This window comes from Platichthys flesus, chromosome 6 (genome assembly GCF_949316205.1).
Source record: "Platichthys flesus chromosome 6, fPlaFle2.1, whole genome shotgun sequence".
Lineage (NCBI taxonomy): Eukaryota > Metazoa > Chordata > Actinopteri > Pleuronectiformes > Pleuronectidae > Platichthys > Platichthys flesus.
Window position 1 is genome coordinate 8,282,680 of NC_084950.1, and position 144,179 is coordinate 8,426,858.

General features: G+C 42.3%; 5 protein-coding genes across 7 annotated transcripts; 2 read left to right on the forward strand and 3 right to left on the reverse strand.

Annotated features, from left to right (window-relative positions):
• The first annotated feature begins 7,571 nt into the window (after positions 1–7,571).
• pamr1b (peptidase domain containing associated with muscle regeneration 1b) lies at positions 7,572–31,757 on the forward strand. The gene is made up of 14 exons (XM_062390832.1): positions 7,572–7,770; positions 14,565–14,741; positions 15,745–15,870; positions 16,420–16,534; positions 19,801–20,018; positions 20,663–20,770; positions 23,003–23,173; positions 23,332–23,523; positions 23,750–24,592; positions 24,678–24,854; positions 25,857–25,923; positions 26,069–26,295; positions 28,289–28,647; positions 28,777–31,757. The coding sequence occupies exons 1-14, from the start codon at positions 7,611–7,613 to the stop codon at positions 29,338–29,340; spliced, it is 3,504 nt and encodes a 1,167-aa protein (XP_062246816.1). The 5' UTR covers positions 7,572–7,610; the 3' UTR covers positions 29,341–31,757.
• A 5,877-nt stretch (positions 31,758–37,634) lies between these two features.
• On the forward strand, positions 37,635–66,837 carry LOC133955557 (excitatory amino acid transporter 2-like). Of its 3 annotated transcripts, none has more exons than XM_062390452.1 (11): positions 37,635–37,823; positions 55,121–55,260; positions 56,897–57,049; positions 57,259–57,509; positions 57,746–57,893; positions 58,559–58,685; positions 58,887–59,120; positions 59,207–59,401; positions 60,343–60,477; positions 60,605–60,866; positions 62,675–66,837. In XM_062390452.1, exons 2-11 carry the CDS (start codon positions 55,131–55,133, stop codon positions 62,744–62,746), a joined length of 1,707 nt encoding a protein of 568 aa, XP_062246436.1. In that variant the 5' UTR covers positions 37,635–37,823; positions 55,121–55,130; the 3' UTR covers positions 62,747–66,837. The 3 variants fall into 3 exon arrangements, with proteins under 3 accessions (XP_062246436.1, XP_062246435.1, XP_062246437.1); XM_062390451.1 differs by lacking the exon at positions 37,635–37,823 and adding an exon at positions 52,433–52,683; XM_062390453.1 differs by lacking the exon at positions 37,635–37,823 and adding an exon at positions 52,435–52,683 and having other exon boundaries at positions 60,605–60,793.
• A 1,307-nt stretch (positions 66,838–68,144) lies between these two features.
• cd44b (CD44 molecule (Indian blood group) b) lies at positions 68,145–81,951 on the reverse strand. The gene is made up of 8 exons (XM_062389794.1): positions 81,602–81,951; positions 74,478–74,643; positions 72,602–72,744; positions 72,418–72,477; positions 71,083–71,460; positions 70,344–70,427; positions 70,152–70,230; positions 68,145–70,004 (listed from the first exon to the last, which is right to left on the reverse strand). The coding sequence occupies exons 1-8, from the start codon at positions 81,666–81,668 to the stop codon at positions 69,797–69,799; spliced, it is 1,185 nt and encodes a 394-aa protein (XP_062245778.1). The 5' UTR covers positions 81,669–81,951; the 3' UTR covers positions 68,145–69,796.
• An 8,396-nt stretch (positions 81,952–90,347) lies between these two features.
• pdhx (pyruvate dehydrogenase complex component X) lies at positions 90,348–117,534 on the reverse strand. Its single transcript, XM_062389795.1, has 11 exons — positions 117,378–117,534; positions 115,230–115,313; positions 111,725–111,825; positions 105,307–105,503; positions 104,304–104,402; positions 99,141–99,315; positions 98,378–98,525; positions 96,434–96,492; positions 94,795–94,953; positions 92,061–92,125; positions 90,348–91,241 (listed from the first exon to the last, which is right to left on the reverse strand). Exons 1-11 carry the CDS (start codon positions 117,511–117,513, stop codon positions 90,986–90,988), a joined length of 1,479 nt encoding a protein of 492 aa, XP_062245779.1. The 5' UTR covers positions 117,514–117,534; the 3' UTR covers positions 90,348–90,985.
• Positions 117,535–121,337: 3,803 nt separating this feature from the next.
• ehf (ets homologous factor) lies at positions 121,338–129,947 on the reverse strand. The gene is made up of 9 exons (XM_062390750.1): positions 129,764–129,947; positions 126,906–127,018; positions 126,170–126,427; positions 124,991–125,035; positions 124,861–124,905; positions 124,712–124,774; positions 124,549–124,593; positions 124,278–124,473; positions 121,338–122,364 (listed from the first exon to the last, which is right to left on the reverse strand). Exons 2-9 carry the CDS (start codon positions 127,006–127,008, stop codon positions 122,265–122,267), a joined length of 855 nt encoding a protein of 284 aa, XP_062246734.1. The 5' UTR covers positions 127,009–127,018; positions 129,764–129,947; the 3' UTR covers positions 121,338–122,264.
• Positions 129,948–144,179: the final 14,232 nt, after the last annotated feature.

Consider the following 144,179-nt stretch of genomic DNA (forward strand, 5'->3'; position numbering starts at 1 on the left):
TCCTATTTGGACACACAGTCTTTTCCCCTCCATTATGTGAATTCTATAACAGATCCTGTCACTTGATGTGCCTGTTTCTGAAAAGGGACCATACAATACATCACAAAGACTATTGTGTGATGCATATACGGAAAATTGTGTTATCAAATCGAAGTGACACGGCAGAAGTCTTTCATGAATCATTTCTGAACAGATATTTTCTCTCAATACTCTGCAACGAGTCTTTACACACAATTTTTCATTTGAAAAAAATTAAATCTTAAAATCTTTGTTATTAAAATTTAATCCAAATTTGTTCTCTAATATCTAAAAAGGAAAATTGTTTATCACATTACATAGAACGCACACATCCTTTCCTCCTGCACCACAAACTAGTTGTCCCAAAACTTCCAAGAGGTTGTTGGGTTCCTTAAAACCGCCTCTGACATATGTTATGTTGTTTTGCTGCGCAGCCCAAAAATTGGCCAACCTCAACAATCACCGATGTCTCTTCACCACAAGAGGCCGCTGTGCACATATTTCTAATTTGAAGAACTTTGCCTTCAAGGACATTTAAAGTTGTTTCGTGCTGTGGGGGTGCTAAAAGAAAAGAGAGACAGAAAAAAGGGCAGTGACCAAAGAAAGGAGGTAGCAATCCCAGAGTCGTCTTTAAACTGACTTATCAATGGAAAGGTATAACAAGTAGGGAGGTGATCATATATCATCATATGGTCTTACACCAAACTCATCATCTTTTTGTCTGTAAACTAGTGTGACAATGGGAACATGATCACATGGACCCAGCTTGTAGGGAAAGTAAAACCACATGATGGTTGGATATATGTCGGATATGTATATCTGAGTTTCTCATAACCATGATTATCATGGAAAATATTATGTGTGACACCTCAGTTACATAACCACAAATTGTCAGGAATAGCAGCACTTGAAATCTAACTCCTCATCCGCATATCATCTGTTATTTCAAAGCCAATAAACACTGTGGACAATTATTTATATAAAACACATAATCTTTACATTCTATGTATTTGCTCCTGGACCGTTTCCCATGTGACTGCGCTGAGGCATGCTTCACGTCAGGCTTTAACCTTTGGAGTGGCAGAAAAGGATACCACCCTACAACCAGTGTTATTATCATGGGTGCGGAGCAACAACCCTCTCATAAAGCTAAATCCAGAATTAATAATACTATAAATACACAGGACAGATCCAATGGCGAGGTGGAACTCCAATGTCTACGCCCTGCACGCCCTGACATCCAGCACAATGAGCGTGATTTCTCTCCTGTTTGGTTTTCCACTTTAAGCCTCATTAAGTGGCTCTGTTGTATAAATCTGTGAATTCCTCCCGTCAGCTGTTCCATTCCTCGCTCAAAAATGCCACTTATGTCCGAGAGATCTCGTTGAAAGCACCGGCTGCTGTCTGGAGACTCCTCAGGAGCCGTGCCCGACAGAAAGGAAAAATAAAACGTGGGGAGATCAGAGAGGAGGAGACGCTGCTCTCCAGACGCAGAGTTGGTAGAGGAGTGGATTGTGGAGGTAACGTGCTGTAAAACGTGGGGTTTCTGTTAATGTGGCTGTTTTTTTGCTTCAAAGCACTGGTTCCAATTTTGGTCTCTCAAGGTGACCTCACTGACTTCCCCTCACTTCTCCCACCTCCTTTTTTTTATCTATCTGAGAAAATTATTTCCACCACACTGGTGCAGCTGTGGTGCTCCTCTCTTGGTGACAGGAAGGGAATAATAATAATAACAAAAAGATGATGTCCAAAACAGAAACCTTGTTGCCATGGATCACCAAAACAGACTCTCTGCTTGAGACAGCTGTCTGGTTCATTGACCAAGTGGCTGTTTCCTTAGGGGCACTGACACGACAAGGGTCACTTAATTATAAGGGAAGGAAATGCAACTGTCCCACAACAGAAAGCGGAGGCAGGTCCGTGCGTCTCGTGTCAGAAACCTCCTGAGTCCCCGCTGGAGCCGAGAGCAGATGGAAAGTTTCCTCCTTCCCTCTGCATACCACACTCTCCCCCTGGTGTTTCCGTCCATGTCCTTCTGAGGTTTCCATTATAAGAGCGACATTTGTTTTCATCCCAGCGCGGTTCTGTCTTAGAGCTGAGTCAGCAATTCCTTGAGGAGTGTCCAGTGCATCTAAAGCCAGGTCAAGTTGTACTTACCCCTTTAACAGTGTCGTGGCGAGGCTCATTCGACATTAGACCCCCTCACAGCTGGAGTCTACAGTCTTCCCCATAAACTAGCATGGGCTGGACATGAGTTATGATCATGTCTGGATGACGACATGAGGCAAATCTCACTCTCTGTGTTGAAAGAGAAGGTGAACTCTCCAATGTATTCTCAAGGGAGCCACTTGTTAATTTGATTGATTGTTTGTAGACAGGTGTGCGACATGTTGTCACTTCTTCTATTTAATTCACTAACCTTGTTGAATAAAGTTTTTGTTTGAATTGAGAAAATTCATTAACTGGTTCACTTTGTCAATTCAGTCTCTGCTTTAGCCTCGTCTGAGGCAAAGACTATAACAATTCTGTTTCTTTTATCCTTTTAGGATTGAATGCCGTCTTAACTTCCTGTTATTTGTTCAAAAGTCCAAACTGCACAAAAATTATTTGAATCATAGTTCAGTTTGTTTCAGATCAAGACCTCTTTTGGTTGGACTGCATTTTGGTCCATTGGTCCGAACCACTGGATTTAAAATCTAAACTGACCAATTGAAGTGTAATACTGTTCTCTTCCATCACAGGCGTACATGGGAAGCTGATCTCTGATAATATTTCACACATGTGTTTGTTTGATATTAAAGTCGTTTCATGTTGAAGCGTGTTCTGGTGAGGATCAAGTTATGGTCTGATTCCCATTACACTTCAAAGCTCCCAATTCCCAATAATACAGTCAAACTACAAACTGCCTGAACTGTACAGGATGTTCCCTGTTCGGAGGTTCTCATGAAAGAGGTCATGCTGTGTGTGTCCCTCACAAGGTCACACATGCAAGTGCATATGCTCCGATGTGTGTGTGCACCGTTCCTCCAGCATCCTATCTATAGGGTACTATAATAATCTCTTCTCTTTAATGTAGTCCCCTGCTGTTGCAGTCTCCTGCAGATGGACACCGTTCTGCTGCGGGATTAATAGGATGTGAAATCCAAGACCTTTGTCATTTCCACACCAGGGTTCGCAGTGCATAGCTTCTCTGGGTGGAGACTCGGGAGGACAGATTTAGAGTTTCATGGAGGCAACATGCATTTGACCTGACGTTAGGTTTATGTAGATCAAAGCCAGACAGGGACAATTCAGAATATAACATAGAAGCTCAGACCAGGTTCATGTGAGCTAAAACCAAGCCTAGATCCCTTATATAATCTACTTAGATCTTTTACAACTTATCTAATTACCATTTGTGGGACTTTACAGACTCTGATTGGCAGTGACATTAATGTGAAATACAGTGATTGGGGAACACACAAATTTGACATTATTCTCCCTTAAATATTGAGTCGGTGTAATAGTTTGCCCAACCTTTTTCCTTCCCTGTGGCTCTTTATATGCGTGATAAAGATAAGTAACTGGTGAGATAAAAGGAGCTGCTCCTATAGGGGCAGATAATTACGCATAAACACAGTGGCTGTTGAAGGGGTAAGTAGTTAACCTTAAAGATTTCATTAAAACCAGTTGTCTTCCTAAGTGGACTGTTCTCTTTTAAGTGCAGTATATAAATGAGAGTGGTCTGTACAGTGTGACGCCGCCCGGCACTATTAAGTTACTAAACTGCACGTCGTCATGGCACTTTACTCCTGGCACCAGTTGTGCGCTCAGAAAGCCGCAGGAGGCCTTCGTCTCACCTGTGGAGCAGGCGGCCTCTTTTCCATCCACCACATCTGATGGAGACGCCAGTTCGTGCCATGATAGAGTGAGCGAATTAACTGTTGGGGGGGGGGGGGGGGGGGGGGGGGCGTGTTTACTCTGTGTCCACTGTGTAACCATGGAAATGGAATGAATTTGATGCCGAGATCAGATTCTGTCTTTCCTTTAAGCCACATGGCTCCACAGTGAGACACCTTCATTTGGTCTGGCCCTGGAAGGAACCTGGAACCTGAAAGACAACACAAACACAGCTAATGCACTTTGGAAGTGTGCTTACTCTGAAATAACTTCTGTAACCAGTGTGCAAGTCAGCAGTGGGTTTCTCTCTGCCAGTCATTAAGTGTAATGGCTCCTGGGTCATTTATTTTTGCCCCCACTGCACCACTTCCTTGATGTGCTTTGTAATGAGATTACTCTGTGTGCTGTGGGCAGGGGGCCCATTCTTTTTGACCAAGCTCAGTCACTGTGGTGCCAAATGAGTCGCCTCTATTATTCAGCCACGGATGAACATGATCTTTGGGTCATGAGAAAATTAAAATTACAGTAGCATGATGTATGACGGTATCAGCAGGCATCTCTTTGTCTCCCAAGCCATTTTCAGAAATTAATTCCAGACCCTATTGTCCAGACTTTTCCTTTAAGATATGAACAATGCAGCAGGAGAGTGTACGGGTCAGACTCACTCACAACAACAGGGAAATCCCTGGGGCGTTGAGGTGAGGAGTGGCGCCTGGGTACAGCATCCAGGACACCAAAAAGCTCTTGAATCTTCTTGTCCATCCAAGTTGAAGTGTCATTAATATGCTCCCGGGAGCTGGCTGGATAAAAACTCAAGAGAAAGGTTCCAGCAACTGATTCAGACATTTGTGTTCTCACCCCTCTGGATAATTTCTGCAGAACATCTGGTTTTCAGTGCATGTCTGAAAGCAGCTATTGTCAAAAGTGCATATAACTAATTTGCACAAAGAAAGACAGAAATTTAAAAGTAGCACATAACCCTATAAATCTGCCAAGGTCAGTGGTTCGATCCCGGGCTACTCTAGTCTGTATGCCAAAGTGTCCTTGGGCAAAACATCGAACCCCAAATTACTTTGACGACTGAAGGGGAAGTCTACTGCGTGTCGCTGCAAGTGGCCTAGTGTTTTATGACGATGTGTGGATTTCATTGGTAATATATAGCCCTTTAAGTGGTTGTTAAGACTGGCTACTGTTATATAAATAGAGTCTAGTTCCAGTATAATCACAGTGTAAATTTACATAAATTTGTATGAGTAATTTATGATAATTAAAACTGTGATCATTACTGGTTTCCATCAAATCCCAGTGGACACATGTTCTGGAGCTCCAGGAACTTAGCTGCTCTCTAGGAAATAGAGACTTTGTTCTGCACAATCAGACTTACAGTTTTGATTTGAAGGACTCACAAGTATATTCCTTTATGTTTTGACAAAATTGAATGTATAGTTTCTAAATAGCTAAACAAAGTGCAAGTGTACCATTTAAAATACATACACGAAGAGTTGTATTCTTTTTCTCTGTTTAAAAGTAGACACACGCAGCTGCCGTCCTGCTGAGAATACTGAAGCAGGGTTCACATTAACCTGAGAGCTTTGGGTTACACATAATAAACTATTAGGCATCTGGACAAACAGCAACGAGGTGGTGAAAGGAGGATAGAGGTGCGGAGAGGCAGGCAATATTCTCCCCCCTCCATCTTTTCTTTTCCCTTTCCCCCTCTTGCATCCCACTGTTTTTCTGTGTCCCTACCAAACACTGCTCATGTGCCTCTTCTTAGGTCTAAACCCTGCTGCTTTAGAGAACTAGCAGGGATATGTGACTCTCCTGGGTGGAGCCGTATGATCTGCGTTCCCCTTTTGCTCTCGCATGCAGCTTGGAGTCCCAGTGGACAAAAAAATAACAAGAGAATTAATTCCAGCGCTGCATCCAGCTGGAATAAAACAGATCAAGGAGATCATATAAATAACGGTTTTAAAAAACATAAATAAATGAAAAAACAAACATCCTTAGCAACGGTGTTCACTGGCTATATTTCTGTTGTTACTCTAAAGTCTTGAAGCTTAAGAGCAAGGTTTGCGATGAAATCTAAATCTAAACATAATTTACTCCCCCATTTGATTTTTAAAGTATCATCAGCGACCATTCCAAAGCTATAATAATCCTAATTATGCTGTTAAACACTATTTCTCTGTACAGTATCCAACTGGTGGAAGCAAACATTTTTTCACTCAATGGTTGAAAAATATATGAGAAGACCAATAATGCTCTTAGTATGTTATCAAGTATGTAGGGGAAACAGCTAGATTACCAGGTTGTGGAAAAATGTATGCACAACTACAGGTTTATAAAAAAAAATGGTGGGTGGCGGAACTAAAATGCTGGAGTACTCAACCAATCAGGTTCTTCAAGTCCCAAACGGAGGTTGTGGTACGTTTGTAAAGTACTTCCCCTGGAAATGGAACTTGTTCGGGAAGTATTACAGAAGTGTTATCCAGAACTTTATTTAGACCCTGGTCCCTGTGGTGGAAATGGAAGTTCCTGCAAAGTTTCCTACAGTTCCGGGCGGAAAGTTCCTGTGGTCGATTTGCGGCTAATCTGTTTCAGTCTAAGAGAGAAATATTCATGCACATACTTACGGTGGAGGAGAGAGAGAGCTCACCGCGCTGCAAATTAAGAAAACACATGCAAATAAAAAAAAAAAAACAGGTGCAAATTTAGAAAACAACTTCATCAAATTGACGACACACGCTCTGCCAAAGCTCACCACTGACGAGGAGCAGACTTCATCACTTGAAACATTTCTGGGGTTGTTTTCGCTATTTGCAGGCATTTCTGTATTTGCATGCGTTTCGACTTTTTGCAGCTTGTTGTTTTCTTGATTATTTCTTGCACATGTTTTTCTATTTGCATGCATCTGTTGAGCTCCCTCGGCCACCATGTTGTTCCTCTTTGTTGTTTGTACCATCAAATCAAAACAGTGTTAACTAATGAGCTTTAGAAGCCCTGGTAGACTTCAGATATCGTCAGGTCAGCGGTTCCCTCCTATGCTAACAGTCTCCTGGCTGTAGAGGACTAACATTAAATACCTCTCTCTGCACTAAAGCCAATATTCATGAGTAGAGTGTTGCTTTTGTTCTCACAGCAATCACCTTTCTGTTTTGTTGAAGCCTCCTGAGACGACCCAGAGCTACTGTTTTAAAGCCTGGCTAGGTGTCAACTTGAATGGCACTGACCTCGAGATTTTTTAGACATGAACAAGAAGTGAAGCGGTCATCAATTCTATCACCGCATCGTTTACCTTTAAAAGTTTGGCCGGCACTTAGTGTAGAGCATGAGCTGGTCGTTACACGTGTGTGTGTGTCTGTGTGTGAGTGCGTGCAGGCCTGTGCGTGTGACTGACACCATAATGAGTTAAGCATAAAGCCCTGAAGCCTGCTCTCATGCATGAGCAGTGACGTCGTGCTCGGAGCGGAGCGAGGGGAGTATTTGGGAGACCACTGCAAGTGGAACTCCTTGCGAGGCTGGTCTGTAACCTGAAGCCAAAGAGAAGTGAGAGAGAGAGAGAGAGAGAGAGAGAGAGAGAGAGAGAGAAAGAGAGAGAGAAAACTGAGGGAGAGAGGAGAGAGACAGAGCGAGGGGAGGGAAGGACTGCAGGGCCGAGAGAAGGTGATGTCAGCTGAGTTCAGAAAGTAAACAGAGTTCCAGGCTGCAGCATGATGTCTGCGGGACGGGGACTGCAGCTGGGGCAAACCCACGGGGGCTCCGGCACGATCCCCCGGACCAGCACCTTTATCTCGGGGAAGGAGGGCTGGCTCCTCTTCATCTCCCTCTTCATCTTCACCTCATTACCCCAGGGGAGAGCCTGGCCCTATGGTAAGACACTGACCAAGACTTTACCTCTTTTTTTACTGCTCTTCATTGTCCTCACTCACCTTATTTCACATCCTCTTATGTTCTTTGTTCTCAAAAAGCTGGCATCAGCACTCTCTCCATCCCCTCTTCCCTTCTATGCTTTAAAAGCACAATAATGCTCAGAGAGGCTTGTAAAAGAAAACCCAACTTTTTACAGTGATGGAAAAAACATCCTTTATTTACAGGCTGCAAAGACGTACAGCAAAGTCTTTCTTTACAACTTGTACTATGTAATACACAGTTTGTTTATTCTCCTATTTGAAAAAGGACAACTACTCATCACAGTCGTTTTTTTGTCAGAGTTTAAAGTGAAAATACTTTTTCTCCTCTTGATAGAAAAAAAACAACAAAATCAAAACACAGAGTTGAATGTTGCAACACATTCCTGAAGGTGAAATGAAGCAAAATAAGGCCGTTGAATCCTGGCACTTGATCCCGGTCGTGCTCTCAGAGATCAACATGATCTCTGATTGTTTACCCTTAGTGACCAATTGAAGTGCTGCAGGAAGACGTGAGTCACGTTTGAGTCGATCATGCCGACTGCCGTCATTTGTGCAAGCGTATACACCGTCTCCTTGACACCTAACCAAACCCCCGCCCTCTGGCTGATTCCCTCCTGCACAGAAACCACGCAGCAAAAATAATCCCCATTTGTGTTGTGGCTGAGTGTGGCACAGGGCTGGGCAGCTGTGTTGAACTCGAATGATTCAGAGGCTTCTGGGAGTTTTACCTTCTCATGCTATTGTCAGCTGAGTCACCGACTCTGCACGGCTTGTTTTGTATTCGTGTTTAATCAGCTGGTGATGGATGTCTTCTGTTGAGCAACCTTTTCCTTGTTTACATCCAAATCCCAACGTAACGGGAGTGTTGTTTTTTTGTGCGCGTGTGTGTTATTTGAATCTGTGCAAGTTCTGCTGTCCCCACTGGGGCTTTTTTTTATCTATGTAAGGCTTCCAGTTTAGGATACCCCATCTACATCAATCCTGAGATGCCCCGTTCTTCTGATACACTCTGCTGATTGTGTTTATATAAAGTCCACAGGGAAGTTGTTAGGGCTTCAGTGGGCAGTCGGGAGCAAAGATCAACATTAAAGCAATGACATTAGACTGGAGAGAGTTTAGTTACAAGAAGGAAAACATTGCCACTTAATGAGCATTTGGAGAAATCACGTGTCATACAAGTTTCAATTTGTACCACAAAACAAAATGTCATGTGTTCGACCTTCATATTATTGTGCATATGCATATCACCAGAGTGGATAACACCATGATAGGTTATTTTATTGGGTTTGTGGTTTCCTATAGTCGAGGGAAGTTTATTTAAAGACAGCTACAGGATGAGCACTGGTATCGGGTCTACATTCAGATACACAATATTCAGAGAGCACCTCCGGGGGTTTCCCTTGTCCATGATGGCTAAATCACTCTGACCTCAAAATACCAGACAGCTGCTGTGGGCAGGACGCAAAAGGAATTGTACTTTAGCTCATACATGCACACGTGTGCACTCACAGCTATTTTCCATGTGAAATAAACTCCGCCCTGTCAGGAGGAAACTCTTCAGGACTGGATATACAGTCATTTGTCATTCTTTTGTCTGGGACCTTTCTCTGACAAAAGTTCTCTCTCGGATATAGTTTGCAAGTTTTAGGCTGTAGAAGTTTTAAAGAAGAAACTATTTTAATGTTTTCAGCACTTTTCTAATGAGAAGAATATAATTGTAATCAAGGAAACGGTCTGGTTTAATGCATTTGCCTGTGTTTGCATTGCCTTTGCCCTTTTGCGTATTTGTCAGGGTTGTGGTTGTCTGCAGGAAGCATTCATTTCATTTCATTTTTACACCACACTTTCTAGACAATGGTGGTTTTAAACCATGTTTCTTGATTGGATAAAGAGTTTTTGTTATCGGACCTAGATCACAAGTTGTCAGAGAATAAGGCTGAGCAAACACATCAACGCCTGAGACGTCCCGTGGCTGCAGTAATGCTAAAACTCTTTAATTTATTTAATCTGAAACTGCTTTAATCTGTGTTTTAACTGGATTAACTCACTGGGCCTATTTGTTTTAAAGAGGAGGAAGATAATTCAGCGCCCAGTAAAAAGCTCCCAGAGAAGCTGATCGCAGTGGTGGTGTAGACAACAACTCCCATGATCCCACATGAGTGCACAGGATCACCATATTCAGTCATTTGTTGAGAGACCCTTTAGTGAAAGAAAATACATTGTGTGTGTTTTAATTACACTAATAGGACCTAATAAAGTGATAAGGAAAGTGAAAGTGAAAAATATGTATTTTTTGGGGTCAATTCCCAATAGGTTGAATTTTTCCTTGACAGCAGTGACAGATCCACAGCATTGTGTTGTATTTTTGATGAGCCTGTTGAGCTCATCCTACAGTTCTCACTGGGCTTCACTCTGCCGCGTATGTCTGGCTTTCTGTGGAGTTATAAATAGCTGAGTGGTGTGGAGCAAGACAAGACAATATCGAAGCTGATAAGAAGCAGTTTCTGAGCTGGGAAAAGCAAAAACACTGAGAATCAGTGGTTTAAATGCCACAGATATCCTTGTGCACGGCTGCGTCCACGTTTGTTTTTTGTGAGGCTCTGCAGTCAGCGCCTGGTTATGAACGGCAACCGGGTCAGAAGTGGATGCTGGTGTGAAATCACAACAAATAAAAAGGCAGATGCTGACCTCTGTGGTTTATTCTCAGCGGACCGTAGTTGCTTCCAGAACGCGTTGATACGGACTCACTGTCAAGGTTAACATGGCACCTTGCAGCACATTTCCAGCTTTCCGAATTTCACAGAGATACACAACTGAGTGAAGAACAACGTCCTTGTCAGTAGTCTGAGGTTTGCCGTGGCTCTCTTACAGTTTAGTGGATCTGCGGGTCAGTAAGGTCAGACGTAAAGGTCACTGAGGCCACTTCTGTTGCCCCAGGTGATAACGACGTCAGTGTCTGGATCCACATCAGGGGAGTGTGGCCGAGACATGCCGGCTAACAAGCTGGGCCTGTACAGCCTCTGACTGCGTGGAGGCTCTTTGTGACACATCCATCAAACCGTGGAGGTTCTGTCATGATGTCCGCATCGTTCCTTCTTTCTTTGCTGTGGCTTCTTGACGAGCACGTTGGGGCCTACGTTCAGAGGAGTTCAGCATCTGCTATGGAATGGAAAAAACAGATGCTTCCTTACATCAGACCAGGAAAGCCAATGAATCCACACAAAACCCTGTACAGCTACAAAACTGTGGGGGATCAAATGTTTGTGATGTGCTGTTAAAGTGTGTTCATATGGCCTCCTCGCTCTCTTTCTCTCCCCCCCCCCCCTCTCTCTCTCTCTCTCTCTCTGTCTCTCCCTCTCTGACACAAACATACTAGTTTTGTGTTCACTGTGGAAACCATCAGACATATCATAACAAGGCACAATACGGAAGCAAATGTTGTGATCAGTTGTGTTTTTCTTTCTATACACCCTCTATTAAAACTGTCAACACTTCCCTTTTACAGGCGCAGTCTTGGGTTAAATTACAGGTCTCGGGGAACAGACCATCATGTAAGCATTGTCAATCGTCATAGTGACGCTTGTTTTCACCTTTAATATTATATTATTGTCTGTACATGCAGAAGACACTTAAATACAATGTTGTGCTGTTTGCACCAATGTCCACTTGTGGACTCGTCCCTGTGCACGTGCAGCTCCACACCTGTCCAGACCTAAACTGCTTTAAAAATCCCACTTTAAGTTGTTACTGTCCAGTGTGTAGTTAGCTGCAGGTGTTGACCTGGAAGCCTCGCAGATGTGTCTTTAACAAGGTGGCAAACTTAACTGGGTTGAAATGAGTGAATGCAAATTGCTAGGCTGGAAGCCAAAGAACGGCTAATTAAAAAATGACCTGCCAATTTTACTAACCGCTGAACATTTATTATTGAGTTGAGCAGCAGTCAAAGAATATGTTATTATTATTATTATTAAAGATGCATTTCAGTGTGTGAAACATGTGAGTCACATTTCAGAGACGAACATAACGGCCTTATCAGCAGAGCTCGGTGTCAGCAAACTAAATCTGTGCAGTGTTTTAAGAGTGAAAACTCTGCTGCCCGTGTTTATTACCCTGACAATTGAGCATAGAGGGGGAAAAGCTTGCTGCAATCTGGAAACTAATCATGAGTACATGTTGTTGACAGACTGAGGTCGCACAAAAGATGTTTTTTTATCCCATGTTATTATATTCTAAATCAGGGCCTTCGAGTAGGAGTGAACCGAGGGCACTTACAGCCACAGGATGTCATTTCTGTGACGAAGGGCAAGCCGCACAGCAGCAAGCCATCTGATAACATAACAGAGCATCTCATAAAGTCCTTTCACTCTTTCATGTTTATGTCCAATAACTTCGGTTTCACAAGCTGTCAGGCCAGTGTGTCCTTTACAGACCTCAGTGGGGAAACACAGAGGTGGGTGGGAGATGAACAGCACCTCCCAGTCCCCATGTGGCAGCTCATCACACCTTAAAAAACACTGTAATAATAATCATCAGAGGGTAACAAGCAACAGCAGGTCCCAGGCTGAAGAGTCAAACTAGCCAGTAACAGTCAATTATCCCCGGGGTCCAACATATATAATTTGGGTCATGTTGGAATCATAACAAAGGCCATAGTTGTCTGAAATGTCGTAGTAGGTCTACACTGTAATCAAACAATCAGTAGAAAAAAAAAAATGAAAAAAATGAAAATGTAATGTAATTAGCTTTACTGTTTCATCAGTGAGGCTTTTTTAACTGGATTTGGTGAACCAGGGTGCGGCACGGTGGTGCTGCGGTTAACACAGTCGGCTCACAGCAACAAGGTGCCTGGCTCGAAATGAAGGCAGCAGGTTCTTCCCAGGTCTGCATGGAGTTTCTCCAGGTGGCTTCCTCCCAGAGTCTAAAGCTGATTATTATTTGGAGACTCTGACTTGCCAGTAGGTGTGAATCTGAGGGAATGATTGTCTGTGTCTGTTGGCTCTGTGATCTACCTCTTGCCCAGTACCAGCTGGGATTGGCTCCTGCTCTCCCTGCAACCCTCAAAGAACAAGCTGTATAGATGGATTATGTAGTGCTGCATTGATTTTGATCTTTACACTTTAAGTGTGAATATGAATTAGTTAGTCTCTGTGTGTTTCTTAAATGTTTTCCTTCTCTTTGCACTGTGAAGTACTGTTCCTTCTTCTCATCAAAACAGAATTTCTCTCAGCACGCAGGCTGTGCACATGCCTTGGATGTTTGTGGTTATGACATATGATCAAAATAATGCACACGAAAAAACAGAAAATCTGACATCTTACATTCGTTTTGACCGCAGTTAACTATTAGCGGTGGTTGTTGTGGTGGAATGGGCGTTGTGAAAGTGACGGGTGTGTGTTGGCCTCATACTGATGGACATTTAATCCGTCACGAGACCCACCACACGCCATGGCCCGGAGAGGACAGACTCGCCCACATGTTGTTACTGGCTTTGCTGAACATCGTCTCAGGGTATAACACAAATAAAGCTAAGTCCATGCTATCACAACAACAAATGACCCCAGCAACAGAGGAACCATAAATCAGCCTGAAACTGTTTCATGAAGCACAAAACTCTGTCCCGAGGAAACCCGCGATAAACTTGACCTAGTGGCGTTGCACAACCTACTTCCTGTGTGATTAATGTCAACGTGCACGTAATCACTCAGTGTCAGAGAGAGAGAGAGAGAGAGAGAGAGAGAGAGAGAGCGAGAGAGAGAGAGAGAGAGAGAGAGAGAACTGCAAGATTATCTCTGGACTGAGATACAATTTATGATATAATTTATGAAGAAGGGGCAGTCCAGGCGACACAAGCTATAGCAACACAACACTGTGGTGTCAAGCGACCTCAAAGACATTATTCATGTGTTGCTCTGCGAGTCTTAAATTCTTAATTTCCAAAGTGTTATGTAAACAGTAAATAAATGTAGCGTGCAACTGCAATTTTGCAAATAAAGCCAGCATGCAGCGAGTGTGTGTCGGGCTGTTTTTCAGCGAGGAGAATTAATAGTGGGCGTCTATTGTTGAGGCCAGAGAAGTTATCGTGATTGCAGGGTGCATGCAGACCGCTGCAACGATGCGCTGCCAAGTTTAAAGTGCAGCTTCTGTTAGTTCTCAGTCCACATCTGCCAGGAGAGAATTTCCACTTGTCTGTTTCAGCTTAAAACCGATTGTTGCATAATTATAACCACTCGGGCATAAAGTTCCTTAAATCGTTGGTTTCCACCTCAATTAATCATCGGATTTATTGGGTAGAAACCCATAAGAAGAAGCTTGATGCACCTTATGATAAATTCTTTGATTCTCTTTTTCCTTGGGAGCGTCTTAATTGTTGTACTTTGTTATCAGATCCAACATAGGATGAGAACATGCAGAGGAGGTAATGTATTGCGACCCGTGCCCCCCCCCCCCCCCCCCCCGCCCCCCTTCAAGAGGAGCTTGCAACCACATGGCAGTGGAAACAACCAGAGAGTAGGAGCTGGGATAAACACTGAACTCGCCAAAATCCTTCAACAGCTTCTCAACCTTCTGCTGACCATGACCCATGTGTGCTCACACTTTCCCACAAGGCTGAATATATCACATCTGATGTCTTTTCTCCATGCTTGACTCATCTCTCTATTTCTGTCCACTTATGAAACGGTTACATAAACTTGCTTCTTTTCTTTTTGTGTGCGCCTGTTCGAGTTGCTGACTCTGAGGTGTTTTCTCCTTTAGATTACAGGTACTTGTACAACCACTGCCCGGGCCCAGAATGGAACGTCCTGTGCAGGAGCTGCTGTGAGTACGACGTGATTCGCTGCAAGTGCCCGCTCCAGGGGACTCCGGTGGGCTACGCCGTGCCCTGCTGTCGGAACGCCATCAACGAGTGTGACCCCTGCATCGTCCATCCAGGTATAGAGACAACGTGAACCTGGAATAATTACTCCCTCATCTCTCACTCTCCTTTTTAGTTGTCAGAATTAAGCACTCTCTTTATTACGGTGCACATCTGTTCATTTAGCCTCTGAGAATTTAGCGTTGAATATCTGCCATCAGACTCAGTGCGGCCTATCGGCTGCACAGCTGTTTGCATTGTAGCCTGACAACCAGTGTGACAGAAAGAGTTAAAATCACTTCTGTATGCGAGTCTGATCTAATTTCCTGGCCAACTTCACATGGTCTCCCTCGCTAGACTTACTGGCAGAATCCCCGAAAGTGTAATCACGCTTTCAAAGAGGGTTGTAAATCTGTGTGCTTTTTTTATGCTCACAGATGAGCACATCATTGTCTGGTGTGAAGCGTGTACGCTACATAAAAAGAATACAGTCACCTGGACACGTCTGCTCTGCACGACATGTGCTGCGGCTCATGTATTGAAACGCTTCACGCATGTCATGTTGTCTTCACAGCTTGAATACTCTCATGTTTTGCTTTATGAGTGAAAAAAACAGCTGTTCAGAATTCAATAGATACTTGAACGTCACGTTTTGCAGTAAAACACGCAGAAAAATGTAGCCTCGAACCACAACGACCAATCATAAACCCCCATCTGTACATCCTCGGCGCATGTTGTTGTTGTTAAGATTCATACCTGTGCTCAGGTTGAACGTTGCTTTTCAACTCCCAGTGGACAGAGCAGCCTCTTAAGAGGAAATCCGTCCCTCAATGAAACCACGTCACATGCTTTTCTCACCGTTTCTATTTTAGGAAGCAGGTGTGGTGTTGAAAGATGAGCTTTGTGAGTTCACCAGTGCTATCGTTAAGGAAATGTGTGTTAATGCAACGTGTGCCCAACTCTGACAACAATAGCAGCTGACAGACCCTAATGTGATTTGTTTGTGCCTGTTGTCTTATGGCTTTTTTCAGTCTGGCTCCTGCTTTACACCAATTTCTCTCCTGTCTCTGCTTCTTTCAGGTTGCAGTGTGTTCGAGAACTGTAAGCGCTGCAACAATGGGACGTGGGCCCCGAGGGATGACTTCTTCATTAACGGCAAATACTGCGCCGAGTGTCGGCCCGGCTGGTCTGGTGGAGATTGCATGAGTGAGTCTCTTCACTCTCCTAATTACAGCTCCTACTCAGCTTCGCTATAAATAATTTCTCTCTATAGGCTAAATGAATGTACTTCCTTTGCTTCCCTGCTGATTTATCTCCTGTGCCAATTTGGAAGGCGGCCATATGCCCAGGAGATTTTCCACGAGGAGCTGAATGACAAGTCAGAGTCAACATTCAGGAATCCCATAAAACAATTTAATGTGCTACACTTGGACACTGACTATAGCGCTCTCAATATGGAAATATTCCGCTACGGGCACAAGAGGAATACATTTAATTAAAAGCAGGAACCTGGACAGGCAGCTGGAAGTGTTTGTTGGCCCAGTGCATATTGTGTTTATGCTTGTTTATGTCCATGAACACAACACAGGACATTTACAGGGCCCTTGGAATCTTGAATGTAATTACCTTTGGTTTGAATGGTAACCAAGGCAGCTCAATGTTTATGGCTAGAATTATAATTAAGGTCTAATTTATAACTGCTGAAATTTCAGTGGTTCCCCTTCGCCGCACAACGTAAATTCCTGTGTGTTTCAGAGTGTGGGGGAGTAATCCGTAAACGACAGGGCCACTTGGTGCTGGAAAGTTACCCCAACAATGCTCGGTGTGAGTGGACCATACAGGTGGACCGGCCCTTCACCATAGAACTCAGGTTTGTGTACTTGACCTCATTTCAAAAAATCTTTCCAAATCAGTTAGGTATCATATCATGAGCAGGTTCAGTGATACTATTAAAATCTTACTACTTAGAAAAATGCCATCATTTTGATGTTGTAGTAGGTTTAACATTTGCTATATTTTACGATCATAGCTTATAGCTTAATATTAGCATGTTAGCGTGCTCGTATTAGCGCAAATAACAGTCCGATTGGTAACATTTTTTACCTATTTCTTTTACTAAATAAAAGGGGCGCTAGTGCCATATCTTGCCAAGTAAACGAGGGTGAAAAAAGATTCACCTGTTTATCCGGATCCGCTCCAACATGTACTGGGTTCTAGCTTCTTCCTTGGGTCATGCCTCATCCCTCAATCAAATTTTATTGATTGAATAATTTCTGCATAATCCTGCCACCAATCAAGACAGGGGGTCTGGAAAATGTTGGGAAAACGTTTTGGAGTTTGCTTTTCACATATGAAGAACACAGCATGAGATTGTCCAAGCCAGATGGGTTCACAACAACAGGAAACTGGAAACCAGCTCTAACTGGGTAGAGAATGCTCGTGTCTGGCACCACTTTTTCATTTCGAGATCCATCTAGTTTTTTTTTGAGTGGTTGATCAACCTACAAGAAGACAAAAAAACATTTCAATCTTTTCAGTCATTTAAGCATAAAGAGTCCAGTATCCCTCCTTAGTGAGGAATCACATGAATTTGCTTTGTTTAGTTTTTATCTAATTTACTTCCTGTTTTAGAATTCCTTTAAAACCACAGAGAAGCCCTTTATGTTACACACCAGCCAAACAAGCATAGTTTAAGGATAAATGTGTCTGTGGAAGCTCAAGGATACAGGGAATCTTTGTGTTAGTACAGTCCAGGTCACCACAGGTTAATCTGTCTTTAAAACCACCAGTTCATTCATTGTCCATCTGTGATAGTTCTTAACGGCTGGCCCACTCAGTCAACTTTCCCCCCGGTTCAGATATTTCTGCTAAGATATACGTCGCAGGCCGGTGGCAAGTCGTCAACAGAGTTTGGAAACCGCAACACCCCCGTTTAGTTTATTCAGGAAAGTTATTACTTTTCAGTCCTGTGATAGTTTTCTATTTCTGTCATTTTCTCCATTACACATGCAGCGTTTCTACAGGCGAGCGCTTGTGCCGGGCTTTAGGAACAAAAGCTCCATACAGTTAAGATTCACGCTGAGCGTGCAGTGCAGATGGCAGCTGTTTGTTGTGTGCATTAAAGTAAGTGGTTTAATAAAAGATTTTCTCATAAAGCTTTGCAATAAACCATGAACTGTGACATATGTACACTATATGTCGGGGCCAAATCCATTTAATAAGGAAACTTATCAAGAAAGGCATGACTCATATTTAAATGTTGTATTTTTATATCCTGCAGTTACGACATAAATCCAATAAAACCTCTGAATGAGAATGCGCAGCTGAGATAAGCGATAGACAGGTGGAAAGTTATTAGTAGGGTCTATTTTTAATATACTTCTTTGTCTTTACCATAGTACAATCTCGTCACAGGCAACATGTACTGAACTACAACTGGCATGAATTGTTGGAGCCGCTGCAGGCTCGCATGTAGCTTCACCGCAAATCGTATTAGTCCACGCTTCCCTGACCAGAGGGTCTGTGATAAAGAATACAATTAGAGGATTAGGGAGCATCTCATTGTTTTCTGTGAAGTTCATCATTCCTTCATGTCTCTTCCTATCTGAGGCCAAGAGAATTACATCTGAAATCACATAAAAGTGGGGAAAGGAGACTCCATTTGTGTTTTTCCTAATCCAGCCATTTCAATGTCATGCTCTAACTGCAACCAAACAAATCATGAAAGTGTGTATACATTTCTTCCTTCCTTCCAGAGGTCCTGACTGTATTAAAGCACACAAAGACATGCAAACACATTATCCTGAAATCCCACACCAGGAATTACCAGTGCGAACGACTTGCTTTGGAAATAATGTTGTGCAATCAACATGTGCATTATATTTTATGGACGTTTAATGACCGCAGATCTGAAAACAAGAGATGCCTGTTGAAACTGGGACGACTATTAATCGGCAGGAATTACTTTACTAACCAATTGCATAAATGTTACGGGCAGTCATATGTGCACTTCTGCAATTTAATGGGCACATAATGAGCATTAAAGATAACTGATCTATTAAATATAGGCCTGAGAAAATTCTTGAGAAAGATACGCATCTCTATTTAGTTTCGGAATGTACTGTACCTTTTGTATTTCCTACCAAGTGCGCTTCATATTTAATGAGTGCCCACGTCATTTTAAGGTAGTCAGTTCACACAGAGATATTGTGGTATTACTTGCCTTTACCTTTCACAGTCATGAACTCTTTGGGCTGAAGGCTGCATCGCTGAACATCCATGTGTTCATTACTGGTTATTCATTACTGGTTGGCTAGGGGGAGTGTGACTGACTGAAGCTACATAAACATAGGTCAGCCACTGAGACTTAGGAGTTCCCCCCCTGGACTTTATATAAATATGGATGACGTGTCTCTTTTTCAATCCAGAAATTGGATTAATACCCCAGGTGTGAACTCTGCCATCATGCGCCTTTGGAGACTCTTTATACTTATTTCAAGGACAAGCACAGTTTATAATGAAATACACACAAGTACATTTGAACTGAACAGAACCATTGTTAATGCTACACCTGCTATAACGTGTCACACATGTCTGCTGTGATAGAGGTTTACTGTGGTTTCTTAACATTTGTATCAACTTCCTTGGTTTTGCAAATTGCCCAAGTTTTGCCCTGGTTCTTCTCCCCAGGTGTCAACATCTTAGCTCCCATGAATCTTTGTTCCACTTAAAGAGTACTGTTGACTGCTGTGGTGCCTGTTAAAAAAAATTAGACACATTTAACGCCACATTAAGATCAGTAAGCTACACAATTGTGGGCAAATAACACTCAGCTGTTAATGTAATCAGGAGCTGTCATTATTGTCCATTACCAGTTTGCTGGCGGGAGGTTTTTTAAAGCTCCGGTACCTTGATGCCAGCTGATGTGGCACTGCCAAGGAACACGGATGATCTCATTATCCACAGAAAATAGCAGGAATACAACAGAGCCATCAGCAGAATCTACTCAGATTTCCTTCACTTCACTGTCATATTGATAAAATTCTTCAAGGTGAAATCAATGAAAAGCACAAATCATTTCCAATGTGGAATAGTTTTCTAGCTTTGGTTTTCATATTCTTCCCTTGGTGCCAACAGGATTATGATGATGAGTCTGGAGTTCCACCATTCCTGTCGCTATGACTTTGTGGAGGTCCGAGATGGTGACAGCCTCAACTCGCGTGTGATTGGTAGATACTGCGGGAGCAACAGGCCGGCCCTGATTCAGAGCTCCGGCAACAGTTTACACGTTCTCTTTGTCTCCGATGGTTACAAGAACTTTGATGGGTTCTTCGCCACCTTTCAGGAGACCTCAGGTTGGTCAATTACCAATAACAGTCAACAAAAAGAATGCTAATCATATTAGTTATGGTAATGATTTGTATTTAATTCTACATTAAGAGCCTTCGTGATGTAATGCATTCCCTACCCAAAATCTGATCTCCTTTCTGCAGTCATAGCCCAGGATATATTTAAATTATTGTTTAATTATATTTTGATCATTAATATGTGAGCATTGATTCTGAAATATTAGCTCCCGAGTCCAGAGTATCTAATGACAACTACAGATTTCGGCAAAAGCTTATGGACCACTGGCAAAGTTTGCTCAGCCCAAAATGTCCTCACTTTCCATAAATGACCTCACCCTCAAGGTTTTAAACTCAAAAGCAGACACACACGTGCACTTGTGCTCAAACTGTGCATGTATTCCACTCGTGCCAAAGCCAGATCTAGTAAAAATAAACAGAGGCTCTCTGTGTAGAAATGCCCACACATCTTTACAAAGGAAAAGTCAACATTACAGTTAAATGTCACCAGCTTTAACTTTACATCCCTTAGAGTAGCTTGGTTTTTACAGCCATTTTTTGATATAGAGATTCTGTCATTCTGCAGCTTATAAATATAACATTTCTTTTTTATTGTACCCTAATGACACATGAATGCACGTGTGTGTTTACAGCCTGCAGCTCCTCTCCCTGCCTGCACGATGGGACTTGTATCCTGGACAGTTCTACCGCCTATCACTGTGCCTGTCTGGCTGGCTACACAGGCAAGAGGTGTGAGGAAGGTGAGTCTGACATAACTGAAATCCCTCAAGACTGATCGTCCTTAAGAAATACTGATATTTCATATTTGAGGAAAAAAAATAACCTGCAGATTCTACTCCAACGGTATAACTGTGGGAATGACTTGAATATTCCATCCCATGAAGCCCCCGGAGGCACATTTGTGCTGACAAATAACAGAATTGATTTAATAGTTTTCATCTGACATCAGACAACCAATGACAAAATTGAGATTTACTTCATCCTGAAATCCCATTTTTATTGTAGGTGACTCAGTTATAAAGAAGAGCTCTGTGGTTTTCCCCCCGTCCATGATCTATAGTCTTGGCCAATCAGCTTTTTGAGAAAATAACAAATATGTTATACTGATGAAATTAAACGGCACTGGGTCAGGGAATGTATGAGCTCATGCTGCTGGGGACAGGAACTGGCAGAGGAATTTCGTGAAAGGGGGAAAGTAGTCCAACAAATATCTGGAGGTTCAAAGCTGAGGTGAAGGAAAAAATACATTATTTCTGAATTTGGTAACTATTTTGGTTTCTGAGGATAGTTGCTGTGTAAGTCATGTAGGGTACTGCTCCCTCAGGGTGTGGCTGCAGGTATTTTGGCCTTCAAGCTCATTTATTTACGAGCGTCTGGACCTGAACTTGTTTATTTTTGTACCTCGCTCAAGATCCAGAAAAAACAGACCTCCTTATCCCATCTCCCGTTTTCCTTTATGGTGTCGTTTTCAATTCAGGTCTATGTAACTGATGGAGAAACAATTCCACTTATATAACAGCTTTTATCTGCCAGCTAGTTTTCATAGGAGGAGACACCTGTTAAATAAAAGGAGGAGTCGGTTGTTTTCATTGGACACAATGTGCATTCATCTGTGTTCCCAGGAATCATTACAGCTGTTAATTTCAATGGAGCTGAGCTGGAACAACACTAACGACTCAACGTAGTCTACATTTTTCTGCCCCAGAGTCGGATGGAGAATTTTAAGTATGAACCTGACATCAGACATATTTTACGTCTGCAATAATCAACCTGTCAACTGCAGTAATCCTGAGCTGACACTTATTCTGCAACAGAGAATCTGACACGTTATCACAGAAACTGGAGATAGGGAATAAACTCTCTTCCCTTCTCTCCTCGGCACAGTTTTAATCTGTTTTTGAGTGCAGCGTTCAGCATAGCTTCCAGGGTATTTATGAAAGGAATAATGATTCACTTACAGTATGTGTGTTCACATTCCACCTCAATAACTCCAGACTCATCTCTTTCTGTCTGCGTGCAAAGTCTGACATGGAAAATGGATCATTCAGCAAAACACATGAATGCCCGCAGCACTTTCAGGGTTTTTCAGCATAAAAAAAAAACAACAAAAACAAAACAAAGGTCAGCTACAGTTTACTCCTATGCTTTTTGGCTGGGCAGCAGATTTCTAAATCCCCCGAGGGACTGAAGGTTGGAAATGTCGTACGGCACAAACGCCAAGATTATAGGGAGGGTTCCTTGGTTTGGAGCTATAAAACCACAGATCTCATCTTAATTGGATGATAACTGTAGTGTTGACACATGTGTTTGAGCTCTTGTGACTTCAGTTGTGGGTGGCAAAGAACTGTTCCACAACGTTTGTGCGCAAATTCGCAATTTGCCATAGAAATAAAACCCATCCACCCAGACACAGCACATCACAACATGCTAAAGGAATTACACAATTTCCCCATTTATGACACAGCTCTGTTTGCTGTAGGCCGCCATATAACAGAGCCACACGCGCGATTCCAGAACCACACAACCGATCTTTACTTCCCCACTTCGTAAAAATCTACTTTTACAACACTGGAAAAGTGAACTGCTTTTATTGCATCTACTTCGTCCTCATTTACAAGGAGTGTGTTTACGCCTTCTGCTGTGAGTCGTCACACTTCACCTGAACGGATGAAGCTGTTTATTAAAGAGCAGCTGAGGGCACTCTGGAAATGTTTCAATGAGGAGTAATGGGTCTGAGAGCCTCGGTTTGTCGGGTACCTGTCTCACCTGCGAACTCCAGAGGGGAATGAACTCACTAAAGGTTTATTTGTTTGTTTCTTTACAGAAGGGAGATGCAATAAACTGATGTTAAAGGGATGCTTGAAATGCCTCTTAAATCATTAACGCACGCCCCTCTTTGAATTGAAGAAAAAGGAAAGTAGGACAACTTGTCTTCATACGTAAACTGTGCCTGTGCCTGTTTTTCAACACAGTGGTGGGATGCCGCAGGCCTCCGGTGCCAACCCATGGATCCACAGAGGGTGTGTTTCACCACTCGGGAGCGGGCATCACTTTCCATTGCGACGCTGGGTTCGAGCTGCGGGGGTTTCATACTGGCATCTGCCTAAGCGATGGCACCTGGAGTGTGCCTGCCCCGGAGTGTGGTAAGACAATTATGTGAATTGTTTATTCGATTAAAATGTGGGGATCTGGAAAAATCATGTGTGTGTGTGTCATCTGCTGGTAGTTGGACGTCATTCACATTCCCCCAGAGATGCTGCTGATTTTGGAAAAAAAGTCTGATGTTCTTTCCTGTCTCCAGTGCCAGTGGAAAGAGTCTGTCCTCTACCACGCAAGCCAACACACGGGGACCACTTCTTGGTTTATGGACCCAATGACGTCCTCATTGCGCTTCAGTACCTGTGCTACCAACCCTATGAACTCAGTGGGACGTCCCAGAGAACGTGTCTCCCTAACAACACCTGGAGTGGGACGCCTCCTCTTTGCACCAAAGGTCAGTGCAATATCTGTTATTCCAGAGAAAAATGGCTGAGTCACTGCAAATAGTTTATTTTGCAATCCTTTTTTGAAAGAGTAGCCACTTTTAATGGATAGGAGAAAATTAGTCAGTGCGTCGAGTCCTTCAGTGTGATGAGCCAGACTAAAACAAAACAGATTTGCAATCAGCAGCTAAATGAACAATCCAGCAATGATCTGTTTTTTATGTTCTCTACCCACAGTGAATAACACGCTCACTGAGACAGAAAAGGATAAAGACATAGAGATAAACAGTAACAAAGATACAGACGAATCTAAAGAGAAGGGTCCAGACAACACTGCTGGAAAAAAAGAAAGCGCTGGAGGGAAAGATATAAATACTGAGCATGGGAATACAACAGCAGTCGATGTCGAAGATAAATATACCGGGACCCGTCCAGAGAAACCTGTGGCCAAGGATAGGAATGAAGGAGAGCTGGAGGAAAGAAATACTGGGTCACGGAAACCTACAGGGGGCAGCCAAGATAAGGTGGACGGTGAAGAGCCGGATAACAGCCTGAACACAGTTGAAAAGGAGGAAACTGAGGAGGGAAAGCCACCTGAGAAAAATGATGGCAGCCCAGACACAAACCTGGAAACAGGAAAGACGGATACCACAGAGACGGTTGTGACAAAAGACAAAGGACAGGAAGAGAAGGAAAGAAAAGAGGAGCAGGTGAATGGGAAAAGGGATAAGGACAAAGTGGGCCCCAATGATACCAAGCAGAGGACGGTCATATCGGAGGGGGACAACACAGTGGAGATATTTGAACTGGAAATGACAAAGAACAACACAGTTACAACTGATGTGAAGGAGTCAAAGACCGAGAATAACACCATAGCTTCTCCAGATCCCGGGAGGAGAACCATTCCCTCTCGGGTCAACGTTACTCAGTTCACTCTGTACAGGGCTGGAGGTGAGGGAAATGGAAAACCAAAAGAAAAACCAACAGTTGAAGGGGATAAAACAGCTGAGAAAACAAAAGAGGAGTTGGATAAAGAGAAGGAGAAGGAGAAGGAGAAAGAGGTCAACCAGAGCTTCTCCGGTGAGAAAAAAACGCTCTCTAAAATGCAATGTACCACATTTTTATTTGACCTTCACCTCACTTACTTTCCATTCCCCTCCTGCAGAGAAGAGCTGCCCTCCTCTCCCCCGACTGCACCACGGCTACCACCAGGTGGCGCAAGGGCTGGAGCCTGAGACGCTGGAGTTCTACTGTAACCACTCATATGCTCTGAGTGGTGACGCCCGACGCACCTGCCAGGCAGACGGAACCTGGAGCGGCAAACAACCCGTCTGTCTCAGAGGTTCCGTCATAGTCAATGATTCATTAATTCACTGTTGGGAAACTTGTGGTGGGCACGTATCTGTAGATTTGCAGAGCACATATATCATTTGGACTGTTATTTCATTAATGATTGGGAACCACTTTCTAATAGGATGTGTTTTCTAAAGATTGATAAATACTAACATACTTCACACTTAGCGTTTCATTCCCAAATGTTTCTAATAAATGATCATGGGTTTCATATTGTATTGAAACGTGTAGTTCATAACAGCCAGGGTTCTGAAATGCTAAATGCAAAATAAATGCTAAATGTCAATGTTAAATGCCAGCGAGTAAATGATTCTGCTGTACAGCGATCCATCAAGTTGGGAGCTGTAAATGTTAATTAGATCTTAATGCATTTTGGTCTGTCGGCTCTGCAGCTCAACTTTCCTGATGAGTAGAAGCTTGTTCTGTTCAACAGCGAAAACCTTGCAAAACTGTTCTTAGGGTTAGACAAAGAAGAAACCAACAATATATAAAGTTTTTAGTTTAGTGGGCTCAAGATGTGATAGAATGGGATTTATGTTATTTAGGAACAGAGCCAAGCTAACTATTTTAAAATGTTTCACTTGTTTTTATGCAAGGTTAGGCTGATATACAGAAATGTGAGTGGTGAGGTAAGGTAAGACAAGACAAGGTAGGGACAAGATAAAGGTGGAGACAAGATAATATATATATAAGTTAAGGTGGAGACAAGATATGATAGAGATGAGTTAATGTAGACACAAGTTAAAATAGAGCTAAGATTAGGTAAAGATAAAATAAGTTGATTCCCCGCTGGTGAAATTCATTTTTTACAGTAGCAGATCAGGAAGACAAGAGAACATGTGATAGTATAAAAAAGAATGAAATAGCCAATAAAACATATAGAGAATATGTTTATAAGATACATCAGATCTTCTCAAACTGTGTCAATAGATTAGATAATGAGTACTGGTGTTTTTATTGTGTGTGTTCATAAATGTGTGTTTATTTGTAGCATGCAGGGAGCCCAAAGTGTCGGAACTGGTCAAACAGAGAGTTCAGCCACCTCAGACACCATCCAGGTATTTTTAACCACCACTTTACGAGCTGTAATGATGTAATGATGACTCTCGTATCATTGTTCAGTTTTCTACACTCACATTCAAAAGCATTAAAAAGTTAATGTCTTCCGCACACCCCCGCTCCCCCTTCCTCCTCTCCCCTCAGGAAGACACCTGTTCACAAGCTCTTCAGGGCCTCCGTGCTGGGCCCTCAGCCGCAAGGCCCCAGTAAAAGCCCCCCGGTGCTTCCCCAGCTGTCCCAGGGCTTCCACCCCCTCTACACACAGATAGAGTATGAGTGCGCTTCTCCGTTCTACCATCACTCCGGCAGTTCTCGTCGCACTTGCTTGAAGACGGGGAAATGGAGCGGGCGTCATGTTTCCTGCTCACCAGGTGAGGGCAGCAGAGGACTGCTAGATGAGGGCACCCGCAGGAAACACACTGGCTCATACAAACAGTGATAGACTTGAGGGAAACCCAACATAGTGTGTTTTTGATAAAGCGACGGGCCATCACAAGTCGCCAGAACAACTCCAGAGCCAAGTTTTTGGCTCTGATCGGGAACGATAGGACATGATTCCTTCAAACCACTTACCCAATATGTGGTGTCCCGATGATGTTGGTGGAGAGTACGGTCAAATGTCCACTAGGGACACACGTACAGCGGTACTGTCTAAAATTACAGTTCACTCCCTCTTAATTGGTGACGTTGAGCAATACCTTGTCAGCTTCTTCACCCATCTCACACGGATCCTTGTGAGCCGGAGAACTGCAGGCCTCTCATTACGACTCTGTGAAAGCTCCCTCAGCAGCTGAGTAGAAAGGCCATCAGCCTACATGTTCGGCAGAGCTGTGAGGAAAAGAGAGAAGAGTCTGACAGCAGCTTGGTTTCCTCCAGGCTGTGATCAAATGTACAACACAAATGGCTCCTGTCGGTTGAATATCACCACCAGCATCATCCGTCAAAATAATGTTGATTGAAATATACTTTATTTGTAACGCACTTGGCTAAATACGTACTTCACAAAAGCCAAGCGAGGTGCATTATCGTCAATGTGCTTTATGGAAATAAAATGAGAAACGTAAAGATTGGAAGCATAAAAAACCTCAAATAACAAACTAGGATTACGCGATCAAGCGAAAGCCCTGGAGTGCAGGTTATGGTTGGGGCAGATAATTAGGAAAACACAAAATCAATAAAAATGTATCCCTTAATTAATTCAGAAAATTAATGTAAGATCATTCAAGAATTTTGAGTGGAAGTTTTTAGAAAGATGAGTATGTTGTTTCCAGAGCTTCAGGCCCAGAGTAGAAAAGCTCTGTCCCCTTCATCTTTCTACCTGCTAAACCTCTGGCCGAGGATCTAAAGCAACGCAAAGGTTCATATGGCATAATAATCCAATATAATCAGGAGCCAGGGCCTTAAAATTGATGGACAATATCGAGTGAGTGGAACGTGGCTGAAACAGGTGCAATAAAACAGTTTGTTTGCAGAAATGTAAAAGTTTGAACAGAGATGTTTACACTTTGTACCAGATGATGATAAAATACCGGCGTATCTATGGCCTAGCAGTTCTTTCATTGATTTAAATACGAAGTCTCTTGTTTACATAACTGCAGTTCACACTGGTTGGGTTTAGTCTAATACCTGGTTTCATCTGATTTCAAATATTTTGGTCGCACTGGAACAACATATTTAGCACATGGTGGGAAAGACTGTAAATCCATTCAGACCAGGCCCTCCTAATTTGTTTGGTTTGTTGAATGTTTCTACAGCCATTATACACTAGTCTCATACCATGAAACCAATGGGTTCCCTTGGCTTCTTTCACTCGCTGCCAGGACTAATCACACAAGGAAGGAGACTCTTCATGCTCTTTATCTCACTCTTTATCTGAGTGGTTTCCTGCTCTGTGCCGAGTGGAAGGAATCAGACATAATCAGTATTTGTAGCAATCACAGAATGGCTTGTTTGTTCGGATTCCCAACCTGAAGAGGTGGTGGGTCTGTAGACAGCCGTAATGAAGAAGCTCTGAAAACATTCTAGTTGAAACCTGAAACCTTATCTCTTACATTGAAACATTTTGTCGACAGTACAAATAATCAAACGTACATTTATATTTATGGCCTATTTAGACCTTTTCTTTTAGATTCAATACATTAAAGGTTCTCCCACATTTCACAAGATCGTATGGAAAATCTGGGTGTTTTATGTGTTGCTTCATCAGTGCCACTGCTTTGCATTTTGGCAAACACTGTTTAAAATACAAGCTTAGTGCCACAGCGAGGAATGTTGACACAGTCTCTGTTCAAGTCAAATTTTCCCTGCTGCCCACCCCCCCATGATCATGGTTTCTCTCTCTTCCTGTCACCTCCTCTTCGGAAGTGTGTGGGAAGCATCCAACCTTTGACCAAGAGAGGCCGGCAGAGGCTCACTGGCCTTGGCTGGCAGCCATCTACCGCCGCTCCACCAACGGCGTAAAGACCAAGGTGACCAAGGCAGACAGCCTGGCAGGGTCCCTGAAGAAGGATGGCGGAGCAGGAACTGGCAGCCGCGATCAGGCTGCTGACTGGCAGCTGGTGTGCAGCGGGGCTCTGGTCAACCAAAGGAGCGTGGTGGTTGCGGCCCACTGTGTGACGGAGCTGGGGAAGGTGTATCCTCTGGATGCAGCCAAGATCAAGGTGGTGGTGGGGAAGCATTATCGTGATGACCGCAGGGAAAGTAAAGGTCTCCAGCACCTGAGGGTAAGCTTCTTGAAAAACAACACAGTCAACATTTCACTACATCTTACTTATAACAAAGGTTCAATAAATATTGTTTGATGTCATATTTCTTTTCAAATTGCACAATTAATGTGTCTGTTTGACCTCTAGGTGGCCTCCATTGCAATTCATCCACACTACGACTCCAATATTCTGGACTCTGACATTGCTGTGGTAAAGTTATTGGACAAAGCGAGGATTGGGGAGAAAGTCCAGCCCCTCTGCTTCTCGGAAACCCATGTAGAGGTGACCTCCGGACATGGGCTGGTGACAGGCTGGTCCCCACTGCCCGATTCCAATTTAGGTGCGGATGAGAAGGCGAGGGTTGGGCTTGTTCGCCTTGCCGATGTGGTCCCTTGTGAGCAGCAGTACGCTCGTAACGGCGTGCCGGTCAGCGTCACAGAGAACATGCTGTGTGCCAGCCAGAAGCCAGACTATGGACCCTCTAACATATGCCCCTCTGACACTGGGGGAATCCTCGTTCTCCCTGCGCTCTCCGACAACCAGCATCTCCCTCTGAGCTTTACACAGGTGCAGGGCCAGAACAAAGGGCTGTGGAGGCTCCTGGGACTGGTCAGCTTTGGTTATGACCATGGGGAGTGCAATCCAGACCTTTACACAGTCTACACACATGCGGCCAACTTCAAAGTATGGATAGAGAGCAACATGAAATAAACATCATACTCGCTGACACACCAGCCCTCCCCCCCGCCCTATACTTAAAAAATATTCAAATGCCTTTATATCTCACTGCCCTCTCCTTTCAGTTTTCTGTCCATTCATCATTTCTATTCATGTGTTTTTTGGTTTAATGTACAAGGGCATTTTCCTTCTAAATGCAGAAGTAACACTGGACAACACAGTGATCTAACTGAAGGGGGTGCTAACGCATTAGATGTGCTGGAGAATCAACCTTTGAAACGAGAAGACTTCAGCGTTCAGGTCCCTCAGGTTTCAGACTTTAAAAAATGACCAGAAAACCATTTCAAGCCTTGGGCCGACGATGGTCTGTGTTGTAATCAATGTATATATGAGTTATTCTATCGATTTATATGACCCGTGAGATGTACATATTGTAATGAGAGACTGAAAAATAATGATGTTTTTAATTCAAATAGAAATGTGGGTGTGGTAACGCTTGTCAGATTGATTGCTTTCCATGTGCATCTTGCTGATGAGGAACAGAGTTAATACGTCACATTGAGAGCTGTGAAACACCTCACATTTGCTCCATGAAGCACACAGTGGGTCTGTGTTGTGGAGCAAATGAATCCAGGTCAGAGCGGCACAACAACCATAAACGGAGCACATTATTCACAGATCAATTCTCGCTTCTGTGCTCAAATTAAATCAATTACTCCCCTTCTGACCCTCTTCCATTATTCAGACTTGGGTTTACCTAGACAGAGGCTCTGCAGCCCTATATTGAGTTCCAAAAAAAAGAGCAATAAAAAATACATTATTTTTCCATCTGTGGGAGCTTCAATAGAGAAGCTGAGCTTTGTTTGTTCTTTTCATTAAATTTTTTTGGATTCTAGATATAAATTCGGTTTACTAGGGGCTTTCAGTCGAGTATTAAATCAATGATAAAATAACCAATTTCTTCAAAATGCAATAATGAGAGGGGTGAAATCAAGCGATTCTCGAAAAACTAAATAAAATAAATTGCAAGGCGATAAAACCTCTGAGACATATGAGAGCTGTGATGTACCTGCCTGTGACTGTGACACTTCCAATGGCAAATAACAGACTGACTGTACATATTGCACAATCCCTCCACTGGTTCTTATATTATATTTTTGTTTAATATTTTTCATATTTATACTTGCACAAATACACCACAGCTAATTTCTTGCATGTGCAAACCTGCTCGGCACTAAAACCCTGAATCTGATTCTAGAAATGAAACAAATGGGGGAGCAGTGATTTAATGAGTCTTCAAGCGTCAGGCAATAAGATCCAGAACTGAAAGGTCCTAACTGATAAAGTCTGGACATTAAAGTCTTGATTTAGGCTGCAGTCAGAGGAACCCTGGATCAGGATGTGATCTCCAGAGTACAAGAAAATCTGCAGTAAAGCTGCGACTCAGATAATGAAGACCTTTAAATTTTAATCGTTGACTGATATACAAGCTCCTTTCATATGGTTGCAGGCAAAAAGGTGCATCCCCCTTGACACGGAACCACATATGCGTTTATTTGGAGTCCCTCTCCTCTGATGGGTCGATTTGGGCGTATTTGGAGTCATTGTAGATTTGGGGGAGAAAGCCTGAAATAAAGTGTGTAAGGAGGAGAGATGCAAGGATGTAATTAGTGGTGCAGTGTCTGATCAAAACTGTTTTATAGGAGCATGAGCAGCAGTATAAACCTTAAACAGTTCTGTTATAAGCAATCCAGTGCCACAATCTTCATGTCACGATTCTGCAGCCTGTGGCTTTAGATGTATTTTTTCATCTTTACCCATATTCTGGTATTTTGGTACAAGATATTTCACTTTTGGAGTCTCTGAGTTTTGTTCATTGAAAACATACATATGCAACCATTTTCCTCTCTTGAGCTACTTCAATAATAAACTTTATGTTTAGAGCACTTTCTAAATGTCGTAGAGAGCATAGGGAGGCTCCACGCATTTTCAAATGTTGCTCAATTTCAAACCAAAGCTTTCAGTGAACGTCTCACAAAGGACCTCTGTCAATATCAGTTGATCCCCAGAGTAAACCCAGGTTATGTATCCCAGCGTCTCACTTCAGATACAAACTTCAAATTCAGTAGTACACGCATGGTCTATGACTGTACAGCAAACATACCTCAAAAGGAATCACATAAAATATAGCTTGACCGTATTATATATTATAAATATTCCAATTCGTTAACAATGTTTAATCGTTAAAGCCTGACTAGAAAATTTTATGATTTTTCTGAAACCTTATATAATCAAACATGGCTCGACAGCTCCCAGACTACGATCTATTCTGTCAAGGCCATAAATCTGGGGAGCAAGGCGATGTCGTTAGATACAAATTTTGGGATGGGCTTTTGAAAACTTTTCGAAGTCGTTCTCTTCTTGGTCTTCCTGTTATTTATCAAAGAAGATATCCAGCCACCAATAAAAAATTGATGTTAATCGTGTCAGATCCCGGTTTCAATGCATCTGCCTCGTTGTCTTTTTCCACGCTCCACAGAAACAACACCTCTCAAAGGCTTTCTGTCTTTCCTTCCCCCCCAATTGACTGAGGCTGAACAACAGCTCAGTATGGTCCCATGTTTCCCAGAGGAGAGTCTGCTCCACTTGGGCTGGGAGACTGTCCTGTTCACAGGCCCTGGTGCGCTCACAGGGCATCATCAATAGAAACATGGGCAGCTCTTAACCCATCGCTGACTGGCCTGGGAATTGTAATCCTGAGCAGAGTACCTGGGTAATGATGAGAAAATGCCTCCATGAGAACTCTGCAGTTAATGCTGGAGAGGCGGAGGGGTAAGATACTTAACACCGGACTTAAACCAAATGTTTAGGTTTCCGTCCAGCTTCCCAGTCAGGCTGACGGACCCTCTGTGCTTTGTCCTCCGACTGAGGAGAAAAGCCCTTTGAACTAAAATATCCTGGCAGCAAGAAGCTGCACACAGCTCCACTGTGTGTATTTTGGTGTGATGTCCCGATGTGGGACTGCTAATGTTCATTGGCCGATATGAGCCTTTCACAGACACATTGTCTTTATACACACTTTAGGTACTTTCAATTCATAGTTGTCGATTTGTACTGATTGGAAAATAATAATTTTAAAGATTCAACATGAAGAAAAGATCTGCATTTATGTTTACATGAGCAATTTTAAATAATGTCACAATGATTCAATCACATGAATGCTGAATTTTTTTCATGGATATTTTTCCAAGATTTCATAAAGGCATTTATGAGCTTTTTAACTACAAAGATCGCAATGTTGATTTGTTTCATTCATAACACATTCGGACATGTCCGACTATCAATTCGTTTAGGGGGAGTGTTTAAATGCTAGATGGCCACTACCCCTACATCATATAGAGAAATGGAAAACCCCACTACTTGGGAGAGGGCCTTGTTGTTATTAGTTGTTGTTAGCTTGTTGGTATTATAAAGAGTCATTAGCCTTTTAGCGGAAATGTGTTAACAACCCTATAATAGTATCCCCTGCATTATCATTCCTTGCAAATTGTGCCTTGAGCAACTCACCGTGCTACACCCACAACTACTCCTCTTCCAGTCAAGTAATATATACAGCCGGAGCAGAGCGGCGTATTATGCAGTCATTACCAACCATATATGACCATATAAAATGGAAGAAAGTCATTTATACACCGCTACACAGCCATGAATAAATATACAAGACACTCATGTTTCAACACACAAAGCAATTTTGCTGTATTGATGCAAAGCCCCAGCTGTGTTTTCATCCATATGCAGGCAGGCGACTGGATTGCACAGCCAAAAGGTGGCAGTATGATTTATAGATGTGATTGTTTGACTCTGACAGCAGCTGCAGAAAGCCTGCATGAAATCCGATGGCAGCTACCGAACTGAGAGAATGTGGATATAAAGATAGTAAGATATAGAGACAGGATGAATGAACAAGACAGCAGGAAACACAGAGTATGAGCATGTGTTTCGCAGGTGTAGTTCCTTTGTTTGGCCGGTCAGTAACACTCTTTCGGTTTTCGCAATCTTTCAAATATACGAGGGTTACCTCCTCTCCCCAGGGCTGTTTGTGAAGAATCACCAATTTGATTACCCTTGATTATTCTCGCAACACTTTTCTGGGTTTGCTGATTGCTCCTCAGAAGCCATGCCCACCATCATATTGATGCATGTGTAAATGGAAATTGTACATCATGGTTTCTTCCCTAAATAGCGTAAAATGGAGCATTATACTTAAAACGTAGAGTTCTACAAACTAAATAAAGATAAAATTAAAGCAGATTTTCCCACATCGGAAATTAAAATGTCCAGGTCTACCAATTGCTTTGCGCTTGTCATGGCACAGTTACAATACGATCAACGTGTGAAGAGAAAGACCAAAGTGCACCAGGGCCCGATGTGTGTTTAAATCCCCAGAGTTGCACTGAATACACTGGAGACCAACTGATTTGGGACATTTGCTGCCCTGTTTTTATCTGTATTATTGATGGTGTCACTGGGACGACAAGCCAGCGAAAGGTTGAGATAAAAGACCATAAACCTGTACGTCAGGGGAGTGATGGACTGAAGCTAACTGACCCAAGTGCTTCCTAGTTGGACAAAGATTACTCAATGGAAGACAACCCACTAGAGTCACAGTGATTATCACCATGGAGTCAAATCACACAGACTCATATCTATATCTGTTATACATTGCATTCCTCTCTTTTTCTAATCAGTTGACATTGAGTAGGGTAATTGAGCACCCAACCTGCCACCCCTCTGATTAGCATAGAGAAGAGAATCCTGGTGTTTTTATAGTGACTCTCCCTCACTGAGCACATCCACGTGTCGGAGAAGCTCTGTGTCTCATCAACCCAACCCGGTGAGGTGCATGGCTGGCAAATACCTGAATTGTTCAGGGAGAGGTTTACTTGCGAGAACAAGCAGACAGGGGCCTCAGGTCAAGACAGAAATATGACACCAATGCAAACTTGTAGCAACTTGTTTATACAGTAGCTAAGACGCATCAGAAACTAAACAAACCCAGGCAGGTTCAACGGTTTTCTCTCATTGGATGGGTCAGGGGTGTAACACAATCAGCAGTGATGTGTACAGGAATGTGGCAGTGGATAGCTCAACCCACATTGGAGCTTTGGTCTCACACACTTTTATTAAGACATCTATCTGTGAGCAGCCTCTTCCTAGTAAAGACTTCTACCTTCTTCCACCTAACTTCTGCCTTTACTTCCTATTATTGAAATGGCCCCTAGAGGCCACCTAACAATAAAACATTACTATAGGTCCGGCTTGCACAGGCAGCCTATGATATTTTTATAAATGTTATGAATATGGAAGGGAGGGGGGATTTTGAGGCGTTGAGGCAGGATGGAGTGAAGAAGTGGACAAGATGGCTGAGTGTCGTGGCGTGGGCAGGTGATCAATATTTCAATGAGCAAACAAAGGCACAAAGATTGAAAATAAACACTAAGAATTAAACCACAACAAAGATGAGTTGATGATGGAAGGCATGTGTGTAGCCTGGTGGTTGAGAGACGAGTCAGTCACAATTATAACCAAGATATATAATTTCAAGTGCCATGTTTTTACTTGACTAAACATCTACAGGTCAGTAAAAACGAATCTGATGTTAGTGGGACAAATCATTCTCACTTTGAAAAATGTCCATATTATCGTTAAACATTATTTCAGGCTGTCAACAAAAAGCAGAACTTCTCTCATTCTCTGCCCAGCCTCGACACCATCCTGCCCGAATCTTCTCATAGTTGCATAATGGCCTGTCTGATTCAATTATTACATTTCATGTCTGGGCAAAGGGGGAAAATCCACATACCTGAGAATTTCCACATCTCGCACACACTCACTGATCGTCAGTGTTTCGGCTCCAGCTCTTTTGAGCAGTTTGGGGAATTTTTTTCTTATTGCTCCCTTTGCTCTCATTTGCTGCCTTATATGCTCTGAACACACACAGAGCTCTGACCCAAACGTAGTTGCTCAGACAATTCAGTTCTACCTCCTCTCCTGCGTAGTCTGATGAGCAGCGCTTGCACTTCAGTTAGATTGGGTGACTGCGAGTGCCGCTTTATCACCATCTTGGGAAGGTCTCAGAACAGCTTTGTTTTTTTAACGAGCCGTGCTGTATTATTGGATTTTTAAAGGTTGACAGATGCTCAACGTGTTTTCTTTGTAAGAAGCAGGATGCAAAACAGGTCTATCAGTTCAAGTGAATGAAAAGAAAACATCGTACAAGCCAGTAAATTCTGGAAAGCAAACTGGATCGTGCAAAGTGATGTCTAATCGTCTAAAGTCATGCTCAAAGGATGAAAGCCTGTGGTCATAGTGAGCGGTAGTAAAAGCTCCAATAGGGGGAACGAACTTTCTATCAGATTTGAACACCTGTTTATTCAATATTGGAATAGTGCAAAGGGAAATGGTTTCAAAAGAACCAATTCAAGCAGTTTCGATGTAGCATACTAGCATCTTCATCGTGCCTTTGGTCCATCCAGACAACGCTCAACTTTGAACAGCCACTTGAGTCCTTGACAGGTAAACCTATGTTTTAGCCATTTGAACCAATTACCCAGCGTCCATGGCTGCCTCGAAAACAAGAACCATCAACCTGTTCCAATATTTCTTCCTCAACAGATAATAAATAGCACATTGGGCAGAAATTGGAAAGCACTTCCCAGTCGTGTCATCATTCCATATTCCCTTTTAATGTGTTTAAATTGATAACGATGTGCAGCAATTCTGAACTTTATTATTATCACACTGTTTTAAATGTCTCTCACCAACTCATTAATGTCCAATATGTCGCTTAGCAACAATTAAACTACACATTACATTGACTGAATTGATTTCCTGTCAGTCATTGTTGAGGATACAACATGATCCAGGTCCACCTCCTCCAGTGATAGATGAATGGAGAGAAACTGAATGATTTTTATGGTTGGTAAAGACAAGAAAACAGGACTACATTATGATGGGTAAATTGCAATGTACATTTTTCTAAATCACCCGACATTTATTGACAATTTCATTAATTTGTGAATTGCGAGAACAATTAAAAAAGCAGAAAACACTCGTTAAATGCAGTCAAGATACATCACAGATGACTAGCCTTTTCCCCATTTTGCACAGTTAATCTTCTTTTTGTTCCACCTCATCCTTCACTCCACGAACTAGAGACACACAAATTTGCCAAATTCTGTCAAATAGCAATTATGCATAACCCTTCTCCCCTCGGTCAATTACAACCCGATGAACAAGCAAATTCCCAGTTATGTCTCGGGTCTCTTTCTCAATTTTAATTGTGCAGTCAAACCTTGTCGCCTCAGCCAAGCACACAACATGTGGGTTTCACAGAGAAGAAGAAAGCTTTGGGCTGATTTATCCTACAGCAGCTTTTCTGTTAGAATCATCCCAACTACTATTGACCAATCTGGTCAACAAGTCGTTTTGCACGAGTTTGCTTTGCTGCTCTTATACAGATCACTAAAACTAGATTGGCATTATTTTGTCAATCTGTTTGTCTCTGACCTACGTGATGACAAATCATGGGGAAACAGAAATAACTGTCACCACCACCCACCTCTTGAGCCAATCATTGCAGCCATTTTCCTCCTTCATAAAATGCACGCACACACACATTTTGGACAGCCATCTGTTTTTGTTCCACCTCGTCCTTGACACCACGAACTAGAGTCGCATAATATTTGCCAACACGTTCTTTCACTTTGGGTCAAGTCTGCACCTTCACAGTCCTGAAGTGTGCAAACATTCCTCAAGCCTCTCTCCCATGTACATTCACCATCGATCCCAGTTAACGTTTATTAAGTTTCACATGGATAAACAAAGTTTAAAATGAAATGCATTAGTTCTTCCGTGTAAATTGTGTGACATAATATGATGAGGAAGATTATGGATACTCTCAAGTTCAACCAGAGCCACGAAAAAAAGGTATTAACAACCAGTTGTCCCAGGAGGAGGATGAGAGCAGCACGTCCTCTGCATGTTAACACACGATCGAAGGCTAAAGGACGTTTTTCACTTTCAGGAGAGGTTCTGGGGTTTTGGCACTTCTCCTCACAAACAGGTTTTTTTTATTGCATCCACTTTGTGTGTGAATCGTTGAGCGTGAGATAGAGAGAGAGAGGGTGAGAGAGGATGGGTACCGTATAGGCTGCATCCTCAACCAACGGGAGCTGGCATTCCCACGAAGAGGGGGGGCGGGGGAGACGGGAGGAGGAGGTGGGTGGGGGAGTAAAACGCCGTGGTGAGAGGTGGGCTCAGCTCATTCAGTGGGATCGTTGAGCTGCGGTGCTCCCTCGGATTTTACAGAGAAAATCCCTCCGTGTCGGTGTTTGAATCCGCTCCTGTCCTGGACCACTGCGCGCCCCGTGGCCCCACGTCTCCGAAGCGGATGCGACAAGACCCTGCCAGGCGACAAGACCAAAAACTTTTCATCACCGCAGTTTGCAACAAAGGTAAGAGGCTGTTTTTATTTTCAGTTTTTTTCTTATTATTTCAGTCTGCAAGCAGGAGATGAGAGACGCCGAGAGGTGGAGAGGATGGACGCGTGGTGCGTCTTCATCAGACCCTCATTTTGTTTTAATCGATCAATTACAGGTCAATTAAAAACCACTGATTTCATCCAGCGGTTGTTTGCGCGTAAAAAAAAATCAACACAGGTTTCAAGTTGAGCAGCGGATCTTCCTCGAATCATCAACTGAAGGTCTTCTGCACATCAGTGAATTTCAGATTCGTTTTCATATTCTACACTTTATCATATAGATGATGAAATAAAGACTTGAAGTGAGAGGCTGCGGTGGAGAAGTCCACGAGCGCGGAGCGTCAACATTACAGTACAGGGCTGAACAAAAGAGCTGCAGCTCCTCACACCTTTCTTCAGGTTTCTTCAGATTCAATTTACATGTATATTATGCATAACCTTTTTCCCCCTTTTGTCAATTAAACCCCGACCAACAAGCAAATACGCAGTTATGTCTCGGGCAACACTTTCTTAATTCTCTTTCTTGTGCGTTTTTGATTGTTTAAATTGCGCTTCAGCCAAACGTTGTGCGCCTCAGCCAAGCGCACAACGTTTTGGTTTCACAGAGAAGAAGAAAGCTTTGGGCTGAATTACCCTACAGCAGCTTTTCTGTGAGAATCATCGCAACTTTTATGGACCAACCTGGTCAACAAGTTGTTTTGCGCGAGTTTGCTTCGCTGCTTGAATACAGATCACATATTTGGTCAATATGTTCGTCTCGGAAAGACGTGATGCGTTATCTTTTTATTATCTTCCCTCCTTTGAGGCTTTATCTAGTGGGAGTCTTCCACGGAATTCCATATGTGTCCATGTGTTTTTGATTATCCGAGAAAAAATTCTTGTTGCCACCACCACCCACCTCTTGAGCCAATCGTTGCAGCCCCTTTCCTCCTTCATAAAACGCATGCACACGCACACACGCACACACACACACAGTTTTCCAATAGCACCATCAGCGTCGCCATGGAAACCGACTGTCTTGGCACCATCAGTTGATCGCCCTCAGCATCAGTCTCCACTGGTCACATGCTAAACGTGAACAGGGTGTGTGAGTGCAGACGCCTGCGTCCACTGCGTATCAATGATTGGTTTGCAGGTGGAGGTTCCTGCATGGAACAGATAAGGAGAAGATGTGAAGTTGTTTTTTTCTTTTTTCTCACTGGACATGTTGCCTCCCATGTAGGTGGTCCATGGTGGAGGGAACTGGCTGTACCATGTGTACTGTGTGGAAGGGATGTGATGTGAAGAGGCCTTGGCCCTCAGCGTAATTGCCGGGAGAGTCTGTAAAGGAAAGTGTCCAAGCATCTAATGCGTTTTGTCCTTTCCCCACAGGCTGCTCTGCCACTGTACTGTGGCATTTGCTGCCTTTACATGAGTGAGAGCGCACATACGCTGAAAGGCCGGATGATTCATTTGAAAGAAAAACTCACGTCTTTTAAAAAAAATCTTAAATAAGGATTGCACATGCTGCCGTCACAGCCAATTCACACACATGAGATTTTACACCATTGGGAGTGTTTGGCAACATTATGCACATAATTTGCATTTGTTCACAGAGGAGAGCATCATTAGTGAAGAGGAATTCATGCAGCGACTCTCCTCTGGGCGTGCTACATTAATCCTTCTTACCTGCGTTTGTCAGGAAATAATAGAAAACAAATTTCCTTTTCCCTGGATGTTTTGTCATGTGCCTTCTTCTTTCTAATATTCCTTATACATTTTGTGGCTTTCACAGTTCAAACTTGATTCCTGATTAATTCAGGCTGTTGAACAAATTGGATGAATTTAAGTCGAGATATATGGAACGATACTTTTTCTTTATAGACGATGTGAGCTTTAATATATATAAACACCTTGTTAAGGAAACTCACTGATGGCTAAAAAAAATTAGTCTAAATACATTTTGTGATATCACTATTTGAATGTATTTGTGACAGTAAGCATTGATTGTGATAGCAAACCACGTTGAGATGGGACTGTAATTGTCAGGTAATTAAATTTGAAATAAGAAAGGACCAACCTTTCATGCACACACACACACACACACACACACACACTTACAGGCTGTCACATGCCCAGACTAGAGCCTGCAGCGTCGCCTCTCACCAAGTGGAAGTGAAATCAGTCAAAATCATATTTCTCAGAACGTGTTATGTTAACCATCTGTGCAGACGCTCCTTTAATTAGAGTAGTTGCTCAGGGTGCTCGGGGCAGAGTGGATGTTTACATGGATGTGTGTTGTGTGAGCGCCTCTTTGTTCTGCGAGGCACACACACACACACACACAAACACACACACACATACCAACGCACATGCACACACAAATAGGGGGAGGGTAGTTGTGTAGATATGCAAGTCAGGGGTAAATAATAAAGAGAGGAAAAGGAAAAAACAGCACACTGGCCCAAAAAAAAATCAATATGCTGATCAACTGACAGCTTCTCCAGTGACTGTGAAAATTTGATTTCTACCAATCGATGTCGACTGGTTTTCTATGGATTGGTTTGAGTGGTGTGTTGAGCTTGAGAGTTATTATTATTATTACTAGAAGACGAACGCTCTGGATGGATTTGTGTGGGATGCTCATGTGATGAGTGGTAATGGGAGACCAGATGGCAAATGAGCCATCACCAGCGAGCAGGAATGATGATTAAAAGAAAATTGCATTTACACTGCCCCAGAGTAAGCCGGAAGATTAAATGAATACTATAGGATTTTCACATGTAATGGAGAGAATGAGGCTTTATGGTTTTATTTTTTATAGCAAGACATCGCAATATTTTTAATATAAGACCTGAGAGGCTGCAGATAGGGCCCAGTCTATTTCCCTCTTTGGGTTCTGGTTTTGTGCGCTGCTCCATAATGTTATTCAGTGCTGTTTAGCACCCCGGAAAAACAATGAAACCCTTGAACAATGTGGAGACACTTCGTCTTCTGCCAGATAAACTGAGGTTTTACACTGCCAGAAGTGTTGGAGAGAGCGGGGGAGTAACACCGAGATGTGGGAGTGACAGAAAGTGAAGAAGACGAGGAGGACCGACAGTAGAAGATAGACCTCTCTCTGTTGTTCCAAGGAGACAAATGGCCAAAGGATGGAGTGAGGGAGTGTGTGAGTGAAGAGGCTAAAGGCTGGGGTAGCGTCTCCGCTCCTTGATGTGTCTCTGTGAGCTCTGCCAGTGCACGAGTGAGTGAGGAAGGGGCCGCACACGCAGCCCGGGGATGCAGCACATGTCACCTGTCCAAGCGCTAGCCAAGACAAACCTCTCGTCTCACTGCCGAGAGAGTGATGTAGATAGAGGGTGAGAAAAGAGAGAGGAGGCAGAGAAGTGCTGGAATTCAAAGGGAAAGGGTTGTAAAAAAATGGACAGGAGCTGGGTAAAAGATGGAAGACAGGAAACAGGTGACAGGGGAGGCGTCTAGCAGTATGTTAGTGCGTCCCTGAGTATGTGTGTGTGGGTGTCCTTGTGCGTCCATTCATGGAACTCCTCTATGCCTTGCTGGCAGTCTGTGGCATCCAGTGCTTGAGTAATCCTCCTGGGAACACGCTGAAGCTGCCAAAGTGCCATCCAGTTCCTCTTTTCACTCTTTACCACCCTCAAGCTCGTCCGTCTCTGTCTCTTCTTTTCTCACTCTCTCAATACTCCTCTCTTTTTCTTCCCTTAGCTGTTCCTTTCACTTCCTCAGTCCTCCCCAATTACTTTAATACCTCCTCCTTTAATTCTGCTCCTGATGTTCCCTGAACGTCATTACCTGCTCTCTTTGCTTCTCCGGACCTTGGATCCTTATCCGTCTCCTCTTCATCACCGTGATCCTGGTGTGAATCTTCCCACTATGAGGGGTTCATGCTCGTTTTTGTTTCGGTTTTTTTTTGCTCCTGTGGTCCTGCCTATAGAATCAGTGTACCAGTTCTCAGAGAGCTGAACAGAGTGAGGCCTTTCCCATGGGTTGACCAAACAAAGAGCCTGGCTCCCTTCACTTCTGTGTGACTGCACAGGAACAGAAACAGAGGCATTCAGCAGCGAGCCTGCTGCTGGGCGGCAGAGCGATAGATCTCTGCTGGCCGAGGTCGAGGCATTTCCTCAGATTTTGCTCTGAGACAGCAGCAGTCATTAAACTGCCCAGACAATCTGGAAGGGAAGGAGCAGAACCTCCCAAAGTGGAAGCACATGTGTTAATCATTGAGTGGACTCTTTTCGGCTATTAATCTAGTTTGCTTTTTAATAGCATCTTATTTGCATCCATTTTCTATATGTCTTCTTAGGATTATTCCACGTGCTGTCATGTCATGACATCTATCGTAGAACAGTGCTGCTCAACAAATCATAAAAACATAAATCAGCTGTAGCATTAAAAGTTGTGTAACATTCATATTGTAATACAGAAATAACATTGATTGATCCAGTAGAAAAAAAGTAACTATTCAATTAAAGAATAAACATACAGTTGTTAATCGCAATTCTATTTATTCTATTTCAGATTTATGAATGTGAAATGATTTCAATGTTCTTGTAGTTCATCATGTCTAAAGGTGAACTAACAAGTGTCTGTGTTGCCAGTGCAAACACCATGTGGGAATTTCGTGTTGGTTACAATCCAGTAGACACGGGTCAGAGGTCAAGTTAACTGTGTAACAACCAGCTGGTCAGGTCCACATGTTAAGGCAAATTTATATTGATTTTCAAAGCCAAGAGACGAGTGTGAGGTAAACACATCCTAAAAAACTGTTAAAACTCCTCTGATCATTTTTTATACACATTTCTGAGAAATGTATTTTCACTATGACTCAGACTCGGGCCCCAGTGGGAACTGAGTCAGTGTTTACTGGTACAGGGATGGCCTCATCCCACCCACTGCTCTTCCACTGCCACTGTCCTCCGAAAACCCAGAAACACCCACATCCCTTTGGCACCTGCAACGTCTGAATTCAGGTCAGCAGGGGGAGTCACGGAATTGCTCAGAGAGTGAACGGGAAGCAGGGGTCGGACCGGGGGGGGGGGGGGGTTGTTGTTTTTTCTTATTCCTTTCTCTTGGCACCAAAGACCATGCCAGTGAGAACAATCAGCCCACTGTGTGGCAACAAAAGAATTAGAGCACATTGAGTGAGTCGTTCGAAACAAATAGACGACTTCATCTGCAGATTCACTCTGACGGATTCGCACCGTGTTATAAGGTGTGTGTGTGGGGGGGGGGGGGGGAGAGTGGGTTACTTTGGCTTGTACCATCACTCTGTAAACATTATGGCTCATGACACAAAAAAGTATATCTAGGATTGAACTGGGAAAGAGAATCGGACTTCTGCGATTGGACGACACTTGACTGGCAAGCGAGTCCAGCACCTGAATGACAGGATGGTCCAGCGGCCCACCAGTATGATGGCCCACTTGACAGTCAACTCCACCCACCAATGTGGGGGGTCACTGGGATTTGTCCCGATCCGCAGTCTGACATTTCAATATAAATCAATACATCTTTTTACTTTCATTTAAATTCTAGAAAATTATTCCGGATCTTTGACTGGATCATATTACCAGAATATGCCTCAGAATAAATTAAGGACGACTGTTTTTGTTCCTTGACATGTGGAGATATTGATTGAAAGATTGAGTTGCTGTGGATGTTTGTCTCCTCGACAGATTCATAATGAGGATAATGTGTGTGTGTGTGGGGGGGGGGGGGGGGGGGAGGGATCAGCGAAAGGGGAATAAAGAGGATGAATAGGATAAAGCCTCAAGGTTCCATATTGTGACAAAGATGTAGCTGCATGTTAATATCACATATGATCCTCCTGCTGTATCTTCTGACTGGGAAAGGTGACTGGGAACCATATGAAAACCCTGAAGTTGAAATTCAAATAAATCTATTCTCATCACCAACTTCTCTCACTACCCCCCCCCCCCCCCCCCCCCCACCACCACCCCCGTCTCCCCAACCTTCCTCTTCCTTTGCCCCTTTTTTATACTATTCCACAAATCCTCAATTAAGTGCGTAATGGGCCCCTGAGGCAGGTTTGTGTGCCTCTTTGTTCGGCTCCGGGGGCATCGGTCGGCATTAACGTTCCTCTTGAGTAAGTAAATAGCCTCGAGCTGTGGGAGCACGGTGCGGAGCTGCCACTTGTCCATTTAATCTCAGAGAGCTCCATCACTTTTCGGGGACGTTTTCTGGAGCCAAACACGGGACATGCATGAGAACTTGGGTGAAAAAGGAAGAAAACACAATGCCCACACTCTGAGGAGGAACATCAGTACCCACGTCCACCTCCCACTTCTTCCGGAATACCCCCCCCCCCTCCCCCTTTTTATTGGGTCTCCCTCGCTTCACTCTCTTTTTCTCTCCCCCCTCCTGATTCCCTCAGGACCTCTTACCCCCCCTCGCCTTCTCTCCCCCAAAACTGCCAGTGGCCCCTCACCCCCTTCCCTCCCCCCTGCACATGTCCAGACCAATCCCCCGCCTGCTGCTCCCCACTGCTCGGCCTATCCCGTCCCAACGAGGAGCCCAGCTGATGGATCCTGCCGTCTAGTTGTGTTTACCTCACCCACTCGTCCAACGGAACACACAACAATCCCCTTCATTGCCTGTTTGTTAGCCCCCTTTTCAGACTTATAAGAGGAGGGGGGCGTGTGTGTGTGTGTGTGTGTGTGCGGAGGGGATGGCAGGGGGTGAGGGGGGGTGGTGTGGGGGGGGGGGGGGGGGATACAAAAACAAAAACGGAGAAAACAATTAGATTGCCCCTCCTCCCGATGAACCCTGTGCGAGCGGTTTCCCAGCTCGGGGTTCTGTGAACTAACTTGGAGGCCTGTAAAGTGGCCCATTATTCTGGTCAGGGTGGCGTGTTCCAAGAGCGGCTCGCCTCAATGGCTGATTAACACAGAGAGGGTTTTGTTTGAGGGTTTTGGCTCCCCACGTTATGCACTGGTTAATTAGGAGCTCTATCTATCCATCTATCTATCTATCTATCTATCATTCCTCGATTATACAAGCGTTATATCTATCTATTTATCTATCTATCTATCTATCTATCTATCTATCTATCTATCTATCTATCTATCTATCTATCTATCTATCTATCTATCTATCTATCTATCTATCTATCTATCTATCTATCTATCTATCTATCTATCTATCATTCTGTAAACAGGAACCTTCTAACACATAATATTATCTCCAATGTTTTTTTTTTAGCGCAGACTTTGAATTTGCCTCATGTGTGAATTAAATAGATTATTAATGACATTTGCTGTCAAGTTAAATTAATTTATATTTATATATTTAGTTTATTTCTCACTGTACAGTCTCCTGCTCCTGCAGCAGGATCCTGTCGTCACTGGGAATCCTGGTTCCTCTTATAATAGGAGGATTACAATGGACAAGGATTTCGGAGGGAATTTGTGTTTTACGCCTTCAATCTCCACTATATGGGGTTTACCCTCCTCTGAGCAGCCCGAGATCAGTGAGCTCTGGGGATTTGGTTGCGTCGGGGATCAGACAATGGAAATGTGTCAAAAATACTCCAGCACAGATCTTCTGACAAGACTGCGACTATAGGCAGGCTGTCAGAATTAAGCGAGCGTCTTTGCTCTCAACGGCATTCCAGTGCTGCATGTGACTGAAGAAGTATTTACATAGCTTGACAAAGTATGCCGCGAATAATGACACAGGAAGAAAAACAACGAGCCGAGGAGCCGCAGGGGCCCCGCTGTGGCTTTTCACATGTAACTGCAGTCAGTAATGGGAAACAGTTAGCTTCTTATTTTTTCAGGATTTCATGAATTCCGAGGAAAACAGAGAGTAGACGTGGTTCTGAAAGAACAGAGGCAGTGAGTTGGTCCTGAAAGGAAAGCAGATGTTAAGAGAGGAGAAGCCTCACATCCTTCATGTTACAGAACAGACTGGAATTTTGATTCCAAATAAACTAAAGTTACAACACAAATCAGGAATATTTCTTACAGCTTTTTTCTGCATATTCACGTCAGGCATCACTGAATTTGTTGATATTCATTCTGTTTGCTGGACCCAGACCCCACCAGGTTTTCATACAGGTCAGAGGTGCCCTGTGTGCTTTGGTGCGTAGAAACAAGACGAAAACACAGTTCTGAATATCTGCCTCTACTGAAATTGTGTTGTCCATCAGAGAAGTGTGTGTGTGTGACTAAGAGGGAGAAACAGGGAGAAGGTGAGGGAGAGACAGAGAGAGAGCAAAAGAGAGAGAATCTGTAATGAGGAAGAGAGAGGGAGACACTGACAGCTCTGTCACACTTCCCCGCTTTCCTGATCCGTCTCTTGTTTGGTTCTGGTCAGATCGTTGACGCGCTGTGTTTTCTTCGATGCAGATGCACAGATGAGGAGTTTTCAGCTATCTAATGATCTTACCTTACACAAAATGTGTGTACATCATCACCTCAGGCCATGTCTGCATATGTTTCAGCTTCTGTCTACAGTAATGAGCAAAGCATGACATCCAACCAGTAAATACCATATGGCACATTTCCAAGAAGCACTGGAGTTCAAGCAATACACAAATTGGTTTTAGTGAATATCTCAGAAATGATGTTAGAGAAAGTATTCAGTATATGTTGTGGCCGTAGGGTGTGATAACTTAAATATACAGCGAAAAATACATTAATTAGCATGATATTAAAATCCACACTTTCACACCTTTATAGAAATTATAAATTAACTGGTCAATTTCCCCGAATAGGACTTAATAACAGATCTTATCTTAAGGCAATTACTACATTTTTTTTAACCCTTTTCTTTTTTTAACCATCTGAGCTGAGACACTTGCTGTTAAATGAGCTTTGTTCTTGTATGTGCGCGTGTGTGTGTGCGTGCATGTGTGTACAGGAATGCCCTTCCTGTCTACACTGCAGGGTGGTGGGAGGAGAGCGGGGCATGGACAGGGTGCTGTGCTCAGTCCCTACAGACCCCCAGGGTTTAATTAGCGAGAGAACATCCATCCTCCTTACTCCTCTTATTGGCAAATCTTGAGTGGGACTGTAACCCCGCCCTCACACCGCAGCAGATACCATGGGACTGGACCAGCAGAGATTTATGGCGATAGTGCAATATTTTGTGCGCGTGCCTGCAACATTTGATGTGCTCGCATTAATGTAAGCCAGAGGGGGGGGTGCACAGTGAGAGTATTTGCACGTATCGTCTACACATATTTAAATGTGAGAGTGTGGCAGGTGAGTCCAGTGATGTATGAAACGTGGTTTGTGCAGTAATCCCATTTTCCCAGGGCCAGCTGCCTCCCACACAGATGTCGGCTCCTCATGTATCCACAGATAACCTGGAAACACGGGAGCTTGTGGTGGAACCATAGAGACCGTCTCACTCACCACTTCCATTGATTACTTTAATCGGACCTTCGCCCCAACCCCGTTTTCCTCCTGTGTTCGCCATTCCATTCCTTTGTCTCCTTGTTTATACCTTCATCAGCCACACCTTCCCTTTTTCCGCCCTCCCCCCTTTTTTCCCTCCACCCTTCCCCCATACATTGTTACATATCTATCCGTTTCATCCCCCCCACCCTTTCCCTCCGTCGACTATACATCTCTCTGCCGCTGTCATCCCTTTCTCAGCAATGGAACGGGTCTGCCATTGCGGTGGTTGTAGTAGGGGGTGGGGGTGGGGGTGGTCCTGCCTTATAGGCGGATTTAATGAGATCCTGTGGGGATCGGGCTGAAGCCATCAAAAAGCTGCGTGCTGCCATATCGCGAGCTCTGTCAAACAGATGCTAATGATAACAGTGTTGCATCGCTTCATATGCGGCCGACGGGAACCAGGAGCGACTATAGGTAGAGAGCGATTAGAAATGAGCTGGAGGTGTGGAGCACCTCCTGTGATGGAGGAGGCTGAGGGGAGGTGCGGCAGGACAATCTCACTTGACTATGGATGATCATCCTTCCTCTACTGACCATTCATCTGAGCAGCTTCAGGCAAAAGATGGGGGCTGGGGAGAAGCAAAATCCTACGATATCATGTAGAAAACAGAGTTACAAAAGATAAACTGGGAATATGAGGTTGGGAGCATTTCATTTTGCATGCCATGGAAATAGAGAAAGCAGGAGAGCCAAAGGGGAAGGTGACAAAAAAGCACGTGATTATATCTGAGTATCAAGCTCAAGTTTGATTAGATGTTACCAAACTCTGTAGACATTATCCAGTCGGAAAGGGAATCACCATATTCAGTCCTATGACAACCGCTCGCAGGCATAATGGGCAGTTAGCACATAATTACAGTGGGACTGGTCACATCTGAGAGACCAATGCAAACTACAACACTAGCCTCAGGATTCCCAGAGGCTCCCTCTAATGACCGTCTCATTATTGACACAAAGGGGACGTGTCAAACAAAGGGTAACCTTAGAGGATGCTGAGGGACGGGCACCTCTGGTTCAATCATGCGTTGGCGGGATGCCGTTGCAGCCTGATTGTAAAACAGAATGGTAAAAATTGGGAAATGTGGTGAAAGCGCCGGGACAGTGTTACAGCTGTTACAATGCACAAAGGGTTTCTTTTGCAAATTGGCACGAACTGAAGAGGAGATTGATCATGCAGATACAGAGGGAGGCTCCAAATGCAACACCACATTGAATGTGGACAAAGGACAAACATGTAACTTTGAAATACTATAACCCCCCCCCCCCAAAAAAAAATCTATGACCCTTAAATGTATATTTGATATGTGCTTAAACACCGTATTTAATAAGAGGATTGATTAACGCACAAAAGAGCATCTGAGCCTAAACTTAATCTCTGGTTTGTTTTAGTGTTCAGGACATTGTTGTTGTTTCCGCCCTGTTCTGATGATTCATAGAGTTTCCCAAGGGATCTTTGAGATCCTTTGTATATGTTGGAACAGTTTTGACTTTGAAATAGTTACCAAACCCTTATAACATGTGATATTGCAATACTGCAGATGATCCCAAAAAAACGAAGAATTTGTTTACTTGCCCCTGAAAGAGATGAAGCTGAAGAGAAAAAAATGTTGTTTGGACTTTTTGTAGATCATATTAGCAATACATGAAAAAAACCTTAGCTGCTGTTATAGGAAAACCTAAAGAGACAAAAGACAATAAAATGAGAATGAATTCCTCTCAGTGTAAACAGTTTATACATTCTTTCCTCCTAATTGATTCTTGTTGTAATTGTTGATGACTGTAAATGACTTCATTCTGCAGACATAATTATACTGCAAAGTGCTTTCTATCACCACAAATTAATAAAGCTTCAACAATATATTACTGATTACACGCTCTAATAACTTGATGTCTGATTTGTTTATGCTCCACTGTGGCAACAATCTGATCTATGCAGCAGTAACGTTGTGGCATTAGACTGTAAATGTGTAGGAATGGTGAGTGGGAATGTGGAATTGACTTTCGAGAATATCAGCAGAAATCAGCATCATTCATTGCGCAGGTCATTTAGCTCCTCCCACCCCAGTCGTTGGTCCAAATGTATTCTCACTCCAGGGTTCACTTGGAATCCAGTTGCACCGCTGAGTGACTCTCCTGTGTTTGTGTTGGGTCACTTCTCTTACATGAAACAAAAAAGGCTGCGCTCCTGTTACAGATATTTTCTCTGCTGTAGCTGATAGGAACCAAATGCGCGGTGGGCTCTGGAGTAAATGGACCTGCATGCCTGAGATGAATGGATAAATGCAGACATATTAAATTGATTCATGTGCAGAGCAGAGGCTGATAATGAAACATGTTTTTCAATCATTGAGCAATAATATCTCCATTAACCCCCCGAGACCTTGGCAGATTAATTTAATTTGGGGGGGCGCCTGTTAGAGAAACCCTGGGAATGTGGGGCCATCGCAGTGTTGATTCATTCCTTGTAGTCGGGGTTGAGGGTTGAGGCAGATTCCACCTGATGGGAAAGTTTGTTTCTCACTGGTCCCTCCTCATAAAAGAGATACTGTTTCTAAGAGGGTCTTCCTCCATTGAAGAACATACGGTTACAAGGCTGATGGAGTTGAACCAGATTTGCATGATAGTCCACACATCTCTCTCATCTATCACTGAATGCATTCATCCCAACGACCATCCAGGGATATATAAGTGAGAGGCGTGGAGTGACAATGCGTCCCTTTCTTCTGATGCTGGAATTTATCTCCCACTTCCTATGCATGGCACAACCTGAAGTGTTTGCTAAGAGCTTCATTTGGGGGAAGTAGAGAGGGAGAGAGAGGGGTGGGCGGGGGTGGGTGGAGGGGTGTTTTTTCACAGCTCCTAGGCAGCAACGATGTGTGAGCCCGTTTCTTCCCACTGCATGGCAAGTGGCTGTGAGGCCCACAGGGGCCAGATATATCCGGAGTCTGGCCCGGCTCCAGTTGTCTTTACCTCACAGTATACTGTGATGCACCAGTCATGAGAACGGGCATCGGGCCCCTTGAGAGACCAGTGGGAAACTGGTGTCCGCATTTACATCCCCCCCGTGTGCGATCGCAAGGATCAACATATATTGAATTAGACAAGTATAATCACACCAGTGGTCTCCAACACAAACGTGTAAATTATTATACAAGCTCACGTTGAGGTTGGTAGAGTGGCATTGATTGTCATAATTTATGTAGATGCTAAAGAAGCGTTTCAATGCCTCACAACTTTGTGGCTGTATGAAATTCACTCTGGTGACGCAACGATATTAGCTGCTAATCTATCAAGCTGCCTCCCATCTTATTGTGTTGTGTGTGCGGGATGTGTGTGTGTGGCAACAGCTTCCTCTCCCCCCCCCCCCCCCCCATCCTCCTCTAACTAAGCCACAGAGTGTTGCTAGGACAACCTCTCGTGGTCCTGGCTGCATGGCGTTGGCCCTCAATGCCAGCACTCGGGGAACCTCCTCGCACTGGGAAGGCAGCATAAAATCAGGATAATCGCTGTCGATTATGGGACACAATGGGTACCGCTTGTGAAAGATTCATTCATCCTGGAAAAAGAGACTGTGGAGGGTGAGGGCGGGGGGGAAAGGGGCGCCTTGCTCCCTCCGCTGCTCTCCCACGGTGGGCACAGGCATGACATCAGTGCCCCAATAGAACTGGCATTCTGGACATGCCCACTGACCTCCCTCCCCACGCTATACCCAAATACCCCCCCCCCCTCCCATTCAAACCCCCCTCCTTTCCTTTCTCACCCCTGCCAGTTTGGATGCAGCGCTTGGCCGGGCGAGTTGGGGCCACTGCCACTGTTTGCGTGTGAAACAAAGCCCCTCAGAAGGAAGAGAGAGGAAGCAGAGAGCTTCACATGGTACCAGCCAAGAGCAGGGATGGCTGCCTCGGCCTTCCCCTCACAGGCCCCTCTTTTGGCTGAGAGGTGCTGGTGTGACCCCAGTACCCCTTTTCCCCCTAGTGTCCCTCTCAAAGCCCCCCTCCCCTGTAACCTCTTCTTCTCTGTCTTGGTCCCTCGCTCTCATCCCCGAAAAATGCTCCCCTTACCCCGAGAGAGCCCTTTGAATGAGTATGACATGTCAAGGGACTTAGGATGAGTGATTTCTCATGACACAACCTGAGCCGACAGAGATGGCATTCCTCTGGCTTTTGTTGTGCAGCCGGTCATTTGTCTGACGAGGAAATAGCTTTCCAACACATTTCCCTAATTAGAATAATGTGATACTGCTCAATAAGATGTGAAGTCCCATGCTGCTGGGAGACCAGAGAGAAATCAGTGTGACACCATCCTCGGATGAATCACGTTGGCCATTTATGCTTCGGACTTCAGAGCTCTGGAGTCGTATTGAGTCGCGGGGATATGTGAATCTATAAGTTGGAGACCATGTGGCTTGAATGCGTTTTGACAGTATCGTCAAAAGACATCCTTTTTGAGTCTGTCTGCTCGTGATAACAAATGATCCATGAGGCCACTGGCTCTGTATAAACCCGATATTTACTGTGCCTTTGAATCAAAATATTGATGATTGGTTTTGTGTGGCATCCTGCTGTGATATAATATTGTGTTGCAGCTTAACAACAGGCAGCAGTAAACATTAACCTCTCCCTGCTGTCCATCAGAATTGACCCCAAAGCCCCAAAACCACAACATTCTGAATATTAAATCTTCCCTTCCGTCATTCCTTTGTCGTTTATTCCCTTCTCAGCAAAAGGGCTACATACAAAGCATAGCACTGTGCCATTAGCAGGCATCATCAGGCTCATCCCAGCTGCCCGGCCGTACCCTTGCCATCCCTCGTGGCTGGGATGAGTCTGCGGCCGTGCTCTCTGGGGGGATTACAGGGTCCAGGGAATGGAGGATCCCTGATGGATTTGACTGTTAAGCTCCGAATATTAACTCCTCCCTTCCACTTTTTCTTTTGTAGGTATTTATATTAACTCCCTAGGTCTGTTTGATGTGTGTGTGCATGCTGTGTGTCTTGGTGTGTGGCTTAGCTGGCTGTGGCCGATGGTGGTGGGGATGGAGTCAGGGGGTTGGAGGCTAAGGGGGGTGGGGGATGTTGCAGACATCAGGAAGGGGCAACTCAGGTTGGCGCGGCTGTGACTGGGTGCGTCGTCTGGGCTGTGTTGACTCGCTCCTCTCTGGATGCTGCTTGGACAGCTGCTTGGACAGCTGAGAGCCTCTAGCTGTCAGCAGAGCTCTGGTGCTTCCTGCCGCCGGCTCTACCAGGGACCTTATCCTCTGACATCTGGAAGCACCTCTCTTTTTTTTTGGATGGGATGGAGTAGTTGTGATCCCGCTAACAGTTTCTTGTCCTGATTCCCTCTTTAAAACCAAAGCCTGGAGTTTTGATCCTATAGTTAATGTAGCACGTACCTCAACTCCACCAGAAATGAAGTAAGTACTATGCAATCCATTCACACTATGGCTTTCGCGGTCCTGTAATGAAATTTATCTGATTAAGCCCTCGGCCGAGATTAACCAATTTCTTAAATGATCCAATTAGAGACAGAGGAGAAGAAACTGTGTGTGTGTGTGATGACTTTTGAATCATGAAGTTTGCTGGACAATTTTGTCAAAATCAATTATAGTCCCTTCATGGGAGACTTTCTACGTCGCAGTGAAGGCTTTTGTTTCCAGTTTCCAACAGAAGCAGCTCAAATCCATTTAATTGGAGGCAGAAAAAAATTCAATTTCCCAGAATGCTTCTTGAGAGCCGAGATAATGAATTCTAATCTCATGCCGTGTTAATGAAAGTTTAAATAAAAAAAAACCTGCAAGGGGAATTTTCCATATAATCATGCTATAAAATAAGCAAACCTTTTCATCTACTGGTATGAAATAGCACCTCTCTGCAGGAGTTTATTATTCTGCTGTATATTCTCATAATCATCGATCATTGGGTTGCACAGGCCCACTCTCATCTGTCTCCACTCTCCACTTGGTGGGAGAATGGCTAACGAGAGGATCATGACAGAATAATATCCGACCTCTGTGACGTCCAACATATGCTTCCGCTCTCTTTCTTCGTGCTAAAAATAATGAAAAAGGGAGAGAAAAGGGGGTGAAATTCAATTAACGGCTGTCATCATCAGTCTCCTGGAATGAGATCTCACTTGAATGCACAATATTTCATCGTTTTATTTCTGGGGGTTTTACTCATTCATCCAGCTTTCTCTGTCCCCCTCCCCCCCGCCCCTGTCAGGAGTATGAATAGCACAGAGGTAGAGTGTGATGGCGGCGACTGTTTCCCTGCTGTTTGCATGCATTCTGTTTTTCCCACCTCACTTTGAAATGAATAAGATAAGATGGGACACATCCATCTGTGCGCCTGGAAGCCGACCAGGTGGTTTTCCATAGCCAAGCGCACAACGCAGCGATACACAAAGCCGGGGGAGGTGCGTCTTCGAGTGTGTGATTCCGTGTGTCTGCGTGCTCATGTGGAATTATTAGTGCCTACTTACTCTGCAACAATAACACAATGAAGAACCTACGGTCGAAAGGAAGTTCTCCCACTGAAGTCTATTGATTTGTCTTTTCTTTAATCTAGTCTCAGCATGAGGAGAAAAGGAAACCCTGACAGGCGACTTGATTAATATCTATGAAGTGTTCTGACTTCCTAGTGGACTATAGGGGGAGGGTGCGCAAACAATGATAATTAACTTCACCATTGTGGCTTCTCCTTTAGGAAGTTTAGGCCATGAACCCCAGGGGTGAGGTGAGAGGTCAGACTCACTTTATTTCTTCTTTGCTTCTCTTTGAAATCCACCCCAAAGGAACTTTTTTCCTTTGTGGGGTTATGAGGATGAATAGCAACACAGAGACATTTCCCATTTCTTACACACAAAATATGTGTCAAAGCAAGTCGCGCAGTTTGATAAATTGTTCCTCCAACTTCTCAAGGAGACAATGGATCTATCGCCTCTTCTCTTCCTTTCTCTCCTACAATTGAATTTTAGGTTTTTGTGTGATTCTAAATGAACTCTTTCACCATTATATCTGAGAGGATGCATAGGAGAGTGTTTCACAGGCAATGTGTCTGCTCCTCCTCGCTGTAATTTGTGAAGTGCTTGTTCTGTGAAGTTGGCATTTTCCTTTTTTTCTTACTCTCCATCTGTTTCTCTTTTTCATTGCTGTCTTAAATTAATACCCAAAGGCATTCCACCAGGGAATTTTGAAAGTGTTTGTCTGCGCCTCGTGTTGTTATTAATTAAAAACATTACATAAATGCTCGATGTTTGCTAGATTTCTGTGAGTCTAAAACTTGTGGGTTTTTTCAGTGCGATCTGTGGATCTGTACGCTGTTCTATAATGCTGCTTTATAATAACGTTAATGTATGTAATTATTATACATTTAATTATATATTACTTTATGGATGGTGAAATATTCCAGAAAGTTATTACAATCAGGAACATTACATAATGTTGTCATGCTTCTTTCTAGAATCCCTTAAAATCAGTTCATAATAATACTTTGGTACTACAGAGAAAAACCGAATCTGTTCTCAACTCGACAGTAGTTTTATAGCAGCAGTTTGTTGTCGTCCTCTGTCTGTTGTTGTGGCCATGAACAGTGTTGGACAGACAGCTTGATAACACATTTGAAATCTCAATATTCGTTTTCATTTATGGTTTTCAGGTATTTTACACATGCAGAGTAATAACTGATATCTGTTTTATGGTGTTCTTCTTTACATAATGCTTCCCTTATTTTCACTGTGACCACATATGACTGAACGTGACCATGTGATGTAAACTGTAAACTGAATGATAATGCTGTGTGTGTTGAAGAAAGTTGTGCATTTACTAATTTGTTTCCTTCTGTGTGTCACAGTGCCAACAGTATGCCTAAACAAGTGGAGGTGAGGATGCACGAGAGTCACCTGGAGCCCATTGAGGCCCGGCCTCAGTCCAAATGTGCCAGAATGTGCTCCAAGCTGTTTTCAAACCTGCTGCTCACACTCACCGTCCTCGGTAAGTTGCCTGGTCGCTGTCAAAACTTTCATTCTTTCTTTCTAAAAAATTCCCAGGGCACCACAGCTGAGATCAGTGTTCTGTTAAATAAAAGCTTGATTATGTAGCTTGCTGGTAGAATGAGAAGGAGAGGCCATCTGTGCTTGCTCAGTGTACCAGACAGAGAGATGACTCGGTGTCCTGACCTTCCTCCGCTCCGTGCCACCTGTTGCTGTCGACAGCTCTCTGAGGCGCTGGTCACCGAAAACAGTGGTGCATGAAAAATGCCGTGATTATAGCAGTGACTCACTGCACCACAGGGGGGAGATTTAATGAAAAAGATATAATGAAAAGAGGAAAGGGCACGAAAGTAATGATGCAATTTGTGGTTAAAGGCCTTAAATCAGATTTGTGTTTAGCCAGCACATCATTTACACTTTGTTGTGTCTGACACCTATGGGGTCTCTTCACAATCTTTTATAAGGGTAAGCGATATTGATGTGCTGCCTGTGTGTGTGTGTATATATAGATCGTTCAGCAATATGTGTGTCTCTCTATCTGTGTGGTGCTTGTGAGTTTGTGTGCATGTGTACATCTCACCCCACTTGGCAGGAATATAGCAAAGCAAGTGAGCCAGTATGATCATTGATCATCTGTCACTTGGCAGATAGGAGCCTGAATGGGAGCTTGCAAATTGGCCAAAGGGAAGGCACAGGAAATCAAGTGCCATCCAAAACCGTTGGGTGTGCAGTATCCACAGGATGCTGCTAGACTGGAGGTTAGATTGAATCCCAGAGGACAGCTTACGATTTTTTTCTAAAGAAGGCCGGAGGGCTTTTGATTCCAAGGGTTTGTTGTTAAATAATGTCTTGGGCTGTAGGATCTTTGGCAGTGGTGGGGTAGCAGAGGAAGTGCAGCCCTGGGGGGTGAGGGGGTGTTGATGCTGGGGATTTGTCGGAGGCCAACTTCTGGGAACTGGTGGGTAGGGCTGCAGGGAGGTGAGAGGACACAGAGGTCATCTTTACTACGGGGCAGAGAATAAGTTGTTGGCTGGAAGCGACATACAATATTTCAAGGGTAAAAAGAGGCTTGGTGAGAGAGGGGTTGAACTTTTAACATTTTCAGGCTTGTAGAGAGTATATGGAAGCCAGGGAACAGGTTAGGACAGGTTAGGACTTTGTGCCTCCCAGTGAGGCACAAAGTGAGCCTGGGATTAGGGTCAACTCTATTTCTCTCCTTTACTGAGAGATAGTATTAGTCTTTTTCACCTTCCCAGCCACAATCCTCGAAAACGTCTTAGGTTTGCAGACATTACAGATGCTTCACCAGAGAATCCGACATGCTGACTCTGCCCTGCTGCTGCCAAGAGATCTGATCTCAATCCATCTGATCTCAATCAGCAGGTTTCCATTTTATCTCTTCAACTGTCCTCGCTAGGCAAGCAGCAGACAGCCTCTTGAACAGCTCCAAACAACTCCATCGATAAGGCAGGGGCCAATTATTGAGGCCATTTTAAGGACAAAATTGTCGATCATAGCTCCTCTCAATAGAGGTGAATACACCCATGGGAATGGCTTTGAAGGAAATTAATCACTTCTCTGTCTGACTTGATAACTGATGCTCTTCTGCTCTTCTTTCACTCTCTAACACACTTCAGGTGTGATCTTGGGAGCTGTATCAGGGTGTTTGCTGCGTGTGGCCTCCCCGATTCACCCAGATATCATCATGGTGATCGCCTTTCCCGGAGACATCCTGATGAGGATGCTGAAGATGTTGATCCTGCCACTTATCATCTCCAGTTTAATCACAGGTAATCACATTATTTCAAGATTCAACTTTAGCGATTGTTTTTAATCTTAAAAATAATGAAAGAATCGCGCTCATGATCGAACACCGTTAAGCAATCTTCTGATGTCAGTTTCATTCAGCCCTCATGCAACACAGTATTGAGTTCACATTTCCATGTAATCTCCCCAAGCAAATATGAGGTAAACACAATGACACTTGTTATGGCTGCAGGTCTGGCCGGTTTGGACGCAAAATCCAGCGGTCGCCTGGGCACCAGAGCAATGGTCTACTACATGTCCACCACCATTATCGCCGCTGTCCTGGGAGTCATCCTGGTGTTGCTCATCCACCCTGGCAATCCCAAACTGAAGGAGAATCTGGGCCAGGGCGAGAAGAATGATGATGTCTCCAGCTTGGATGCCTTCTTTGATCTTATCAGGAACCTGTTCCCAGAGAACCTGGTGCAGGCTTGTTTCCAACAGGTAATGGAGGACCAGATGATGAACAATTGCATGTCTGGAAATTGGGAAGCGTGGGCCTGTCTTTATAGCCTAGCAGAGGATTTATCAACACATAAATTCCTACACACATTAAATCATAGAGGATAACCAGTGAGTCTGGAACTCAAAGATTGTCAGTTGAGTGTCATTTGATAGCATAATGGGCCCAGTGTCAGTCAATAAGCTCCACACTAATATATCTTCCTTTGTAACCTCAGGTCGCGACGGTCACAAAGAAGACGGAGATAATAATTGAGGAGAACCTCAACGCCACCACCATGGAGGGACTGGTGGCCAACATCACCAGGGAGCCTGAGATCCTCATCCAGAAGACCCTGCAGTTCAAAAGTGGCATGAATGTTCTGGGTGTGTGACCCCATTTCCTTTTTCCACGTTCAAAAGCTCACAAGATGATTACCACCGTTAAGATTAACAGCAATGCTAGCTGCTGTGTGAGGATGTACAGCATGCTAACATTCTCACAGTGGCAATGCTAACATGCTTAAGCTAAGTAGGCACCACATTAAGCATGTTCACTATCATTTTTATGGTTATGGTAAGACGTTCCCATCCCTGGAGCAATTTCGCTATCCTAGTTACAACTGAAAGTGTTATTACACTTTCATTACTACACCTCCACAATTTGACGAAAGCAAACCGTTGAATAAATCTGATGATCTTGAGTTGTAAATGTCAAAGCTCATTTATGCTGCCATAACACATGAAAAAAGATGCGTCCAATTTACACCATCGAAATTTCTTCCTCGTGTCCTATCGTTGTTTAGCTTGAACTATTGGCGACACTGCAGCGATTTCGGATGGTGCTGCTCCATTTTGTCCATATCCATAAGCTTTCAAAAGACGTGCACAAATACAGACAAAATACAGAAAAGAGGCTATGTCTGTTTCCGTATATGTACCAAGCGTTGAGCATAAATTAGTCTTACCTATCGATAAGGGTTCCTTCATGCTACACACACACACAAACTGGTATTCAAGCTAAAGGATATATTTATGGTTTTCTGTCACAGGTCTGATTGGTTTCTTTATTGCATTTGGCATCTGCATGGGCAAGATGGGAGAGAAGGCCAGACTCATGCTTGAATTCTTCAGCATCCTCAATGAGATTGTGATGAAACTTGTCATCCTGATCATGTGGTTTGTATCACTTAAGAATCTCATTGACTCATTTTTAAACTCATTTGGTTATTTTGAGACAGAAATAACTGTTTATACCAAATTTAAGTCATTGCAAACTTTTATGTGAAATTTAATGCAGAATTTGACAGTTTCCTGACAAACTGTTTTTGTTCTCTGCTAAATTCATCGGAATAACCAAAGCTTTTTACATCTCATCAGGTACTCTCCCTTCGGTATTGCCTGTCTGATCTGTGGTAAGATCATCTCCATCAAGGATCTGGAGGTGGTGGGAAGGCAACTGGGCATGTACATGGTGACTGTAATCATCGGCCTCATCATTCATGGAGCAATCTTCCTGCCCAGCATCTACTTCTTTATCGTCAGGAAAAACCCCTTCACCTTCTTCCTGGGTATCTTCCAGGCCTGGATCACTGCTCTGGGTACAGCATCTAGGTAAGCACCTGGATGGACTTAACCTTCTTAATGATTATTAATTACAATATAATGTATAACCTACACTCTTCTGCTTTCCCCTCCAGTGCTGGAACCCTGCCGGTCACCTTCCGTTGTCTGGAGGAGAACTTGGGTATTGACAAAAGAGTCACTCGTTTTGTGCTCCCAGTCGGTGCCACAATTAACATGGATGGAACTGCTCTGTACGAGGCTGTGGCTGCCATCTTCATTGCCCAAATGAATGGTATCTACCTTGACCCGGGCCAGATTGTCACTGTCAGGTCAGGAAACACTTTTGAGAGTTTGTCTTTGTGCTTAAAACTATTTGAGATTTGGTTGCACTGTTGAATTGAAGTTAACAAATGTGAACATCAGTTAACTCCATCTAGGAGGCCAGGTTTTCTTTGGTGTTGGTTTGTCTGTGTGTTAGTTAGCAAGGTAAAGCAAAAACTACCTAACATGGTGGGACAGGTTGTTAGACTCAGTGGGGGAATGCCCTCTCAGGGGGTCCTTCTAGATCTGCATACAATTTCTACAGAAAGGTTGGAAAATTCTTAAATTCAATTCAATTTTTATAGTACCAAATTATAGCTTATGTTAAAGGAACTTTACAAAATAAGGTTGAGACAATACTGTAGAGAAACCCAACAGTTTCCAGAATGAGCCTTGCTATATTCACGCAGTCTCTTACATGGACTCTGTCAATGTGGCACAAACAAAAGACTGAAGTGCACAGTTCACCAATCAGGAATAATATTCCAATGTGCAATGTGTTGTATTGCACAGAGATAATGCATTTTGAACAGTTTATAATGGAGGCCTGAGGATACAGCTCAGTAAACCCTCTTAACTCCACACACCACTTACTTTGTCTGGAGTGTATGTAACTAACTTCCCCAAATACTCTTCTAATAGAGTGAGTCAAGGATGGATGACCTTAAGCCTGACATTTTTATGGTGCATCAGTCTATGAACCCTCAAATTAAACATCCCCTCTCCCACATTCATATCACTTCATTTGCGATGGAGGACCCACTCTGGCGCTCTTCAGCTTGTTACACAGGCACCGCAGAGAGTGCATGTCTTCAATTGTAATAATGAGGTGAAGCCATTTCTCGTTCATTTGCGCCTGAAGAGTTGCACTGGGGTGAAGAGGAGAGATGTGGATCTCCAGTGTATCAGAGAATGTGACTGAGTGCTGATTTGTTGTGTCTTCCTCCAGTCTGACAGCCACCCTGGCCAGTGTAGGAGCAGCCAGTATTCCCAGTGCTGGCCTGGTGACTATGCTGCTGATCCTGACTGCTGTCGGCCTGCCAACGGAAGACATCAGTCTGCTGGTTGCTGTTGACTGGCTGCTGTGAGTTTGACAAGTCAATGTGTATTGTGGTTACAAATAGGTTATAGGTTTGTGTTTTTTCTGGCATCTGCAAATTCCTCCCAGCTCGTTTAATTTACTCTACATATCCCGATGCCTCTCCCTGCAGGGATCGATTCAGGACCTCGGTGAACGTGGTTGGTGACTCCTACGGTGCAGGCATCGTGTACCACCTGTCCAAGTTAGAGCTTGACGAGCTGGACGCAAACGCGGCTAAGTCAGACGACATCGAAATGATGACGAAGACCCCGTCTTACTACGATGACATGAAGAACCACCACGAAAACAATTCCAACCAGTGCGTCCTTACCGCTACCGCTACAACCGCTTCCACTACTGCTAACAATTCTGTCGTAGTAGATGAATGCAAGGTACAATTAACGCTAACGGACATAGAGACTTGTATATAACCCCTTCTCTGGTGTTGCATGCTCACCCTTCACCTTTGCTTGATTTCTTTGTTTTTATTCATTGCATCTTTGTCTATAATTGTGTAAATACACCCACTGTTGTTTTATGCCACAAGTGAAGCGAGAGAACAATAGATGCATGTGTATGTATTTATTTCTTGTCTCGGGAATAGCAGCTTTTGTGTCGATCGGATGTGTCTAAGAAATTAAAGCGCTTTTACCAAAGGGTTTTTCAAAAATCAAACAATTCGAAAGCTGAGTCAATTTAAGCGAATGCAAATGAGGGATAACTCTCTGAAATCTGATGACTATAAGTCTGTGGGGTTTGGCTCTAGCTCAAAAGGCAGCACCAGATAATCCTCATTATGACCCTGAGGAATTATTTAGCAGCTTTCCCAATCAATCAAAAGTTCACACTGCATCCGTTTCCTAAAACAAAATATCTCCTGATAGAATATCATTTTTCTAATCATTTCCTCTATTTTACCTTTTAACATCCAGGGTTCAGGTTTCTCCTGAAACAAAGAGGATTTCAATTGTTTAACAGAAATGCTTCCAAAGGGGTCGTCCCTTTGCTGTAGAATTTAAGATGCAGAGAGGAGAAGTGTTGCAGCTAATTAACAGTTCATATATTCCCTACATACACACATGTACCGCGCCGCCACTGACTCATTTCCCATCAGGGCTTTTGCATTTTGACACCATCTATTTTTGCTCATTGTGAAAGCTGTGTTGAGAAATCGAAAAGCTGTGAAGCAGCTCCCACAATGTAAAACATAACACAGTTTGAATTCAGTCTCTGAATGTATCACAGGCATTTATAATAATGTAGTTCTTTACTGACACACGCACACACTGGCAGGAAAGGTTCCGCTGATGAGCCTATTCATTTATTAAAGGGTGAAAGGTGTTGCCTAGCAACCCTGGCATCCTGTCACACCAGCAATCTGTCCGTAGTAAAAAAAAAGTTATGCCCCCCCCTCTGAGTCTCCATCTATTAGCAGACAATTACCTATAAACGCAAAGGCTTGCTATTCCGTAACTGTTTTTTTCTGTTTCTGTTCTCTTAGCCTGTAAATAGATCGACTCACATTTCTAACACCATTTTTCAAAGATGCTTCTTCCACTGTAGAACGCTTGCAAACTAGCAAAAAACTAACAATTGCATTCATCCTGTAGTCTCTGTTGTCTGTATTATGTTTTGTTTTGCATTCTCAGTTTATTCACATGTATTTTTGTTTAACGCCTGATGAGGTTTTGGTCATAAATGTTTGATCCCAGGTCAGTAACAGAAACTCTTAGGACCAAACGCATGATCATTAGTGGTCTGACCGGGGATCAATACTGCTCCAATGATTTTGCATGTTGCAAAGTAGCTATAATAAGTAAGAGGCTGTGTTTTAATTGCCGAGTAACATACAGCACACATTTCAGAAAAGACAAATACACTTTAAAAAAATAACATAATGTAATATACTTTAATACCTAAATGGTATTCTGGCTTTACACCGATATGAATTTTAAAGCATTTATTATCTAAAACCAGGCATATGTAGCACAGTTGATTAGTAAAAATGTAATTTTTAGATACCATACCTTTGGTTTTAGCTATATTCGGTTTACAAGCTGTACAAGGCCCTTCGACCAATCAGATTCCTGGGCTGAAGCTAAATCAAAGTTTTTATTTAACCTAGAAATGAAGTGTGTGTTTTTTATGATCATCTGTGCCTTGGATTGGTTATTTAGATGTCCCTGCTGACTGCTTACAGGTAACCTCAGCCACTAACGGCTCTGCTGCGGAGTGCACGCTTGTTGAGGAGGAACCATGGAAACATGAATAATGGCAGCACAGAGATCCCCTGCTCCTGGGCTCCACAAGCTTTCCTACCTGCTGATAGTAAAAAAAAAATGAGTGAATGAAAAAAAAAAGTCACACGAACAGAACGACTAATTGTTTTGTTTTTTAAATGTAGTTTAGTTTTCTTTTCTCTTTTCTTTTCATTAGTCCCTTTAAAGGTTTTTGTAACTGTCTACCTGACTGATATATAATACTATAATTCACTTAACCGTGAAAAGGATAACAGAGGTATACTTTACCTATTAGAGCACAATTTTGTCCTTTATAGCAGATACTTGCACAACATACTTCAAGACTGGGGGGGAGGGAAGGAAGAGAAATAAAAATGTTATTCTCAGCAATACATCCTGGTTTTTACGTGACGAGGTGAGAGAAGAAGTGGCTGTAGAACACGGGATGCCTTTAGATCATCTTCCGAGTTTCTTACTGGGGATTAATTCTTCTAATGCAGGACGGCGAGAGGTTAGAGCGTTAATCGTTGCGTCCAACGCAGTTTCTTTCTCGCTTTGCATCCCTGTCTGGTTCACGTACCGGCAGAACGCCGCTGCTTTTCATTCCCAGCCCAGTCTCTCATCTTAAGACCATCACGTAACTGCCCCAGATTACCCACAATTCCTGAAGTGCAGCAAATTGATGAACAGGCAGGAGGTAGTGACACACACAGGAAAACCAATGCTGAGCCTCATACACTTACAAGCACAGTCACTTATAAAGCACAAATAATACTATTATAGAGCCCATTTTTATCTCCCTTTTTGTTTCCTTCTTTTTAGCCTACTGTGAAGAAAAAGGGACTTTTTTATTCTTTAAGTCACCTGTTGAGAGATATAACACTTGTTTGTGTGTGCGTGTGCGTGTTTGTGTGTGTGAGTGTGTGTGTGTGGTGGAGAGAGACCGAGAAAGAAAGAAAACATGACCAAGTCAAGTATTGGGACCAAACAGGCAGAAAATCAATCAACTCACAGAGGCCTTCGAGCTGCCTCCATGACACAACACACCCTTCAGTTTCATGACTGACGCAAACAGCGGCAGCTTCACTTTTTAACGGCGAAGCCTCAACAACTTAATGCAAAGAAAAGCACAACCCTAAATACAGACCTTTATACAAGACTTCCTCTATTGTGACGCCAATAAAATGAGGGTCAACGTGATTATGACGAGAGCAAATCAGGATAATCTGTAATTGACATATCGGGGGAAAAAAACGAAGCACAAAGCAAAGATTTGTAAAGAGCACAAACGAAGCAAACAGAGCACAAACGAATCCAAAACGCCAATGAGGATGATTATCAGTCAGCGATAAAATCCAAAGTCACGCACATTACCGTTTTAAGGCAACACCGATCGCATTCCAAGTAAAATAAGAAGAAGAGAAATAAGGGAGAGAAAAAGACACTCAGGCTTGTATGTTAACTCTTTTACAGGGAATCAAATGATCAAATGTTTACTGGCTCACTACTTGAGCTTTTCACCTCAAGAAAAAAAGCCACAAGCAGCACATCCGTGGAAAGCTTTGCCTTCCATGTTGAAAAAGAATAATTGCTATAAAATGACAGGAAGGGACGTTTCCCTAGCACATACAATATAACCACACACACACACACACACACAGATTTCAAGCTAAATCCAGTGTTGAATAAATTGAAAGCACAGACTATTGACGACTGACAGGGAATAAAGGGTGAACCATCGGAAATAGAAGAAAAATATGGCACACAGATAATTGGAGAAGGTTTCCAACTCCTCATTTAGCCAGACCGTAAAAAAAGTGAAATAATCCATTCAGCCACCAGAGCTCAAGACTGTTCCCACAAACCCTACATGCTGCAGCTGTGTGTCCATACAGGCGAGAAGACAGTTCAATGGACACACTCAGTAACACACATAAGGCCAGAACGTTGCCAACTATCAGGTAATATCACACATTTCCTTCTCATACAACCACATGGCTTATGTAAAGAAATCTGCAAACATAAAAAAAAACATAAAACAAAGCTGGACTAGTGGCTCTTTTTTGTAGCCTGTGTGAGTGAGAGGTGAGACTCCTGTGACGTGGATTTGATTTTTTATTTTATAGGTGTCCGTCTCTCCTGTCTTTGTGCGTAACGGTGACCTCGCCTTGAGGGGGTTCGCTTCAGACAAACGCAGACAACAAGCCCCCCCGCAGTAACACTAAAGGAGACTTTTAACCCACATAGCGCAGCACCCTGTCATGGCTCCTCTCAAAGGACACCTTTCACTTTGCTTTTCTATTGATCACAGCTGACTGAGGTGTTATTCAACTTAAGCGCACACTCTGCCGTGCACTGCGCAGACATACACAAAACACGAATGCACAGACACACATACACACACACACACATTTCTTTTTTCCAAACACACACATACAAACGCTGAAGGTCACAACATTTACATTTGCGATCAGCGCACCGCAGAGCACAGCACTGACACCCTAACACGGCCTTGAGCCCGACCTTTCGACCTTGTGATCTCCAGGAAAAAATAAGAGATAAAAAAATGATAATTATAGAGAACAGAAAAACCTCCCCAGCGAGGAGACGATGCAGACCATAGTGTCACCCGCGGGGATTGAGTGTTGGACCGCTGTTACGTTCAGCCTCACAGTTTTTGAAGCATGAATAAAAACAAGAAGTAATGTTGATTATTTTTTGCACCACTATCTTAAAAGCATGATATGTTGAAGTGCCTCCTTGCACTTTGTGTATATATTGTAGGTAACAGATTTTTTTTCCTTTTTGTTTTCTCTTGGGGGGATGTTGAAATGGTTCGTAGGAGTATAGTTTCATTGCCGTGACATTTTTCATGTAATCCTCTAGAAAGAAAAAAATATCATCTATGTCCTGAGTAAAATTAGATTAGATACAAATGTATAGAGAGGAAACCTGTTTAATAAATTGCTTGTTTTTTTTATTCTCTAATAGCTCTTAACTAGTTGTTTTACTGACCTGTCACACACACCAATATATATATCATTCTTTTTGTATCTAATGTAAGCGTTTTGAATGTTTGTTCCATGAAGATATAAGCCGTGTGCATTCATTTTCATTGTACATAAATAAATATATAATTGTTCTGTTCAATGGCAGTGCAGAGTTTTCCAGAGTAACAGTGATCCTCACGCAAACGCTGTTTGCTTGACGGCGAGAAAAGAAAAGGGGAAAAGAGAGTTGGAAGGAGAGAGAGGAATAAAGAGAGCAAGGGGATGTTTTAGCTTTGACTGTAGGGGCCATCTTGAGTTATTTAGAAAGGAGTTATACTTTGATAAAGGCTGAAGAGAAGAGAGACGTATTAAAGGGAACTAATTTAGCCCAGGACGTAGAGCAGAGTGAGGAATCCAACACAACCTATAGACGCAGATTCGAGCGAGAGAACAGACATCATGTATTCAGACGCCTGTTACAGTATAAAGCAACATTCCTCAGGTGACTCATCTGAAGCATTTTGTCTTTTCAGTGGAGAAAACTGGCTTTAGTCTCAGGCGTCCTTGTTTACCCCGTGCAGAGATCTAGATCTGTTAGATCCTGTGTCGAGCTGCCGCATCTTCACACATTTTACCCACTGATATGAGACGCAACATCATGGAGGCTGATAGAAATCTCAGCTCCATAATCTGCCTTTACTGCGCTTGCCTTTTCGTTCGCTTTCTAAAACAGAAACTATTCATTATATGCACACACAGACACCTGAGTGATACGGTACCGATCACACACAGATATTGACCGACAGTGTTTTGACAAAGAGCCAGTATATCTTCAAGCTTGTCCTTTTCTACTGCTGATAACCCGTCTCACTCCTGCCTACAACATGCTTTCCTCATCTTACTTTTCTAGGGCCTTCTTCCTTCTTTGTAAAGTTGTTGTAATTCTGATGTAAAGGCAGAGCATTTGTGTGGGGGGGGGGAGATACACTATCGAGTAAAAAAAAGACAAAAAAAATATGAATACTTTCCTCGGTCTATGGTATACACAAAAAAAATCTGTTTCTACATATCAAGTGTTGTACCTTTGGTGTACATATACAAATATAACTAATAAATGTTGATTCATAACTAAATTCTGCTTCCTTTTTGTATTTTTTGCACAATTTCACACACAGAAATATTTGAATGCAAACTAATCTTTTATATGACTATGGTTTAATATTCTGAGATGGACAATAATCTTATTATTGCCTTTTTCTAAAGGAATCTAAGCGGATTTAGTCATTCATGTCGCTGCAGAGCCAATAAGGGAATAAGTAATCAGAGAAGTTTGAAAGATGATGCACATGCTTAAGAAAAACAATGGTTTGATGACCTCAAGTTTGCGAGATGTGACAATATAGGAAGCTTGATTTAATAAGAACTAGATTGACACTCAGTAGAGTGTGTGTATCTTTGTATCTAGGCCAAGGTCGAAGAACCATTCATTTAATTGTTGTTATTGTAGAAATATAAAAGAAAACATAATGTGGTCTGAAAACCTGATTTAAATACTTTTCAGAACATGTTGATTTAAATGTGGACATGAAAACCAATCCGACATATTGAACTCTTCACTACATGGATCTGCTCAAGGGAAATAAACTTGACATAATAGCAAAACACACTCGAAGAGCGACGTCTTAACAAAACCATTCCGCACATGAAAATGTAAAAATCAGCTGGATTCAGATTCTATTCATATCTGCAACAACATCCTTGAAAAAAATCTGCTGGTGGACCTGGTGAATGTATGATGAAATATGAACATACGTACAATAGGGCAACAGCAGTTATGTGTATATGTGAGTATGTTTTTGCAAGCATATACCTGAGATAAAGGCTAAAATGGCATATTTATTGATAATATGTAACATCAAGGTAAAGATTTGAAAATGAAAGAAGAAAATTGGCTTCATCAATGAAAAATGTTTAAAACGCAGATGCTATTTTCGACCCTTCAGTCACATTCCCTGCTTGTTGAAGAACTCTATTAGTGCATTGCATTAAAACATAAATCCTGTAAAGGTTTAATAGGCTCATGCAAACACAAAGGAGTATAATTTTCCTTTGAATCACCGCTGCGTCATTTTTAATGCCAACGTTACGTGAAAATAAATTTATGCTAATTAAGTATTACTCTGTTATTGATGAACATTCAACTGTGCTTCATGCAGTTTAACTCTTTCAAAAGGGTCCGCTTTGTATTCTGCGTTAGCATGTTCTCTCATCACGACCCCGGCACCATGGAAACCTCACTTCCTCTTATGATGGGGCGGAGGGGGGGGGGGGGGGGGGGGGGGGGGGCAATGTCACCATTTGCGTCCCCTGTCATGCCATTCACCCGCTCGCCTTTGTCTTCGCACACAGTGAGCAATCAGTGAGTGAACACCACATTCCATCTCGTTCTATACACGTTTATTTCGTTCATGACTTCACAAAGCTTTTATTTTTTTCATCTTTTGTTAATTGGTCATGAAACCTGCCTACACGACTACGTCTGCTACTTCCTGTCGGAGTGAATCATAAAAGAGCAAAAAGCAGGAGCGACAACGAAACAAGTCAGAAACCAAACATCTGCTTACAGTTCAGTTTTTACACCAGAAGAAAAAAAGAAGCTGTCACACTTGGAACAAAAACTGCTTACACAATAACACAATGTATTATATGTTTAGCCAATGAGAAGGTCAGAAGCAAAAACTGCAGCATTTCCATGTGAGTGGTTTGTTGAGAACAGAACACTTCATTCACCCCCCCCCCCCCTACAATCAGAGATATTTCAATAGAATCTCATGAGAAGTCTTTTACATTGTAAAGTGTTTGCAGCACATGGGCTCCCCCCGTGTAATATTTAGTTCATGCTGAATATCATATATGATATTTAGCAAGTTAATAATCTCACATTTACAAAATGATCAATCGGCTACAGCTACAATCCAAATCTTTCTTTTGCTCGTTTCCCCCCCAAATCAATGTACACACTGTGTTTTCATATACATCATGATTATCATTCTGCTTATCCTCAGGATAACGTCAGGGACTCCATGTAAATTTATACCATATTAACTTGCACAAATTGCACATTTCTTTAATGCTCGAGCCGATTCATGCAATAACCACAGCAATATTGCAAAATTTCATTTTTACCTCAGGTGCTTTTCTGATTGAATAAATCTAAAAATGAACACATTCTTCTACTTACAGAGGATATAAAGCCCCTTCCTGCCAAATATAAAAAAAAGCACGGGCATCTAATGCTAAGGCATTTCCAAACTAATGTACTTTATATACAAAGACCAAGGAAAAGGGGACTTAAAGATGCATAAATAAAGGTATTAAGGTAGAACTCCTCAGGTTTTCTTGAAAATTGAATAAAAACAAGCTTCAGTCCACAGGCAACGTCTGAAATATACACAAGGTTACAATAATCAGCAAAAGAATGAAACAAAACACATGAAACATTTTTTTTTCTATCTGCAGAATCTCAAATAAAATAACACAGTTTTCATCATCGACTTCATACAGTTTAGGATTCACCAATTCTATTACAAAGAGAATAATCTGTAATTAACATGTTCGTCACAAATGACCCCCTCCTCTACCCACCCCCCTCCCTTTTAAACCCATGCCTGTCCAGCCCCGTCATCGACACGCAAGCGCACAACTCTCGCAAAACACAAAGAACAAGACACGAAACGCGCTCGCACACCCTGCTACGCACCGACGCATGGCACTCTTTTGACCGCCACTCGGCCTGATCTAAGGGTCACCACATGAGGGTCACCATCTGGGAACACCGCACAAACTAAATGCTGCACATGTTGGTTTGAGAAGACCTGGTCCCCTCTGAGAGGCAACAGCTTCAGACCCAAAACACTTAAGTTAGACAATCGTTCTATAGCAACACACACATAGACCCTCACTCAGCGTCCGTTCATTGCTGATCACGGAAGTGGTTCCAGTGTTTGAAGCCCCCAACCCACGTCCGTATATTTTCTCTCCACCTTCTCCTCGCGCTCTCCCTCCTCGCCTTCAAACTCCACGACTCCCGCCTCACGCCTGCTGCTCTTTATCCGGCGACTCCTCTAGCGTGATGACGGTGAACTCCTCTGTGTTGCCGTTCTCCTGGATCTTCTCCTTGTTCATGAGGGTCACCATCTCCTGCTCTCGCTCCTGGGAGCTGGACGCCAATGCCGTGGCGCCGTTCCCCTCACCGCCATCCTTGGACGTGATATTCAGCGTCTGTCCTTTGCTGCACAAACTGGACGCAGACATTTGTTTAGTATTTAAAAAAAATGTCTAGCCTGCAGCAGAATATGTGTAAACTCTGGCTAATGTCTACTGCTCCTAAAACACATTACATTGTAGTGTAGAATAATGAAATGAAAATATAAAGTGGACGTCCCACCTATTTCTTTTGACAACAGCTGCACATACGAACAGAATCGCAGCCACTGCCACAATCACCCCAATGATTACCAGCCAGTCTGGAGGGAGAAATAAGAAGCCACGAGTCGACAGTATTAAAGCTGAGTCAGTTGGAAATAAAAATAAATCACCGACATGGGAGAATAGGAACAGAAATAGGAACTATTCTCACCCAGTGAACCGCGGCTCTCCTTTGGGTCAGATTTCGGATCAACAGGACTCCGCACCTGTCCTTTGCCATCTGAATGTTGTGGAGCTGCATGTTGATATAACAGAAGGTGGACATTGATTCTCAGATATTAATTATTCAATGACATAATAAATATATAAGCATGTTTAAAGCGTAAACCTGGATGACACAAATATATAGTTTATGAGGCTGTATCACAAAGGATGTCCTTTAACGAAATACTTAAAAGTTACACAAATATTATGACTATATTTATATTCACTTTGATGTATTTAACACGCAGTTTTATGTTTGAAATGTTTATTGAATTCACTGAGAAAATCGAAGTGATGAAATGATTGACGTCTGTTTAGTAGCAGTTCAAGCAGCTCAAACTGACACAAGGGGGCGTCCTGTGTTCTCAAAGTTACTTCAGTCCCCTCGAAACCTGTTGCAGCACAGGAGAGGATGTGGTGTTCTCAGAAAAAGTGAATGCATTTTGAGCACAGATGAACTGAAACGCCACCATTTTTAACCATCATCTTTGTGGATATAGAGCAGTTGGACCACATAACGGCAAATTTGCAGAATATATTCCCAAAAGTGATTCTCCACAAAAACATGAATACAGTTTGTATCACTGAGGTGTTTTTGTGTTAGAGATAAAGTAAAGAGCTGAGCTGTAATCACATGACTGCTGTCTAGTTGTGCAGTGTTTAACTTTTGCATGTGACTTCCTTACGCTCTCTGGTGGCATCTTCGCTTGTGCCCCCAGTCTCCTCCTCATTTCCAGAGGGAGCTTGTGGTTTCTCGGTTTCTCCAACAGGGGCCGTCGGAGAGGCTCCTTCCTCCTCAGAGTGGCCTGGCGTCATCCCAGATCCAGTGGGCTGGTCCAAGTCCTCCAGAGGGATAATGTACCCCCCCGTGCTGTTCTCGCTCCTACCACTGGGGTTGTCATCCACAGCCTGGTCGGGTGTCGGAGCCTTAGGATCCTCTGCACTCACTTCCTCGGGAGGGTTGGCGACTACGGTGGTCAATTCAAATTTTTCCCAGAGATCTATGGACCCTGAGTCTGCTTCGCCTGATCTTGTTGGTTGCTGAGGCAGCGCTGAGGGCTTGGCTGATTGGAGAAGAGCAAAGTTCAAACATTGGTTATTATCGCTTGTGTAAACATATTAGACTTCTCTTGGCATTAATCTAGAGATAATGTTACAGTGGTTTGAAATCCTGATTATTATACAAAATGGGACTAATGTTTACTTCATCATCTCATTTAGTTTTATCGTGCCAACATTTACATTACAATACATATTAAAGTGCATCATAGAGTTTATCAGTGAAGTTGAGTTTATTATTTTGACGCTGAGACATAATTCATATTATGTTACTCCATATGATCATGAATGACAAAAAAAAAAATGACTCACTTCTTGCTTGAGACACTAACAGTCCCTCTTCTCTTTTAATTTCAAACGTTGAAAAACAAAATTTTTGTTTTATTATGCTTCTTAACAAAAGTGTTAATTGACCAGTTGATATGGTTTCATTCTCTCAGATCCCACTTGATAGTATTTATTTTACTATACCGGGTTATTTATGATTTCCTGTATTCAATCCAGTTTCTGCATTTGCTGCATTTCTTTGTCAGCACAGACAAATGAGGCAACGCAAAATGTTACTACAACGCCTTGGTTTTGCAATTTAAACACAAAAAAAGGGGAAATAGTTTGAATAATGGTTGAGTAATTGATAGGTTGACATCTAGTTGTTTTCTTTCTGAGCCAGACTGATCTGCGTTGAGGATATGTCCCGAACTTCAGGTAGGGTAGCTCGGAGCTGAGAGGATGTTGGCGTTGACAATAGCGAGAAGATCATTAACTTACAAGACTGAGGTTTCATTCGGTTAATTCTGTTCTAATTCAAATAATATAAATAAATAATATAAATAAATAATTTAATTTTAAAGCTTTGTTTATCCGTTATTATTGGTGCTTAAACCTTTGATATATGGCAACATATGAGTATAATTAAGTTTAGGGTGAATGAGCGTAATGTATCCAAAGCATATTAAACTGACCTGGTTCATCTGAGAGTAAAGATCGACTGAATCGTTTCTCACAGTTCTTCTCAGGCCCAACTGGAACATGGTGAACAGGAAGTAGATGTTACCAAAATGGAGAAGCAAACAGCAATAGGTCTGAGAGATGCAAATTGTAGATTCACATGATTGGAACAGACTTTTTCCTTTAGTTATTAGTCACCTTTGTCATCATAGCAGTAGGCATCATAATTGTCATCAGCTCCAGTGGGTTGATGAACTATGAGGCCACTCAAGTTCCCTGCACAGTTTTCATGGTGCGAGTGTCTGAGGATTGCGATGCTCCCGTTGTTGATCCAGCCGTACCTGAATGGACACAGTAATGTGATTATTAGAAGACATTTTTTGACACAACTTAGAGACGTTTCTTGATGCAAGATGTCTCCAAGTAGCTAATTTAGAAACCATTACTTCACATGAACAACTGAACTAATTCAAACACTTTCGAAGAACAGATGCTCGTTTTGCTTTATGGGAAGTAAAGTTTGATTTCTGCCAGGTTTGATTACTGACAAACAGGGTGTATCTAGCCTGACGTTGTCAGACTCACAATTCTAGTCAGAATGTGAGTCTGAGACCGCTCCATTGGGCTGTGATTATTGGGCGTGTTTCAACCGAACCAGGAAATAAAATTCCTCTTCGCTCAATTGGATAGACCTACAACCAATCAGAGCAACGTAGTATGTGACGTATGTTAAGCAACGCATTTTGAGTTATTTACTAACGCCGGGTTCACACCGGACGCTGAAACGATGCCGAAGCGACGCTTCAGCTCAGCGCCAAGCCTTAAAGAACAGCTGGCTCCCATCCACTCCCATGTTAAAACTTTGTGCGGGTCACTCCGGAGGCTGAAACACCACGCTGCGCCAAGGCTGCCTCGCGCCGTTCAGCGTCGCTTCAGTGTCCGGTGTGAACAGCCAAGCGCCGGCGCGATAGGGATTAGCGCGGTGCTTTGGCGTCGCCTCCACGTTCTCTGTTCCTCTTTCAAAATGAATGCGCTGTCGATGTCTTCTAAAACAGACTCAATGGCAGCATCTACAGATCTCAGCTCTCCAGCGGCAGGCATGTTTGTTGAAAACGAATTCAACCCAAGGGCACTTTGATGACGTGGTTGATTACGTTACCATTGATCATCTGTCCATCATCGTATAAAGCCCGCCCTGACAATCTGATTGGCCCGGTCGGGCATAATTTCTCCCCAACGGAGCGACTCCAGACCGAACTTCTCGACCTCAAATGTTGTGGGCGGGGCTAAGTTCGTCTGGCATCCAGGCTAGGGTGTATCCTCATACATGTGGAAAACCCTCTTCCTCTTTTCTGGTTTTGCATCTATAAATGTGTAGCGTTGGGTGATCTTGTGCACTTAAAGTCGAAGTTCAATTGTCACATTTAGCTATGATTTTTTGATTGTTAGTAGAAAAACAATGCATTTCATTGTGACCTTTCAGACCTTGTGACCGTAAGATGTTCGAAGTCTGAGTTTAAATAACAGGTGTGAAAGGTGAGTCAGACCACAGTTTGGACCAACGGACCAAAATGTGACCCCAGATCAAACTGAACCATCGTTACAGTGTAAAAAAGATTTGATTTAAATAGTTCAGACTTTCAGGCCAATTCCAGGATGTTGGAACAGCATTGAACTTATAGAAGAAGAAAAAGAAGCAGCTTGCATTATTGCTCGTAGTCTTTGCGTCCAATTATCTAATTTTTCTAGTAGTTATACCACAATGAGAGTTGCAAGGATATTAACAATGTGGACAGGTTCATACATTTTCTCCATTCAAACTAAAAAACGACATATCTATATACTAGTCGCTGGTATCAGACACACACATTTAATGTTTGCAATGTAACAAAGACTTGAACCTTGGTTCAGAACCTGGTTCAGACTTTTAGGTGATAAAACATCTTCAGGGATATCAACGTTATGGGGCCCAGCAAACACTTCATCATAAATGTACAATCTGTACAATCAGTTACATTAAAATTGTTGTTCACAATAATGAAAGTTTTTTTCATACAAAGACTTGTAGTTTCACCTGCAGGTTTGCATGTCTTTAGCGTAGGCCTCTTCGACTTGCTCTTGACTTGCCAGAGTGGTCTCGAGATGCTCACACACCTTTTCAGCCAAGGAGAAGGTGAGGGAGTGACGGGATTGTCCCTCAACCAGGAACACTCCGGCATAGCTGCAGCCCCGAGAATTCACTGCAGGGAAGGTAAAGGGAGGAAAATACACTTTATATTATAAATGATGATGACATGTCCATAATTTTAGGGTTTTGGCTTCAGAGGGAATACAATACGTTTTTGAAGAGATACAAAACTGTTCAGTTCACTCAAGAACACAAAATAACTGTATTACACTCAACACATCTTATTAAAATACATGTCAAATCTAAAATGATTTCATTTTCTTCCTACCTCAGCATATCAAAACCCATTTTATAACAGCAGATACTGAAATAGAATAGAGGTTAAGACCCAGAGTTCTTTTGACTACAAACCACCGGCTGCAGATGCTGTGGCTCAGACAATATAAATTATCACAATGTCTGATTAATATGATACACAGTGGGATCAATTTGAGACAGCTGGGATTCATTCAGTGCTTCTGAAAGAGGAGCTCTTCAATGCTCAGTGATATTTTGCATGCAGGGTTTGGAGGACACTCAGAGCTTTTTTTGTCCTGTTTGAGGAGATGCAGTTTTATCACTTGGTTTCACTACCACATCTTTCATTCTGCTGTCGTATGTTGTGATGCAGCATGTGAATGGTTTCACATCCATGCAATGTCAAATTAGTCAAGTAATTGCAACTGCATATCGTTACTATTTTTGATATATTGCGCATTGCTGTTCTTTGTTGTACCTTTCAATTTGTAAAGCACTTTGGTAAACCAACTTGTTTTAAATATGCTATATAAATAAAATTGACATTGACAATATCTCGTAAATATCTCTACCAGAGCCTATGAATTTGTTGTCTTTTGCCAGTAAACCAAGAAAACCTGCTTATTGTACAGATAATATTTTAAAGTTATAGATCACTGAAATAAAATAAAATCTGGAGACTAGAACACTGTGTGTGTTGTGTTATCCTTTTGGTTTTGTTTGCCATAGTAAAGGAGAAACTTTGTTGAGTTGAAACCAAAAATGCAAACTAGGCCCAGCAAGCCAAATTAGTCTGTGTGCACATGCAGATCACTTTATTCAAATAGTCACACACTTAAGCCAAAGTGAAGGTGTGAAGAAATGATTTACTTTGGGAGTTTCTTGATATCAGCAGATAATCATTTGCAATGTGAAGAAGACCAGAGAAAGAACCTGGGAAGATCTTGCTATATAAACAGAGACAGAGCTCGTACTATTTACCCCGTGACTATGTCTCCATAGTGATGTATGTGCTCTTTACATGGTTCCCCTTCCCACACAAAAAAAAGTGTTCAATGTAGTGTAAGAATTTCTGTGCAGCTATTCTGAAAGCATATTATCATTAGTTCAAATTAAGAACTATAATCTGATGGCTGCCATGACGATTATCGGTTGAAATAGCAAACGACTTAAAATTCATTATCAACATGTACGCTGTAAAAATCTGATCATGATGTGGTTTTTGCAGTAGGAAAAAATAAAAACAACAGTGGTTTCATATCCACTTTCATATCCACTTCACCTCCACAAACACTGAATGAAGATGAAGATTTAGTGGCATTTGCACATACACTGAGGAAGAAGTCCCCATGGGCATTAGCTGCTTGCTGCTTGTTTGAAAGCGTTACCATGCTGACGGGTGCATGAGTTGCTAAAGATGTCTCAGCCACATCAGACTGTACAGGAAGATGACACACTACATCTTATGTTATTTCTGTTAGCACTATGTAATAACAGTGCATCAAACTCTACAATTTTTTTTTTCTTTTAGCAGGAGTATATAATACTTTTGGGAACTATAAAACCTGTTGCTTAACAATAATCTAACTGCTAACCAACTTTGTTCCAGTAGGTTGTACTTGTTGTAGTTTTGAATCACGTTCCAGCAAATATTTTGGAGAAATACAGTCATAATAGACATTTTTCACTCTGTTTAGAAACCGCTGGGAAAGGTTTCTAATACTACATTCTGACCTTGAGTCTTGTATTGCAGAATGCAAAAAAATATTGAGATGAAGAAGAAAAACGTTTGCATTTTGGCTTGAAGAAAATTACATTTTGAAATCATCTGATGATTTGGACGTGTTTATCTCATTGGTGTGCAGAAAGCTGGCTCGTAAAAGACTAGATATGAATCGGTATGATTATAAAACTAAAATCCCCAGATTTTTTCACTGGCTGCGATGAGTAAACAGAGCACTCGCAACAGCAGGAAGTAGAAGACTCGACTGTTAGTGGCAGCTGGGCAACAGGAGTGCCAACACTTGTTTTGCAAAGCAGTTTCAGTTCTTTGTTATCTCTCTCTGTCTCTCTCGCTCTCACTAGATCCTTCTCTCTCGCTCTCACACACACACACACACACACACACACACACACACACACACACACACACACACATACACACACATCTGAAAAGACCTCTACACATGCTGCCACATGGCTCAGGGTCCCTGAAAGTAAAGTGGTGAAAAACAGTCTCGGCCTTGCAAACCTACCCAGAGAGATCTAAGACAGCGCAGCTATCAGTGAGCTGAGAGAAGGGGGGCTGACATGAATCTGAGGCCTTATCATTAGTATGCAGAGGGAACAGTCATGGGTGTCTTTATACAGTCCAGAGGCCGGCTATGCCAAGGCACAGATTCTCCCAAAGCCTCCATTGTCACCTAATGGAGTTGAAACCAAGGAGACTGCAGAGTCTGGGTGGACAGAACCAGAGAGAAAGGGAGCTGTAACACAGTCTCTGTGCCAAAATCTCCAGCTGCTCAAGAAGTAATAGACAAGTCTGACTCTCACTTTCACAGTCCTCCCTGCATCTATCTCCTCTCCTCCTGTTTTCTCTCATTACTCTGTGTTTGTCTTTTCAATGCCAGCAATAAAGTACAAATAACCCCCTGCAGGCTGGCACGCAAACACACAGGCACATCACAGATGCGCGCAAACACACTTGAATTTCGTCAAATGATTCCTTAGGTTACAGCTTTTGCTGAGCTGTGACCCTGCGTGGACAAGCGCAACAGACTATGTCAGGTCAATATCTTGATGTCTAGGTCTAGGTAAAACTTGGCCCCAAGTTTGTCATCTTTAATGGGACTTTGCACTGACTTCCACTCATTGTGGAGAGCCTAACCAAAACCATGACCATTTCATGCTTAACCTTAACAATTCACATCTTAACCCTGACCTTAACCAGGACCTCAGATATAATGTTTTGCCTCGTTACGACCAGGCTTTGGTCCCTATGAGGACTAGTGGTCCTCACAAGGTCAGTGTTTATGCTGGTCCTAAAGAGGGCGAGTACACAAACACACACAAACACACACACACACAAATTCTTGTATGTCTGTCTTAGTGAGGACACTAATCGACATAATTTATTCCCTAGCCCCTTACACCAACCGTAAGCATCACAACCTAATGTCTAACCCTACCCTCAACCTAATTATAACCCTTACCTTAAAACCAAGTCTTAACAGGCCTTTGAAAAAGTGAGGACCGGCCAAATTGTCCTCACTTTCCAAAAATCTCCTCACTGAGTAAGGTCTAGGCTAAAAAATGATCCTCATACATTTATAAGTACAATTACACAATAAATGGCTAACTCCAAAACTTTCCGTAACCTTAACCCTAAACCTATGTCTTCACAGCGTCACACAAACACATGCACTTAGTTTTACACACACTTAACAACACTTCTTTCTCTGCAGAAGACTCCTTTCATTGTCTGCTTTCGTTGGAGCTATTAACTGGCATCCTGAAGTACATTTTACCAGATAAAAGTTTTTATCATATAAACATCTGTCTCTTTAGTCTTTAAGTATGGGTTAAACTGCTTTTTTTTTACTTTCATTTTTGCCGCATGTGGTTTAAGAAAATGCCCTTACTCACTTTTCTAGCTGATAGCAGGAGGCTGTTAGCCTACCTTAGCTCACAAAACATGAAGAAACCAACTTTAGCTTGCTCCACAGTTCAAAAATGTGCTTACTGGCACATTGAAGGCAACATTGTTTGATTTAAACACTTTGGTCATGACCAAGTTAGCATCTCTCTGCTTCTAGTCTTCATGCTAACAGTTAAGCTAATCATCTACCTCCACTTGACATGTGTCAACCCTATCCCCTAACCCTAATCCTGTCCATAACATTGGTTCTAGACTTTTTCTAGAGTTAATCTTTCACATCAGGAGATGGTTCGATTCAGACACATTCACAACAACAGGAAATTGTCTGCCACATTCAGGCGAGGGGTCGCACCTGGAGACATAACGTTAAAATCCTTTTTGTTTTTGTTTACAGCACATATCACCAGCATTCGCCCTTATCACCAAAAGCTCTCCAATCTCATTGTCTGTTGTATTTAGTGCTTGCTGTGAATGTTCCTGCTGGATTCTCACATCGGCTCACTTGCATATTTTGTGGACATTTTACCCGATGGCTCTATCAGGAATAACTCAGATTGTCTGAAGCAACTGACTCTGACATTTGCATCCTTACATACAGCCCCCCCAAAAAATATCAGGTAAATTTCCAGAAATGTCTGGGGCTCGGTGCATGTCTCAAAGCAGTTTTAATTTTGTAATTTAATTCCGCGAGGCATATTTCGAGTTTGTTTTCAATGATCAGATTAATCAAACTATTCTTTTAATGTAACCGTGGTTGTTTTTATTGATCAAGTTTTTTCTTCTTTGCAAATTTATGAATCAGACACCTCGTTAATTTAAGGATCAGCTCGAACATTCAATGTCAATTAAAGATTCAATGCAATGCTTTGTTTTTCTGGTGATACTGGAAATCCCAGCCTCGTGCTAGGAGATGTTTGTACATTACAGAGCTCTTACTGAGCAGTTTTCCCAGGGACACAATGACTGTAGTGTCTATGAGATGGTGAGGCAGCCTGTGGTAATGGGGGGGGGGGGGGGGTGGTATGTGTGGAGAGCATGAAACTCTTAAAATGGTGTTAAAAAGTAATTATTTGGTTTAACTGCACACAAAACCCGAAATTTGAGAACCCCTAACCATTTAAGAGCAGCTCAATCAGCGTCGGCGGCTCATTGAGAAGAAGGGAAAGCGAGGAGAGGACGTTACATGAGATATTCGTGCAGGGCCATTTAGCTTCAGGGTGGCTGGTTTGCAAAGAATGGTGCCGTGGTAGAGGAAACAAACACGTGTCTGTGAGTCTCAGGTGGCAGGAGATGGTACCCAAAGGCTCCACAGGCACAAGCCCTCTTTGTCGGGTCCCGGTCCGAGGCCAAGGGGCCCCTGTTCGCTCGTCACCTTGAAACATGACACGGGCAACATGCAGGACGGCTGGTTAAAGCCAAGGAGGAAAATACAGCGTTTGCAGGAAGTTCAGTGATCAGGTTGGCCCGAGTGCATGCTTTTGAGTTTGTGTGTGGGTGAAAGAGACCGATCCTCTTCGGTTGTGGTCAGTCTATTAATTACCATATCTGCACTTGATGGAGGAAACTCAAAAGATACGAGAGCAACCATCAGATAAAGTCACAGAAAGTATTTGTTGAAAGCTCTGAATATCTTTTTTTTTCAGTTGAGTTTTACGGACAGGAAATTATTAAATTTGGAAGGTCTCAGATTGATCATAACTCTTTTCAGTCTCATCGTCAACTAAATTGTTGAATGGCACTAATGAATTGAAGTGATTCCAAATTGGATTTTTATTACCCCCCCTTGCAGAGGTCATATAGCTATGAAATTAAATAGATGAGATTAATTAAATTAGCAACTGGAACTGGCCGATTTGACTGCCTTTAGAGCAGGTTCAGTCAAGAGAAACCAGTGACCAAGCCATTCAGGCTCATAGATGCTTATTGGTGTGCAGCCAGACAGCGTTTCTAAAAAACCCTCTATAAATCCCATCTTGGTTTGCACGGAAGTCTGGCCACAAGTCCACAAGTCCTGCTCTTACTGCTGTAGACGCAGCTACGAGTTTCAGGTTCAAAGAAGGCGTCTAGACCAGGCTCCCCAGTAAAACCACCTCAGGGCACTTTGATTCAAAACCAGACACCAATTGCTTTCAACACTCAAACATAGAGATACATGCATGCAAGCCACTAACAAAGGGAGGGGACGCACCTCCCTCCATCCTTCCACATACACTCCGTCTACAGTCTCTCATTTCACTTTGAATACAGGGAAAATATTGGTCAGAGTAAAACTTGATGCTGATTGTGCTTGGACCAAAGGTCTTTGTGAGCAACCCCACCCCCACCACCACCACCGCCTCAAGGGATCAAGCCGAAAACAAACCTTAGACCTGTTTGATTCAGCACCAACTTCTCCTCCAGAGATATAAATCGCTCCGAGCAATAAATCCCGTCAAAGCCGCAACACACACAGAGAGAGAGCACATGTGAGACAAAGAGAGAAGAGGGAGACTCTGAGGGGAGAAAAGCTACAGCGGCTGCAACTGCTGAACATCCTTTGTGTCGGAGAATAGCGCGTTAAGCGTGGCGGCACAGACTCCAGCTGTAGCAGCACTGTAAGGAGTAGGGGGGGGACAGAAAAGAGGAAAAGATCTCTTATTTCTGCCTCTAACTAAAAAACAAGGAACGGCTTCTGAGAGCCATAGACTGATCATCTAAATCCCTGCTAAATACTTCCCAGCGTGTGAATGCGTGTGACACAGAGCATGAGTGAGAGCGCCTGTCTCCTTTGTGTCTAACAGGAGTCTGAGGCTGCCAGACGTGAGCTTGTCTGTGCTGGTGTAGCACGCGCTCTCTTTTGCCGGCATCCACTTGTCCATTCTCACGAGCAGCCTGAGCCTCTCTTTCTTTCCTTGTCTTCTACCTCACATGAACACATATTCTGAATTGTAAGCTCAGGATTGTAAGAAAAAGATGGAAAATAATATAAAAAAAGTAATCAATACTGTCTGGTATTAAAAAGGAGGTTTACCAGACATTCAGACAGTCACAATTAAGGCAGAGTAAGATGGGGGGAAAAATATTTTAAATCCACAAACAAAGAGCCATCCACTGGGCAAAGGCACAATCCCCTCACCTGCAAGTTGCTCTGACCTGGACGAGGCCAGTAATCCAAAGGTGACCCCCAAGAGAAGCATCCACATCCTGGGCAAAGCGTCTGGCGATGACTGGGGGACTGGTTGTAAAGGTGTGTAACAGTTCTCCTGTGGTCCTGTCTTCCCTCTGCCAGGAGTGGTGAGTGTGTGTGTGTGTGTGTGTGTGTGTGTGTTACTATGTGTGAGAGCACGTGTGTGTGTGTGTGTGTGTGTGTGTGTGTGTGTGTGTTTGTGAAAGAGAGAGGCTGTGAATGAGTGAGAGAGCGAGAGAGAGGAGGACTGGTACTGTGGAGGGAGTAGCTCTGAGTGTCTAGTCGCTCCTGGAGCTGAGTCAGACTTTACCCCAACTTTTCTGTTCTGTGCCCGAGAGACGCAGAGGCTGGTGGCACACACACACACACACACACACACACACACACACACACACACATGTGAGCACACACCCTTCTGCCTCTCCCACATTTGCCCCACCTCCCGTCCCGCCCCACCTCATACAGCCTCTCTCTCTCTCTCTCTCTCTCTTTTTTTTTGCTCTCCCCTTTCTTGCCCTGCACCCTCCCTTCCCGTCAGGGCAGGAAGAGGAGGAGGGGGCAAGAGAGGAAGGTGCGATAAGAGGAAGGTGATCTCTCTATTCTTTCTTTTTTTATGCCTAGCCGTCCCTCCTCCTCTTCTCATGTTCCTGACAGCAACAGTTTCTGAGAGGCCATTTTTTTTTCTCTGCACAATCCATTTTTCGATTCACCTGATTTTTTCCCTTCGCACAGGCTCTTCCTCTCTTGCTCAGCATGATCAGGTGCCACCAATTGAAAGGGGTCACATCCAATTCAAAGGGAGACACTTCATCTTCAAGCTTTCACAGATACATAAGACACAGAAAGGAATCTCCTGTTGCGCACATTTCTCTTCTCTCCTTATCTCATCTTACAGCAGGAGGATTCACTCACTTTAAATTCTTATCCCAAGACCCGCGAATGGCAAAAATAATGGTCAAGAAAATCTACTCCTTCTGCTTTATTTCAGCATCACAGATAACTTCCCACTTCCAGCCCTCAGGTTTCACATTCCACTTCACCAGTTGAAGGATTGAGTCGTCTCGGAATCAGGGAATCTCCCCGGCAACAGCGTCTCCTGTGTTGTTTGCATGTGATGTGCGATATCTCGATTATTAACTATGAACAGAAAGCATGACTACTGGTCTGTAACTGTGTGACTTCCTCACCAAACGACCATAGAGAATGCGTCATGGCTCAACGTGGCCAGTAACTCTGTAGTCATGGGAGCAGCACTCAAATAAACTGACGTGACCTGGCCCGCCCTTCACTCTCAGGCCGTTATTGTGACCATCAAAGGCTCACGGTGTTTAAAACTGTTTCAAACAAGTCACTCCATTATATCAGGATGAGCTGGGACCTGTTGGATTCAGGCTGGAGCCACAGGGAGAGAGGGAGGAAAAACATTCTGTTCATGTGGAGATTCTCTATTAATAGTAAACGATATTCATAGCAATTTAAACCTGTGGCTGTGTGCAATTTTATTAAACTGCAAAAATTATAAGTTATGTCTCTCAACTGGAAACGTCTTTCACTCTGCGGCAGTGAAAGACAGGAAGTTACAAGACAAGGAGACTGTAAATGTGTAGTGGCTAAATGCATCAACTACATAGTTCTACTCATAATGATAAATGCTAACGTTTAATATAATATTTATTCAGGATTTTTTTTTGTTTGACCCGTTAACAATCTTTATTTAGCATTATATTTGTTTAGCATTACGTAGCTAATTTTAACTGCTTACCAGAGCACAGCTGAAGATAATGGGACTATTTCATTAGTGCAGCACCTTGTCTAAACACGTCTGTTAGGAATTGGCTGCTGGTTGCATTGTTTTTAGATATTCTTTAATTACCTGAGGTAAATGGACCACGATAAAAAAAAAAAGACCAACGGACTCTTCTCCACGGCTGCTGCTCAAAGAGCTGCTCACCAGTTTATCCAAAGCTTGGGAAACCCCCCTGAACTGGAGAATCAGTTGAAGCCCATTGTCGTAAACGCGCTGTTAAAGATAAGATAAGATAAGAAAACTTTATTGATCCAGACACGGTGGCTATTCAGTTGTTACAGCAGCAGGCGGCTCAGAATGAGGCAGAGAAAAGAGTGATAATATAAGAAAAAGGTAAAAGATTAAAAGTATGTTGTCATAATCAATACCATCACTTAGGTTGACCAGTTCCATCAGCCGTGAGGAACTCTTCTAGAGATATATGAGTCACACTCAGACAGACAGACACCTGGAATTATTAGAAAGATATATTGAAGTGCTGGAATTTTTTTTCAGTTGAAATGATGAGCCAATGGTGAAGCAGTGGCTGGTGCACATCGACCTTTGTCTATTCTTTGATTTATGTTCCTCTATTTGAAGTGCAGCCCACAGTTAAGCTTTTAAATAAGGGGGTTTCTGACTTGAAGGGGTTTGAGGTGATAGGGTTCGGGTTATTTCAGATCATCCAACGGGGATCACGAATGTACCACATAACATGGTGATCAATCCAGAAGTATGTGTCGAGATTTCACACAAAGCCCCAAATGTCCATCTTGTAATGACACAAGAGAGAAAAGCAGGGGATATCCAAAGGCAGCACTATGTCTGCAACAGATTTCATGGAACTTCATGCCGTTCGGAATTAGGTAGTGAACTAACCAACAGATGGACGCTGCCATCCCCAATAGAGCAATTGTAAAAATGGCTCAATACACCTGAGCACAAAAGCTGACATTAGAGCCTTAAATGAGTCCTAACACACAGCTACTTCTGATTTTTGAATAGACAAGGCAATCAATGTGGAACTCAAACAATGCTTAAGACAATGAGAACAGTGGAGATGTCCCAATGGGACCATCCCCTGGACTTCCCTCTCGACTTCTGGTTTGGGCAGATGTCATGTCATGTGGCGACTTACATTATTACACTCAACATTTATGAGGGGCCATTTAGGGGTTCAGTATCTTGCCAAGGACACTTCGGCATGCAGATGGGGAAGAGTGGGATTTGAACTGGCAACCTTCTTGTTGAAGAACCACACTCTACCATCTAGGCCACAACACCAGATCAGAGAGCTAAGTCACATTTTACTTACTTACTTACTTAAAACTGACAGACTGATGGTCTGTAGGTATACGCTGGATTCAACTTTAGAGTTATTTCAAAAGACAAGATCATGATGAAAAGGATTCACACCCCCCCCCCCCCCCCACACACACACACGTACAAGTGACTTCCTGTATCACCTGTTGCCACAGTCACCCTTGCAAGTAAACAAGCGTGTTTACACCACGCAGGAAAACCAGGGTTTAGTTCACTTCTTTTTTTATGTGTGTGCAAACCACACTGAACTTTCGCTCTGGGTACGAAATGTGCAAGATAAATAGTTGCCCTTGAAGAGTGTGATTTGAAATGACTGTGTTTTCCATAAGTTATGACAAAATAAAAATGTATTTATAGTCTTCGGTAAAGGTAAAACATTGAAACCCCAGCAGATAATGAGCAACTGAGCATAAGAGACAGACACACAGGAGATTAATTATTATCCAGCCTGAGTTTGTTTCCCTCTCAGAACAATGTCTGTCCTCATTTCTCCCTCTGGAGAAACAACATTGTCACAAGCAGCAAAGGCGATCGGCTCCTTTTGTTAAACAGTTGAGTCCGTGTGGGACATTGGCAGTGAATGATAAATCTCTTTTCAAACAGTCGAACAAGGACACGTGTCCCATTGTAGGCTAAGAAACGATCAAGTCGGTCAACACTTCAGAGCGACGGAATGCACAACTCTCTCCATCACCGCCAGTCTAAACAAATAAAATAAACTCATTCAGCCCATCGTCCATTTTTAAGCTTGTGTGAACACGAATTTGACCTAAATGGATCATATCTCTTTATTTACCGTCTGAAGTGGCTTTGGAAGAAGTGGGACAAAGCGCATCTATGAGCATAGCAGCCTGACCACGGATGGCTCCAGGGTTATTATCTTTACCATCTTTAATGTGTGACGTCACGGCAGCACACAAAATGAATCATCTGTGTCTGAGGCATGAGCCTAAATTAAACATCTGACCGACTGCTGAGTCAGCGGCCAGCACACATCCAGCCAACGAACCAAACTTTCCGTGATGGCTGCTCGGCAAGGACACGCACGTGCGCTCTCGTCAGACGTCCTTGTGGCCGGGGATCGTTGTGGAAACAGCCGAGTAGTGGCACCTCCTCAGCATTCCTCCGAGGCAACGTGCCTTTTTCTCCCCATCCAGCGCACCGACTGGAATGTGAGCAGGAGATGACCATGTACGTACAGAGCAAGTCAGATGAAATCCATCCAAATTTGCCCTGATGTGATCACATGATGACACTTTGTGCAGTTTGTGGTCCAGAATATTTCTGTAAAATATCAGCTGGTGAGAAAATATCATGAAGTTTCAACACATTTTGATCTGAGCCAGCTAAAGAAGGACATTTATCACAGGACAGGACAGTTGCTTGTTGGCCTTTTGCTACCTCCTCTTCAATGAAGCTACCGAGGGGGCGATCGAAGGTCTGTCTATGTTGCAGCCCGTGCTGGAGGTGAGGGAGGTTGTTGGGAGCGTGCCCTTATTGTGTATCTTTGGTCGACGGACGAGCTCGGCCTCAGCGCAGCAGTGTCTCGGACTGAATGAGCTATGCCAGCGTCATGGGAGCATGACTGGACTGCTTCAAAAGGCCGGGCTTTGTGCAACAACAACAAAGCAAGGGTCTCGCTTGTGTTTGGGTGTTTGGGTGCCGGGACAGTGAGTGTCACAGACGACTGTAGAGCCAACTGGAATGACGTGTGTCATCCCCCATCTGGGTCCTACTTTCAGTCAGGACGCTCTTGATAAGCCTCTGATCGCACAGGTGAAATGTTTGCAGATGCCACACTTTTTTTTATCTCTGTCTATTGTCTAACTACTTTAGGTGTATTAAGGTTTGCACTGGACTCTGGTACCAGTTGTTTCAATCGTTCAAAAGCTGTCATTTCCTGATTCTATTTGCACAACGGGTAAAATTTTGGTAAATGCCAGCTCACATCAGATCAACTAGGAAAGTCTACAAAAAAGTTGGTGACAAGAGATGCTGACGTTATCACTTTTTAAATGGTTTTACAATTAGCTCTCAATCGTAACTTCTAATATCAACTTGCCCACATGCAAATGTTGGAGAATTGCCGTAAAAGCTCTACACAAAATAGCAACAACTTTTGTTTAGACAGTTATGTTTTTTTCCACACTTTGACTTCCTAGTCCATGACACACACCAAAACTACTCAATGGGGAAAAAATGGAACTTCCAAGGAGCATGTGAATAAACACAAACAAAAAAGCTATGACAACCCGTAATTTCCCTTTTTTAACAAGTTTGTGTAACTTTTTTCAGTACCTGTTTAACACATTGTGACTTTTTCAAGATGAGGCTTTTCAAAGAAATGACCTAAAGTTCTAAATGTGACACAATGTACGTTGAGCTCAGACAGAAGGAGGAAGTGGAAGTCCAAGGTGGCAACTTTACGGCAGCTTTTGTATTTAAAGTGAACGACTCAGATAAAAGACGACTGAATAGAGAGGTGCCGGCAGTAAGGGGAAAATGGAGACAGACAAGAGGAAATCCTGTCAACAATGGTTGAACAAACTTGAGCGTGAGATAATGTGGATGAGAGCAAGCCACTCCCCAACACTGGTGATCATTCACTAAGCCTATTCACACAGGGAAATGTGTGTGTCTGAGAGTGCGAGGGCGACCACGGAAAGGGACGGGGATGGACTGGTTGTAGAAAGTTCCCTGTAAAGCAACAAAGTCAGGGAACTTGAGGAAAGACAAATATGTCACTGTTCATAGTTCTAGATGAATGTCATCACCAATGTTTGACCCTCTGTTGCTTACAAGTGAAAACTTTCAGATCATAATAAGAGTCATATATTCAACATCGGCCTCTGGTCACAAGCTGATCACAAGGGCAAGATGTTTGCGAGCCCCTCCCCCACTGGAGCTACTGTACATCCCCTGAGCATGTGACAGGCGTCTGGTATTCACATCAATACAGTTACAAAGGCATAGATAACAGAAACCTTACGGTTCACACTAATTGACTTTCACAGATTCCTGCCTGAAATGGTTTATAATTGGATAAAACCATTAGGATTTTTTCCTGTGAAGTGAGCAAATGATTCATGGTTGATCCCTTTATTTTAATCCTGCCAAACACAAGCTTACTTCAGAAGACAAAGTATCCCTTAATTGATAAATATAATTGATTTCATTTGGAAGTCGTGGACCAGTTCATTCATGCGGTAGATGATAGAACCCATCTATGACAGAGCCCAGGAGGACTGGGACGAGCTGGATAGAGAACGGGTGTGGTGCACACTTGTTCAGGCCCATTATGCTCTTTGGACCAACGCATCTGAAGGACATCAGACCAACACATCTGAAGGACATCCAAATACCAGAACAACAGAAGTGCTCGCTTGCCCACTTCTATCGCCATAGCAACTGCCTCCGTCCCCCTGCAGCACACTGGGCGTCCGTGAGTCCAACCTGCACACCTTGGCCCGAGCCGCCGCGCTTTTATCAAAAACCTCGGCGGGGAAATATATCTGATCACTTCGGGTCGGGCAGCTCCGTTATCCAGCTGTTACATTTAACGAGATTGGCGGGCAGAGAATGGCGGGCGGCAGTCGGGGGAGTAAATGTCAGACTGTTACAGGGAAGCCGAGGAAATGTCAGAGCATGTTTTGCTGCGTGTATTTTTTTGCGCCGGCCTGATATTTGGAAGGGCATTGTTCAACTGCTCTGCTTAACAGCCGCTGTCAGGCCGGTAGCACAATGTGGCAGAGCACAATAAAAGGGTTTAGAAAAGGGACATGATTTCAGCATCTTGACATAAAGTAGTGCAAAAACGACAAATAAGAAATAGAATAAATTATGTAGCTCCCAGAACGAGAACCACATACTTCATGACTAAATACTATGCCTGTAAGATACAGAATACTAATGACACAAGGAGGCTGTTTCAACAATAACATTTCATCAAGGCTAGGATCTATGGTAACGCAAAAATATGAAGGGGCAACACAATTAAGTGGTACTCATCATTAGCCCTTAGCATTTCTAACCATTTCCCAGTCAGTCTGCTACTGGGTTCTGTTATTCTAAAGGAAACGTTTCCTTTTACTGCATCTGATTCGATCTGACTCACACAACACAGCGGCCCAGGGTTATGAGCACAGCTGACCAGGCAACACGGGGTTTAAATTCAATAAGGAAGAGATGAGTGGGGATGAAGAACAGGATAAGTCTGGTCGAGGCCCTGAAGTGATGTCAGTTGATGGATTACAGACAGATATAATAACCTATGTATAGCTAACAAAGAGTAATATGCCCAGCTAATATTTAAAAAAAAAAAGCTAATTTCAGCTTAAAAGCAGTAAAAATATGAAAATAAGTAGTTAATAAAAAAAAAGTGTTTAACGAATCACAACAAACTGCAGTTGTTTGTCAACATACTTTTTCTTTTATCGCCACCAAGAATCAGGAGGTCACTGTGACCTTTGACCACTGACATCTAATCAGTCAAAGGGACAACTGGTCGACATGTGAAAGAATTTCCAAAAGGCACGTTCAAATTCAAAATCATTTTGTAATCAGTTGATCCGTTAGTCTAATTGAACATTAGTGAGACATTCATAAAATAAAAAAACTTTTGTGTGGACACAGCAACTTTAAACTTTTACTTATTACATTTTTACTCCAATTCAAATCAGCTATCCTTGAGACCAAGTGAACATTTGTACCAACTTCAAAGAAATGTCCTGAAGGTGCTTTCTCCTTCACTGAGGCCTAAACAGTGCATGTGCACTCCTGTGTTTTTTTAAGGGCACCGTTTCTCCTCTCATCACTTTTTATGGAGCCTACCAAGCATCACCGTGGTAACTAGCCCTGTCGAAGGTGCATGTGTGTCTTCAGAACAGTAGCCACACTGTAGAAGACAGTGGGACTGTGCCAGTTGCCTGTATGGCCCCCATGTACCCTCCCTGTATGTCTCCCTCCTAAACGCAGAGTCACGAGAATCTGATTCCACAGCAACCACAGAACAAAATGTCCTCGCTTCAGTCACTGAGTCTGTGTAAAGCTCTGGCAAAAGCAGAAAAATAGAGAAAAGGCCCTTTATGGGGTCACTATCATGCGAGTAACGTAATCAGATTGGGTAATAATTCAGTTCCTGCACCTTGTTTTCCTTATCTCACCTTAGAAACCAGGACCTGTCCTGATTTTTAGATTCTTTCCATGTAGTAATATGTGAAAAACAAAGCTAAGACGGAGACAAATGAAAGTCTGTGATCGCAGCTTCTTCCTTTATCTCCAAAAGAAACAAATACCGGACTCTGCTTCTGAATATCTGGGATAAGCTCTGCCTGACTGGTGCAGATACATACTGTATGTTAGCAGCTGTTCTGCCCACGCTTACAGCAAAGATACACATCTGCCATTGGAGGCTGACCTGGACACTCCGCTCAGCAAATTATCCTAATTGGCTTCTTTGAAATAATTATTATGTAATCTCTTTAGATTTTAATTAAATAGAAACAGACACACCCACAAACACACATCTGTGGTATCCCTGATCGCTGTAGGTGGGAGGAACATGTTTTAATGAGTCACTCAGACATGTGAAGGTTGAACAGTGTGTTTTATTGGCATCTGAGGACACCCAAACATAACTGGTTGTATTAAGTCTGTATACACATGGATTTAATGGATTACTTCTTTTTAGGGGATATCACAGCATTTGTTTTAAATAAGTTCAAAACATATTATAATGAACGTCTGAAATTTGCTCTGAATTTTGTAACAGGAAATGTGGGTTTACCCTTGGTGGGCACAGTGTCGCCAATGATGTTCTGTAATAAATATTTTGGACAAATGTACATTGAAGGTTTTTCAGTCCCATGTTCTATTGCATGTGTCTGAATAGTGACACAGAATAGATGCGCTGGTACTGAAAAATACAACTTTAACTTTATATATATACACAAACTGGTGTGATAGACCAAACATTGCTTTTACAGTATGCGGGCACCTGGCTGCGTCGGTTCGGTCTTGGTAATATTTGGCACCACTGCTAGAACCCTGTGCCACAGAAGCCCACTTCATCACAATTGCTTGGTTATTATGTGTGAGACACTATATACACAAGACTACTTTCTCAGCCTTAATCCACTGGGAATCATTATCTTAAGAACCATCTGACTGTGACCGCATGAGACAGACGCTATCAGGAAGGTGTTTCGTGCTCAGTCTCTATGTTTTCAGGCGAGGGCCATGCGTTGGGGTCGTTCTAGGTTGGCTCGGAATTTATCCAGAAACCGTGAGGCTAATTCGTCGTCTACTAGTCGTCCGTCGCTGGACAGAGTGACTGTCATCAGCTGCAGGGTGCGCAGGGTCTGGTCGTCCTCGCGGAGTCGCAGCTCGGCCCTGGAAGTCCCGACGGCGAGGATGCACGCCTGAGGAGGGTTGATCACAGCGCTGAAGCCACTGATGCCAAACATCCCGAGATTGGATATACTGCCACGGAGAGAAATGGGAGAAAGAAGTCAGACTCAGCGGGGGGAGGGACAATGCATAATAATTAACTAAGTGCACATAAGCGTGGTTCTAAAACCAGCTCCTTGATGCAAAGAGAAGAACATTACCACATTGAGAGAGTGATCACTGAACCAGAGGGTGAATTAAATCTATTCATTATAATTGGCTGTGAGCATCTAATTATATACAAAACAGAACACTGATCAGTAAAGATTCATACGGCAGATCCAGCCTTCTAATCTCTTCCTAAATGCGATGTAGGGTCAGTAAGACTGACCTGGGGGTGGGGGGGCAGTTTGCTTTAATGAGAACTCTAACTCAGGGGGGAAGCAGGGCAGATGAATGGAGGGAGGGCAGACACACACATATCCTCAGGAGGACATGGAGGACTGCAGCTCCATTTGAATCCATCGCTCTTGCCTGACACAGAAACCCCATTTATGTCTCAATGACACCATTAATTCTAATGGGCTGAAAAGCCTCCCTTTCCACTTTTTTTTGCAATTGATGGTGCAGCATCTAATGATCCTTGTCATCCAAGACCACATTGAGTTCCACATGAACTATAGGATATGCATAATACATATTGACTCTTTGTTAAATCCGATATAAGTTATGAAAGTGGAAACAGATATTGTATCACTGCGTTAGAAACAAAAGATAGAAGGTGTTAGAGGCCTCTGTTGCCACCACCAGGAAATCATTCTGTTGATGATGCCTCTTGTTTCCCTAAGAACTCTTGTGTCAGGTTTATGTTTGTAGAAATCTTTTATGTTCTATTCAAATCAAACTTTTTACCTGAACGAGCCTCCCTGGTACTCCTCAGGTAGAAGTTTTCCATCTCGAGCCTTCTGGGCCAAAGCCTGTGGAAGAAGCATTAATATTCATAATTTACACAAGACATCACCAGAGATCTTGATTAAAGACAACTTTGACTTGTTGGTGGTTCTACAGGTAAAGTTCAGGGATCACCAAATTCATTACATTTCATTCTCTAGGACCCATTGATACATTAACAGTATTTTATGGCAATACATCCAATACATCCAACTATTTGAGTTGATTGGGCCAACAGAACAAAAACACCTCAACTCTATCCTAGCAGGGATGCTACTAGCATAACAACAAATGTGTCAAGACCAAATGGACGTATAATTTTTGAAAACCTAGACACTACCTATTATGAAATTTAGATATTCTATCATCCCTGGCGTACAGAACACTAGAGCTCGTCTAAACCAACCAGACAAAAAGCCACAATAAGCTTTTAATTTAGACAAACTTCTTATTCACTGCAATTCAGCAAAAGTGTTGAGAGTGGTCAATTTTGAAATACCCTGTTTAAGTAAATGATCCAGTGTCTAACAACCCGTGAGATAAATGAAAACTACCAGACTGTGCAATGCTAAAATGAAGCAGGGGAACAGGACAACACCCAGAGGGAAGATGAGGAACCTGACGAGAAAAACCAACACATCACCGCAGCCAGTACCTGTGAATGCATGTTCTATCAGAGCATGAACCAACCTGGAGAAAACACAATGCATCTGTCAGATGAGAACAAAGTATGGAGATGGTATCGTTTCCAGTGCACGTGTGTTTGCACATGATTCACTTTACGTTTGCTAAGGAGGAGTTCTGTGATCCCAGAAACATACAGTCATCATTTCAGATATAATCTTGTAAAATCGGATGAAAATACCGGCTCTGCATTAAACTCCAGACTTTGCTGAAAGACTGAGTGAGCTACTGATGAAGAAGTAGTGCTCTCTGTGAGGTTGAAACTGTTGGTTGGCCACAGCGTCTATATCTGGCATGAATGTAGATCAAATGTTAACGTACCAAAAGGTTAACGAAGAGGTGGCAACCAACACAGAACATCAAGAGTAAGTATCCGGGTCTTTGAGACACACTGGGACATGAAGAGCACATAGGAGATAAGAGCCGTCAGTACAAAAAGAGTTCGACATTCCTCTCCATCGTCAATAGCTCGTGGCAGCGGACCGCTCCAAGCCTCAGTCAAACCACATGTTGATTTCGATTTGATACCATTAAGGACTTGCACGTGTAGATTGAGCTCAAGGCTGACGTTTAACTCAACTGAAGAGCAGTGGGAGGCAAAGTGCGTTTTGAAAACTCAATCTGTTAGAAGAAATTTCTGCAGAGTTGGTGCCAGTGCCTTGTACCAGCTGTTATATTGTTGTTATCATCACACACAGGGTCGACAATAATTTAAACAGATTCATTTCTTAAAAGTTCCAATTACAATGCAGTTATAATATTCTGCGCTGTATTCTATCACATCACAACTTCAAAACTCACGTATGCCTATATAACCATTTCCTTGTGTGAATGTGTTGCAAATACAACAACGCTTCCTGTGACTCTGAGACATCATATTCACAGCTGGATTTTCTCACGGCACAATAGATAACTGATTTGCTAAATTACCTTTCCAGACAAACAAACAAACAAGCAATTACAATCCATCTCAGCATCTGATTGCACCTTGCCTGTGTATCCCTAACTGCTGGAACGTGAGTAAAAGCAATAAAGATAATTACACACCCACTCCCTCAACTCAGCACACAGCTCCCACTGATAGGTACAAACTTGTTGTGTGCTTTTTCCCCAAAAACTATCACTCATATATTTTTACCATCGCCAAGTATTTTCACTGCTAAAAAATAACCACCAACTTCAGCCACTGTCACAGTTGAACAGATTCACTTTCTCCCGTTTTCTGCTCTGTGATGTCGTCTGAGCAGACACAAGAAAGACACCTGTCCACCACAGTGCTGTTAAACGAGAAGCACCTAAATCCAAACTGGCCTTAGAGAATGTGCTGGGCCTTGCAGGTTTTGTTTTTCAATGAAAATCATATCTTCACAGAGACATAAATAGCAGCCATTTGTGGAATATTGGACTGGGTCACTGCTGGTGAGAAACATTACGTTGCATTACCTTGATCTTCAGAAATGGTTTTATTTTAAATTTCTGTGTGTCTCTTCAATAAGGAAATGGCTCATAGAGAATGTGTCTGTATATGATTGTCAGATCTAGATTTGTATTTGCATGTCTGTCCCCAGCTGCTGACTGTGGGCAGGGAAAAGAGCAGACCCTTGTAACTTTGTACTCCATCTGTGGCCAGTGGCAGCTGTGACCTGCAACCTAACGGCACAAAGATCAGACTATATGAGATCTAATGAGATCTATTAGGATTGATATGAAGACCACTTCTACTCTACACGATCCGAATAGTAGGAAATAGATATAATAAGTGACTCACAGGTTGTGGTTTCACATACAGCTGGGCTACAGTCGACAGCTGAACTCCCTTATCTAGCCCCACAAACAAGCTGACAGTAAGACCCCACATTACCCCCCCCCCCCCACAGCTTCTAGTAATAATCTAACAACAGCAAACAACCATGAGGGAAACTCCCACAAAGTTATCCATTAACAAACTGTGACAGAATGGTTGATAATATTTTCTTGCTCTTAATTTCTCTGGAGCCCTGTGGTTTTTTACCTTTGCATTAGCTGAGATCTCCTGGACCCCTTTGTTTGCAGCATCCCTGATGATGGGGGTGATGAGGCCTTTGTCCGTCGCCACAGCGATTGAGATGTGGATGGAATCGAGCGCTTGGGGTCCATCACCAGACCAGGTCACATTTACTTCTGGCATCTCCTGCGATACAAATTCAAAAAGGTCAGTGCAGATTCTGTCGAGGAAAAAAACAACAACCAGACAATGACATATTAAAATGCAGACTGCTTCCTGGTTAAATGGCGTTTCCATGCAGTTCATAACTGCAAGTCTGATACAACACCAAACATATTGCATGAGCCTTTTATAGATATTAATATCTTGTATATAGTTTTTCTCCAATAAGGAAAAATGCACACAAACACATCTTCCAGGATCAGGCTTGGCTGAGGTGCTTTAGCCTAAAGAACTCAAACTACATGTTTAAAAATATATAGATATATATCTTTATATTACACTAAATAGGGAAGAATAATAAATGAATTTGTTGGTGATTGTACAAACTTTCTATCAGGAAAACAAATGAGATTCAGTAGATATGTATATAAATCATTAGAGAGTCAGACTGTGACAGACTTTGCTTATGATTAATCTAACATAACAGGTTACTCTACAATACAAAGCATCCGCGGTGAATTCCTGTGTCAGGTGAACACAGAAAATGTTTATCTGCTCACATTAACTAGAGCAGATCACTCAGCCAAAGCATGACAGCTGGTTAAAGTGGTGACACAAAATTGGCCTCAGATGCCACTTCCTGATGTTCTTAGGTCAAAGAAGGAAGTATGGTTGTTGTTTTGTTATTTTTACAGTTTTCGGGTGTAACGTAAGTGAATCACATATTTCAAATTTGAGCAAAAGCCACAGAGGTATTTTAGCCACATGGGACATTGGACTAACAGTAACACACTGTTTAGACAATGAGATAGTCTTGTGTTGCTTTGCTGGGAAACACGTCAATGTTTCACATTCTTCACATTTAATGTCACACTCCCATTGCAGCTTCACACGACAGCCTGTCATACATGTCTTCTGTCGTCTGGTACATGTAGATGCATAGGGTTGACACATTCACTGAAGCATTTACATTATTCCATTCTAAATAATAAACATAAGTGGGTTGATAGGCTGGGCTGCTCTTATCAGATGCTGCTGAGACATTCCTCGCTGTAATAATTAAATTACCAGAGGGCCACATCTATTTTTAACCTGCATTTTCCCCCTCACACATTCCTTAGATCAAGCAGTAGCTTAAATCACAGTAATCATTTAGAAGCAAATATAAATGTAAACAAGTATTTTAGAGGTGTCCCTCTATGTGTTTGGGTTTTCTTTCACTCTTCAGGGAGATGAATGCCATAAGAAATTCCTCAGAACTTCTAAGAATAAAAGGATCTGAGCATCCGCGTATATATTAATATCTTTGTATGATGGCGAGGCTCCTACCACCAGTTGAAACTCCAGCTGAAAATGTAACCAAGGAAAGCAACAGAAGTCACAAACTGTGTGGCCGCAGGCTTTAGGCACAGCATTGATGGATGACTTCATAAAGAGATTGGCCTCAAAAGATTTAAGGAACAAAATGACGGCAAAAGGAAAAATATTCTATAACAATACTTACTTTAAGTGTGACAGCAGCAGCCTTGATAATGAAATCATTAACAGACACTTTGATCTGTTCTGAAAAGACAAAGAAGACACAGTGTGTGAGCCTCATTCAAACTCTAATGAGAAGTAATTTCTGCTTATTAAAACCAGTTAGAGCTGGTCTGGTAGATGGTGTCAAAGAAGGGCAAAAGACAGGGATGAAAACTGTATTCTGTACAAGACGTTTGACATGTGCTAATGTACTAGGTCGATTTGTGAAGGACCTTTTGCTGAATGAAAATAATTTGCTGAAATAAGTGCTGAAATAGACCCCTCATTCATACAAAGAGTTGAAAAATGTATGCAACAACATGCTCTCGTATGTGAACAGAATATATTGAAAATTTTGTTGACCTGTAGAATCCATCCCTTTCTATCTGAATCAGTCCCTAGCAATTGTTCTGATCTTCCCCCTCTCACTCACTCTATCTCTGTGGGTATGTGTGTCACAGCAGACCGAGCGGGTTTGGCCCGGCAACGCTGCCAACTTTTACTAGTGTCCATTAGTGCTGTACTAGACAGTTATGAATGCTGCGAGCGGGATGATTAACGAGCTAACCGTGAAATCGCTCTGCTCCTGAACAATGAGGGCCCGCAAAAACAACCGGAGAGAGAATCCCTCATACACACACAACCTTCGCTAATAGGTCTGGTATGGCCGAACCGTTTCCTCCGTCAAAGAGACGGGACCCAGAGAGATTTACCGCTTGTTTGACAGCTTGGCAAAGCTAAGCTAAATAAACCCAATTAAGAAATAGTGTGTTGAGCGGTTTAAAAAATAGGAAAGAGAAAAAGCACTCTTTCTATATAAACATGAAAAAAAAAATAGGAAAGAAGCACAGATTACATTGAAGGAATCCATGAAGAGAAGCTGTTAATGATAAATGTTCTGTAGCCTGAATGTGTCAGAATGTGTCATGAAGGGGGAATGTGGTGACAAATGTTCAGCTCACAAACACACATCCTGATGGCTGCTGCACAAGAACTTGTGGTCTGCTCAAAAACAGTTGCCGGAAGAGGATGTAAGGCGGAGAAAGTATTTATTTTTTTATATTTTTTGTATTGAAACTCTACCAGCCTCATGCCAACCATAGAGTACTGAACTTACTGACACTCTGGGGATTGGACACAGCTATCCGCAGGCAAACGTGCTCTCTGAAATATCCCTTTAGATGCGCTTTGTTATCGTGAATACTGTTGTTTATCGCACAGGGTGTACCGAAGAGAAAACACTCGAAAGAATCAATTTGAAATACTCTGACGCAGAGAGAAACGATTACACTGGTGGAACACTTTACTCTTCTGTAAGCACAAAAGAAACAGATATTATTATGTAACTGTAGTTTTCAATCACGGTTGTAAAAGAAAAACTGCTTCCATTCCTAACGTTAGTTGTCAGTGCTTGTTGATATGATTTGTTGTGTCAACTGTAGTGAGCTGAGATAGGAGAGGCAGCCAATGCATTAATCAGATGTGAGAAACTGCAGATAAAAACGATTTTATATGATGATGACTATATGCATCTTCTCAAAATATGATCAGCCTTGTTGTAATGTGTAGTGTGAAGAAAGATAACTGATTAAAATCACATAATGCAACATTCAGCCCAATTTATATCCACTTCAGACACCACAAGCATGTAGCCTGTGACTCACCAACACCAGTTATTGTGATATATATATATGTACAGTATGTGTACATCAATTTCTCCAAACATGTCTGTGAAATGGAGATGTGTGCGATGTTTGAACCAGGGGAACATGACTGAGAGGACAGCTTCTTTCAATGACTGTCATCTTTGTCAAATGAGCAGTCATGTGAAAACCCTGAAATCCACATTTTCATGGAAAAGTTTCATCCAAACCAGTTAAATAACAGAGCTAACATGTGTGCGCTTCCGAAAGTCTTGTGTTTTCACCTTTGGCTAAATCTTTGCGGAGCTTGGTGACGGCAGCCATGTCACAGTCGACGGAGGCGTACGCATGGGGGATGGTGGTCTTCGATTGTGTCAGTCTCTGAGCGATCACACGGCGAACATTAGAGGCCGGGATCTCTGTGAACGTGCCCTGAGGGGGGACAAGGGAATGGGAGGGGTTAATAATGAGGAAAGGAGTGAGGGGGAAAAAAGAGATGGCAGTTTGAGAGAGACAACAAGGATCAAGAGAAAGAGTGATAGACGTGTCTCACCTGCTATTTATCACTCACAACATGCAAAGGGCTGACGATGTCGAGATTATATCGACAAGTTTGTTACAATGAGTTTAAGACTGATTAGGAGTGACTGGCTTTGTAAAAGGAAGATGTGTCCATCTGCTTACTGAGAGACCCTGTCTTTCATATCAATGGTTTTGATTTTACAGCATATGCACCAATGAAGACTTAAACTTAATATAATTAAACAAAAAACAAAAAGGGCCTGCTAATAAGATTTGAAAACCAAACAATAACAGAGCTATCGGAAGCTGTTTTGATTTAATCTCTGCTTGGTCACACAGAGACGATACTACAGGTAGAGAATACTCAAGAGGATGAGTCATCAATCTCTTTAGTTCCCTGACATGAGACAAAAGTATAATGATGGGTTGTTGTTAAATGTTTTTATAGTTCCACGGCACTATCACAAAACAAGACAACGGCGTATGTAAGTTATTTATGTATATGAGTGAGAGAGGAGTGCTCACTGGTGCTCCTGGTTTCCCTGGTACAGAGAGAGGAGGTATGTTGGGTCGGCTGCCTGGGGGTGGAGGGGTAGCGACCGGGATGGGAGCAGGACTCGAGGCAGCTGGAGCAGCTGGGGCCGCCATAGCTGGTGCTGCTTTGGGGGCAGGAGACGTCTTCAAAAGATTCATTGCATCTCTGGTGAAACAAACAAAAATAGATATGGTGAGTAAAAAACAATAAACAAATACACAAAGGTCTCATTTCATATAGAAATATCGATGCAATACATTTTATATAATCATAAAACTCATACAGGACTGAATTATAATGATATTCTCTGCCATGACCGACTCGTAGCCCAAATATTGCAGGTCACTTTTTGACGGCATGTCTGTCTTAGTGACGGGATGCAGAACTGAGTAAATATTAGATGTGTGTAGGATGAAATATTCATGATTTAACGCATTTCTGATCAAAAACATTTATATGGGAACAAGTGCTTCTCACAGTCTATTCGAAAATATATTATGCAGACTTAAGTAATGTTCTTAGCTTAAATTTGATTTGGATTCGTCTTTGTACACTAGCTGTTTCCCAGGATGCTGCTGGTGACCCGATGGCCGATGCAATTTCAAGCCAAGGACAGACATATAGACATATCTTTTCATCAGGCTTTTCTTAATTTCTGATAGTAATATTAATGGTGGCCTAATTATTTTTACTGTTGCAATGAAATCAAACATTTCATTATTACAAGCGTATGGAGCAATTTACTGAGATACATTATTAACCCATCTGCTCCCACTTGACAAGCTAATAACATCGCTCTCTTTATCACTTTTGTTTGGTTTGTATTTGTGTCAGGCTTGTAGAGAGCAGGGTAACTATCGGTCGTCCTCCAGTGGATGGGCGTCATGAGAATCATTTGTAAGTCACAAACAAGCTCCAGCGGAGCAGGAAGGATCAGGTGACAGCTGCAGCCACGGAAAAGAGGTTTTGTTTTTTTCCTTTTTCCCCTTTCAACTGATATCCCTACTTTTCACGTGGCATTTCATTAAATACTACAGACTAATTAAATGTTGGTGCATATTAAAAACCTCATGTAAAACATGTTTCTGCCATTTCATAAAGGTTGCATGTCTGACTGTACAGTACTAAGACAACTATCCTGTTTTTTTTTCACTCACTAGTTTTGACAGTGAAAACAGTGGGAGGAACAGGTATCAGGCGTGCCTGCTTGAGGCATTGTGGCACAAGTTACTCCAGGGTCCATCTACCCATATGCATCCCGTCCTTTGTCTGGACCAGCTGTCTCTGACCTCATCATGTAGCCAGGAACAGTCTAGGCCCGGCAGCTATTTTCTCCTTGTTCAATATCCGAGCTGCTGTTTCTTTTTTTTCCTTAATCACAGTAGTTCCTCCTTTTCTCTCAGTGATTGGAGTATTTGTTTGTGGAGGGACTGAAGCAACTTGGAAATCCCCCAGCTAACGTAAGAGGGTTTCAATAATAAATAAGATAATGCAACATGTGACTTAACAAATTAAATAAAACACAAGCTAAGTGCAAGCAAATGAAAAAACAAGATATATATATATGATTGAAGAACATTATGTGTACGTAAGAACTGTAAAAAGAATAAATTTGCAAATTTGCAAGATGTTTCTGTTATGAAATAAGAGGTCAACAGCAGCCTACAGCCATATAACAAAGATGATACCATAGATACGTTTTGTGTAACTGGCTGGCATGTGCTTTTCACACCGACCATTAACAACCCTAATGACAGCCAAGGCAAAGGAGCCTCTGAAAGACTGCAGGAAGGTGACTGGAATATTAAAGAGGGAGCAAGGCAGCGCTCACACTCACGCTGGCACACTCATAAAATGAGCACAGAATGTAAACAGACACACTTGAATAAACTTTGTCTTCTACTGCCACCTTAGAAAGGCTAAGATGGGGAAAAGAGAGTTCTAGTGCATTGGACTGAAACACAAAATACAATTTATGAACAATTTTAAATAAAAGTACTCTTGGGGGCCAGCTCCACTACCACTTATCCTTTTATTGTAAGTTGTTAAGTACTAAACTGCTGCTGTAGAAAGCAAAAAGTTTAATAAATAAGTCTCAATTTACTGAGCACCGGAGGGCCGATCTCTATTCATCACTAGACAAATTGATATGTAACTATTAAGCATCTATTTTAAAGTTGAATTCAATTCACAAGGCACTTTTCTTATCAATGTTACAAAGTGCTTTGCCAGGAATAAATACCAGATAGATGAAATGAGAATAAAACAAACGAACATGAGCATAAAACCAGTGTAAATAAAAGCTTAATTTGCTCAACCTTTTTATAAAAAGTACGTATTTTAAAAGTTAATTTAAAAGAAGCTGGATAAGACCGCTTCACTAAGTTTCTTAGTTCAATGGGCACTGAATTCCATAATGTGAGGGTTAATAGCAAAAAGTCAGCTACTCTTCGCTATAAGCCAAGACCCGCGACTAACCAGTACGGCTCTCTCTGTGGATCTTGGCGGTCGAGAGGGCACATACCAGGGGCAAGGCCATTTAAGGTCTTAAAAGTGAGGAATAAAATATTTGAAGCAATACAAAATTTAACAGGGAATCCGGTGATGAGGCAAGCAAAGAAGTATTTCCAAAATTTAAATGCTAGTTCTGCCTATAAGAAAATATAAAGACTGGTCAGGGTTTTACAAAAGCCATCAACATCTTTATCCGTTACGGTGTTAGCTCTGTCTGTTGGCTAACAATGCTATTTATACCACTGATAAAAGATAAGGGGAGATAATGTTTGTGATGATAATGGGTGTCTTTGTGCCTAAACTGTTTTTAAACCTTGCTGTGGATTATGTAACATGCTATGATCTCATCGCTGGGACGCGTGACCTCTGTTATTCACATCCACTATGGAGGGGCCCCACGGATCAGAGGGTGGAATGGGAGGGTAGGGTACCATTTCCTGGTTTCAGTCTTATCTGATGTGCCACAGGACAAAGAAAGGGAAATAAGGTCTATTCTACCCTTTCTTGAAGGAGCTAAACCGATGTGAAACTATCCGCACAAGGACAATTGGTGTCCAACAAGAACAGAACTCTTCAGTCTCACAACGTGTTGTGAAGCTTTGGATTCAGACTTTTCCATCCAGATTTCTAAAAGACATTGGCTTGAAATGAAAAAAAAAAAAAAACTCAAGTGCCTGCTGTATTTGTTTGGAATAATATGAGAGTACAATTCCAGACAAATTCTCAGGGACTACTTAACCAAAGCTATAACTGAACAAACTAAACTAAAACATAAAAAATGTTATCCTCAAGTTAACAGCCACTAATCATTGGTCCTTTTTCAATGCATCATTTTAGCCAATAACCCCAGTTTTATCATAGAGCTTTCATACAACAGGATGTTCCTGATTTGAATTACTGGAAACTCTTGAATTGAATGGTTTCTTCAAACAAAAAGAGACAAACAGCCTTGGCAGTGCTTTAAAAGTGAGACTTTGAAGAAATCTTCTCTTTTTCTGTGCCTTGGTCAGCACACTACTTGAATCAGCCTCATTCAATCTGTGAAGTCCTCTCAGCTCAGAGACACGCTGCTTTCTCTTACACCCCTTTCCTTGGAGAGTCTCCTCTGCTCCTTCTTTAAGCATCAGCCTCCATTTCTGAAGACTCTCCGTGCTAATTACTCAGCTCAGGTGTCAATAAGGGAATGAGGGAGTAATTTATGGCTTTAAAAGGAAACTCAGAAACTCAATACCTAAAATCCTACAAGTCAATGTGGTTATGACATTTATTCAGCTTGAAATCAGCGTTTTGTGACATTTAAAAAATGATCTGTGGTAAGTTAGATATTATCAGTTATTAAATGGAGTTCTCATTCTTTACAGTGTTAGGTTTATTAGGCGTCACATCAATTTCTGTTTTACTGTATAACAAACACACGCCCAAAATACACATGGTCTGTGTTACCATGGTCACCAGCGGCTCCTGGAGAATAGGTTGCTAGGGCGACAGAAGTTGCTTAATGAGTTTCCCCAGCAGGGTGTTAGATGGGTAACGAGAGCATTCAATCAGGCCCCCACTGACAGCAGGTAGCCATTAGAGAACGTGTGTGTGTGTGTGTGTGTGTGTGCGCACAGCTTTCTTTAGACTGAATTCACTAGCACCTTAAATGTTAACCACGTCTTAGTCACACTGTATATGACACTTGCATCATAACAGGTTTGTCCGAGATCCCTTTGACCTCATCACCAGGAATAAAGTAAAATGTTGCAAAAGAAAAGAAGTGTAAGATAAAAGGATGACATGACAAAACAAGTCCTGAGGCACGATGCTTAATATAGAACACATCTTTCTGTCATCAGTAGGTGTTTAATTCTCGCGAAAACTGCCACTGTGATAGGTCGATCTATAGGCTAAAGTGATTTTATGAGTCATTGCAATAGTTTTTACATGCCTGAAACTCCCACCAAAATAAACAAGACAGGAAAAAACACGTTTTCACAACGAGCGTACTCTCTGTGTGGGTTAGTTGTCCTAGTTCCAGTCAGAAGTTATAAAAAGCTCAAACTGAATTTCATTTGTGAGTAATATTTTGTATTTTATGTTGTTTGCAATAAGAAGATGCAGATCGTAAATGTAGTGTGACTTATACCACAGCCACACTAATATGTTTTCATTTTAAAATGAAAATTGGTATTTTTCATGTCAGAATCGATCGGTATCCATTTTAACAAGGCTACAAAAATACATATCACATGACGCTTGTGCGTGTGCATGTGAACTGTTGCATATTGCTCAAATAGTACCTCGGCTCATGCACATAGGCAGTTGCAGTATTAGAAAATGAGGAATTGAAATGAAAAACAGCTGCTAGCAAAGACAGGGTCAGCAATGCTTGTAATTTGTTATCCATGTTAAATTCACCAGCGGTAGACGAGGCTGACGCCGTTTGTTTTCATCTGGAAAAGGGTCACATGATAGGAGCTTGACGAATGAGGGCAGAATAAGTTGTGACTGATAAGACCCAATCAGGAAGTCTGCACTTTTCTGCCTGTCCGTACTAAACTGCAACCCCAGAGTTTTAAAACCAAAGCAAATCTTGAAGGTTTTTTTAAGTCCTGGTTTTAGCTTGATAAATCCTTAAAGCCTTCAGGTATACTCACTCCTTGGTGATAAGTCCTCTTGGTCCAGTGGCTGTGGCCAGTTTTGGATCCAAACCATGGGTGTCCAGGATGTGTCTTGCTGCCGGACTCAGACGTAATCTGAACGAGAAAGAGTGTATGACACAATTCTAAAATAGCTCCCATTTAGGTTTTAAACTTTGTGCTTTTACTTTGACTTATTAAAATGTTAACTTTTAGAAATAACAGCATACTGAAAATGTCACAGCTAATCTTGATTTTTACTTAAATAAAAAACTTGCAAGTCTAAAGAGGTCTGACATTTTAAAACCATTTTCCTACAGTCCATACTTTAAAGCATTTAGCAATATGTCACTGTCATTTCTCTTCCACTCTCTACTAAGCGAAGTTAGTGGTAAACTGTCAATTAGTGGCATTAAGATTGACTGTCTTAAAGTGTCTGCATCTATTTCAGGATAATCATGCCACCTGCACAGCACATCCACCTTTCATCTTTCACACCTGTCAAGCCGAGGATGCCACGGTGCAAATCTGAATATGTGGACGGGCTCAGCGTAAAATGTTTGCATTACAAATAGGCCCTGTTTGTTCTGTGGCACCTGCTTTGCTTTCCACAGGATTATTCAAAGGTTAAACAGGGCGCAGGTAGGATCACACACATTTTGAAATAAACTTAGAAAGATCATCTTGCTAAGAGCGTTAGATGATAAAACCTTCAATCTTCACAACTGTAAACTGAGTGTCTTAGGTCAATTGTTTGTGTGTCTTTATGCTACCGAATCTGGTGTGAGGCTGCTTTTATGTTTTAACACCATGACAATGATCTGATTCACACTGTGGATAAAATAACAAGACATTGATATGAAAAAAATCGAAAGTTACCCTCCATTACTGCCACATTGAGGTGTGTGAACATAGACCTCTATTCACTATTGACAAATTAATGTGAATTGAGATTATTAAACCATCTCTACAGTAAATGGGTATTATTCGAACAGTTAAACTGAAATCAGATAGCACTCACGGTCCTGATGTGGCCGGTGTTGGTGGAGGAGGTGGTGGTGGAGCAGCAGGGGCCACAACTGGAGCAGCGGCTGCTTGCGTGGCAGGTGGAGCTGCAGCATCTGGAGGGGGGATCTCAACCTGTTTCCAGTCCTGCCCTTCGTCCACCATGAGGGCGATGAGAGTGCCTAGGCGCACGTTGCGACTGCCCTCCTCCATCTGTAAAGAGGGCGAGAGAGGTACTTTTACATTTTTAATAATAATAACTTTATTTGTATAGCATTTATCTAAACAAGGTTACAAAGTGCTTCACAAAATCCATGGCAAAAAAAAGAGTAAACATAAATAAAATGTTTTCAATTCACGTCAAAGACAACATAGCAAGGTTGAGTCCTTAAAATTCATAGAGAAATCCAGCAGTTCCCACAATGAGGAAGCACTTTGGAGACTGCGGAGAGAAAAAAGTCCCTAATTAACTATAAGAAACCAGACCTCATTACCTTAATGCTTTTAGACCACACACATTCTGTCATAGGCAGCAGAGTCAAAAGCTGCCCCATTTGGGAAACTACATAAAATATAGTTGAAATCAAAGTAAGATAAAAAGGAATTAAAACAACACGGTAGCAACAGAGTTACATATCACATTTTAAAAACTCTTTCCTATAAAACTATGTTTTGTTAGCAGGGTCCAGCCCACATTCTTTTAAACAAAACAGAGATCGCAGTAATAAAGGTGAAGGACTCCTGCTTATTATTTTGAAGCAGAAAAAAAATGAAGGGTTGTAGTGACATTTGACGTTTTCATTTAACCAGAGGTCGTCGAACAGATAAACCTTTGACCGCCTTCTCATTCACATCAATTTCAATCACTCCCTTTTTCTCACTCAAAATCCTGGCTGTGCTGGAATAGGCTCTCAGAGTGCAATGGATATGTTTTCATGCTGTCAACCATTGATCCACTTTCTTGTTACGGAGCAATCCAAATCCACAGCAAGCCTTGTGGTACGCTGCCCAAGCTGTGTGAGGTGATGTTCCTCAGTCAATATTGATCAGTCTAAATGAAAGGCCTGGGCAAAATACACAGGGCTGGGCTGCTGCGCTTCATCTCCTTTAAGAAGGTATCCACTCAGTGTTCGGTTGCCTAAAGATGCAGCTCAATACAAGGAGAGACGAAGGAGCATTCATTCAATAATCCTATGTTCCTGCACTCATCAGCCAAGAGGTGATAACCTGCAATTCTAGACAATAAAATGGTGCAAACTGAAAGTACCACTAGTAAACCCACAGTTACAGACATACAACATCCCCCCACCCTGTCTTTCGCGCAGGCATGCACAATCAAAAGCAGCACAATCATATCTACCTAAGTGGAAAGAACAGCTGAATATATGAGCACCTGCGCTCACTGTTCAGTCTACACTGAACTACAGCAGCACAGAACAGGCAGGTCTTCCTGACTGTCCTGCAGCAAGGTTACAGAGATAAACATGCAAAAAAAACTGTAAATAATTTCTCAGGTTCAGACAGTGAGAAGCCCTGTTGTGCAAAGTACTGAGGTTTAATACATCTGACTAGTAAATAGGAACATTACAAACTGAATGATGGTGGTGGACACAAACCTATAACGTGTAACCAAATACAAAGCAACAGAACATGCTCCAGGTTTTAAATGAGTAAACCTTCTTATGCAAGACTAAGTCCATTGTGATGATATTTTTGGGTGAATCTGCATGCATTAGAATGTTCAGCCGGTGTTAGGCCATGTTTTGAGTCTCACCCTTTTGGTCATGAGGAGGTGATGGATGAAGGTAAAGCCTAAGGGCTACTCAGGGAAATCCGAACTTCTGTAAAATTGGACAGAAAGTCCCTCAGGGATTTGTTTGTAGAAACCCGAGACGCAATGTGTTTCCCATAACGCTGCAATATGTGATCTGTTTTTACGACAGTTGTCAAGATGTATCAAGATGATCTAAGGAGAAAAAAATTGCCCTGAAGAGACCAAACTAAAAGATATATAATAAACTGAATGTATTCATTGCAGTGTGAAATGCATAGACACAAACAGAAAACAGCATGTACTTGTGCGTCATCATCGAATAGCCACAAAATAGCAAGAGGGCATAAGAAAATGTGTCATAATTCTGCTGCCAGTTCTTCAACATAAATCAAAAACAATCATATGATGCATATATTATTGATACCCACTCAAAAATGCATCCACCCAAAAAGGCCTTTTATGTCATGTACGTGTCAAGTTTGTGAGAAATACAATTAGTTGTACATAGAGGGTGAACTTCAAATCACAACCATGCCTGTGAATTTGTTTTGCAGCGGATTCTCGAGACTCAATATAGTTTGAGGCCACTAAGAAGTGAGAAGAGTAATAATGATTCCTGCAAACACACAGACACACGACTGCTAACTTAGTAATTGGTAAACTCACAGTAAAGTCATATGCACTCTATACAGTAGCCCTGGTGGGTCGTTGCATAATCACATGCTAAGTTCACTGCTGTGATGTGGGGCTCAACACTGCCATCAAATGGTTATAGAACACAGTGAAACATCTAGGAAGTGTAAATGATGCTGATGCCCCAGCATTTGCAATGGTTCAGATTCCCTCTGTGTTTGTCAGGGAGGATTTCAAGGATGTACACAGAGGTGCAGCTGTCAGGGAAGAAGCAAGTTGTACAATTCAACTTTTACTGTGGGCGTGTCAAATTAATAGAAACTTTAAATTCTCTACTGCCCTGCTGTACTCTGAACTGGGTAAACTCAGATCTTAAGTAACACACTGGATGTTTAAAGTGTGTATATATAGCCTGGAATTTAAATCAAACTCTTCTATGTGAACGGACGGCCTCTTAGGAATTAAATCTTTTTGGAAACACGCGACTCCTGATCTTTATGCCCTGTCCTCACAGCCATCTTTTCCCTAAAGCTTCACATAAATGGCCTGATGACAGTAGAGAAAGTCTGAGCGTTCAGACGGGGCTCTTAAGGGACCTCTTCAGAGCCCATCAGCGAGGCTAATGATATTACAGAGTCAAACTAGACCTTTCATGAGGTTTAACCTACTTATCACCAAACTGTTATCATACAAGTCCCCTGAGAGTCTAAACGGCTCAGATAAATTGCACTTAGTCTCAAGTTATCAATATTTCTTTCAACTTTGGCTGATTGGATGCTGTGAAGCTTTTTGAAAGATTCCATAAAACTGGATAATTCCAGTTTTGTCGCTCAGTTGTTGCAGAGGACATCGGTTCATGGTCAAAGGGCATTGGAAGGTGTTTTAGTGTGCGAGTAGGTTTATTTGTATCAGGAAGACACACTCAACCTCAGCTTGGCAATAAACAGAGGGAATAAAAAATAAAATTGTGGTTAGGGGGATGAGATATGGGTTGTCTCTGATCAATAGCGCATGGCAGATATCACACATAGAAGACAGCTGCAACATCATTCATGTCTGCAGCATTAGTCTGCCGGACATGAACACAAAGACACAACTCATGCCAAAACTACAGAGTCTATTGTTTTTTTTAAAGTTGTGTTTATAAGACCTTTGATTATTAGCTTTCTTACCATGTCACTGCAATATTGTTGGTTTAATCACAACCCGTAATTACATGTAATGCAATTAGGCCTCTCTTGCCCTGGATGACACGATACATAAGCTAAAGAATGGAAATTTAAAGTCACAAAACATGTAATATAATGCAGACTTTACTTTCCTCTCTTGCCCTATCCATAGGACCCCAGTTAGAAACCAAAACGGACTCTGACGTTATTTGATACAGATACAAGTTGACAAGCTAATGTTAAGATGCATTTGTCCGTTCAGAAGCGTTGCGACCTGATGGTATGTGGCCACCCTGACTTTGTAAGATAAGGACTGATCCGATGTACTGAAGGCAATACAACTGTTAACATGGTAACATCTGAACAGCTCATCAGCTGGTCTTCCCGATTCCTCCAGTATTTACAATAAATCCTTCTTCGCCACCAATTTTGACCTCAGAAGGTTAGGGAGTGATTTATGAAAAAATATTGATGTAGAGGACACATAGCTGGTGTTTAAATGTATCACCTGGATGAAAGAGTGGAGATGAAGAGAGGAGGGGAAAGGAGCTGATAAATGGGAAAGTGACAGGTTAGTATCGCTGAATGTGCTGGATATCTTCATCAATTTATCCATCTATTCAACCACCTACTGCATCTGTTCCTCATATAAATCTCCTCTTCATCCAGAATACACCTTCCCATGAATCCATCTTGTGTTCTCTGTTTCGTCCTCAGCAGCACTAAATGTTAAATACAGCCGAACACAGAGGAGCTGTGTGCTGTATGTATTTGTCATTTCCTACAGGCTGTGATTGATGTACACAAGGCAGATTTTCAGATTGAAGCCCTCGGGTCAGGGTAGAGCCACACAGTAAGAGTATGATGAGATACAGTAATGTGTGCTCATGGTGCTGTTGCTGCCTTCCCCCAACCATTACAACCCAGTATGAGCAGGCTCCCTCCCCCATTCTCTCAACCCCAAAAGCCATGGTTGGAAATTGGTGGAGGGCCATTGTGCTATTTGACCCTCATAAATAATCCCAGTGGAGCACAGGAAGTCCCACGTCTACTGCGGCATGTCCAGGCATTCGGCCACAGGCGGGTAATTACGACAGCCTTTAAATTAGAAACGTAGTGGGTGTTTAAAGAGCCACAATTACCCCACTGTGGGCTAATGTACTCTGACCCAGACAAAGCGGATGCCACTTTGACCATGCCAAGTATGTGCGAGTGTACAGATCTCAGAAATAATGCCACAAGCGGCAGTTTCTCTTAAATATACGCATCCTCTATCAAAGAGAGACACAGCTAGGGGGCTTATCTAATGCAGACCATCTTCTCTGTCAGCTTCAGCAGCGAAGCCCTTACCCCCAGTTCTTGGGTGGTTGCTATGGAAACTACCTCATTCCCACTACTAGCTAAGACAAGGATGGAGTATGGGGAATGTGGAAGAATGGAAATGAAGTGGAGTGAAAAGCGGCAAAAATTAGACACAAGCCTATGGTTTATAATGGATGCTCATCCCTCTGATAATTAATTCAATAATTTAGCCACCTCTACATGTGTGACAGAGCATGTTTAAGCACTTTATATTCTTCAAGATAAATGGATCTGGATGCAAATTTGTTGTGTTCATCTGCCCGTCATGTTTCTTTTTCTTGTTAAGGTTGTACAAACAGGCACATCGGCCAATTAAACCCTGCTCCACTGAGGTGTCACCAGCTCATTAGCATGTCCAAATACACAGCTAAGGAGCATGTTGTTTTATTAGATAAGGCTCTTTGTGGCATGCAGCAAGGATTTCGGTCCTTGTGCATGCATGGGAACAAACAACTAAATATCAACTGAAACAGGGAAAGGGGATTTACATTATGCATAATGAATCTATATCCTCCCACTGTATTACTGCATTTTGCTCTCCTGCAGATCGGTCAAAAAGCAAAAGAAGATAATATCCTCTTCTTGTTTCAGTGCTGGCGAAATGAACATGTGGTGGAATACTGATGAAAGACAACTGATTGCGCTGTCTTTGGCAGCCCATTAAAAATTCAAACAACAAACAGCACAACCGAGGGGACGGAGGGAGAGAAATATTTGTCACTGGAGACATCTTGTCAAAGCTTTGCTGTCACTGCATAGAGAAAACCCATTTAACAAGTGTACCCAATTAGCATATGCAAAGAATGAACTCTGAAAGACACACACACAAATTTTAGCAGGACTACACTCTACATTGTGCATGGTTATGTTATTTAATTCATTATATATTCAAATAAAGGTCTGACTTCACATAGTTTGATGGCATAACATCAAAAAACTCAAAAATAATCCTGTCAAAAAGAAGAAACCTGGTGCTGATACGAACAGATAATTTAGAAACTGTTGTGTTTCTCTATACAACAGTACGGTTTTGATCTTACTATGTTAAGTGTATGTTAATAAATAAAATTGAAATCAACTGAACCATCTGCTTTCATTTTTAACGCCCCAAGCCACTCTCAAGGCTTAAAGGTTCAGTGTGTAAGATGAAGTGATGTCTAGTGGTGAAATGTCATATTGCATCTGAATACCCCTACCCTCAACCCCCCTTCCCAAACATGAAGAAAACCTTTGGTGTTTGTTTCAGACTCCTGTAAACTGCTACTACTAAATGTCTCCATTCTGATTGAAAGGAAACAACAATTACTAAAATTTAGAAATAATAACTAGTGAAAGCATATAGGATTGTTTAATATTCAATTTCTGCCAATATATCCCTTTCACCTAAATCTTACTAACTGAACCTTTAAGTACAACCGGTTGTTTTTCAAATTGAAGTTATCTAATCATTTCATGCAGAGGAGGTTTATGGTTTGTTTTTTGTTTTGCTCACTCACCAAGATCCTTGCCAAGATACCATCGTCATTAGACTCCAAAGTAACAACGGCCTTGTCGGTCTCGATCTCACAAAGGGCATCGCCTGCTGCCACAGCCTCACCTGGAGAGAAACACATATAAGAGCTTTCAATAAAACACAAACACTAAAGAGCTTTTAATTGCAAATCAAACATTTCAGCTGTGGTTGGAAATAGATGCATGAATCATAATCACCAGCAGCAAAGACCTGCTCTTTCACTGAGACTTTTTCACACAGAGAACAAATTAGTTGCAATAAGAATGAAAGGACTCCATTCAAGGGACAGAAAGGTTATTTGGGAAGAATATCTGCTCCGGCTGAGGCTGACATATCAAAGGCAGAGCCTAATCAATGTTTCATGGGAAAGAATGTGAGATACGAAAACGCAGCGTGTCTGATAGAAGGAGAGATCTTTGCCTATCCGTGGAGTCCCAGTAGATTCCCATTGGTCTATCACACGAGAGAGCTGGAATAAATTAGCATCTGCTTAGTAGTGGGAAAAGGACGGCAATTAGAAGCCACTGCTTCAGCTCTTCCATACTCATACATGCATTTTTTAACATTAGGTGGAGCAGCTCAAATTGGCTTGTAGTAGGAAGACACAGAGACAGATTGACCTTATTGTTCCCATGGACAAAAAAGAAGAGCAGAAGACAATTTGCTGTTCAGGGTTAAACAGAACCAACGTTTTTGAAGGGCAGGTTGACTGACCACGCATGATAACACGTCTGCTTAGGAAACGAAGCTTTCTCCACTTTAAGAACTGTGTGGAAATTAAATCCCAATATGTCACTAATTTGGTGTGATGAAGGTAAATTTAAAGTCCAGATCTAGTGCAAATCGCCTCATTATAGTCAATACACCCATGTGCGTGTGTTAATGAGCAGGTCATCTCATATAGAGCAGGAGACTGTTAACCCTATTATGAGGAGAGCTAGACTGCTATGGGAACCACTGAGGTTTAAAGCTTAACGACCTATACTGACATGAATATAAAAATCTAGAAATACTCCACACAGATCTTTCTTTTCCAGCTCCTTTTTTCATTAACCCAACAGCAGGAAGTCGTTTCTTGCAAAAATATCTCAAGCACAGACAAAATAAGTCACAATGTTTTATAGTGTTACATTTAATCCACACAGCACAGATAGCAGTTTAAACAAACAATGTGACTCTTGGGTTGTGTGTCTGATATAAGACGATGGTGTTCATTAGCTACTCCCCAAACAAACATGGTGTCTGGAAGGGTAACGTTTGATTTATTGTTCCCATCCAAAACAGGTTTATGGACTGGAACACAATTCAAGATCTTCTTAGCATCAGGCAAGGGCGGTTAATGAGAAAAAACAACACCAACAGCAATAGTAACAACAACAATAACGTCATACCCACACTGCACTGTCCAGTTTGATTATGTTTATATTTACCTAGTGTCTTATACTGTGCAGAAATGACTGAAATCTCTTTTTACTGCAAGTGTTGCAATGTGGGGGCTCTGCAGGGCCACTGAAAACATACAGGAGTCCAATAAAATCCTGATCTACCAGCCAAGAGGGACGGTAGGGGACAAATTATATTGTCAGCTGCACAGCTCAATTTAAAAGGAAATGTTAGAATCAATAGAATAGTGTTGAAGAACGCTTCGGTTACATTATAGCCCCCAGCATTCATTTAGACAGTCTAGGTAATGAACAGGATGATCAAATCTTCTTCGTGACATATGTCGATCTGTTAAGAAGCAGAGAGGTAAGGGTATATGAGATAAATGTCAAGGGTCATCCAGGTCTGACATCTAATGACGTTTCTATCTCTTTCGCATGAAAGCTCAGCAGAGTGCTATATGACGAAAGCAAAAATTACCTTGTGAATTCTCAAATTAAAAGCTAAATTGAAACAGACATGAGCATATAGGCCGTGTTCAGGGTTGGGAGATGTGTGGGAAGGAAAGTGGGTGCGTCAAGGGAAGAGTAGCTGGGGATGGGTGGGGGGAAGGTTGAAAGAGCACAGGCAGTATTGACGCTGGAAGCCCCAGAGAGTAAGCAGTAGTGGAGTCAAGATTGGATTTGTATGAGGCTTTAACACCACATGACCCCGGGGGTTAGGTGTGATGTGCAATATTAAAGATTAAACATGCGACCCCGAGCCTTTTCACCTCTGCTCTGCCAGAATGGAAGTGAGAAAAACAACAAAAAATAGACTGTTCTCTGCTATTTGGGTCAGTAAAGGAAGCACTAGCACGCTGTACATTGCTTGTGCTAATTGAAATATAGATAGTGTAGCTTCATTACTTTCCCAGTGAGAATGTTGCCATTTAAAACGGCCATTGACCTTTTATTTTATTTTGCTTGATACTTTTGATGGACAGGAAAGCGCTAAAGCAAAGAAATACTGTGAAGCACTCAGCATATAAAAAAAAAATCCTTCTGGTTGCAATAACGTCATGCAGCTAAGAGACTATCAAGTGTTTTCTGTTTATTAGTTCCCCTCCTGAGGTCTGATTTTTCACAAACAAACGAAAAAAGTCAATGAAGGAGCAAAGTGTTTGATTTTTATATAGTGAAATGAGTTTAAATATGTGAAGATAGCTCAGAGCAAGTAGCAGGACTGGCACATAATAGTATTAGTATTAGTTAAACGAAAGTGCCTGCAGAAATAACAAAATGCTGATCTTATTTCAATGTTTTGGCGAAATGTAAAAAATGGGCATTCATTTAAAAACAGGTTCTTTTACAAAGAGAAAATATTTTATTTCATGTTGAATTCTTACTCAGGGAGCAAGACGATAGGTGTTTCACTAAACTTCAAAACCACTTGAAGCATGATTCCACTGTAGTTTATCACAGTGGTATCAGGAAACATACATCCTGTTTTTAAGCTCTCATAAAATTCTAAGATGAATCTGGGGGCAGAAACATCCCGGATGCGTTTTGCTTGTCACTGAGAATTTATCTTTCATGCTTCTCCCCCCCCGCCCCTCCTGCTTACAAACACATGTACACATCTCACCCCGAGCAACAGAAGCACATGGCAACAAGGCTGAGCAGCCAATCAGAATTCAGACTGCTATACCTCCTGATAAATGAGAGAGTGGCTGAGGCGCATGGCCAGGCAGAGTTGCTAAGCAGTGATGAATAGTGACTACCGCGCTTCCTTGAGCCAATTAGCCACCAGAGACCCTCAGGTGCTTCACTGCACAGGCCTCTGCCTGACAGAGGAAAGTGGTGTCAAAGAGTAAATGATTACTATTGGTCGGTCATTGTGGGAAGAGAAATGGAGACTCTTGGAATTATATATGTTTCGACTGGGAGGGAGAATTCAAAAGTTATTAGCGTTAACAAAAGATAATAAAAAAAACATGTAGAAGGACAATAAGCCATCCATTCCTTCAGATAAGAAATTATAACAGACAATAGGTTGGTTAAGAGACGTAAAGAGTGTGATGATGAAGTCGTAATTTAATCCATTATGTTATTTGTTTCTTTTACCTTCCTTCTTCAGCCATTTGACTATGTTCCCTTCCTCCATGGTGGGGGACAGAGCAGGCATTTCCACTTTGACTGGGGTGCCACCTAGAGGACAGAAACAGAACCACAGTTAACTAGAACCAAGGCAGTGGTCGAGGGTCATCAGGCCTTGAAAATAAAGCAAAAACAATTCCATAAAAAAAATATTCAGAATCTTCCCACAACGGGTCTTCAACTTCAACTAGGCTATGTGTATGTCAAAATAAATCAAGCAACGCGCCCAGAAGTTGCAGTGTTCGCCTGCAACAAGGCCCCAGGCAATGACAGAGGAGCGCTGGCAGGTCACTTATATAATTTGTGATTGTGGCTGACAATGCACTAGAGGCTGCAGCGTTCCCTGTATTCTTGCAGGCCTTTGAGCAGCCACCAAAGACCCCGACTGTCACCAGCTGCAGCCACTCAGGAGGCCAGAGTTTAACTGGCTGCAAGCAACGTGTTGGACACTGTGCCTTCTGGCTGCCAGAGGAAGCACAGATCCAAGCTGCAGGGGCATCAGAGCTTCACTACAGCTAGCCTTGAGTGCTGCAGATAAAAGCACAGTCTGGGTAATTGCTAAAACATGACACGATTCCAAAGAAAGGCCCCTTTGTCTAGTGGATTCTATACGCTCAGTGAAATGCAAAGATATGTTATCTATAGAGAGAGAAAGTGATATAGATATGATGGACACTTGAAAAAATTACATGCCCTTGAGAAATGCCACAGCTTGGCGATTTTTCACCACAGAAACTAAATCAATTTACTGCCAGACAAGCTATTCTTCAGGTTTTACATCTCCCAGCTGTGGATTACTGATGTTATTAAATCAAATAAATCATGAAATGACAAATGCTCCTGACATGTGGGTTTGTCAACACAGCAACTTTTTTCTTCCAGGATTAAATGAACTGCAACGGTACTTACAAATATAACTAATAGACCTGAATCAGTTTGGCTAAGTTGAGACAATTAATGTAAAAAAAAAAAAAAAAAAAGAGGAAAAAAGTTAAGTACATCAGGTGTTTAAGGGCTTGGGAGGTTTGCAACCTTCGCCTCATGTCGGTGATTCAACTTTCCAGATAAATGTATGTGGTCTGAGTTCACGTTGTGTGATGATGCCATCTGGTGGATAGTTGGTAATATCACATAACCTGAAGTGTATACAAAGATGTTGCATACATTATGTCTTGAGTTCCTACAAATTGTTGTTACCCTCACCCTTCTTTAATATGCTTTATTGTTTAAAAATTAAGAAAACTGCTGAATATGTTCTGTTAAAGAAACTATTATTATGAGCTAGTTTGCTGAAATCATTGTCAATCACTTCCCCAACCCATTTGTTAGATGTGAGTTGACCATGAGTAGTCTAACTTAACTAAAAGATTATCAGAATAATAAATACTCTGAAGCAAAAATACCTGAAAAAATCTACTTTAATACTGTAACAAAGTATAAGATAAGATAAAACTATTGATCCACACACTGGAGGCGAATTATGTTAAAGCAGCAGGTAGATCAGAGCGGGGTAGACAAGAGAATAAAACATATTTTTAAAAGGCAATAGAATAATAGTTTATTATAAACAACTTTCAATGTAGTGGTTTGTTTATAAATGTTATAATGTTACAACCTCTGAATGTTACTACTACTGCTGCTCCTTATATTGACATTGAACTATAACGAACTTGGTGAAACCTGTGAGGTATCAGATGATGACAGATGACAAAGAGAGTGACTCCTGTAATGCTGAACCAACAGTCGATGGACCGATGAGGCTCTGTCTCTAATCCTTGACACAATTTGAGTGTTTGTTATCAGCTTGTGGCAAAAATCACCTAAAATCCACCATTTAAAACCGAGGAACTTGGATCTAACAACCTTAAAGATGTCGTGCAGAGGCAGTTCACGTCTATTTCACGTAGGTTGAACGATGTATTTAATTGTGTCTCTCTTGTCACACAAACTACACAACACCTGAACAACACTACCTGCGTCACACTAGTATTCACCCTTAAAGACATTGTTATGAGTTGTTATAACCGAATTATACCATTAGCCAAACTAACGACGATGGTGAATGTCAGGGGAGAAAAGGACGTGTCATCCTTCTGTTTGACCGCCAACACTCACCGAGGACCCACGGCGACAAGAAGAACCGTCGGACCTGCTCCTGCCATGGGTTTGTCCTCCGCACACATTTGTTAAAATGAGACAATCTAAGGCCGAATAAAATCCCTTGACGACCCAGACGCAAGGAAGCCGCCATGTTGTCGTCCTCGCCCCTCGGTAAGAGGTGTCCCTTTCAATGCCTGACTGTATATCAACGGCGGTGAGGGAAGGGATGATTGTTGAAACTTAATTTTTTCTTAGACAATAATGGACTCTAGAAAACTTAAAATCATCTAAAGTTAAACGCTATTTTTTTGTTTTGCACAGAAAATATATTTCTAAATAATGTAAATATGAACAACTAGGCCAAATAAGGTCGCTATTTTGGGTCCTTAAAGGACCAGCCCTGTTTTCTTCTGTTGCCTTCAAATGATCAGAATAACCAGTGCTCTGAATTCTACTGCCCCCTGCAGGGTGGATGTCACAGGTTCCTAGATAAAGTAGTTACGGTCTTTAGAAAGATATATAGATAGATATAATTAATTGATCCCGAGGGATATTTAGTATAAAAACCTTGTTAATTAATCATAATGTCTTAACATGACATGTAAAAACGAAAATAATTGTCATAGTGACCATATTATTAATAACTCTAAATCCTTTCCAAACTTCTTGCTGTGTTTTAGAGCAAATCCGTTTTATTGTTATTGCTGAAAAAACATTTTACAAATTAATTTAAAACGTTAGTCCAAAAATAAAAACAAAAATAAGACATGCACAAAAATCACATATATATTCAAATCCTCTTGTGTTTTTATGTCAAATCTAAATTGATGCAAAAGAGAAAGAAGAAAACACTATTAATTCTGCTTTTTTGTGAGTGGGGAAGGATTCACATCTTCTTCCTATCCCGTATCCTAATATCCAAATTTATCTTAATTAATACATATAACGAATTCATTGAATATATTTTAATACAAAACAATTATTTTAAATTAATATCGATAACAACGTTTTATATATCAATAAATTAAGTTTTGGTAGGATGCAATTATGCATTCAGCTTGGTAGCACATTTTTATTTATTTCTCTTTCTTACCAAGAATGGTATTCCTGTCAAGATGTGAAAGTGCGGTTGTGGCTGTGTTAGGATGTGAGACAGAACATTCCAGCACATGCAACCTCCTACTTTTAAATTTGTATGAAGTAATCATGTGTAACAACATAAAAGGTAACACATAGATTATTTTTAGTAAATCATTCATTTGACTCTGTGTGCCAAAGAGGAAATCAAGTGGGTTTATTGTCAAGAGCACACGGGGAAAATACAATTTGTAGGAATCCGAGAAGGAAATAAACTGGCGTCACTACAGGCTGGAATAACCATTGTTGTCATAATCATGCATGTATTATACTTCCTTGTATATTTGGTTTTTGTTTCATAAAAAATTCAGGGAATGCTGACTTGTTTGTAAATTTGAAACAATTTATTTTTTTTATATATATATATATATATAATGTAAATGCAAAATAAGTTGTTTGAGACTTAAAAGCCGATTCAGCACAAGTGCATCCACACATCTGGGATTATTTTTAGTTTCACCATTAAACCTCCACTCTAATGTTTTTCTATCTTCTGATAAGATAATAAAGTGGTGAGTTGTTTCTAAACGGGCAGAGAACTGCGACACAAGCCCACGGAAAGCAAAGCTGGCATCACTGGCCCAGTTCTAATCTGTCCAACTCACTCAATCTGTCGCGGCTGATCGCCTGCAGGTCCATTTGAGTGTGAAGAGAAAGTGATAAGGGAGCCTGATAAGCTGGCCCTGTGTATCTGCTAAGAAAACACAATAGTTCTACTGATGGGGCAAGGGACAGACACAGTATCCCAGCTGGCTGTGTTCATGGCCCATACTTTAGCTATCCTCCATCACTTCCCTGTTTTTCTATCTTATCGAATCAATCTCTTCCCTTTTTATTGATAAAGCAGCCTTAGTGTTTCTCTGGCCATAAGAGATAAATGCAATCATGGAATCATATCGCTCGTTGTTTTGGGCAAAACAATGGCGCCAATTGTTTCAACCGTGCAGCCTGTGGTGCAACAAACAGGGCAGAGGGCCTTCAGTTTATTTTCTTACATTTCATGTCATCTTTCTAGACAGCTGTCTGTGCCATTCACATTATAATGCTGCCCTTGTGCAATGAAACAACTCACCAACGAACCCAGATCCGTGGATTAAATAACTCGTCTCAGGTGCACAGGGGTGTTTGTCTTCCTTCCCAGATCTCTTACAACTGGTTTGGGTGCATGTTTGCCCTTGTGCCATCCGCGCCTGCCGCCATGTGGCCTCCAACCAAGTTTTGTCATTTCTTGTCACACTGGTTTAACTGTTTTCCCCCCATTGGTTTGGCAAATCGTCCTCTTACTTGTGGCCAACCTTTGTGAACCATATAGTTCACAGGCGCAGAGAATAACTTTTAAAGCTTGCATCACACCGTGTTGTTCATACTAAAGTCTCTGGATTTGAATCAAATGTAAGGGGCTGACATGATCTCTCTCTGGTATGTAAAGCTGGGGTTTGCATTCACAAGGAAGTGGTGGGCTAGGAAAATTGAGCTCCTGTCTTTTTTGCGTCGCAGCTGCCCGATAAGTCCGAGCAATTTGCCTAACTGTTCACTTATCTTCGCTTGGTAATTTCAAACATGTTCCCATATCACAGCAGCACGCACATTATTCAACCCTGAAAGTAAAGCCAGATTTCAGAAGTTCAATGCGCTACTGTGCTTCTGATCTTTCCATGGAAACTAGCCTTACTTTCCGTTTGAACCAATTTGTGCTTTATTAACGGTCAGGTACGATTACACAATATCATGGTTATAAAAGGAAATGAAGCCAAATGAGGGTAAAGGTTAAATAAAACAAAATTATATTGAGAATGTTTCATCCCGTTTGTTTGTGACGCTTTGCTTCACAGCTATCAAAAATTATTTCTTTCTCACTGTCATTATTGAAGCGTTTAAAACAAATAAACCTAAAATATTCAAAAACATTAATCGCAGTTTTGTTTAGTCTCTTGAATTAAAAACACATTTGGGTCACGACAAGTGCTGCTCCAGAGAATCCACAGTGTGATTGCTCGATGTGAAGTGTAACAACACGGTGTCTAAACAATGGATTATGATGGATACGCACTTTAATTTGAATCCCGCTTCCTGCCTGTTTCGTTTCGGCAATCAGTCGCTATTATCTCCGGCTGGTCTGGAGCAGTCGCCGACTCACCGTCTCTGTACAAAACCCTGTTTACTTTATCCAATAATCAACGGCATATAAAATGACAGCAAACTCCTCTAATCAATGACTGTGTCGTGTCACAGAAAGAAAGAAATGAAAAAATCAGTATATATAATTGAGAAATTCTCCTTAGGTCTGATATTGATGTTTAGTGCAATATATTTATAGATAAGGAATACTTAAATGTGCACCTCACTGAATCAGGAGTTGTACATAGATGTCGGACATTTAATTGGTCCCTCTGTGTAAATTGTGGCCCCCTCATGGCCCCAGATTTAGAAAAATTCTAGATCCGCCACTGAAATAAAACAAAAACTCATTATTATGAACTTTGCAATGTTAAATCACTGTGTTCAGCTCCGGTCGTCACAGTGCTAGTTTGTGAAGCTGATGTGTGTCAGAGCAGACAGACAGAATCCAGAGTTATGTAACGACGGGCAAATCCAGAAGCCAGCAGGACAGATAGCAGCGGAACGCGGTGGCAATCAACGGCAGGCTATGTAAAGAGGGGAAACCAAATCAAGATGCAGCAGTGAAGATTAGACCCAGATTTGCCAACACAGGTCACAGAAAGGAGCCTTTTTATTTTTGACACTGCTTTAATCTGGTTGGACCATCGAGATGAATGTGGTTCATCCAGAAAACGGCACGCACTGGCAAGCGATCAACTGTGTGGCATCTCACACTGTCATGATAAAAAAAAACACAGGAATGATCAGCACTAGCTCTGATTGCATTTGGCTGAGATGTGAGTCACACTGTGTGGACGGTTTTTACTGATCAACTCTCGTAAAGAGCAAGCTGCTCTACAGGTTCGGAGACTGGAGCCAAAATGCGGATTTATACAGCGCAACTTATCAGAATAATATCCTGCAGTCGATTAAATGACCCAGGAATTGTGTTTTTCTTGATTTACACAATCAGACAAATAGTACTAAATGACTTTCATAAAGTAAAAAAGATCGCAAGCTTTATTTATAATAAACATCAACAAACATGTACACACTTTCATTTCAGTTTAGTGAAAGCAAACAATGAAATGAGGCAAGAAAGACAAACTTCCTATATGCAGTTATTTTACTGTTATTATTTAAACTTTACTTCAATGCTACACGGTGCATAAACCACTTTCTTTTATGATCATTATTTATGTTGAGTTAATGCAGTGATCAAACATCTTTCCCAAAGGACACTTCACAGTATCGATATCATAAAGACAGATTTGTGTGTGTTTGAATTCTGGATCAACTCTTTTTTTACGGTAGAAAATATCTGATTTAGAGAGAAAGAAAAGCAAACCAGCATCTGTCATGTTTCCTGTCAGGTCCTGTCAGAGTCTTCATTCATCTGATTCTTCAGTAAATAGGTTTGAGGTTCGACTGCTAGCATGTATCATAAGCAAAGGTGTTTTTTTTTTCAGTAAGGCACAGTAAACAACATCTCAGTGCATTGTCACAACAAAAGGGTTCATCTAAAGAATAAAAAAAGGCAAACACACAATCAACAAGAACGTGTAAACACTTCAAACACATCGTCGTTAGAAACAGTCAATTCAAACCATAACAAAAAGTCACATTTTTACACACAACATCAAGTAAAACACATATAACATAACATCACTTCTCTGACTCCCTCCATCCTCGGGCGTTCCTTCCAAACTTGTAGACCAGTCTGCGTCCGTCTACTCGTTCTAAGATCTCCCTTTTGTAGTAATATCTGCAACACAGGACATACGGCACTGACTCGTGAATCAAATTCAATAATTAATTTGTTACCGATCATTTGAATCATTACAAAAAATGTCAACATTCAACTGACAGTTCAACTGCTTTACATTCTTATTTGTTATCTGACATTTCAAATGCTTGTAGCTGTCTGTCAGTCAGCTGTCTGTGTGCCTTTACATGCACAGCTTGAGGATAATTCAACTTTAAACTGAACACTTAAATATATAAGGGCGAGCTAAGTGTATTGGTCTTAAGCTCATGGTGCAAGTGCAGCTGTGAAGCATGTTCACTTAATTCTAGTGACATAAAAAAGGTCACCTCTCCATGGGCATCGTTAAAAAAAAAAAGAGGATGGATTAGGGCAATTTGGGCATAACATACATAAACCAATTAGAATTCCATCTCCCACTTTCTTACACACCAGGGGAACTTGCACCTCGGTGGATCCATTGCTGATAAAATGGTCGATTTGCTTGGTCGTGAGAGACACAACTTTTCTGCATAGGAAAAGGTTTCATTTGACAAGCACACTAAGCATGTTGTGGATGCGCCCATTCAGAAGCATATTACTGTCTTAATAACTCAACCTTGATATATGGTTTCTGGCAACTTGCCAAGAATGCACACCCCACTTCGTTTTAATAGAAAGAAAACATGTGCACAAGTGGATCTGACATTTGAACAAAGAGGGTGATACAATGTAAAATAACGACTAACTCTGGGGAGAGGGCCTAGGGGATAGAGCGGGTGCTCTGCAACAAGAAGGTTGTCGGTTCGAATCCCACTCTTTCCCATCTGCATGCCTAAGTGTCCTTGGCAAGATACTGAACCCCTAAGTGGCCCCTCATAAATGTTGAGTGTACTAAAAATGTAAGTCGCTTTGGACAAAAGCGTCAGCTAAATGACATGTAATGTAATGTAACTGGCAAAGATGTGCACCAAGGCCCTTGATGCTTTACGTGCTACACTTCTACAGATTTTAACCGGTTTTCAGCTTTCACTATTCAAGGGACACATGACCAAATTTCACTGGAGGGTCTATTGCTTCAACTGACACTTCAAACAATTTTAGTGAATTAACTACAGGAGCCACTTCAGTTAATTAAAGCTTAAAGTTAATCGGAAACTCCCACTCATAATCTCTCACGCTAACCATTAACATCTTAAGACGTGTTTGTTTAGAAAGTTATTAGCTGATAACTGAATAAGCACAAAAACGATAACTTGCATTAACAAGACATACAGCAGGGGACATTATTATTATGAGAACATTTTTGGTCGTCCTTTGCCTCTGTTTTCTCTGTTTGGTGATCATCAGCATCAAGCTGTGAATCCTCCCGCTGCACTACAGTAAATAGAAAATCTGCTTTGTGGTCACAGTACCTGCAGGCGTCCTCTAGTCGATCCCAATGGTGTGCGGTGCATCAAGATTAAACTCATTAGATTTGTTTATTTGGATGTAAAGCTGTGACTGTTGCAGCAACAGCAGCAGCCGGGAAGATATTCTGAGGAGAACGGCCATTTCGGTTCACTTTGGGGAAATAGTGAAACATTCACCGCTCCTAAATGGGTCCATTCGAGGTAATCAGTGGTTGGGAATGGTAAATGTGGGTTTTTAAAGGGGTTGAGTTCAATGGTTTTAGATGTGTAACTCTCAATGAGCCCACCAATAAGTTCCTATTAAGTCAATTGAATGAGCAACAAACGCAGTTTACATTTTATTTGCTCTTCATAGAATTAAGCCTTGTGTGAACGGAGGATGATGTGTTGAATGTTTGAATGTATTCAAAGTTGCACTTGCTTGGAGAGAAAGTTTGCATGAATGTACTTAAAGGATAACATTTAAATGACCAACATTGCCTTGTTCTGCTGTGTGTATGTACGATGGCCAAGCAGGTTTACCTCATTGCCCGACTTAGTTTCTCGTAGGTCATGCTGCTGTTATTCTTCTTCTTGCCCCAGAGCTGCGCCACCGCCTCGGACTTCAGGAAGCGGAAGACGCCCTCCGTCCGATCCTCCCACTTGATCAGCCCCGGGTTTCGCTCTGGGCTCAGAAGAATGTCCCTGATGAACTCCCACAAGTGGGTCCCCCTCGGGTCTGTGGAGGGTCGGCCCGCAGGTTAAATAGTTGAAAAAGAAATGTGATTAAAGAGAATATATTTGTCTTACTTACTGTGTTTTCTGATCTGGTGGGGACGGCTGTAGGATCTTTTTATGTCTGTGAATAAGAAAGGACATCATTTTGAATGCTTATGTCGATTTGACAAACTGTGACAGTTTGATTTCCGTTAATGCAATAGTCAGAATTTATGTTGGTTGTATTATTAGTTCCTTACCAGGACTAGAAGGGGTGGGAGAGGCGACTGGTGCGAGAGGGTGAATGATGGGATCGTAGATCTCTGAGTTAAAGGGGGAAAAATTTAGAGGTACAATTTGAAAAATAAACCATTTGTTTCATGATTTGTTTCAAACATATTTCTCGTACCTCCGGGTGGATAGCTGACATCTGGAAATGGACAGGGGAAATCTACTGTAAAAGAAAAAAAAAGGTAAGATGAAGCAACATTTATATTTAATTTCTTGTTTTTATTTGTGAATGAGTTATAGAGTCTTACACTCTGGTTTGAGTTCCAGCTGTCCTAACTCTGCATGGCACTGGGCTGTTTAGGGATGGGAAGATTTTCTTTTTTTATTACTTGCATGTATCAGACATTTAACGTAGCAGTATTATGTACTATTTTAGGATCAATTATTAACTATACTTCATCAAATCTCTATGAACCAAGTCACTACATCAAGCTCTTAAAGCCTCTTTAGGGCCTTAATTGCATGTGAGTCATTCTGAGATTTCATGCAGCACTGTAAAAAAAACTGTTGTGTTCATTAACCGGATATTTACACATTGTTTCACAGCCTTACAGTGCCACAACATTTTACTGTTTCGATTCTCATCTATTTCTCCTTCAGAAAAAGAAGAGACCTTGATTAAAATATTGCATCTTGCGCTCTCGTCTCGTCTGGTTGTTTCTCACAATAACAAAACAGATACACAAGACAGTTTTCAACCAGACGCAACAAGGCTACTCTAATCAACGTTTTGTAGCGCTAACAATCCGTCTTGCACAACACCATGACCTCAATTATTCTGTGGAAATTATAAACCTGCTTCAACAGCCAGTTCAACAATGTCAGCTGGATGAAAATGTCAGATACTGAGCTGGTTTTGTTCAGACAGTAATGATAACAGCATTGCGGTTTGGTTTACCTAGGAAATTTCCCTCAACCTGGAGGTTAAACCTGTTGTGCCTGGTCTCGTGTGGCGTTGTTATGAAACGCCATCAAGTTCTGATGTGCAGTTGTCATTTCGGACATTTTTGTTCTTTTTATTTCCTCTTAGCCACATTTTTTAATAGTTCATTAAAAAGGTGAAGCCTCAGGACTGTAGTTACTTTAATACCTCTCTACCTCCAATTTAAAAACAGGGGATGAGCTCACATCTCTGCCGGTGTCTCAGCTTCACACCCCCTCTGTGCTTTGCAAGAAGAACCACTCCAGCAAGAGCAAACAAAAAAACATCATCCCCGTCGCTCTGAGCGCTCCTTCACCTCTCCCCTGCCAGGCAGCGTGACCCCTGGCCGACTCTATGATTCCTTCCCTGCATCGCTTCATCAACACTGCTCCACAACAAGCTCAAACCAGCTCCTCTTTTCATCTGGACCAATAATCTTCTTTTGTTTAGCCCTTTTAGCCCCCCGCCCCCCACCCCCACCCCCTTCTCAGACAGTCGGACGCACCGCTCCACTTGAGCTCTGTGAGGCTGTGGAAGAGAATGGTTCCCATGCTGCCAGCGGTGCGGATGAAGTCCTGGTAGCTCAGGCTGCAGAGCTGATGGCCGTCCATGTCAAAGTTCTGGAAGGGAATGTTTGCGGCATCGATCTGGTGCATGTCCAGGACTTGTTGCAGCCACTCCCACACCTGGTACTTGCTCCAGAACTGAGGCTGGGACTCGTGAGACCACAGGCGACTTGTAAAACCAGACATCACCATCGGCACTAGAAACAGACGGCAGCAGTTAGCAATGTACGAACACACTGTAAAGATCGTATTTATTCAGATCAGTGAATTAATCTAGCTTTAATGTAAATTTACATCTGATAAGGGAAACAGGAATCCCACCACCGAAGGTATTTGTCAATAATTAATCTGCAGAGCAGTTTACTGAAAGAGCTGCTGAGCTACTCAGTCGGGGAATCTCTAATTCATGTCTTGCGTGAGCTAAGCTCTGGGCTCACCAGGTGAGCAATACATCAGTTGCTAATTGTTGAATGATTTTCATTTTCCATCGTTTCACAACCAGCGAGAGAGCGGGACTGATGAACTGAGAGATGATTTGCATATTTTCTTGAGGCGTTCTGAGGGAAATGTTTCTGACAATTTAATTAACCGATTCATGTCAGTGGAGAGTGTATGAGGCTCGGAGGTCTCAGAGCAGGATTCATCATGTGGGTTTTGTGTGGGTCATATCCTCACCATCAGGGTAGGAGTTAGTGGGACTCCAAGGCGTGGTCAGCATGCTGTCCAGGTTGGTGGTTGGAGTGATGCTCGTTGCAGCGTCTAAACTGTGATGAACCATGGCTGAGGGGCTGAGGCAGAACAGGAGTCATAGAGTAATTTAAAATGAAACAGTAATCTTTACAAATTGACGGCAGCCAATTACAGAGCAAACAACAAAGGTAGAACATACAACCCTTCCAATGGTTAAATGGTGATTTTTACTTTATATATGATGATTGTCTTTCATTCAACTGGAGATTCGGGTCCATCTATATCATAAATTATCCTTATTTCTTACCCAGATTTTCTGGGGTCATTTATGAAAAAAGAAAATTCATGTAGTATATGTTAGTATTTGTTATTTTACTAGCAGCCACAGGAAATGAAGTGTCAGTTCATCACAATCAGCACTAGACATCTTCTGTAAAGCAGCTGCTCAACGAATCGATTTTGGGTTATTACTCTTTTATTCCTGCTACCATGGTAACCACAGGACTGACCTGACCCTAAAGCTTCAGGATGAGCCTTCATCGTTACACTGCATAAAATAGTTCTTCAGTGCATTGGACTTAGTGCTTTTCAGTGGTGAAGTTGAATACTGCATGCAAATGAAAAGCCCTTGTGTAACCCCCCCAAGTATGAAGGAGAAACTACAGTGGTCTTTAGGTTATTTAGAAAAAACCTGCCTCTCTAGACAAAGTGTGTAATGACTCATTTAAGTTGATTACAGAAAACATAACTTTGAATATTAAATTCTACTTCTGCATATAAATCTCTCTAAATCATTTACGCTGCAAGTTAAAAACATTTATGTGGCTGCGTTTAAAAATTTACCAAAAGGCACTAAACATTAACTAAGAACTCTACGTGGGTAGTAGATGGGTTATTTGAGCTGTTTGAAATACAGATAAGTGGATAAGTTAAATCTTTAAATTAGCTTTATTTGTTCTCACACAGTCTAAAGCATACATTTACATATGTTTCCCTCAGCTCTGGAATCATATCTGTTTTGAGCCGCTATGCTTTTAGTACATTAAATGCTCAAACTGAACTCATGCTTCTGAAGTTATTATATTTTCTACAGTTCACACATTTACACTCAATGCTCACACAAGTGCTTCTTTGTGAGCTGCTTTGAATGTGCATGGGCTGCACTCCCACTCCTGCTGCACGCCTACAGTTATTACTCAGAATTTTGCGCTAAACACATAAAGATAAAGGTTTGCTTCAGACCCAGCGTCTAACATATTTGCATCTCAAAACAGATACAGCCTGTCAGAAGTTATTCCCCTGCACTGAGTTGTCCAATCGGAGATGGAGAAGTGTTAAGCACATAACAGCAGAGTCATATTTGACACTATCTGGTTTGGAACTTGTTTTAGGTTCTGAAGGTTTGAGTCATGAGACAAAACATAATTATTGCCAACACAAATGAATGACTGCTCTACATTCTACAATCTGAATTATAGGACTTGTATCAAATATTCCATTATTCTGCTGTTCACACTATCCCTGTCTCTTTCAAACAATTCAAATAAATACACTCTTTCTAAAATTACCCCCAAATTGTCCTGTGACATCTAAATCAAGGCTGACTTCATCATATCATAATCAAACTAAAAGGGCAACATGATGAGAGACATCTGATCCATATATCTGCACAGTGAAAGCAAATCTTTACACAATGATCCTTGCTTCACCTACTTCCCAGGAGAGCCTGGTCACACCTTTGTGTTGGGTTATTAAGAAAATTACACCAAGCCTTGTCGCAAGTTCTAGAAGCACATGCTGTGCTGCCAGATCTACAAACAGGGGAATTAATCTCCTTTAATCCCCTTTACCTGGTAAATCAATTTCAAAACAAAGTATTTTCGCCCGCGGACAGGTGACACATGCTCTCATTCCAAAGTAGGTCATCTGCCAAGTCCGCTTAAACACCTTATCTTGTGTTAACCCTTGACGTTGTTTACGTCTACCGAACAGGTATCAACAAGGCAGCGAGTAATTTCTGTCAATGGCGCAATCACGGAGCAGTGCTGCAGGGAAGGAGATGAAGACTTTGTCACAGTTAGTGATCGATATTCTCTTAGCTGAGTCATGGTGGAAGAAAAAAGAAATCCCTGCTGCATATGGGTTTGATGACGTGAGGACATAATTGATACTTAAGCACTGAGTCGACTCTTCAGAAGACAAATGGTTTCCTCTCTGGCCTTATGATATCATTGAACTTGTTGAGATTCTGTTTAGATTCTCTCGATTATTGCTTTTTCTATTTGAATTCACTCTCTCAGTGCATGCAATGCTTTTAAAACTAACCTATCATCAAATCTGATGTTGATGCCTCAGCACATGCGACAGAGTTGTTGGTGTTGTGAAACCATTGAAAAAAAATCATGTGTACAGGGCGAGATATTGAAGTAAACATACACATTGTACATAGTATTGAAGGAAAAAGTTATATTTTTTTTATGGAATCTGATATTCTCAGTGAATGTGAGCAAATGTCTCAAAAATGTCCGATGCTGTTCACTACAATGGTCCACATGTGTATTCTTTACTTCTATATTTGAACGTTTTTGCAAGAACAAGATAGCCCGAGGCCTAAACCCACCTGAAGAAAAACAAATCCTGAATCTTTCATGATGTGAGAACAACTTGCTCCACATTTTAAACAATGTTCACATCTGCACAGGCACTTTGACCGAAACAAGCTAAAAGAAGCACCCTGAGTTATCAGAATTAAAAAAAATGACATGGCATTGAGAGACACTGAGCGTATTAGACCGGTCTTGTTTCTGAAAAGCTGTTTTCCCAGCATCAATATAACAGCCTACCGGAGCAGTAGAGTGATGTCCGACCAGGCCTGACAGAGGTCTCACGTAGATCTGCTCTCAGCTGAATAGAGATCAATGCCGTGTGTGGAGATTCCAATACCTTACAGGACCCGTGTTTACAGTGAGACGAGACGAGTCCTTCTGCTGCCCAAACATTTGAATTAACAGAGGTATGCAGGCGCACTAGGTGCTGCCCTGCCACAATGGCTGTTTTATCCTCCTAACTTCCTTATCATGCTCCAATTGGCTACCTGCTCTGGCTCATATCAGGTGAGTATTTGCATGATGAAACACCCACACACACTGAGACACCAAAAACACACACACAACTTTTATATCCCCGATTGGCACCGTTCCCTTTCACTGTTTGAGAAAAGCGCACCCTTGTGAGGAGCCGTATTCACAAGGCACGGATCCAAACACTCACAAGCCCACAGAGGCTGCGTTGAATTGCTTAAAGTCATTGTTCGTGCAGTTGCTTAAAATAGTGTTTAACCTTTAGAGAAAATTCCCCCCTCCGTGTTATTGTGTAGCACAACATTTGTTTTCCTTATTTCATCATGATGAACGAGGTGCTGACAGTTTATAGGTAAGAGGACCTGAGAGAATTTGTTTCTTCCCCTTTTTATTTTGAAAGTCGCAGAGACTGGCAAAAGAAAAGAAAAACTGTCTGTGTACCTGAAAAGACTGTACGAAAATCCATTTTACAAATGTGTCATATCCAACCATCAGTGGCCTCATTCAGCTTTAATCTTGCAAGTTAGCGTCACACTTTGTGTGCGCTGTGAATGGCTTTTTGAGGACAAGTTTATTTTCCCATGGAACTACGGATGACCTCACTTTGTGGCTATCAAACTTTGATCAGCTGTATACATTCCAACGACATGCAGCGATCCACAGGTGTCTGAGTGGAGACTGTCAGGTTAATAATTAACTTTGGCATGTTTCCTACAAATCCAAGTGAGTGCCGCACAACAATGAGAGGAGTGGAGAAACAAAAAACTCCTTTGTTAGGCGTGCATTCTTTGCCAGCGTTCACCCACACGTGAACGTTTCGCTGTCAGGAACCGTGCACTTTGCCGGTTGACACTCTGTAAATGACATGATACATTGAGCTATGTCAATGCAAACAGTGTAATACACAAGTAGTCATCAACTCCAATGCACTGCAGGGCTGTACCAATATAGAAACACTTTGTAAATCATTGCTTTCTGTAAAGTTCCTCAAAGATTTCAACCATTTGGTTTTTTTTTCCCCGTCAAGTTCAGAGCCTGTCTCTCCCTTAATCAAAACTAAACACTTTCTGTGCACAATTAACTGGGTTTAAAAAAAGCTTTTTAACAGAACTTTGCCACCTTGTTATATATATGTATATATATATATATATATATTTGCTGTTGCACTGCACACACAGCGATCAGAGGGAGTTCAAGCAGCGTGTTTTTGCATGACACCAATTAGCGGTTAGGTAAAATGTAACATGTTTTGATTCGAGATCTAAATGCGATGTGTGGCATTGTGCTATTACAGAACCTCCCGGACCTGAGGCACTGATGGAGGAATGTTGATAGTTGAAGTGACTCGGAGCAGGGTTGAGTTGTTTAACAGGCTGGAGCGCGGGGAGGCCTGTGACGAGAAGTGTTCCAGGTTTCGGAGCAGAGTCGCGTGGGGGGTGAAACCTGACGTGATGCCGAATTAGATAAACTCAATTATTTTTGCTTTTATTTAATATTAGCGCGTCGAGCCACGTGATAGTGTAGGGCCAACTCCGAGTCTTAATGTTTACTCATCTCGAGAGAGAGCCGGAATAAAACATGCATCGCACTATTAAACAGCATATCTTATTATCCCAACGGGCCGACATTAATGGGCTAAATTCATTCCATAGATCCCTGTGATCAACACTCTGGCCTCTGTGCTCTCCACTCTGAGTTTGCTTTGAAATCTCTCTCTCTCTGTGTGTGTGTGTGTGTGTGTGTGTGTGTCTCTCTCTCTCTCTCTCTCTCTCTCTCTCTCTCTCTCTCTCTCTCTCACTCTGTCTGTCTCTGTGTCTCTCTCTCTCTCTCTCTCTCTCCCTGAGCATTTGGGACTTGGACTCCTGCCCACAGCTCATTCTCAGAGGTAATGAGGGAATTCAGAGTAAGCACGATTATTCCCCCTCATCTCCCCGTGCACGCCAGATCGCTAAAGTCCTAATGGTAAAAAAGAACTACAACTCCTGATCTCCCCGCGACTCCTTGACGCCATCCAACCTGCGCAGGTTAAGGAGAAGGCGCCCGTGGCCCTCTCTACAGCCCGTCTGCTGCCTATTTGTAACACAGGTGCTATTTTCTGGATTTTTACCCATTCTTTTTCTGAGACGGGTAAACCGCCTCCAGGGTGCAATATGGGACCTGAACTTCATTCGCCGCTGTCCCACTGTGAAGGCCTGCCACTGATTTTTATTGAAGTAAGATTAATACGACCATCAGCACTGAACTGAACTTCTCATTATGGTCACCAGTGTGGCCTGCTTCTCTGCTTCTTCTCTTTTTGTTCTTTCTCTATGAAACCCTTTTTTTTTTTTTTTTTTTTTTGCCATGTCACAAGGAGAGCCTGGTACTTGGCATCTCATTTCATGGATCTTCGTTCTGCTTTTTCAGGGTGGATGTGGGTCGACATATGCAGAAGTCCGCTGGGGGAATAGCAGAAGGGGGAGAAAGAGAGTGGGAGAGATCAAAGTCTGTCATATCAACTCGGCTCTGTGTGAGTCAGCCTCCCGACATCGGGAGAGAGGCAGCGAAAGACGACGTCCTCCCAGACACACAACGAGAAATGTCATCAGAATGCTGGCACCATAGACGGCGTAATCTATTTTTAAATAGAGAATCAAGCAGAGGCTTATGTCACCCGCCCAATAATAGCACACTGCTCATCCATTTATAAAGAGGCTAATAACTTGCTTATTGGTGGGGTGATTTATTAATGCTTCATGCGAGGATGCGGTCAAAAGTTTCCCTTTGATGGGAAAAGGCTGTCAAAGCCGTCAGTCACAGGAAACAGCCAAGACAGGAGGAGGGTACAAGTTTGCATGCTCTAATGAACAGGAACTTATTAGTGGGAGTATGTCTATTACTGTCCCACTTGCCTCCCCTCTTTCATTAGCTGCTTATCACGCCCGTTAGTGTCATCTTTAATACTTCACATTTTGATTAGCATATGATCCACGGGGAAAGAAGGAAAAATCATTTTATTAGTGTCAATTACTGCTACAAATGACAATTTCACTGCCTAAATCGTAATTTTACGTTTCCTCCCTGTCGAAGAACAATGGCTGTGTAATTACGGTGATGAGGAGTGCAACAGAAAAATGAATTATTCACAACCCCCCCCTTTCTTGTTCTTTTGAACACCGCCGTTTCCTTTTGCCTGGCAAACTGGCTGCAGGTATTCATCACTGTGCATGAGGAATGATAATACATGCAAATTCGCTATGTCCCCCACAAGTGTTATGTTCAGATGAAGAAGTGCTGGGGCATCACATGAATGATGTTGAAAGAGTCTTTTCACCTGAGTAGTGTCCAAGAGCCCGAGCTGCACTGCACTGCCCTCCTCGAGCCGGGCGTTGTAGATCCCTCCTCGGCCCGTAGGGGACACTGTTGTCTCGTACACTGCTGGGCATCTCTGGAGGCAAAGGAAAGGAGGAGTGAAAAAAACCACAGATGTGATATGAGAATGTGTAGGCAATGAAACACGCTCCCTGACAGTTATTGACCGTGGTACCTATGGATGGTGCTACTCATGCGGGTTACAGTAAAACACACATTAACAGCTCTTACACGGAGGTGAGAAGGCGAGAGAGGAGGATGAGGGGCCGCGCCGACTCCCAAAGAGAGAAGGTCCGGTTTGTTGGCTCAGCCGTCCTGTCGGGGTTTACCACAGCTACGGAGGAAGTGTTCAACACATCACACAGATGGGCCACCGACACAGTTCTTACTGGACATGAATGACAGCTGGTCTTTCAGTGTCCTAACTACTGCAGGTGCCATGCATCGATAGAGGGTTAAGGTCACGCCGAGGCTGTAACATGTAACCAGCAGGAATGTACAGTGTCATATTATAGAATCAGCCTCTGGACATATTGACACCGTTTCTTTTATGATATATTTCAGTTGATTCCGTGTATTTAGTTTATCGGTTTTTACCTTGTTTTGTTTGATATGAATAAAAGTATAATTCTTATCATCACTCCTATTATGTCCTCTCGAGTTATTCTTGTTATTGGTGAATAACAGCATCACAATGAACATCACCTGAAGCTGCCACAGTAAATAACTGATTAATCATGATAAAGACTTTGCCTTTTCCTCTCAGCTCCATTAAAAACATAACTACCTTGTTCAGTGTCTCAGTTTTACGGCCCCTGGTCTCGGTTCTCTCTCACTGATCCCATCGGCACCATTTGCAGAAGCAGCAGGTGTTTTTCAGCAGAGAAGCTCTAAAGTCTCGAGCCCTGCACAGCACTAAACTGCAGAAGCAGTTATCGACTGTAGCTGGTGCACACAGTAGAAAGTGTAGCTGCTAAGGAGCCAGAAATTTCACTCAGGAGTTGGTTGGGGGCAAATACAGCAAAGAGAGTGAGGACATAGGACTTGAACGTATCTCTAATGCTAATGTGTGGCCGCTGAATGTTTACATCGTAAGCCGAGTTTGGCCGGAAAAAAATTGTCAATGCTTCGGTTTAAATATGTTGAAAACTGCAATATTGATGCCAATCTTTGAACTGAAACGTATTCATTTATCTTAGATATGAAAAAATCAACCCATTGGTTACATAGGGGCTTATGTTAAACCCTCAGAACCAACGAATATAAATAATTGCAATGGCTGGATCCTTACTGTACATACGCATATATGCCTAACAGATATCTGCACGACAATCATGACGAGGAAACAGAATCTACATGATAAAAAAAAACATATATATCTCCAAGCTGAACTTTCCTCTCTTGTCAGAAAAAGCTTTGAAAACATATTTTTTTGTTATAAGAAGTCTTTACTGAGCATGGGGAACAAGGTGCTATCACATACTGCAGGCTTCATTGATGTCATATTAATGTATATACTTACTATTTCAGATAGCAGCTCATGACTCCTTGGTCTGCATTAACATTTCATCACTTTGACTTTGACTTTCCATAGATCACTGAGTATTTATTGTTACTCCAATTATATTTCATAAAAACAAGGTAACAAAATATCATTAAATGCTCTAATTATACGAACTGTTGATACTACCTTACTATGCATGACAATGGGTGTTTTTTTCCTGCATACAATCATCATTATCAAAAAGCACCAATACATAGTCTATGATGATACATAGCATCAAAGAGACATTATTGATGATCAGATGGATATTTGCTGGAGGGACTGATCGAGCTGACTAACAGGCGGTGGATTGGACGTATGACCTCGTCTAATTAGTCAGACATTGGTGAGCCTTATGGGTAAAGAAGTTACCATGGGAACACACAGTATGCATGTGCTCTTTGTCCATCCCTCACAAAGTAACCACCATGCTTTGTAAAGGCTGTTGGAAATCAACGAACCGAAAATGTGATGAGTGGGAAAGGGAACATGGAAGGATCGTTCGTGGAGGCAGAACATCATGTGACTTACCAGCTCTGAAGGTTTATCTTTACTGTCAGCTAACCTGCACAAGCAGGGGGCTGATAGTCTGGTCTTAGTGAATTAGCTGCAGCGCCTTCACAGCTGTCAACCTTTTCCTGAAATTACCAGATACCCCTCGCTGAGTGCATATGATTCCGGGATGATAATTCGGAGAAACCACATGTTGCAGGGCGGATTAATCAATTTTGACCCTCCCCCGCGGTGCTAAAGCTGCTGTCGTACTCCGGGATCAGGCAGGATAATATTTTTCAGTTTCGAACATTGTACAAGTGCTTTACAGGTAACATAAATCAGAAAACAGCAGGTCTTCACAATAACGAGGTGTAATGTTGGTGGTTTGGCATATTTCATTAGTTTCTGCATGAGTAGTGATGGTATTTATTTCTCCTGATGCTCGACATGCCCAGACCTCCACACCTGTACATTTTGCCTAACACCGCTGCCACAAACAGAAAGACCTGGACAGCCTTTTAATAACGTCTTTGACTCCTGGATACTCAAATGTTACATTTACATTTATGGATGAATGTAATAGGTTATATGTTAACTCTGATATATCAAGTTTCACGTTCACTTCTCTGTGAAAATCACTGTTGGCAATAAATGATGGAAAACTTAGATATGGAAAAAACATTCTTGGAGATTCCTGGCTTAATTAAAACAAAACAAAAAAATCTGATCATCCTAGTAACACTTTATTGTCATGGTTGTAACGACTCTGGTCAAACAGAGGAAACTTTCTTTTGTGAAGTTTATAACCAGTGCTCTTTAAATGTGCTATTCTAGTTTTCTGGAAGCTGGTGAAAGGAGAACTCAGGCAACAGTTGATGTTTTATGCAGAAGATTTTAATGTAGATTTGATGCATCAAGGAGACCAGAAGGTGAAACAATATACAACATAACATGAGCAATTGTCACCCCAAAGTCTGAAGATGTCTCCCACTGCATCCCAGTATATCTCCCTCTCTTTGCATCACCCATTCTCACAGCACTTCCATGAATAGCTAGAACTGCTGTCCCTCTCTATTCTACATGTAGGTGTTTGCCTCCTATTGGATAGTAAAGCCTAAATAAGCACTGCTAAATCACATTGGCTCCTTACATCTTTCCACTGATAAAATTCGCTAAAAAAGTTGAAGTTGGTGAGAGTTGAAGTTGGTGCTTGTCTGTCTGGGGCATCTGAATTAGATATGAAACTCCCCTAAACGTAGACACTACTACCTTGGGTACTGCTTAAAGAGAGAATGGAGTATCTGTGGAGTATTAGACCAGCACTATTCTCTTGTACAGATATAGTGTTAAAATACAATATGCATAATAGATAGTGGCATGAAGTGTGTGGGCAAAGTCAAAATGCAGCAATACAGTTGCAGGCAACAAAATCAGTATCATTCCCCCGGAAATAAAAGCAAATGTTGATTAAATTTGGCTCTTTGTTGCACTTTTGTTCGTCTCACTTCATTAAGAATCAATTAAGAGAGATTGGAAGGAAGACTGCAAAAAGCAGCAAGCAAGGATTTCGGAGAGACAAAAAATGAAAAAAAGGTTCAAAGGTTCAAATCCCAGGATTTGTGTGTGTGTGGGTTTACTGCTTCCACATATATCCAGGGTTGTTTAATTGGAGACTCTCAAATGACTGTAGGTGTGAATGGTTGTTTGTCCCTTTGTGTTGCAATACGCTGGTGATCTACCCAGGATGTAGCCGGCTTCTCACCCAATATCACCAGGGATTGCGAAATTCTAAGATCCTACTGGGCAACCAGGTATAGATAATAGATGGATGGAATTCACAAGTGAGTCCATAGATGTTTTTCCCATCCATTATTCAGTGACACCCACCAGGCTGCGCTGCATCATGATGTCCGGCAGCAAACTTTTGGTTTTCTTGTTTCAAAAACAAAAGAGGCCACATCATTTTTCATCCAGGAACTGAAGCATCGATAATGGCAAACACTCAAACAAGACTAAAGGTGCTGTGCCGGCACAGTGAGCCGACCTCATCAGTGTGCTCTTTTTGCTGACCTATTACACTAAATTAGGTGCCAGCAATTGATCATGGAGCGGGCGCCATTGTTCTAGGACATGTGAATAACACAAAATCTGGATCCTTAAAGTGTCAAACGTCCCAGTCCTCCAGTCCTGCCGTTGGTTCCTTTGCTTTTTCTTTTTGTCTCGCTGTCCCCTCCCCTCTCTGACTCTCTGCCTCCATTAGGAGTTAATTGTTTCTCAACAGGGGGAATTTAAACCGTACTCTGAAATATTTTCTAAACAACTTTGACAGTCTGAAAGTGGCACACCATGCCACCTGCGGAGCTCCCAAACGAGGGGAGAAGGAGGAGGACGTGAGAACCTGTGCGGAAAAGAAATGAGAGACGGAGGGGAGGAGAGCGACAATTAGCATTCCTGGGGCTGCATGTGTAGCTAATTATTTGTGAACATTGTGACAGGGGGGGCTGTAGAGTGCAGTAATGGGATCCCTGTTACTTAATGAACATGTCACAAGCTCTTGTCTGCGCTGAAGGAATGAGACAGTGCCTGATGACAACCGGCTAACCTGTGGGCACTGTGTGTGTTGCGTGTGTTTTTGTGCGTTATGTCCCTTTGCGTGTCTGCCGATGAGCCTGCTTTTCTAGAGGGTGGTGATCTGGAGCGCCAGCTCCACACGCAGAGAACAGTCATTCCCTTTTGAGGACAACATTCAATGTATTCAATGTTCCCACGACAAATGATTTACCCATTGACAGCCTCTGTCTTTTATGTGACTGTTTATAAATCACCTCTACTACTCTCTTCTTTAATCTTCTCCATGTCAGACAATTGCGATTTTTTTTTAGATTTCAAATGCCACCCAAGAAATGTGAAGTGTCCCAGGAGAGTCTACGTTTCTAACACGAGACAATTCCTCTTATGCGGTAAAATATATATTGTAGAGAAACTACTCAAATACAATTAAGTCACCGTAATCACTTTCTGGAAACGACAGCAAGAAGAGAAAGATTAATGGTGTGGAAGACTTGTGTGTGTGTTTGTGTGTGTGTGTGTGTGTGTGGGGGGGGTATTCTTCACCATCTTGGCCCTCTCGCCCACCTCGTTTCAGCCTCCATCCTTTTTGAACAGCTGAAAAGTCTGAGATACATTATTGGAGCTAATCAGAGTCGAATGAGGAAAGCGCTGAGGTGAGACAGCAGAAATTACCTCCGTCCTCAGCCTGCCTGTTCTCTGTGCCCTCTTCCACTGAGCCTCCGTCCACACATTCTCTGATGGAGGTGGAGGGATAAAGGGCGGAGGGGGACGATGGCGGCGGGGGCACATCTGCGGCGTAGTCTCTATTGCACCCCGATGCGAAGGTGATGAAATGATCCTCTAATACGATGAAGTGAGAATGAAAAGAAATGAAGGTTACGGCGGAGGGTGATTAAGAGCAATGTAATTTAATTTTGTCTTCTTCGTTGTCCAGATGGCGATGGCTCTTTTTGACAAAGCCGGGGCAGATGGTGACTTTACGGAATTTACTTTAATAAATCATCCCGAACAACATCCCCCACATAATGACAAAACCACCTAGTAGACGTTACAGTGACTTCGGTCCTCAATGAGGCTTCAGGTGGTAGGTGGGTGTCATGTCTGTCTGCGCAGAGCTGAATATGGATCAGGTTCCTCGGGTTGGGGGCGGATATCTTGAGGTAATAATGATAGTAATGATGTTAATGGTAAAAGAAACTGGCAATATTTTTAATAACTGAATAGAAGTTGCAGATCTGGAGTCACGCGCAGAATGAGGACCAGGAGAAAGAGATCAGACAGGAAACAGCCCAAACTATATGTTTCCTTATTCCCTTCAGATTCAGCTTTGCAGAGGAGGAGATAATCCTTCATTAGTCCCACAACGGGGACATTTGATATGTTACAGCAGCAAAGAGCAAAGTTAACAAAAATGCTGATTGCACTATAGCCATGAATTGGACAGGCAGAAATGAAAAAATGAAACTTTTGTCCTAAGTGCAGTCCAGAAAATTGCTGCATATGGGAAAATATCTAGGGGATTTGTCAACCCCTGTGGTAATCTACCACCAGTTTAAACATAGTAAACACATCAAGACTGGAGACGTTAAAGGGCCAAGGGTCACAAAGCTGATCACATGGAGAATAAATGAGTGTATGTTTGCTAGTTGTAGATGTGTTTATCCTGACAGGAAGGCTTCAAGGGGCCGTCTGAACCCCGGCAAAATGAAGCGACCTCCAGCGACTGCTCCCCATGTTTATGAATCCTCTGTAGTTTATTGACTGGCCATCCTAAAAATGGCCGTGAGTGTTTGGTTAAGATGAGTTTGACAGTAGATAGAGTTCATCTCACCCGCCCACGCGTTCCTGCTCACACAAACACACGGACGTCGCCCTGTGATACGTGCACCAGCCCACTATCACCTCCTCGGCATCTGTCACGTCACGCGATGATCACAGAGTTCTACCGAGCAGTGACAGCCCCTCTGTCTGTTCTCATTGTCCCTGCCGGCAGACCACTTCTCCCCCTGTCCACTTGCATTATCTATTAACACATGGCGCTCCTAGCCTACGGATGGACAAGAGGGCTTTAAAGGTTCGTTTGGATTTATTTTTGTTCACTTCGTGGTCCGCGTATGGTGGCTCTCCGCAGCAGGACTGACCCTGCGGTTCAAACACTCTAACAGCCCATAAACAGAGACAAGGCCTGCAGATGACAACCTGCCACTGCCCCGGCTCCATCATCTGCAGCTCACCAAGCCCCTTTAAATAGGTGTCTGGGGTGTCATCGTCTCTGAGGGCTGCCTTATGGGGAGGTGTATAATAAAACCAAGACTATAAACCTGAGCGTAAGTGGCACAGCCTCGCCTGTGGCTCCTGCTGCAACTTTTGAGCAGAGGCAGAATGCCGGCTGTGTTGGTCGTGTGAGCGAGGGGGCGAGCGGGTGAAGAGCGAGGACGGATGGCAGAGGAGTAATGAAAGGGAGGCTTTATGACATTAAGAGATGGAGGCAGTAAATCAGCATTAATGTCAGACTCAGGCATTCTCTGCACATTCTCCAGGCAGCCATAGCTTTTGATATGATTGGGAGAATGTCCACCTGTAGCTGTTATACACTTTTATTGTGGATCCTCACTGGGTCTTATCATAGGGGCAGTTTGAAAATGTTTCATTTTTTAAATGAAAAATTTAATTTAATTTAATTCAACACGATATTGAAAGTAGAACAAAACTGATCATGTCACTCTCCACCTTCACGTTCTTTGTCAATGACTGTAAATAAAGATGGATGTCTCATCTCAACTTCCTCCTGCTATTTTGAATCACAGATGCAAACGCCTCCCTCTTGTACATTTATAACCAGAGTCCATGATGGAGCAGAGGTAGTGAGGTCATACCGATACACACGCTCCGACCAATCACGTGTCAGTCTCAGCTGTCAATCATAATGTCTCACACCGTTTTTACATCATATAATAATGAATTAAAATGAAATGTAGCTTCACTAGGTCATACATTAGTGTGATTACAGCTACTAAAAAATAACGTAAAGATGTATTCTCTGATGTTTTAGTTCGGCCCATATCCCATTCATTACATGGAGGAGGTGGGATTTATTACATATACTGTAGCCAGCCAACAGGGGGCAATAGAGACATTTTGTCATAATTTTTGGGGAGCAGTCACATTGTGCTTCTTTACAGACAGTCTATGGTCATAATTGTCGACTCACTGAACAGTTTTCTCTTCCTGACTCCAAGCTGTGTTCCACCACAGTTGGTGAACTTGGCCGTTCACAGTCTGCCCAGTAATGATGTTTTCCTTGCTCCCAGTGTTGAGGAGAGATGGTCTGTCTTAACCCGTGGCTTTCAAAGAATAAAACAAATGTTTTCCTATATGCTATATAACTGCATATAGTAGTAGTTGGATCCCTGGAGAAAAATGGTCCAAAAGCTTTCTGCCAAAACTTAAAACATCGTGAGCAGCTGCCGTGCTTTTATTAATACGTTGACATTTATATATTTATTTTATATATCGTTGTTGATGCCTTGACCCTCAGATCCAGATGGAAGCGTTCAAGTGGCAGAGGAAACAATAAATAACAGAGCAGAGGCTATTCACAGTCCTCCCGCTGATTTATGAATGCAAATGTTGTAAGAGGCCTGGTGTGGGGATTTAATGAGCTACAGTTTGTGTGTCTGCGGAGGATGAATGACTGATGTGCTTATTTTTTCCTTCAAATCTCCTTTCTCCATGATGTGTAACAGTGATGGCAAAAGGGGGAAAGGGTGAGGAAATGATGCGCTGCATTACACGACTAGTGACTGATCTTGCTTCCTCTCATGCTGCCGTATCGTAGCCCATTGTTAACCATCCCATGCATGACTGTATTTGTTGTTCATTTCACCATACCAGCGTAATGACCACCATCCTGTAAAGGGTCCCTGTGAGATTCATTATCTCTGATCCAGGCGTCGATGACAGGGAAAAGGGGACGGCGAGGACGGATGTGAGATGACAGGCGCCGTGCTGTGTGATGTCCCCTTCGTGTCTCCAGGGGGAAGACTCACAGGCCCCTATTCTTACAACGAATCCACTGAGCAACAAAAGTAATCAGGCCTCTTCAGCATCAAACTCAGGGATTATGTTTTGTGTTCTGGGAAGTCACATATTTACTCACTGATGTGCATCTTGAGGGGCAGCCCACCAGCTGTGTACATGATAACATCCAGGCCGCTGGGGTTGGGAGGAGAGTCTCCTCACATGCCACATGTTCCATGACATTTAGATGTTTCATTGAGAGGGGACCAAAGCTGCTACTTGACTCAAGGGCTGCGTGCATGTCGCCATGCTTTGTTTTGCCTGCGTGTGCGTCAGCAGGCTGAGTTTGGATAATGAGTTTGTCCCCTTTCTTTTTTAACTTGTCTATTAACTTGTCAAAATCAAAGAGCTCCTGTCATCACACATGCAAGAACGTACGAGCTGGATATTTGCTTGTTTCTGAAAGTTGCCTGGTAACCAACACAAAGCACAGCTTGAGGTTACAGTGCATTGATTTTATTCACTAGCAGTTTAATCATGAAAATGTCTCTTTACTAATTATCTTGGTAAGTGCCAATCTCCATTATTCTAATTCTTAATCGGTTCTTACACTCATGGTGACCTCGGTTTTATACATATTGAAATCCACGTCTACACTCAACCAATCACACAAATATACAGAGGACCAGGACATTTGTCATGCACATACTGTATCTGTGTTTCATGTGGAAAGGAAACATTTCTGCATTCAAACCAAGCCTATTGAATAGGATGCACATATATCACTCATATGCATTAGACATTTACATTCAATGAAACAGTTACAGCCGAGGCAGGAAGCAAAGTGCTAATGTCAATGATAGAAGCACCGGTTAATAATCATAATGCTTGTACCTCTTTTTCTGTCATGTCAAATCTGGATCCTGCAGCTCTGGAGTCAGTGATACCTGCAGAATATGAGAGACAGGATCTTATCTTATCCATGCATATGTCATATATCAGTCATTTAGGTAAGTATCCAGAGTAATGATACGTATTCTTCGTCATCTTAATCATGATATATTAGTAACGTTGCCCCGGTGGATGCCTTTGTTTACATATGTCGATTTTTTTTAAGCATTTGACATCACTGGGGAACATTTCCACACTTGCCTGACTGAAGAGTCGAGCGCATTGTGTTCAGAGCTCAATGCTGTGTCTTCTGTTTTCTTTTTTTACAGCTGGCTGAGTTGCTCCGCTGTGCGGGAGCCATGTTTTCTTGTAACAGCCTGGCTGCACAGTCGAACCCTGCCCGCTGACGCTGTACTTTGTCAAAGTGGCTGTGTGTGTAGTGCCATTCTCTGTTGTCAGGTAATGTGACACTCCGCTCTGTCTCTTTAGGGCCTCACAACACTGCATCCTGCTCCGTGGCTTGTCCTTTGTGTTTGGACGAGGACTGAAGTTTTGTTGAGGTGTAAGTTGTTTCGGTCTCATTGGTTTTAGGGTCCGACTGAGGCAAAGGAGAGGATGAGAGCGTTTTCAGCGCTCATCTCTTGACTTAGTCAAGTTTTATGTTTTCAGATGTCGCCATTTTAGCCATATTTATTTGCATCCAGTTGAGTAAGTCAAAAGGGCATTCAAATTGTATTGCAAATAATGTTCTGCATTCCTCCTTTTCCATTCTCTGCTGGATGCAGCTCTCATCCAGAGCGTCAGAGTTGTAAGTTTGAACAGTTTAATAGTTTGAGTGTCTGCAGAATGTGATGTTATCTTGAGATGTGGAATCCCATTATTTTATCAATTTTTTTTCATTCATTTCTCTTCACACTAATGCCTGACCTCATACAGTTATCGATTTTGTATGTGTGTGTGTGTGTGTGTGTGTGTGTGTGTGTGTGTATGGACTTGGTAAATGCATAGCTCTGCAACAGCATGTTTGAACTCTTATTAAGTCCTTGTCTCTAAGCTGTTGCCTGGCTCTCAAGAGAAAAATCTTTTATTATAGGGGAAAGGTTACGACATTTGGGAAGGAAAATGTTGTAAGGAATAATATGCACTTCAGTGGAGATAGGGTCATTTATTATTGACTCAAACATGGTGTTCTTAAATTAATGAGTTCAGAAACCAGGCGTTATACCTTGTTTTCACACAGTTCTGTAATTATCTGCTCTGTTTGCCCCCCCCCCAAAAAACACAACAACGACCCATTGATTATTAATA

Excerpts from the sequence above, each read along its gene's own strand:
- pamr1b (XM_062390832.1), top strand. The coding sequence starts at position 7,611 with ATGATGTCTGCGGGACGGGGACTGCAGCTGGGGCAAACCCACGGGGGC. Across the intron at positions 14,742-15,744 it reads CCCCTGCATCGTCCATCCAG|GTTGCAGTGTGTTCGAGAAC; the intron begins GTATAGAGACAA and ends TGCTTCTTTCAG. Across the intron at positions 26,296-28,288 it reads TCATGTTTCCTGCTCACCAG|TGTGTGGGAAGCATCCAACC; the intron begins GTGAGGGCAGCA and ends CCTCTTCGGAAG.
- LOC133955557 (XM_062390451.1), top strand. Across the intron at positions 57,050-57,258 it reads CATCTCCAGTTTAATCACAG|GTCTGGCCGGTTTGGACGCA; the intron begins GTAATCACATTA and ends TTATGGCTGCAG. Across the intron at positions 59,121-59,206 it reads GCTCTGGGTACAGCATCTAG|TGCTGGAACCCTGCCGGTCA; the intron begins GTAAGCACCTGG and ends TTTCCCCTCCAG.
- cd44b (XM_062389794.1), bottom strand. The coding sequence starts at position 81,668 with ATGTGGATGCTTCTCTTGGGGGTCACCTTTGGATTACTGGCCTCGTCC. Across the intron at positions 74,644-81,601 it reads CAGGTCAGAGCAACTTGCAG|TGAATTCTCGGGGCTGCAGC; the intron begins GTGAGGGGATTG and ends CCTTCCCTGCAG. Across the intron at positions 71,461-72,417 it reads TTTACTCTCAGATGAACCAG|CCAAGCCCTCAGCGCTGCCT; the intron begins GTCAGTTTAATA and ends TTCTCCAATCAG.
- pdhx (XM_062389795.1), bottom strand. The coding sequence starts at position 117,513 with ATGGCGGCTTCCTTGCGTCTGGGTCGTCAAGGGATTTTATTCGGCCTT. Across the intron at positions 104,403-105,306 it reads ACACCGGCCACATCAGGACC|ATTACGTCTGAGTCCGGCAG; the intron begins GTGAGTGCTATC and ends TTTCTCGTTCAG. Across the intron at positions 99,316-104,303 it reads AGAGGACTTATCACCAAGGA|AGATGCAATGAATCTTTTGA; the intron begins GTGAGTATACCT and ends TTGTTTCACCAG.
- ehf (XM_062390750.1), bottom strand. The coding sequence starts at position 127,008 with ATGGTTCATCACAGTTTAGACGCTGCAACGAGCATCACTCCAACCACC. Across the intron at positions 124,775-124,860 it reads TGTCAGCTATCCACCCGGAG|AGATCTACGATCCCATCATT; the intron begins GTACGAGAAATA and ends CCTTTAACTCAG. Across the intron at positions 122,365-124,277 it reads AAACTAAGTCGGGCAATGAG|ATATTACTACAAAAGGGAGA; the intron begins GTAAACCTGCTT and ends CCTGTGTTGCAG.